This window comes from Melospiza melodia, unplaced genomic scaffold (genome assembly GCF_035770615.1).
Source record: "Melospiza melodia melodia isolate bMelMel2 unplaced genomic scaffold, bMelMel2.pri scaffold_32, whole genome shotgun sequence".
NCBI lineage: Eukaryota > Metazoa > Chordata > Aves > Passeriformes > Passerellidae > Melospiza > Melospiza melodia.
The window spans coordinates 7,892,564-8,036,216 of NW_026948638.1; the positions used below are offsets into that span (position 1 = coordinate 7,892,564).

Below are 143,653 nucleotides of genomic sequence, written 5' to 3' on the forward strand. Positions count from 1 at the left end.
TTCTCCTTTGGATCGGTTATGTCACTTTTTGAGAATGTTCAGTTTCCCCTGAATGCTATGCTGGTATTTAATCTGGTAAGCTTCCTCTATATGGTCTGCAGCTTCTCTAGAATGAGGGCTGAGATATCCAGAGGAAGTGGTGAGACCCCTGGCCCAGAAGCAGGCATGAAAAATCCTGAGTGGTGTGGAGAATGGGAAAATATAGGCCAAACCCTGAAGGAATTTTCTGACCCTGTAGACTGGGATTTTCCACGGGACCAAATTCAGAATGCAGCAGAAGTGGGGAAATACCTTAAAAGAGAAGTGCCATGACGATTCTAAGGAGAAAAGGCTCATTGCAATAAGCTGGGCCCTGGCCTATGCTTATCACCCTCTGTTAGATAGTGTAGGGCAGCAGACAAAGGCAGGGGTGCAGGGAGATAAATCAGCTATCTCAGTCACTCAAGCTGTAGCCAACAGCCCAGGCTTGAAGCCAGCAGCCAGACCAGATAGTGAGCCTAAGCCAGTATCTAAACCCATGGCTGTTGCGACCAGTACTAGAAGTGGGAAATGCACAGAAAAAACTAATCAACCAGTGGATGATGATGATGATGGTGATAGAGGAGAAGGAACCTCAATGCCTCCTGACATAAAATCAGGAGTCAAAGCAGCAGGTGCAAGATCAGATGCAAATATTGAGTCTTATTCCCTGAAGGACCTTCATGGCCTAAGGAAGGATTACACCTGATGACCTGATGAATCCATAATTAGTTGGCTGGTCCGTCTCTGGGATGCTGCAGGCGATGCTACAATTCTGGATGGCACTGAAGCCAGGCATTTGGGATCCCCGTCACAGGATCCTGTCATAGACCAAGGAATGATGAGTGGGGCTAACCCTCACAGCCTCTGGGAACGGGTCCTAAGAAGCGTAGCAGAAAGATACCTGTGCGCAGACGATCTCTATATGCAGCAAACCCAGTGGAAAACCATAGAAGAAGGGATTCAACGCTTGAGGGAAATGGCAGTGGCTGAGATTGTCTTCTCAGATGATGGAAACATTGTAAACCAAGACTTGGTACCATGCACATCTGTGATGTGGAGAAAACTTGTACGACTTAGGCCACGAGAATACCCTTCAGCTTTAGCAATAATGAAGTGGGATGATGGTGAGGAGACTGTGCTGAATATGGCAAGGAAGCTCCGAGCATATGCAGGTGCTGTGCATGGCCCAACACATGCCAGAATCGCAGTGGTGGAAACACATCTGCAAAAATTAGAGGTCAAGATGGAGGAGGATCACAAGAAACTGAGGAGGAGATTAAAGAGGGCTTTCTCCAAATCTCGGCAGTACAGATCAGAGGTTCTGGTACCCAACGCAGACGTTCCCCAGATGGCAAGAGAAGGTACATCCCACGAGCTGAGCTGTGGTTCTACCTGCGTGATTTTGGAGAAGACATGGGGAGATGGCATAGAAAACCTACCACTGCTCTGGCACAACGGGTGAATGAACTAAAGACTCAGAGAGGAAGTTCCAAAAGGGAAGCAGCTCCAGTGGCTGTCTCGTTCTCTGCTGTTTTAATGGCCTGGAAAGGCTCGGGATGGCCTTGGGGCAGCCCGAGCTACAAAGGACGAAAGGAGTCTTCAGGTTTTTCAGTCTTCAGTGTTGTTTATTAATTTTTATCTACAATATTTTCTCCCTGCCCGACAGAGGTCTGCACAGCAAGTCAGCCATGAGCACACTGACTGCCCTCGGGGCGGTCACTTATCTTTATACCAAAAACTACATGTAAGATATTTACCTTTTCTCCCCAATACCTTTCACCCTTATTGACAAGTGCACATTCAGTAAGAACCAATCTCAAAGTGCCACTGTCACCATAGAAGATGGACGACAAGAAGAAGAAGAAGGACAGGACAAGCCCTAATTCCTCCATCTTGTCCTCTCAGAAACCCCCTGTACCAAGATTCTAAAACCTGTGTTTCACACTATAATCTATCTCTTCACCATTTATCCCCGTGTGATCCTCCCATCCTCATACAGGTGTCGTCTCCCGTGCAGGATCAAAGTCCAACCACCAAAAACTTCTGGCAACGTTCCAGGACCTCCAAGCCCCCAAAGGGTGGTCTCGGAGACTCTGCACATCAGGAATGTTGTGCTGAGTTCCCACATCTCCCCCTTCTGTTTGCACTAAAAACACTTCTTTGGCTACCTGACTCATGACACGCCTTAGACATACAAGGATGCACGGAATAACAAGTATGAGGACTAAGAGAATTATTAAGACATAGAATGCTATCTTTAAAATTCTTCTCCATATGGGAAAGATAACAAAAAATCCTACCAGATCATCGAGCCACGATCCTGTGATCTCGCCAAGTTTATTTATGCTGTCTTTTATTTTCTGAATACTTTCATGAATTTATCTTGAATGGTCTGAGAGATTCATGCAGCACATCCCTTCGAATTCTTCACACCCATGTCCATGAGCGAGCAATAGATAATCGATCGCCGCTCTGTTTTGAAGAGTCGCCTGTCTCACACCACTGATGTCCTTTAACATGCCATCCAATGCGACAGACACAGACCGCGCATGTTTGCTCAACCAACAACCCATGCGGTCGATTTGAGTCAAGGCCACCCCTGATGCTGCTTGAGGTGAGAAGATTGCTGTAGCAACTCTTGCTGCCTTGTCCCAAGTAAATATTTTGTCATTGCAATCTGCCACATAATGTCGTATTGATCTTTTTTCTTTGTGCTTTTTCTCTCTTAACGATTTCAAATCTGGTGACAACATTGAAATTTTCCCAATGCTGCATGGACCTCCCGTGGCATTAGCAGGAATGCCATGCCAAATTCTGTCCCCGCAAATTAAGAACAAACCCCGTGGCAATTGCACTGGGACTTGGATCGATCCTCTGGCAGTTTTCCCTGTGTATTTGCACCAAGCTGATGCATTTTTATAGAATTCATGATTGGGAGTCAAATCGATAGTTTTTGCCTTTGTGACATTTGGAGTTTTGAACTGCATGCAGAGTTCCATTGTCATGGACCCAAAAATCTCCAATTCGTGAGGTTCTGTAGAAGCCACAGGAAGTAGACGTGTCCAAGCACACCACTCCTTCACAGGATCTTTAATGACCTGCGAGATGTTAACTGCGGAGTGCCCTGGACTTGGCCATTTGTCCACTGGCAATCCAACCATGCATGCTGAAAATGGTCTCCCTGGCCTCAAATGTGTCAGACAAATACTATCCAAATTCGCTGCTTGAGCTAAAGCTTCCCATACATTTTGTTTTGGTTCATTAATAAGTAAATTTGCCCCATTGCTTATTGCAATGAATGAAAGAATGATGCTCATGACTTCACTTTCATGCAAAATCATTGTTATGTTTTCACTCAAGACCCCAAAGGAAAAATCCCCAAAGTCTTTAGTTCCTTTTATTTCTCTTCTGAGTCATCTTTTGCAGTCTGAGTCTCGACTTCTGTCTGAGTACTCATCTCTTTGTTTCTCGGATCAGCGTTCTCCTGTTCTCGTGTTTGAAATGGCTTCACGTGTCGCGCTGACACCCACTTCAGACCTTGATCTGTGGAAACACAAGCGAAATCCTTGCCTGAAGTGATTAGTTTGAAAGGACCCTGTATTTGTCCTGTCTCTGGGTTTCTGATCAAAACTAAAGGATTTTCCCTTAGCTTTGCCTGTGTGCTGTTTAAAAAATGCCCCACGATTGGTGGGGATTAGGTTCTGAGGATGAACTATTTAGGAAATTCAACACATACAACGCCTTATTTAATTTCATGTGAGGTGTTGCCTCTGGCTCACCCCTTCTCTGCCTGTCCAGAAGGGATTTCAGGGTGTGATGTGTTCTTTCAATGATTGCCTGACCCGTGGGCGAATGTGGAATACCAAACATATGTTTGACACCCCATCTTTTCAGGAATCTGTCAAGCACCCTGCCTGTATACATTGGACCATTGTCTGTTTTTATCTCCTGAGGCACACCTAATGATGCGAATGCTTGCAGGAAATGTCCACAAGCATGGTCTGCTGTTTAACCTGCATGTGCTGAGGCAAAGACTGCACCTGAGAATGTATCTACTGAAACATGAACATTTTTGAGTCTCCCAAAAGATGGATACTTCTTGACATCAGCTTGCCACAATTGAAGACTTTGCAGTCCCCACGGATTGATTGCTCTGGTAGAAGAAGGTGGCTGCACAAGCTGAAGCACTAATGATCTCCCTCGCCTGACTCTTTTTGAGACGAAAGGACTCCATCAGCGCCTGTGCATTCTGATGAAAGAACACGTGACTCAATCTTGCCTGCTCAAAAATGTCCGGCAGTGTTTGCGAAATGGGCATTGTAACCTGTCTGCCAGAGCATTTCCTTCCGCTAAAATCCCTGGAAGTGTTGTGTGTGCTCTAATGTACGTGATAAAATATTCTCTTTCCCTGCTCTCTAGCAATGTTTTCAAGCTCACCAGATATGAGTATAAAACCTCATTACTGACTTCTTTCAAGAGCGAACCCTCCAATTGTTTGACCACACCCGCAACATATGCGGAATCTGTGACCAGATTGAGAGGTTGTTTGAACAACTGAAATGCTCGGACAACGGCTGCCAACTCCACAATTTGTGGAGAGCCCTGAACTGTTTTTACATCTGATTCCCAATCCCATGTCGTTGAGTTCCTCCACGTGATCACTGACTTGTGTGTCTTCCCTGAGCCATCAGTGAACACTATGATCCCATCCAAAGGTTCTTCACTTATTCTTGGTTTTGCTCTGTAACATATTTGTGATTGCACTATTCTATGCTGTGGAAAATGGATTGTGCAAATTCCTGGAAAAGCTAACAACGCGATTAATAAGTCTTTCGATTGTTGCATTGCCCAATCGAAATAGTCTCGCTTCAAAGGTAATCTGATGATTGAGAATTCCCGTTCTTCCATTGTCAGCAACCTTGTTCTCGCCTTTATGATGATTTGTGCTGCCATCTCTAAATCTGTGTGAATTGTCTTTGAAGGCCTGTATGGTAGAAAAACCCACTCTATGATTATCAAAGAGTCTTTTTGTGATTCATCCCATTGGAAGATCAAACCATGAAACTGTGTTTTCTTCCCCAGCACTGCCAACTGAAAAGGCAACATTGGAACAAATCGACGTGCCTGCCTTCTGCCTTTTCTGTATCGCGTCTGTGACTTTCTCCAACTCTTTCTTCGCTTCTGGCATGAGTGTCCTGGGAGAGCAAATGTCTGTGTCTCCTCTCAAAAGATCGAGCAACGCTGATCTTTGTGCTGACCTCCATTTTCTGAGGTTTCATTGTTTTCTCTGAAATCTTCCACCCTAGATATTTCCAAGGGGCAACCTCTTGAATCTTTGAAATGCTGATTTCCAGACCTGCCTTTTGCACTTCTGCGATCACACAATCACGAGCTTCTTGCAGCTCCCATTGTGTTGACGCTGCAATGAGCAAATCATCCATGTAATGAATGATCTTCACCTTCGGAAATTTCCGCCGCGCTGGTGCCAAAGCTTGTGCCACGTACCATTGACAGATTGTCAGAGAATTTTTCAGTTCTTGTGGAAGAACCACCCAATGGTACTGCTGCAAAAGGCAAATCTTGGAGCATCATCTGGATAGAGTGGAATACTGAAAAAACAATCCTTGAGGTCAATGACCACAAGTGGCCAATCTCTGGGAATCATTGAGACAGATGGAAGTCCCAGCTGAAGTGGTCCCATGTCTTCTATGACTTCACTGATCTTCCTGAGATCATGTAACAACCTCCATTTGCCTGATAGCTTTTTCTTGATGACAAACACTGGAGAGTTCCAAGGGCTGTCTGTTGGCTTGATGTGTCCCTTCTGCAATTGTTCTTGGGCCAGGTTTTTCAAAGCACTCAACTTTTTCCGCTCAAGGGGCCACTGATCCACCCAAACTGGATCATCTGTTCTCCATGTCAACTTCAATGTGGCGAGTGCCGCAGTGACCCCTATTAAAAATCCACTTCGATCTTTGCGCCCCATTGTGCCAAAATGTCTCGACCCCAGACTGCGATCGGCTTTTGGACGACAAAAGGATGAATGATCGCCGTCTTGTCTCCTGGTTCCGTGACAACAACGGAATTCTCACTCTGCAGACACAGAGATGCTCCCCCTATGCCTGAGAGAGAACCCAAGGGTGCGACCAAGCTCCAATTGCGTGGCCAAAAGATGTACAATATTACTGTGACATCCGCCCCTGTGTCAAGCATACCTCTGATTGCTATCGTCCTGTCTCCACATGTCAATTGGCACATGAGTGTGGGTCGATCTCGACCTATGTGCTTCACCCATGTTGTATGTACTTCAACATGTTCTTTCATAGGGAAACCTTCTTTGTCGAAGATTGACATGACTTCTCCAACGGCATGTGGCGGCAAGGCAAAAGCTCTCTCAACCCCAGTATTTTCCGGCACAGTTAATGGCGGACAGACCGCTCTTGCCAGAACCGTCAATTCTGTATTCTTGTCTGCAGAGACAACTTTAGGATAAACAATGAGTCCAAGGATGCTGCATTTGTCTTGTCCAACTATCAAGAAATCTTGTTTTTTGTATGAATCTCCGCGGATACCTGTTGGTATTTCTGCATGATTTTCATCTAGAAAGCATACTAATTTTGAAGCTGCCAATGCACACTGTGCCCCTGGTGGGAGGAGGTCTGGGTTGCTATGGAATAGACTGAGGGTTTTGCTGAGGGCATCTGCTTGTCGCTCACTGATGATTGCCCTGTCTGCTCTTGTGTCACTGCCAGTACTTGTGTCTGAGCGCGCTGGCGATTTACGGCCACGCTCCTTTCTCCATTTCCCGGATACGGTAATGGATTTCCTTCCATGTCTCTCTGAGAAAAACATTCTTTCACAGAGTGTCTTCCTCTTCCGCACCGCGCACAAATTGGCCTTTCCATTTTTTGTGCTGGCGCTGGTGTATGTGTTTGTAAACAATTCTTTCTCATGTGTCCAAACTCCCCACATTTGTAACACTGTCCTCCTGGGGGATTGCTCTTCTTCTGCATTGTTGCAAGAACTTTGTTGGTGTTCTCATTTTGTTGATGAAGTATTTTTTCCAGCATCTATTCCATGCCTTGTCTTCAGATTGTCTCTCTGAGTGTCCCTTTATTTGTTCTTCCCATTCCTCTCTTAATTTGTTCTTCACAATCGATGCGACATGCTGAGGTGTCCCCACCTTGCTGCATGCCACCACCATCTCTGCCAAGGATGGCCGTCCTGGCATGACACTAATGATCCGTTGACAATCCGGGTTGGCATTGCCAAAAGCTAAGCTCTCCAAGAGAGGCCTTTTCGCTTCTTCAATCGTCACCTGTCGATTCATGGCTTGCGTGAGTCGATCGATGAACGACATGAATGGTTCTGCGGGACCTTGCCTGATGCAAGAGAACGGAACATCCGGAGCTCCTGTTGGCGTAATCTGCATGATTGGCATTCGCGCTGCTTCTTTGATGTCACTTAACACTCTTCGTGGAAGCCACACTGCTTTTTCCCCTGGGTTGACATCCGGAGGATCTCCTGCTAACTGTGCTTCTGTGAGATTTGCGTTTGGCCCACCTTGATATCTATTTCGCAACTCTGAAAGATACTTTCTCCATCTTTTTTCCCAGACGAGACTCTGTGTGTCAGTGAGAATCATTGTCACAGTGCTTCGATCTGTCACACGTGATGATAATGACAGTATTTTTGATCCCCTTGAAGGAACCTCCAAGACATATGCCCAGGGAAAGTAGGATAACCAGGCTTAGAGGGGCCCTGCCTCTAGCCAAGTAGAGGCTGGGGAAAACCGTGATTTTTGGACTGTGTGGATTCGTTGGCCTGGCACATCTGAACCGCAAGTATACAAAGCTTTGGTTGACACTGGTCACAATTTACATTAATCCTATCAAGACACGTGGGGACAGAGTCGCTTTCTATTGCTGGTGTGACAGGGGGATCACAGGATTTTACTTTGGTGGAAGCTGAGGTTAGCCTGACTGGAAATGAGTGGAAGAAACACTCTGTGTTGTGACTGGCCCAGAGGCCCCATGCATTTTAGGCATAGACTTCCTCCGAAGTGGGTATTTCAAAGACTCAAAGGGACTCAGATGGGCATTTGGAATAGCTGCTGTAGAGACAGAGGGTGTCAAGCAGTTGAACAGCTTGCCTTCACTGTCAGACAGCCCATCTGAAGTAGGTCTCCTGAAGGTGGAAGAGCAACGACTGCCAATTGCCACCTCAACAGTGCACCGCCGACAGTACCGAACGAATCGAGATGCTGTGATCCCCATCCACAAAATGATCTGAGAGCTGGAGAGCCAAGGGATGGTCAGCAAGACCCACTCACCCTTAAACAGTCCCATCTGGCCTGTGCATAAATGTGAAGGAGAATGGAGATTGACAGTGGACTATTGTGCATTGAATGAAGTGACTCCACCCCTGAGCGCTGCTGTGCTGGACATGCTAGAACTCCAGTACGAGTTGGAGTTGAAGGCAGCAAGATGGTACGCCACTATAGACATTGCCAATGCATTTTTCTCCATTCCCCTGGCAGCAGAATGCATGCCTCAGTTTGCTTTCACCTGGAGAGGTGTGCAGAACACCTGGAACCGACTGCCCCAGGGGTGGAAGCACAGCCCCACCATCTGCCATGGACTGATCCAGGCTGCACTGGAAAAGGGTGAGGCTCCAGAACACCTGCAATATATTGATGACATCATTGTGTGGGGGAAGACAGCAGCAGAGGTGTTCAAGAAAGGGGAGAAAATCATCCAGATACTCCTAAAAGCTGGCTTTGCCATCAAGAAGAGCAAAGTCAAGGGATCTGCTCAAGAGATCCAGTTTCTGGGAGTGAAGAGCCCTCTCTACCTGGTCACTCGTAAGAAGAACACTTTCCACTGGGGCCCTGAATAGCAACAAGCCATTGCACAGATCAAGCAGGAGATTGCTCATGCAGCAGCCCTTGGTCCAGTCAGGACAGGACCAGAGGTGAAGAATGTTCTCTACTCTGCAGCTGGGAACCATGGCTTGTCCTGGAGCCTTTGGCAGAAGGTGCCTGGGGAGACTCGGGGCCAACCACTAGGATTTTGGAGTCATAGCTACAGAGGGTCTGAAGCCAACTATACTCCAACAGAGAAAGAAATCTTGGCTGCCTATGAAGGAGTCCAGGCTGCCTCAGAGGTAATAGGCACTGAAGCACAACTCCTGGCACCCCGACTACCAGTATTGGGGTGGATGTTCAAAGCAAAGGTTCCCTCTACGCACCATGCCACCAGTGCTACATGGAGCAAATGGATTGCTGTTATCACACAGCGCACCTGTATTGGAAAACTGAATTGCCCTGGGATTCTGGAAATAATTACAAACTGGCCGGAAGGTGAAAACTTTGGTCTCACTGATGAAGGGGAACAAGAAGTGACATGGGCTGAAGAAGCTCCACCATACAACCAACTGCCAGCAGAAGATACAAGATACACTCTCTTTACTGATGGTTCGTGCCGCATCGTAGGGATGAACCGGAAGTGGAAAGCAGCCGTATGGAGCCCCACATGACAGGTGGCACAAGCTACAGAAGGAGAAGGTGGATCAAGCCAACTTGCTGAACTCAAAGCTGTTCAACTGGCCCCAGACATTGCTAAGAGAGAGAAGTGGCCAAAGCTCTACCTCTACACTGATTCATGGATGGTAGCCAATGCTCTGTGGGGATGGCTGGAGAGATGGAAAGAAGCTAACTGGCAGCATAGAGGAAAACCAATTTGGGCTGCTGATGAGTGGAAAGACATTGCTACCAGGGTAGGGAAACTGCCTGTGAAGATCCGCCATGTAGATGCCCATGTACCCAAAAGTACAGCTAATGAGGAGCACCAAAACAATGAGCAAGTAGACCAGGCTGCAAAGATAGGGGTGTCCAAAATAGACCTAGATTGGGAACATAAGGGACAGTTATTCCTAGCTCGATGGGCCCATGATGCCTCAGGCCATCAGGGCAGGGATGCCACCTATAAGTGGGCACCAGACCGAGGGGTGGATCTAACCATGAACAGTAATTCTCAGGTTATCCATGACTGTGAGACGTGTGCTGCCATCAAGCAGGCCAAGGGAGTGAAGCCCCTGTGGTATGATGGGCGGTGGTCCAAGTACAAGTATGAGGAGGCCTGGCAGATTGACTACATCACATTGCCCCAGACACGCCAGGGCAAGCGCTACGTACTGACCACGGTGGAAGCCACCACTGGATGGTTGGAAACCTACCCTGTGTCTCATGCTACAGCCCGGAACACCATCCTGGGCCTTGAAAAGCAAGTTCTGTGGAGACATGGATCCCCTGAGAGGATTGAGTCAGACAGTGAGACTCAATATCAACACCTGGGCTAGGGAACATGGCATTGAGTGGGTGTACCATATCCCCTACCATGCACCAGCTGGAGGAAAAGTAGAGAGGTACAACAGAATGTTAAAAACCACATTGAAAGCATTAGATGGGGGATCTTTCAAAGACTGGGAGCAGCATCTGGCAAAAGCCACCTGGTTAGTAACACCCGAGGCTCTACTAACCGAGTGGGCCCTGCCCAGTCTGAGCCTTTGCATTGAGTAATCAGAGACAATGTCCCAGTGGTACAAGTCAGAGGTTTTTTAGGGAAGACCGTGTGGATCAATTCTGCCTCAAGTACAGACAAACTCATTCATGGGGTTGTTTTTGCTCAGGGACCAGGTTGCACATGGTGGATAATGCAAAAAGATGGAAGAACATGACTTGTACCTCAGGGAGATCGGATTGTTGGGTGAGGACTATGTGTAAATATCACTGTTTGCTGAATGTTCCTACCATTTTCTGAGTATAGCTGTATATTGGATGTGTAATGTGCCTGTTTGTAGAGTTAGAATATATATTAGTTGTAGTAGTAAACTGAGGATATGGGGATAACAGGTGGAATTTCCTAGGTTGACTATATGATGCTTTTATCCCCAAATGTCTTGTTCCACTTAAGCTGAATAATAAGTTCTGCACCTTTAAGATTTGTTCCAGAGAGTGAAGAGGGAAGAGAAGAAGTGCGCTGTTTGTTTTCAGATATGGCACTCACTTCACATTCCTGCTCCTGGACTGTGTTGTCTGTGGATGGACAGACAGTGGGACAGAGCTCTCCTTTGTTTTAGATTACTGAGGCAAAGAAGTTCCCTGGACTGTGGGGTTTTTTTCCTTTTCTTTGTAGCTGTTTAAACCTGCTCTGGACTAAACACCCAGAAGAGCACCAGAAGCTTGCACCTGTTGCCCACCGGGCCAGGCCTGGGCGGCAGCATTTCCAGCATGAGAGGGACTGATAAGAGACTGAGCCAAGCTGCAACCCAGGGAGGTTGCAGATAATCTCTTTTGGGGCAGCAGGAGGTTTTATTGTTTAATATTGTTTAGGCCCTGTTGTTTAATAAATAGGTTTTTTCCAATTTTCTCCAAGGAGGTAGTTTCTCCGGAACCGGCTGGGGGGAGGTGTCAGTTGAATCTGCTTTCCTAGAGGAGCCCCTTTGGGGGTTCTCTCCCAAATTTGATCTGAACCAGGACAAACAGAAAGACCGAAGACATACAGAAAGACACTCACATAGGTACCTTGGGTCCCAGCATCACTAACAGAGAAACCCCAAGAGAGGGCAGGACCCAGACCATGGGCTGGCCTTGTGCTCTGGGTTTTAACCCCCTGGGCCTTCATGGGCCCACCCCTGGCGTGGGACTGACAGTTCTTGTCCAATCAGAGTCAGGGTAGCACCAGCTGCTGGTGTGTGATTGATTGACAGGTCAGTTAATCAGACCTGGGTTAACATCTCCCCTGCTGTTTGACTGACAGCTCTGCCAGGCCAGGGTGGGGGGGCGGGGCTCTGTCCCACCACAAACCAAGGCCTGACCCAGCCCTGGCCCCACACGGGCATTCCGAGCATCCCAGGATGTCTCGGGACACCGATCTCATCCAGCCTCTGAAAGCAACGATGGTGACACTACAGAACCTCATGGAACCAAGGGTCTGTTGTGACAATGGAGATCCAAGGAAACTATGGTGAGACTACGGAACCTCCTGGAATCAAGGAGACCGTTGTGCAACTCAGGGGCCCCTATAGAAGCAAGGGTCAATTATCAGACAGTGGGGCACACAGAAACAAGGAGCCATTGTGACACAGCAGGGCTGCATAGAGCCCAGGGACCACTGTGATTCTGTTGGGGCTCATGAAACCAAGAAGCCATTGTGACATTGCAAGACCTCATGGAATCAAGGATTGCACTGTGACAGCATGGGCACCCATGAAGTCAATGGAACATGGAGCAGGTCTGCCTGGTTTGGACCCCTGGGGTCTGTCTGAAAGATCCCACTGAATTTGACATGACAAGGGCCACTTCCCACCTGACTGTGAAGCACTGGGGCTCTGTGCTTTTATTCCTATGGAAAAGAACTGTCTTTCTTGTCTACATAGACATGGCAAAATTGGGATTCTGTGTCTAAAATTCTCTATATCCAAGGATTACTCCCAGACAAAATCTGCCCATACAGTCAAGTATGGCTAGACTTGGCCACTGGTGACTGCCTCTCATCTGCCCCTGCACCACTGGGGCTCACTTGTTTCCATCTTATGGAGACCATTGTGACACTGCAGGGCATTGTGGAACCAATGGGCCATGGTGACACTGCAGGCCCTTGTGGAACCTGTTGCACTGTAGGAACTTGTGGAAACAAGAGGAACATTGTGACCCTGCAGGATACCATGGATCCAAGGGGAACTGTGGCACTGTGCCACTGTGGGGCCTCATGGAATCAAGAACATCATTGTCGCTCTATCGGGCTGCATGGTCCCAAGGGACCAGTGTGAAACAGTGGGACTTTGTGGAACCAAGAGGCCATTGCTGCATTTCAGGGCCTCGTGGAGCCAAAGGGCCATCGTGATCCTGCAAGGCACCGTGCATCCATGGAGAGCATTGTGGCATTGCAAGGCCCTATGGAATCATGGAGACCATTGTGACCCTACAGGGTCTCATGGACGGAAGGGACCATTGGGACACTTTGGGAACTTGTGGAACCAAGGGAATCATTGTTGCAGTAGTGGGCCTCAATGGAACCAAGAGACCATTGGACACAGCAAGGCTTCATGGAACCAATAGAGCATTATGACACTGTGGGGCCTTGTGGAACTATGGAGACCATTAAGATCCTTAAGGACTTGTGTAATCAAGGGGCCATTATGACACCTGAAGGCCTCATGGAAGCAAGGAGCCAATGTGACACTGCAGGGCCCTGTGGAACCAAGGGAACATTAAATTGGTGATGCTGCCTTGGCCTCCCAGGGGTCACCTGACAGGTCTGACTGACCTTGGAATGTGGAAGGCTGCTCCCATCTGCCCCTGAAACACTGGGGCTCTGGACTCTTATTTTTTGGAAAAGAATTGTCCAGTTTTTCCAGGCATCCATGGCCAAAATTAGGATTCCACTTCCAAATTTTTGTGTATTAAAGGATTGCTCCCATACTAAAGTTGCCAGGACAGACAAGTTTTGCTGGTCTTTGACTCCTGAGGGGCAGCACTCACCTATTTTCCAAACACTGGAAAGGGCTCTGTGCTTTTCTTTTTATGAAAAAAAAACCCCATCCTTCTTTTCCAGGCACGAATGTCTGAAATTAGGACTCCGCATGCATAATTTCAAACATCCAAGGGTTATTTCAAGCAAACCTTCCAGGACAGACAGATCAGGCTTGCCTTGGCCTCTGGTGTTCCTCAGCTCCTGAAATATGGGGGCTCTGTGGTTTCCTTCCTATGGAGACCAATGTGATACTTGGCAGCCTTGAGAAATGAAGCGGCCATTGTGACACTGCAGAGCGCCATGGATTTAAGGGACCATTGTGACACTGTAGAACCTCATGGAACTAAGGACATCATTGTGGCTCTCTTGGGCCATATGGTCCCAAGGTGCCAGAGCAAAGCAGACGGTGGGGGAATTAGCCCAGCGGTAACTCAGAGTCAAACAGATTTTACCCCAGAAGACCTGAGCACAAGTTTCAAGCCCTAGGAATCATTTGTTTAACTTATGGTGAGTTTGAGTGTTCCCTCATAAGCCTTTAGTGTTGTCATGCTAAGTTGTCCAAGTTCTCCTCCCCTTTTTGTTACTTGTTTGCCCTCTATGGTTTGTGTTCTAGAGTGTTCTACTCTCAAGTGTATATATTGTTGCTTCGCCTTTATCTCAGGTCTTTGGATCCCACCCCTCCTACTGTGCTCAACTTCTCCATGTTTATTGTTTTTCACCCTGTTACTAAAGTTTTTTTTGGGCAACTCCATTGATCCTGCTTGTAGGATCATCTCGGACTAGAACGGTTGGGATGGACGGAGACGAGAAGACAGGTCTTGGAACTTGGGGTTTATTGCAAAGGGTGTGAGTGCAGGGGCCTTTTTTGTAGCTGCCAGCCACAGCTCGGAGCAGGCCCGAAAGAGGGGTTCGAAAGAGACGCTCAAAATGGATACCCGAAAGAGGAGGGGAGTTCCTGTTACAATACAATAAATCTTCTTCTGTGCTGCATATTCTAATTTTCACTAACCAATCTAGTACAAGATACAAATCTTTAAACATTTACATACAGCCTATAAGAATCATTACATTACCATACTGTGTTACATTTTAAACCCTAAAAACTACTCTTTGGACCCCTTCTGCCTAGCTAGTAGGGTCTGCTCTGACCCTTGGACCTGTCTGCAAGCAGAGGGTATTATTTCATTAAAAGAAGATTACTTTCAGCCGGCTATACCATTGTTTTCCAGTTGTTCAGTAACTAAGGCTTGGGGTCTCAAAGCTTGCTTTCATTTCAATCTTACTTATAGTTTCCATGTTCTCAAAATCTTTTGCCAGGCAATCATACTTATAAGGCTTTCCTGTTTCATCTTCCCCAGCATCTGGTCCTTTTCATTTTCACCCCCCTTGCCGTGAAGTTGAGGAACCAGAAAGGTTTGTCACAGCCACCCTCATTGCGACTTCTGGCGCCCGAACAGGGACCCTGACATTGAATCATGTCAGCTGGGGTTAGCTGGTGGATAGGCCAGTGTTCCCTAGGATTTTGGATTGTGCCAGGCCAGCAGATTCATCATTGCTTTGAGGGACCTTGGCCAGGATCTGCAGGGACAATGATGGTTTCACCTGCATAGGATTGCAGGTGGGTTTGGGGAAATGCAAGATATTGCCCATTTTGCCACTGTGTTTTTACAGTATGAACCCACATCCCATAATTGGTTTGGGGTGTTCAGTGACTGTTCCCCGTAAGGTGGAGAATGAGAAAAATGGGCAGCCAGATGTCCAAAGTAGAAAGGAACATATATGGATGCTTTGTTAATTCTCACTGATCATGAAAAACTATTTACAAAGAACAAATTAAAATCAATTGTGAGGTGGATTATTAAAATTTTTCCAGATGCCCTTGCTGAAAAAATCTATACTACCAAATTTTGGGACTCAGTGGGAGTTAAACTGTACAACCGTTCGATCTAAAGGGACCCCATTGCAACCCACATACTCCCCATCTTCCACACCATCCTTGAGGCCCTTTACCAGCAAGCAGTGTGTCGAAAACTCAATTGGTTGGTCACTCCTAACTCAGGACCTCCTCTCAAACCTGCCTTTCTTGGACCTTCCACGATGCTCCAAGATGGTGATGGAAATGCCCTCTTGGAGCACTGTGACCTGGAGACTCGAGATGGAAGGATCCTGAATTTGGCCTGACCATCCTCTCGCCATCTTGGCTCCTCCACTTCCTGCTACCACAACCTTCTCTTCCACCCTTAACGAACCTCCAGACTCCACTCCCACAAGTGCGGGTCATGCCCCACTGTCAATCATTCCACCTTCACCCTGGGCCATGGCTCTAGAACTCAACCCTAAAAGTCCACCATCTAGTTGAGGAAGGAGACTGGCAAATAGTTAGGAAACTCCTTGTTACACCCATATGTTTTGAAGGAAGGGGGCAAAATCCCAGGTCTCGGCCACTGGTTTATGGGGAAATCAAGGATCTGTGTAGGGCAGCTAAAGAGCATAGGAAGGACTTATCTTGTTTTAATGGCCTAATGAGGACCATGGTTACAGCACATATCTTAACTCCCTATGATTTAAAATATATTATGACCATTTTGTTATCACCTACAGAATACACCCTGTGGGAAGGGGGATGGAAGTGATTACTAAATCAATTAATATGCAAATAATGAGGCAAGGGCGGAATTGACAATCAACAATCTGGCTGGAGAAGGACAACACAGCCTACCAGATGATTAAGCAGCAGGTATCCCCAGAGAAGTATTGGATGATATCAAAGAGCTGGCTTTGCAAGCTTTAATCCAGGTATTGGATGGTAGCACCCCCCAATTTAGACTACCTTGGGTGGTTGCAGTCAAAGCTTTAGGAACATTAGACCATCTTAGGTGCCTGTTAAGTGAGCAAACCAATGCTACCTCCCTTGCATTGAGTGGCCTGCTCTCAGACATGGCGACCATCAGACATGCCACCTTGCAGAAAAGCGGGAGAGTTTTTACTCTGGGAACACGGGCATGGCTGTGTAGACTCTGAGGGCAAGCGTTGCATGAAACTCTCCAGCCACAGCGAGTCAATCCACAAAAGCACTAAGGTACTGAAGCAAGGGTTCAAGAAGCTTCAAATGGAAAACAAAGACTGGTTCAATAAACTATTCCAATCCAAGGGACTAAAAGGTTAGATGATGTCTAGCTAAATAGGACTATTATTTTCGTACTGGTTGTTTTTGTATTTCTAATAGTCCTATGTGTGTTTGGATGTTTTAAGAAAGTCTTACAAAATATTTTCAGTCCCATCTATGTTGTAAAACAGAAAGGGGGAAGACACCCAACACAGGCTGATCATGGACTTCTTGGAACGGATAAGTGGTGGCCAGGATGGCTCAAAAACCTCTCAGAGACTCAGTGTGGAAAGGAGAATCCTAAAAGTATTCTTAAATCCGTAAAGTACCTTAAACTTTGAGTATCTCAAGGCATTCATGAGGCCCACTGAGTATCAGTGCAAATCTCTCAAGGGAACTCGTTAAATTAGATAATTGGGGCCATGATTGCACAAAACACTCACAGAGTCTGTATCAAAAGGGAAACACCAAGTACCTTAAAATAACTGAAGTACTCTGAAGTATTAATGAGCCCCACTGAGTGTTTTTAGTGACAAAGGCTCCCCAGGGACTAATTACAGAAGATAATTGGAGGCCTTGATTGCACAAAGCTCTCAGAGACTCCAAGGCAAAAGCTTAACCCGAAGACCTTTGAAAAACCTGCAGTCCCTGCAGGGAGCATTCAGGAGCCCCCAGGGCCATTCCTGAGCAAGGCTCCCCAGGGACTCCTTCCAGCAGATCCTTGAGGCCATTGGGATATAGGCTAGGGGGGGATGCTGAGGGCAGGACAAGAGCTGCCACTGCCCAGCCTGGCTGGGGCTGTGCCAGGAGGCCCCAGGGCCTCAGGACAAGGTGTCTCCTCACAGCCCTTGGTGGCACAGATCCAGCTGCTGTGTCCCAGGGCACCAAGACTTGGCTTCTCTTTGTCCCCACCTGTCATCACTGCCTCCAGTTCTCTGCTCTGCCTGGGGCCTGGGGACACTCTCAGTCGTGTCCCTCAGTGGGACCCATTAAAAGTCCAAGAAACTTTGGAGTTGGATTCTGACTTGGAGTTCTGGGGAGGTTTCTTCAGCTCCCTCTCAGGGACTGATGTTCAGGGCCTGAGCACAAAGCCCCAGAGACTCATTCAAGTCCTTGTGCTGTGTCTGTGCTGCTGAGCTGGGCTGGGCTCCTGGCACAGAGGCAGCTCCTGGAAAGCAAGCAGAGCTTCAAAAGCACATTTCTCTTGATGAGCAGCTCTTCTGCCAGCCCAGCAGGGCTGGGGCACTGCCTGCAGCCACCCTGGGCACAGCACAGAGACACAGAGATCTTCAATCAGTCAGGGCTGGGAAGGTGCTGAGAAGTGCCTGGGGCAGAATCACTGCCAGCCCTTGGCACAGGAACCTCTGGCTGCAGGACAATGCAGCTGCAGCTCCTGCAGCCATTTCCTACAGCAGGAACATCGCAATTTTACAGACCCTGTGAGTACATTCTCTGATTGTCTCTTGTGTAGAGCAGTTAGGGGTGCCCAGGGCTGCCCTGCAGAGCAGGGTCCTGCAGCCCAGGGCGATGTCCTGGGGCAGGGACTCTGCTGCTGCCAGGGACAGCTCTCAGCCAGCCCTGGCAGCTGCTCCCATCACTGGGGGACAAGATCTGGGTGGTAGGAGACAGCTGGTAAGGCTTAGAAGTGTTCTCCTTGTGTGGGGAGGATGCTGCATTGTTCAGAACTGCTCCCAGCATGGCATTTAACTGCACGACATTTCCAAGTAGATCATACAGGGAGCACAGCAAGTCAGGGGCAGCATAGCAGAGGAATTCCTGCTTTTTTAATCTAATGCTCTGGTTTGCCTTGCTGGGAAATTGCTCATAGATATTCATCTCTCAATTCAGGCTGAGAAAAATAAAAAAAAAAATTCTCACAGATCTGAATATACCATGCAGTAGAAGAAATCAGCACAGGGCCCCTTAGAGTAGCATCAGTGTCACTTTTCCAGCCTCATCAGGGTTGCTCTTACATTGCCATCAGAGCCTGCAGAGCCAGAGCATCCCCTGGGCAGTGCCAGAGCTGGGAGGGGTCTTCAGGGCAGAGCTGAGCCCCCAGGGCTGGGCTGGGCTCTGGCAGCACTGGCAGGGCCCAGCCCTGGGCACAGGGAAGCAGCTGCTGGCAGGGACTGCTCCAGGCAGCAGAGCCCTGGGCAGGCAGTGGGGGGAAAGTGCCCCCAGGCTGTGCTGGGATATTTCAAGTCCTCTCCAAACTCAACTATTCCATGATTACTTTTGTTACAGATCCTCATGCCAAGGCACAGCAAATGTCCAACAGCAGCTCCATCAGCCACTTCCTCCTGCTGGCACTGGCAAACACGCGGCAGCTGCAGCTCCTGCACTTCTGCCTCTTGCTGGGCATCTCCCTGGCTGCCTTCCTGGGCAACGGCCTCATCATCAGCGCCGTAGCCTGCGGCCACCACCTGCACACGCCCATGTTCTTCTTCCTGCTCAACCTGGCCCTCAGTGACCTGGGCTCCATCTGCACCACTGTCCCCAAAGCCATGCACAATTCCCTCTGGGATACCAGGAACATCTCCTACAAAGGATGTGCTGCACAATTATTTTTTTTTGCCTTTTTCATCTCTGCAGAATTTTCCCTCCTGATCATCATGTGCTATGACCGCTATGTGTCCATCTGCAAACCCCTGCACTACGGGACCCTCCTGGGCAGCAGAGCTTGTGCCCACATGGCAGCAGCTGCCTGGGTCAGCGCCTTTCTCCATGCTCTCATGCACACAGCCAATACATTTTCCCTGCCCCTGTGCCATGGCAATGCCCTGGGCCAGTTCTTCTGTGAAATCCCACACATCCTCAAGCTCTCCTGCTCACACTCAAACCTCAGGGAACTGGGACTTATTGTGTTTTCCATCTGTTTAGCACTTGGTTGTTTTGTGTTCATTGTTTTCTCCTATGTGCAGATCTTCAGGGCTGTGCTGAGGATCCCCTCAGAGCAGGGACGGCACAAAGCCTTTTCCACCTGCCTCCCTCACCTGGCCGTGGTCTCTTTGTTCCTCAGCACTGCCACATTTTCTGACTTGAAGCCCCCCTCCATGTCTTCTCCATCCCTGAATCTGGCCCTTTCACTTCTGTACTCGGTGGTGCCTCCAGCCCTGAACCCCCTCATCTACAGCCTGAGGAACCAGGAGCTCAAGGCTGCAGTGAGGAGACTGATGAGTGGGTGGTTTCACAAACATTATACTACTGGCCAATTTCTGTAAATCATTTGGAATAAGAGTCATCTTTGATACTTCTTACGGGTTTGGTTGTGAGAGTTTTTTTCTTTGTTATATTTTTTCCATATTGTCCAAATAGAAAGGTCATTGTTTGTGCCATTTTTCTTTTTGTTTCTCTCTACGCTCCCTGTAGCCACAGATGGTGTCAATGACGGGGTACCCACTTGGTGGTTTTAAAGGAACAAAAGGATCTCCCAGCAAAGTTTTCTGCAGAGATGCCCTTTTGTTACCTTCTCTGGAGCTGCGGCAGCAGTGTCTGTGTGCAGAGCTGGGGGCAGATCAGTGCTGGCACAGCAGCTGTGCCCAGCAGCAGCAGCACTTGGTGTTGCCAGTGCTGCTGCCGTGGCCCTGCCCCGCTGCCCTGGTGGCCCTGGTGTTGCTGTAGGGCCTGAAGTACTAGCAGCACAAGAAATGCTGATCTTCCCCTCTACTCGTTTCACCATTATTCAGTGTAATATTTCATGACCCTCTTCCCTCAGGTGTTTCCAGCTCTCCTGGAATAATTAAATCTCTCATGTTAAAATGACCATGTCTAAAGACATCTCTTCACTAGACCAGCTGCATCAATGCCCTTCCCATTCCTCCCAGATTTCCTCCTCCTGATGCTCTCTGGTCATTCCAGTGCCTCTCAATTGACTGGCTTCATGCTTTGAGCTTCAGGGAGTCGCCATCTTTCTGAAGTTCAAATAAATACCACATTAGTCTACATCTTAATTGCCTTTATATCCATCAGAGAATTACCTTTTCTTTTATCTTTGTATATAACTGTTCTGTACAGAAATCCCTTTGGGATTGTGGACATGTCAGATGCTGCTGGGACATCCCAGAGAGCTGAGGGAAGAGCGGTGATGGTTATTAAACTGTTCACATGTTCAACTTGTGTTTGTTGGCAAGAAACCTTTCTGTGCCTCTGAGTGTCACCAGTCCCTGACCCCAAAGGACACAAACCTGATGATTTGGGGTTTCCACTGGACCTTGGCTCTGCACAGGAGAGCTCTTCATCCACTTTCTCTCTTTTCCTCCTCTGGCCATGGAGGGAGCTCCTGACTTCAGTGTGTGACTCGTGTGTGCAAAGTGCAAATCTGGGCAGAATTGGGGCAGGGGGGGTTTGGGGGAACCTTGGGATCTGTGCTGGACACAGGTGTTTTCCATTGCTCTGAGATGTCTGCTGTGGAAAGTGGCCTTAATATCCAGCAGAGGAATGACTTTTGAATTTGATGGAGCTGTGCCTTCCCTTGGCTTTGTTGGCTGACAATAAATGAACATCCCTCTGTGTCTCGGGCAGCTCCTTTTCCAAGGAAAGCAGGTGGGAGTTGGAGCCAAGGAGCTGAAAGCTGCAGGTGCAGCCTGGGTTGGAGGGAGCTCAGATTTGCACAAGGCTGCTCTGAGTGCCAGGGCTTGGATGGGGGAAATGGTGGGGTGGGGGTAGGGACAGAGTCTGATTGATTGTCAGCCATGAAGGGTCTTGATTTTCATATCTATTCAAACTGCATGAGGAGGTACTTGGATTCAATGTCAACTGGAGATTGCTATTAACAGAGGGAAAAAAAACCTAAACAAGACCTAAAATAAGTTTTTCTCCCTGTCTTTTAAAATAGAACATATTCAGTTAAATGCACTTCTAAAGACTGTCTAATTAACCAAAAAATATTTGAAAACTGAAATCAAATTATTCCCAGAGTCTTGGCTTGTTAAGGTGTTCTGAATGTTAATGAGCCCTGGGACACTGAATTCCTGCACTGAAGCTCTGAAGGCTGAACAAGCCTCTGGAGCAGGAAAATTCAGCAGCAGCCTCCAAGTTGCTGAGGATGTCAGCAGCCCCCACTGAGGCCATCCCTGCCCAGAGACCGTGGGGGAATGGGCAGACAAGGAGAGCGTCCCTGGGGCTGGGGCAGCACAACTCAGAGGCAGCAGCGGCTCCAGCTGGGAAATGGAGTGTGGAATGGGGCTGGGAAAACCCTGCCTGGGCTGTGCCAAGCAGGATGGACAAGCCCTGACCCCCAACCCCCAAACAATTCTTGCAAGGAGACATTTAAAAGGAATTAAAATTGTTTGTGTACTCTGAGCTGGACTCCCTGGAGAAATACCAACAAGAGATGCTCAGGAGCTCAAAAACAACAAAACAGGAACTTTACTGGGAAATTTAGAAAATGAGAGAAACTTTGGCAAAAGGTTTAATAGGACACTTAATCAAAAAAAAAAAAAAAAAAAAAAAAACCAAAAAAACAAAACACCTCTCAAAGCATGAATTTGGCCTATTCAACTTCACAACCTCTCAGCCTGTTCAGTTTTAGGTAACTCAAAATTTGCAAGAAGAGGGAATTAGAAAGAGAGAAAGACAAATAAGATACGGAGAAGTGCCCACACAGCTACCAACTCCTGTATTCCAGCATTGTTCAGAAGGAAATTCTAAGAGGAGGCAGGGTCAAGATGTGTGCTTGCCTTGGGGTCAGCTTTGAATACCCCTTGGTCTTCCTGGGCCCTTCCCCCAGGGGGCACTTGGGCTCATTTGGTCCCTCAGGAGCTGGGCTGGGGCTGCAGAGGTGGCTGTGGAGCATTGCCTGTGCTGTGCCAGGGACTGGCAGCCACTGCTGGGCTGGGATAGAGGCTCTGGGGGAATTGGGGTTCCAGGGCAGGGCAGGGCTTGGGTTCCAGGGCAGGGCAGAGCTGGACCCGCCCCTTCCTCCCCCACACATGAAATGTTTTGAGCCAACAATCTCCTCCAGTCTGTCACAACAGGGAATGTTGGAGGTGGAACCCCAATTTGGCCATGGGCACCTGGATGAGAAAGACTGCTCTTTTCCATAGCACAGAGCCCCAATGTTTGGAAGGCAGATGAGAGCCTCACTAGGCCAAGGTCAGCCAGACTTGTCAGGAACGGCAGAATTTGTCTTGGTGTCGTCTTTGGATTAAGGGAATTTTGAGGTGGAACCCAATCTCAATGGGTACCTGGAGCAACTGGCAGTGACTGAGTCTACACTGGGGGCAACTGGGATTGACTGGGACCATGCTGGGGGAGACTGGGATCAGAGTGGACTAATACTGGGATCATACTTGGAGTGACTGGGTCAATGCTAGGGCCACTGAGAGCAACTGGGATCAGACTGGGAGTAGCTAGGACCATGCTGGGAGTAACTGGGATCAGACTGGGAGGAAATGGCACCACACTGATGGTGACTGTGGTCATTCTGGGATGATACTGGAAGTGACTAGGTGAAGGCTGTGGGCAACTGGGATCATGCTGGGGCAACTGGGATATACAGGAAGTGACTGTAATCATGCTGGAAGTTACTGGGAGTGGTTATGAGCAACCGGAATCATGCTGGAAGCTACTGGGAGCGACTGGGAGTGAATGGAAACACACCGGGGGCAACTGGGATATACTGGAAGAGACCAGAAGTGACTGGGATCACAGAGGACCCATAGAGGAAGTTAGTGGAAGAATACTGGGGGTATCTGGGAGTGACTGAAATTATACTGGGTAACTTAGGATGACTGGGACCATACTGGAGGCAAATGGCACCATACTGAGAGTGACTGGGTTCATACTGGAATCATACTGGGAGGGACTGGAACTATACTGGGAGTGCCTGGAACTATAGTAGGGGTGAATGGGAACACCTGGGACCATGCTGGGATCATGCTGGGATCATACTGGGAGTGACCGTGATGATACTGGGATCATATTGAGTGTAACTGGAAGTGACTGGGAGCATCCTGGGGGTGACTGGGAGACACAGGGCCCATGCTGGGAGTGACCTGGGGGGAACTGGGGGAACTGGCCCTGCTGGGGCTCAGGGTTGTTCTCCCCCAGGGCTGCCCCGGGTCCTGCTGCCACCCCTGGCCAATAGAGCCAAGGGAAAGGGGACTGCTGAGGGACAGGGGACAGGGACAGCTGAGGGACAGGGGAAAGCCATGGGACAGGGCACAGCTCAGGGACAGGGGACAGCCGAGGAACAGGGCACAGCTGCAGAACATGGCCTGGCCGAGGGACACTGAGCTCCAGCACTTCAGGCTGGTGTCTTTGGGCTCCCAGCACAGTCCCAGGGGCAGAATCCCCTCCAGGAACTGTTTACTTTTAGCTTTGCTCTGGAATATTCCCCAGGAGCCCCTGCAGTGGCTGCAGCCCGGCCGGGTGCCCACGGCCACCAGAGCTGCTCCGGCAGTGCCCTCCTGCCCCAGGCAGGGACAGAACAGCCAAGGAAAGGCTCGTGCTGGGCTCAGAGCAGGGACAGGACACTCCCCTGGCACTGCCACGGGCACAGCAGAGCCAGCCTGGGCAAAGGATTGGGACTGATGTCCCATGGAATCCCAGCAGGGATTACTTCTCATTGCACTGCTGGCATTGCATTGGTCATCCATTCAAATAATTTCCCCATGGAATTCCCATGGCAGTGGGTTAGAGTGGGATCCATTCATGGAATTCTAACCTGACTGGAATGAGAGTGAGATCTGGCCATAGAAATTCCATGGTAATTCCTGCATTCCCAAGTACCCCATTCCTGAATCCCCCATTCCCACAGGAATTGCCCTTCCCCTCCCACACTCACCTGTGTGCTCCAGAGCCACCCAACCCCATCTGATGTATTTCCACCCGGGTGTGTCCCAGGTAATGCTTCGTCTGCTCCACCATGATCCCTTTGGATTCCCAGCACCTCTGGCTGATTCAGATGGCACCATCAGACACTGCAAAGCTCCTGGATCGCAGCTGGAAGGAGATGAAATCCCAGCCCTTGTAGCCATACTGGTGAGATCCATGGACGCTCCACTGGACAGGAGGTCACAGCTGGAAACCACTTGCAGCATGTGGAGACCTGGGAACAAGGATAGCACGTATCCATGGAGTTGTGTCCCAGCCTCAGGGAGCCCCTTGGATTCTCATCCCAGCCCCACAGATCCCCCCCCATCCCCAGAGATCCCATCCCAGCCCCTCAGAGCCCTCCATTCTCACAGCTCCCAGCCCAGCCCTGGCTCCCCCCACTCCCCCCACTCTGGTTGTACCGGCCCCGTCTCCAGGGCATTGTCGGCCATGGGCCAGGTCCTGTCCTTGAGCCAGGGCTGGCTATCCCAATATCCCAGCTCTGGCCATCCCAATATCCTGACTCAGGCTATCCCAATATCCCAGCCCTGGCTATCCCAATGTTCCAGTTCTGGCTATCCCAATATCCCAGCTCTGTTTATCACAACATCCTGGGTCTGGCTATCTCAATATCCCGGCTCTGGCTGTCCCAATGTGCCATCTCTGGCCATCAGCCAGAGCCATCAGAGCCATCAGCCCTGGCTATCCCAATGTTCCAGCCCTGGCTATCCCAATATCCCAGCTCAGCTATCCCAATATCCCAGCTCAGCTATCCCAATATCCCAGTTCTGACTATCCCAACATCCCAGCTCTGACTATCCCAATACCCCAGCCCTGGCTATCCCAATATCCCAACTCTGGCTATCCCAATATCCCGGCTCAGGCTGTACCAATATGGCAGCCCTGGCTATCCCAATATCCCAGCTGTGGTCATCCCAGCTCTGGCTATCCTGATATCCCAGTTCTGGCTATCGCGATATTCCAGCTCTGCCTATCCCAACGTCCTGGGTCTGGCTATCTCAATATCCCAGTTCTGGCTATCCCAATCTTCCAGCACTGGCTATCCCAATATCCCAGCCCTGGCTATCCTTATATCCCAGCCTGGTTTATCAATATCCCAGCTCTGGCTATCCCAATATCCCAGCTCTGTCTGTGCCAATATCCCAGCCCTGGCCATCCCAATATCCCAGCTCTGGGTATTCCAATAGCTCAGCTCAGCTCCTCCCACCATCCCTGCTTTCTGTGGCTCCATCCAGCCCTGCTCACTCCCCCAGCGCTCCTAGGCGGTCTCTGAAAGTTCTGAAATTTTCCATTTCAGAACTTTCAAGGAATGAAAAGCTCATTTTGCAGAGAGAATGTTGCTTCTTGATAGTAGCCAGGGCGAAATGTCTAATTCAGAACTATTAGCAATTCTGTTGAATTAGCCCATTTAAATTTAGTTGCAGTGACTTAGAATCCCATTGTTACCAAAGTTTCTGATTTGTCCTTAGCAGCGCTGGTTGTAGAAATAGAGCTGAATAGCATAAAGTGCTGAATAGAAATAAGGTTATAAATTATAGGTAACTTTCTGTCCCTCACACTGCTGTCTGTCCACAGATCACAGAACCAACAGCAGTCTCTCCCCTGGCTCCCTCTGCTCATGGAGAGGAGGCCGAAGAGGAGGCAAATGAGGTGGATGAGCGCCAGCCTCCAGCTGTGCTCACACCACAGCCTGAACATTCTGAGCCAGTAAGTGCCAGCTGTGTGTGCTGCTGTCTTTAGTGCAGGGCAGAGCTGCAAGTTTCTGACCAGCCAGCACTTGCTGTTGCTGGCTGAGGATGCTGAGTGCTGGAGTCCTGCCAGGACCCAGTGTTTGCCCCCAGCCTGTGACAGCTGGACAATGGGCTTTGGTCTGTCATGTTTAGGGACCAGCTTCCTGGCATTTTGATAGGGGCCAGCCTGAAGCAGGAAGGCTCCCTGTTCCCAGAGCAGGGAGCATGTCAAAGACACTGTGCTCAGCCTTGTTGGATACACAGGGGACACTGTGGCATGGAGAGACCTGTCCCCCTGCACAGACTGGCCAAGTAGCTGCAGGCACAAAAAAAAAGTTGATCTGACCACACAAGTTCTTTCTGGTGCTTTGTCTCCACAAACTTCTTGGGTGTGTTTACTTGGGAGTATTTCAGAGACACACTGGGGATGTGGAGTTGCTGCTTGAAGTCAGGGATTTTGGTGCCTTTGTTGCCAGGTTGCTCTTTTGCCTCTTCAGGCAGAGCAGCCAGTAGCAGAGCAGATAGGTGTTTTGAGTCTGCCTGTTTCTTGGTCTTTGATAAGCTGCAAGGAGATGACTGTGTTGTCCATGAAGCTGTGGGGGACCATTCTTGTCAGGCGTGGCAAAAGAAACAAAGGGAGTAGTTCTGAACCCTTCTTCTGAGGCAAAAACCAGACACTGCATGTGTCTGTCGATACCTTCTATTGTGTAGTCTCCTTTGAAAACCACATTTGAAAACTGCATTGGAGCCTAGAGTGGGAGCAAAGCTGCAAGTCCTTGACTGCTGTCCTGTAAAGCTAAAACCAGGGTGTACACCTTGCAATGGTGCCTGCTGTATCTGAAGTGCAATGGGCACCTTTGTGGCTGGGGAGCTGCGTGGGCCCAAAGGACGCAGGGCTGGCGGCCGTGAGCAGCTGAAGATGAGGCAGCGTGGGGCCAGGGGGCCAAGAAGGCCAAGGGCACGGTGGCTGTGCCAGCAGCAGTGGGGCAGCAGGAGCAGGGCAGGGAGCGTGGCCCTGTGCTGGGCAGCGCTGCGGCCACAGCTGGAGTGCTGTGTGCAGCTGCGGGCCCTGGGAAGCAGAAAGTCATGCAGGGGCTGCAGCGTGGGCACAGAGGGACAGGGGACCTGGGCAAGGGGCGCAGCACAAGGCCAGGGAGGAGGGGCTGAGGGAGCTTTAGCCTGGACAATGGGGGCCCATGAGGGACCTTCAGGCAGACTTCCATAGATCCCTGCCTTAGATCCATAGAGCCAATGCTCAGCACAAGGGCTGTTTCCCTGCCAAACATCCCTTCACTTCATCCAAGTGCTTTAGACACTGGAGTAGGTTACACTTTCATATTTTGTTGATTTGTTTGTTTGCTAGAAGGAGAAGCCTTGTGCAATTTCTCCTTCTCCAGGGAGCAAGGGAGCTTTTTTCTCAATCTTTCCTGCCCTTTTATAGCACTGGCAGAAATTCTGCTAGAATTTTAGTGTTCAAGGAGGCAGTTCTGGATAATGCAGTATTTTTGCACAAGAACACATAGTTTGGGGCAGGGATGTTGGTGCAGAATGAGCTGTTCTGGTGCCAGACCAGCCAGTAGGGCTTGCCCATCATTTTCAAGTTAACGGCTCCCGTGTCTTTTTGGTTGCCCAGGCAATCAGTGTGTGTTGTGTTTGGGAACTGAGTAGGAAATCAATGCCCTTGCATTTCAGCTGGTGCTCAGAGACTAGAGGAGCTGGGAGGGGCTGGGCTGCATTTCTGATTCCAGCCACTTCAGCACCATCAGTGTGGTCCAGTCCAAGCGAAGAACTTGCCCGAGCACAGATGCACAAAGAGAGCCGTTCCCAGTGCAATGCTCTGGGTCTGATTGCATTCCATAAGGACCCACACGCTCCAGATTCCCCAAGAGTGTGGGTTACTGAAGAAACAGGAGAGCAAATTCAGGATGGCTGCTGATTGGGGCACTGCTACCGAGTGCTGATGTGTGTAGCGACAGAAAGGACAGGATTGATTCATGGTGACTCCCACGTGGGGAATAATGTGCTTTTGCTCCATGATTTAGAAGGTTAAAGAAATGCTTTCTTAAGATATGTTATATTAAACTAGTACTATATTAAAACTATACTAAAGAGATACTTCACTAAAAAGCTACTGAAGAAAAACTCGTGACTGTCTCCAGGCAGTCTTTTATCTAATTAGCTAATCAATCTAAACAACTATCACTAAAATCCAACTAACAAATCACTTTCAGAAAACAATCACTATAACACATTCTTCATATACTAAAAAACAAGAACAGCCAGTACAGATTAGAATTGTTTTCTCTTCTTCTCTAAGTTTCTCACTACCTTCCCTTAAAAAAAACCTAGGAGAGAGAATTATATCTCTCTCCATTCAAAGAATGTAAATACCACAGTACAGTAAAGAGAGATTATAAAAGTGAGATCTGTCTGTCCATCTATCTATCTTTTTAAATCTTCCTGACTCTGCTCCAAAGCAGTGGAAGATGCAAAGCTCACCTAAAGGCATCCCTTCAGGAGAGACAAACAGGCCATGGCAGAAGCAGAGGGAGGCCCTCACCAGACCCTTGAGAAATGCCACCCCTTCCCGGTCAGCTGCCTGAGAGGCTGCTGGAGCTTCAGTCCCAGTGGCCCCTGATTGTAGGGCCAGGGTCACTTTGGAATCTGTGCCTCCCCTCGGGCAGAGAACGACCCAGGAGAGCAGCAGCACAGTGCTTTGGGAACGTGTGAGCCCAGCAGTCTGTGAGTCTCGGCCCACAAAGGGCGTATGGGAAGTTGAAACCCATCTTCTCTTGCTTTCTGTGCAGGTGCTTCTAGAGAAAGAGCAGGAGCACACTGCCTCATCTGAGATGCCATGCCAGACTCAGGGAGAGCTGTTCCCAGCCCGAGAGCAGGAAGAGCAGCTCAGGCAGCAGGTGGAAGAGCCACAGGAGAATGGCCAGGTAAGCCTGACTGGCCAGGGGACAGAGGGAAGGGCAGGAAGAGGGGCATAAACCAGAGCTCTTGGGACTGAGGAGGCCAGGAGTCCCACAGGCACTGGAAGGACAGAGCCTTGGAATCTGCAGAGATCAGCACCACCACAGGAGGGTTACAGTGGAAACAGAGCTGGGTAGGGAAGCAGAAAGAAGGGGCTGAATAAATGTGATTTTGAGGCTAAAAGAGGGAAAAGCTGAGCTTGATGGCAGCTCTCAGTCACTTGCTCTGCTTTTGTGTGAACAGAACATCAAGGCAGAGCCACAAGCAGAGCTGCCTGAAGCTCAGAGTGCCATCATGGCAGTGAAGAGGAGGAATGAAGACATCCAAGAGGAGAAGAATCTCCCTATGCACAGGAGTAATCAACATAAACAGGTGAATGAAGGAATGGCAGCCACTCCACTCATGAGAGAGAGTCCTTTCCGTTGTTGTTTACAGAAAATTGACGAACAGATGGAGGCACAGCTGCAAGAAACTGAGGCTAGGATAAAAGCAAGGAAGAAGAGGCTAGATGAAAAAATTAAAATCATCAAAGAGAAAATGAATCGCCTCCTTCAGGAGCAAAAGGCTCTAGAAAAGCGAGTGAAATAACAATAGGCACTGCAGTCACCCAAGGGGTGGTTTCTGCCTGCCCTGCCTTTCCAGTGCAGAGCAGCAGCAGGGGGTGGGTGATGCCTCTGAGTGCCATCCTGATGAGGCCTCTGTCAGAGCTGCTCTCAAGGACACTTCCTGCTCTGCTGGATCTCAGCTGATGCTCTAGACAGTGGCATTACTGCTCTGGCCATTTAGCCAACAGTCATCCGAATGAACTCCTGCTGGCTTCTTCCAGGTCACCCTTTTTCTTGAGGTGTTTTTGCAGGTGAACATGGTCACTCACATACATTTGGAATACGAGCCACAAGCTGTCTGTATCCCTTGTGAATGCTCCTGTCCTTTTCTTTCCTTTCTTCCCAGTCGATGGCTCCTGGCTGACGGGGACAAGCTGTAGTCTCTGACTGCTTTGTTCTGTTTGACTTGAGGTGGAAGTGTCGCCATCCTACCTGGCAGCCTGCAGAGAGTTCCAGCAAATGACGGGCAACCAAGAGCCCCGAGGCTGGCATGAGGCCCAGGCACTGAACCATCCAGAGATGCTCCAGGATAAGCTCGACTCGAAGAAGGTGCAGGAAAAGAGAATTTCATGGCAGGAGGTAGAACATTAGAATGAGGAGCTGCAAATGTATCTGCAGACCTAGGAGGGGGAAAGGAGTCTTTGGGAGGAACTGGAGCGGTCGTTGCTGCAGTCATCCTTTAGAACAAGAAACTGGCTATGAACTCGAGTAAAAGCAGCCTTTGGTTTTGACCATTTGGTTTCACAAGTGGACATCCAAAGCAATCCAGTTGAGGAGCTCTGCATGTGACTGACAGCAGCTTCCTAAGGGCTTGCATTTCAAATGGCAATCACTCTTGCATTTCAGGGCAATCTCTGCCACACCTTCCTGACATCAACTCATTTCTTGTCTCAGATCTACACCGACTCTGACACTGAAGCTGCTGGAGAAGCCGCAGTGCCGTCCCAAGGAGCCTTTGCTCCCCAGCTGAAGAAGTGGAGCCTGAGCCCTTGGTTCACCTGCCGTGCTGACCCAGCTGCTGCTCAGCAACAGGAGACGGCGGGTGACTCCCTGGAGCAACAGAGTACGTCTGGTATCTTTCTCATCTGAGGGACAGTGTGTTGTGTGCATGTGTCAGCATAGCTGTACCAAAGGGTTCTGCTCAGTTTAGTGTCACAGAAGTGCTGGCAGTGCTCCGAGGCAGCAAGAGAGAGCTCTGGGTGTTCCTGCTGCCTCTGAGGGCAGCTTAGACTGGCTGGAGTTTGCCTGAGCTTCCCTCTCTGCCGAAGGCAGAAGCAGGGATTATTCCTGGATCAGCAGAAGGCTGTGACTGCTTGAGTCCTAGCCACTGGCAGAAGTCCTGCTGCAATCAGTCTCTAGGAGAACACATCAAGCCCTTTGTGATTCTGCAGCACAACGCAATGAATCTGCTTCTTGCCCTTAATAGCTGCCAGTGCTGTGCTCTCAGATAAGATCTGGTAGGGTTGAGACCAGAGCCCAGTGGATTCTGTGTCTACCATCACCTGTTGGGACAAAAAGGGCACTGATCTGTGCCTCAGTGTGGCTGATCTCAAAGCCCATCCTGTTGTGTCTTGAATGGGGGCAACACCTTGTCCGGGGCTCAGGCTCACTCTGGCTTCTTCCCATCAGTGCCTGTCAGTGCTCATGCTGGGGCTTTGCCAGCCTTGTTGTGGTCTCTGCCCTGCCCCTGAGGGCTGTGGGAATGCAGAGGCTGGAGTCTTCCTTAGCTGGGAGGGTCCCGCTGCTGCCCAGCTGCTGCAGCGCGGAGCTGCCTGAGGCCGCAGCCCCTGCTCTGGGCCGGCTTCTGCCTCGCACGGCCTGGACTCACCAGAGGGTCAGCATCTCCTCTGGGCAGCTCTCTGTGTCACAGGGACGCCTGAGGAGCACTGCTGTCCTCTGTGCCCGTGCCCGCCGTGCCGGGTTGGGAAGATGGGGACTTGTGCGGTGCCGAGAGGGCGAGTGCAATGGGAGCGACTGATCCGCGCTGTCAGGGTGAAGAGAAGCGGCGCGGTTCTTCACGCAGGGCACGGGCAAGGGCGTCTTTGGGCTCAGCCTGCTCATAAAGGGTGAGGGGCCTGATGCTGGAAGCCCCGTGGGGATTGGTTCTAGCATGAGCTGCTCTGGTTTACAAACACAGAGGCATTCTTCTGGCAAACTGCTGCAAGGTGGAAAAGATGGGAACACTTGGCAATATTCTGAACTTGGCATCTGTTCAGAGGAATTGATTCTAGATGTCCAGGTGCATTTAATCTTAGCAAGTAAGAAACCTTTTCTAAATCTCACAGTGTTTATTCCCAAGAAAACAAAGGCACTCTTAGTTCCAGCTCTCCTTAATGTTTCTAGATGACAAACTTACTTGCCTAGGTAGGTATTCTCTTCTGGTCTCAGTCTCCTCTGAATGTATCTCCCTGTGCTTCCCTGTGTGCCTGCTGTCAAGAGGTCTCTCACTTCAAAGGATGCTGGAAATCAGTCTCTGTGCCAGCCACTTGTGCTGGGGGCCTGCTGTTCTTTTCTTGGTGTTCCAGTTCCTGTTCCTATTGTTGTTAGCCAGCTGTCCACCAAGGGAGGGCTCAGAGCCCCAGACAGTGGGGCTGCCTTTTGTATCTCCTAGAAGGTGGGATCTCTGCTTTAAAGTGAACATCTTGCATTTTGTTTCCCTCAGGGAGAATGGTGAAGATGGAAAAGCCTATTCTAAAGTACATTGAACTGGAAAATATTGGCAGTGGGTGAGTCCAAGCAATGTTAATTGTACAAAACTATGCATCAGGTGTTTTTCTGGTGGAATAGGTATCAAGTGTGAAGTCAGACAAGCTGCAAATGTGTTCAGGTACTGGGCTCAGATTGTCAGTGCTGATCAGAATTTCTAAGTGTGCTCTGAAGGCATTGTCAGATATCTCCATGCTTCCAGTGTCCTGCAGGTCTTAGGCATTTCCAGCACTGATCTCACACTGTATGGGCTGGCTTTCACTGCAAGATCTAAATGGCTTCTCCTTTCTCTGCTTCTGTTTTGTTTCTAGGACTTTTGGAGATGTTTGTAAAGTACTCGACACTACCACAGGAGGAGAGGTAAATGTCAACAGCCCCTGCAGACTCTGCTGCACTTGAGGGCTTTCCCCTCTGGTGTGAGCTGTGGCTGGAGCTTTGGGCAGAGCTGTGCTGAAAAGGCACACGAAGCACAGACTGGTGCCAGCCCACAGAACACATTTGGGACTTTGTCCTCCTCAGCTGCCTGAAGGAAGGCACGGAGGGCAGCGGTTCCTTTCAGAGAAGGACGCGCTCACTCGCTCTCCATTGCTAAAACAAAGGTGGTGCCTGCGAGCACCTCACTACTCTTTGGGGCTACAGCTTCAGAGTCCTGAATTCTCATTTCTGGCTGCCAGCAAATCCATCTGAAAGTTACTGGTAGTTCCTTAGCCACCTGCAGTTCTGCACTTGGGAACTGCACATAGGGAGAGATCTGCAAGGCATCCCTGAAAGCCCAAAGCCCTGCCCATAGCCCAGGATGTATCCACAGAGTATTAAGGCATGGATTACTTCTTCTGAATCCCAAACCAAGCAGCAGAGAGTGTGGTCAGAGGTCTGTGGGTGATAACTGAGACACCGCTGTTACCAAGTGGTCAAGGCAAAATGTCAGTGGCCCCACATGTCCTGTAACTGGCTCCCAAGGGAGCAGAGAAATGGGCTGTTGGAATGTCAGTTCCTAATTACTGCAGTGCCTAATCACAAGGCAGTTTGGCACAGCTCAGCTGTGCCATTGCAAAATCACTCGCTCCACGTGCCTTGTGGTTTCGTGCCGCCAACCTCTCAAGTTACTGATTTTCAATGTCATTTTAGGTGGCCATCAAGAAAATACAGCTTCAAGGACTGAAGATGAAGGAACTAAAAGTCAATGAACTCATGGTCATGAAGGTGAACAGGAATCCCAACCTGGTCAACTGTTTAGACAGGTGAGTTGTGCTTTTGTCCTATGAATATTTGTTCACATATTGCAAACATGCAAGGTAAAATCCCACTTTGGTCACTGGCAAAAAATAGAGCTGTAATTATTGGCTAATTATTATTGCTCTTTTCATCTCCAGTGGATGGGAAGAGATTGCATTTTGTTTGCATGAGTCTTTGCTGGCACATGGCATTTGAAAATTGTTCAAAAACCCGGATGAGTCGTGTCTTACTAAATCAATGATCTCTATATTCACAGCCACCACTTTGGTTTGGAGCTTGATTTTTTTCAAGTGTCTTCTTACGTCCAGGTAAACTAACAAGGATTTCCCTTGGATTGTTGCCACTGGTTTCCATTGCTATGCATGCCAGGAAGACTAGGTGCTTTTTCCCAGAAACACCATGCATGACAGGCTTTTTATCTGGGCTGTTACTAAACTGCACATTTTGCTTGCTGCCCATCTGAGACATCTCCTTTTTCACAGCTGCACCTTTCTCCTTGAGACTGCACAGACGGCAAACAATGCACAGCCAAGAGGGGATGTATATTCCTTTATTTTGTCTTTGTCTCAAAGGGATCTGAAAAGAAGAGTCAACCCATCTTTTCCAAACAGCAACCTAGCCATGTACATTCATCTCCATGCCCTTGTTTCCTTCTTTCAGCTACCTTGTGGGTGAGGAACTGTCCCTGGTTATGGAGTACATGGATGGAGGCACTCTGAGCAATGTCATCAGCCAGACCTACCTGTCGGAAGATGAGGTGGCAGCCATCAGTCGGGAGGTCAGCAATCCCATCTGTGTTTCCAAGGGCTTGGGCAGCATTGTCTGGGAAACAGGGGCTCAGAGCTGGAGTGATTTCCTGTGCCAAGCTTTGTTTCTGTGTTGCTGCTATTCTATGGGCAAGTAAAAGCATCTCAAGGGAAAGGCCTGCCAGTGCCCCTGCACTCCCTGTACTCACTGCCAGTACTCTTCTCTCCTGCTGTTGTATTCTCGCTCTGTCTCTTGTATTTGTATTTGCTGTTCTCCACCTTGCCTCTCTAAATGTTTGCCTGGAGTCTGTCTTCACTGCATTCCTTGCCTGTGAAAGCAGAGGTGCTGGTGGCAGGATTTGAAATGATCAGCAAAGAAAAACGACTCATTTCTCACAGTCCTCAGCTGAAAAGGATAGTAGTGCAGCCAAAATGCTCTTTGCTTCTGGAAAGTGACTGGTGTGATACATCCAAGCCTGTGCTGAGGCCAGCAAGAAAATCTTTGTCATGCAGCCTCCCACCCAAAAGTGATCCGCTTCGCACCAAAGGGAGGGACTTTTCCTTTCCAAACCCCTCCTTTGTCCTCTGCAAGGAAAAAGCACGCCCACTGCAGCAGGAGTCGTCCTGGCTGGTTGGCAGGGGACAGCCTACAACAGCAGGTGCTGTTGCTCTTTCAAAAGCTGATGTGCCTTTCCTCAGAAAGGTCCTGCCCTGCAAGTGTTGGAGCAGCAAGCTCTTCCTCTCAGTGGCCATTACTGTTCTGCCCTTACTCCCCATTCCCCTGGAGAGGGAATCTTTCAGGTTCTTTGTTTTCTTTCTTGTGGGATGAAATCACATCACTCATTTTTGCCCTCCTGTTTCTGTTTTCTCTCTCAGTGCCTGCAAGGACTGCAATTTCTTCATTCAAACTACGTCATCCACCAAGATGTGAAGAGCAGAAACATCCTTCTCAGAACTGACGGCTCTGTCAAGCTGGGTCAGTATATTCTTGGTCAGGTGCAGCGTTCCAGGGATGTGGGTGTGGGGCTGCTTGGCATGACTGCCAGCTCCCCAAAAATGGTGCTGGTGGCAGTGCAGGGACCCCTGCTGCGAGCTGAGGGCACAGTTGCAACATGCACAGAGGTATAAGGAACCACAAGCAGTCAAGAGTAGCCCTGCTCTGTGTGTGTCCCTTCCAGACAGAGGGAGCTATAATCTAAAGCTTCAGGGGAATAAAGTCCACTGCTGTGAGCAGCGTTAAGAAACCTGGGTTTTTTTGGAGGTGGCCAGTTCCATACTCCCTTGGCTAAAGCCCCAAGGAAATCGAGCGTGGACAGTTCTCCAGGAGATTCAACAGCACATTCTTAGTCCGAGAGTGGGGAATTCTTTTGCTTGGTTTCCTAATTGGAGCTGGCTTTCATGGTTTGCTGTTTTCTCCACAGCTGACTTTGGCCTCTTTGCTCAGCTCAGCCCTGAGCAGGACAGACGGAGCTCCGTGGCCGGCGCTGCTGGGTGGCTGGCGCCTGAAGTGGTGACAGGTCAACCATGTGGCCCCAAAGTGGACATATGGTCTTTGGGAATTGTGGGCATCGAAATGGTGGAAGGAGAAGTTCCTTCCTGGAATGCAACTCCTGTCTTGGTAAGGTGCAAATACTCACCGATACCACTGTCTTTCTCACCTGTCCCGTGTTCTGTGTGCCATTGGACAAAATCCCATTGCCATCTGCTGGCACCACTTCCACCAAGGTCCCCTTCTAAAAATGCCCCTGCAACACATCAGCACCTGCTGTAGCTTTGGTTGTATCAGAAAGGGAAGTGGCAGTTCAGAAACCTAACCAGTTCAGAAACCTGCCATTTTGGCCTCCAGCCATGCCTGGCATTTCTCACTTGTTTTTTGAACAATGTTGGAACTCTGTTTCTGAAGGACAAGAATTTTTCAGTGGACAGGGTAGACATGTGATAAACATCCTGAGCAATGGAGGTTAGACCTTCCCAGTTTCAATTTTATAGAAAACATAAGAAAAAAAGGAAAAAGAAAAGTAAAAAAAAAGGAAAAGATAAAAAACCTACTACCAAAGCAATGCCCAAGCAGTTCTGCTTGCTTTTTCGTTTTTTAAACACAGCTCTTCTCTTCCATTCTGTAGCATCTTTTCCAAATCCTGTGGATCTTCAAAACTTTCAGGATTTCAAGTCATCTGTACATTGTTCAGTCATGTGTGTGGGTGGCCTGGATAAGTTTAGGATGTGTTTTTCTCCCACTGCAGTTAGAATTGTTTGCCAAACCCTTGGCTGTTTCTGGGTACTTTAACAAGTTGATGAGCTTGCAGGCAGGTGCCTGGGCTGGGATCCAACATGGGCAGTTGACACCGGTGCTGTGTTTCTTTACCACAGGAGCAGGGCCATCCCTGGCCTGCACTGTTATAATGACAGGGAGGGCTCCAGCTCCCCACCATGGCCAGTGGCTGAGCTCAGCTGAGAGTCAGGATAAAACCCTCTTTGTCCCCTCTGGTGATGTGGGAAAAGGACAGAAAGCCGCATAAATTATTTGTACACAAGGGGAGTGCATTGCCATTTCCGGCTTTGAAATTTTCCTTTGGGTTAAGGAGGATAATAGCAAAGTCTCTTTGGTCACCATCTATTTCAGTGCCACGAGCACAGAGTTATCATGACAGTGGTGGGCATTTTTATGGAGACTCCAAGGCCTCTTGCCATTGTTATTTTTGTCTATTTGAGATGGATTCTGCAAGTTGAGGTTTGAATAGTTCCAAGTTGGTGTCTTATGTTTCTAAATACCATCTTGAAAAAGCAGAATGAGCTCTCTCTCTTGTAGGCCTCTCAAATTGCAGCCCATTGCATTTAGCTGCAAAATCCTAAGTCATGCTAACAGGATGCCTGAAATGGACATTGGTAGAGAGTAAAAAAACTTGCCTGATACAGATGCTATCAACTATTTTTAGTTCCTGACAGTCCAGTATTTCCCTTACCCAAGGACTGTTCATATTTCTTTCTCTTTTTCTTGCAGCTCTCAGTTCTGTGATAACTGAGAAACAAAAATACAAAGTAAGCGTATGCAGAGTAGATGATGGACTTTATGAGAATTAGGGGGCAATTTGACCATACGCTGATCTGTATGATTGCCTTCTTCTGTGAGATTGTAGTGGTGTTGTAATATATGTTGGGAAATAACTAATGCTATGAAAGCATGTATTTCATAAAGATTGCAAAATCCAACCAAGTCTCTGATCACAAGCAACCTGAGAGGCAGGAGTCTATTCAAATTCCAAAATTCCTGAAGGTGGTCAGATAACGATCAGAACTTTAGCCCAAGAATAGACACACCCAGCGCAATGATCACCATTATCCCGAGTCATCGGAAGACCCCTAAGAGCGATCATTGCCCTATTGATAACATCGATCAAGATAGCCAAAGTCACCAGAAAGATATCTGTGAATACGTGACTTCCCTGAATCTGATCAGCGCTGGCTATCAACAAGGAAATGGCGATTGTCCAGCTCTGCACACTGAAAGAACCAACTATGAATATGCAGTTACAAAAGAAACTGGGACTTCTTTGCTCAGGCATAATAAACTATATGAAGCATCCCTACAAGAAGCAGCTCTCGTGAATGGTGGAGGCTCCGATGCAATAGAGGTGGGATCCAGGTTCACCCAGCACTGAACCCGGGCTCGACACTGTCTCTTTGGCTGTGGTGGTTTTGAAGACCATATTTTAGTCGTGGAAAAAGATAAAGAAATCTTTTCGCATTTTTTATAATTTGGCTTTCGACTGATCATTCATAACACTCCCATATAGATGATTCCACATTTGGTGTTTTGCTGCATAAATCAAGAGCACAATCAGTTCATGATAAGCACCAGTACAAGCTGGACTTCCCAGAGTAGCCAACTGAAAGAATCTGAAAAGAAGAAATGCAGGAAATGACTTGGTAAACCTTGCCTGAAAGATGAGTGACTTTTTTTTTCAGTAATCTATAACCCATTCCCTCGACTTTTGGCTTTCTTAACAAGGCCATCTGCATCCCAGATTCCCGATGAAGTGAGAAGCCTGGGCTTGTGCAAGTGCCTGAAAGATGCCCTGTTCCTCTGCAGGGACATTCAGGCTGGATGAGGAGGTGAAGCCCACTCTGGGGCAGCCTTCTCCAAGCTGGAATTTGTGCCGTGCTGGGAGAGAAGGAGGAGGGGGAAAAGGCTGGCGCTGTGTGGCAGGAGCAGGAGTTTTGGCCGCAGGACATTCCGTCTGCGCCGCTGCCCCGCAATGGGCAGCCGTGCCCGGGGCTCTGGGCCTGGCCCCGTGTGTGCTGAGCTGCCTAGGCTGGGCTCAGGTTCCCGCTGGGACTGGGCAGAGCCTGGGCTCAAACTGGGGGCAGCAGCAGTGCAAAACACCTCTGGGTATCTGCATTTCCTGCTGCTGGGAAGGAGCAATGAAGTGAGTCGAGAAGTTCTTGTTTCTTTTTCTCCTGGTGGATTTTTCAATTTAATTCCACACTGCGGAGGCAATTTCTGTGATGGCCTCTGTCAGTTTATTCTATTTCAACAGTGCCAGCAACAGGGCTCTGTTGGAGCGCTGCAAATGTGGCCTGTGTGGCTTTAATTCCCCTCACTTTAGTGCTCAGGGGCTGGTGGACGTTCCAGTATCTGCTGATCTTTATGTCCGAGACAAAAATACTGACTTCACTGTCATGAAAGCACTGTGGGTAGCACCAACTGAAAGAGGCACTTGCAGTTTTATGGATAAAATTCAGGTGGCAAGCAGAAGAGGGCCAAGAGCAGCTGTGATCTCCAATTGCCAAGGCAAAGGCACCAGCAGCCTGCTGTTGTCACCTCAGGGTGAGTAAAACAGTGCTGTAAACAGCGCTGGAACCCGATCCTTTCTTCCTCTGAGGGCTGGCTCAGGGCAGCACAGGCAGGCCCTGAGCAGTCAGGGCTGTGTGTGGGTGCTGGTTGCTCTGCCCCAGAGTTCAGCTGGGAAAAGCCCTTGGGAGCCGAGGCAGGAGCAGGCGGGAAGGGGCCGGCGCTGCTGCTGCTCCTGGCCGGGAGCCCCGGCTGGGCTGGGCCGGCACCCCCTGCGCTGCAGCTGCTGCTGCTGCTGCCAGAGCCGGGCGGGACTCGGGGACAGGGAACGGACACGGGGGGACAGCAAAGGCCTGGAGGCTGCAGGGAGGGTGGCACTGGGGCCGGGGCCAGCACAGAGCTTCAGCCTACAGTTAACCCCGAGGGAAACGCTGGGGAAAGGCTCCATTTCAGCCTTTCTGCACTCGCGGCTGTGAAGGGACTGAAATGAAAGGAGAACAAGCAGGACTTGACCCCTTCTCCTTTTGGAGGAGCCCTGCACCTGGGGCTGTGAGGGGCCATGAGGGGCTCTGAGGGGCCATCAGTCATGAGGCACCATAAAGGGCCTTGAGAGGCCATGAGGGGCCATGGGGAACTCTGAGAGGCCATAGGGGTCTGTGAGGGGCTGTGGGAGCCCAGGCACCTCATGCAACCAAGGGTCCATCATGTCCCAGCAGGGCCTTGTGCAACCAAAGGGACCATGGTGACACTATGGAGCCTCATGGTATCACAGGTCCATTGTTACACAGCAGCCACAGCAGGACTGCAGAACCAAGGAGGTCATTGTGACACTGCACAACTGTGCAAACCTGTGAGCCTACCAGGGAAAAGGCAGTAGCAATGCCCTGGAAAGACACACCACAGGCTCTGGGCACTCCTCACAGCTCAAGGTGAGAAAAAAGGCTTCCCCATGGTGCTCTGCAGCACTGTGTTAATTTGTCCCAGTTCTGTCCTCTCCATTGGCCTTCTCTACCCCTTTTACACTTACATGTTCATGTTCTGGCGAATTCTCCCTTCCCATTGGTGTGTAACCCTGTCCATGTACCCTGGCATTCCCTACTGGTCCCTTCCCACTGTACCACCCCTGCGCCCTCAGACCATTGGATACCTGGTGCCCTCCATTGCACCCTCTTTCCCTTCATTTATGCCGTGGACAATCCTTTCTCTTTGGCCTCTGGACACTTACAGCGTTTCTCTTTCTTTCTCTGTATGTGTGTGTGTGTGTGTGTGTGTGTGTATCTGTGTGTCTGTGTGTGTGTCTGTGTGCTGGTGCTCTTCGTGGTTCCTACGCATTGGCACAAGACACTCTCGGGGAAGGTTTTGTCCAGACCACCTAAGACTGCAGCAATAACTCATTTTTTTCATTGACTCTGTGGTGTAAATAAACCATTCTGTCTAATCATGATCAGAAAAAAATCAGAACTGTATTTATATAAATTTATCTGCTATTCTATGATTAATCCTGTGGGACAAATAGCGATAAAGACCAATTCCAATGTCCAATCTTTTACACCTTTGAGAAAGACTGGGGCTGGGATTGGATCCAGCCATTCCCAGTCTCCTCCCTTAGAAGGAATTTTAGAAGTCTAGGGGCCCTGCACAAGTTTGAGGATCCATGGTGGCTGTTTCGTGTAATATCTGCACGAAATATCTACAAGTGTGGGGAGTGTGGGAAGGGCTTCAGCTACAGATCCAACCTTGTGACCCACCAACGCATCCACACTGGGGAGAAACCCTACGAGTGTCCCCAGTGTCAGAAGAGGTTTCAGAGCAGCTCTAGTCTCCTCCAGCACCAGCGGATTCACACTGAGGAGAGGCCCTTCCTCTGCCCTGAGTGCGGGAAGGGCTTCAAGCACAACTCCGACCTCATCAAGCACCGGCGCATCCACACTGGGGAGAGGCCCTACCAGTGCGCCACATGTGGGAAGAGCTTCAACACCAGCTCTCACTTGACCAGTCACCAACGGAGCCACCAGTAAGGGATCCCTGCAAATGCCACAAATGCAGGAACAGCTTCATCCACCACTCCAGCTTCATCCCCCATGGGAGAACCCACATTGGGAAGAACCCTGGTGATCCATGTTCCCCATGATCCATGCTGGGAAGACACCAGTCCCTTTCCCTGCCCCTACCAGTGTCATGATGTGGCAGTGAAAAACATGAGGGTCTTATCATGGCTGTGTCATTACATTCACTCCCACCTCAGAGAATTTCCAGGTGCAGAAAAGGGAAACTCTCTCTCTCTCTCTCTCTCTCCCTGAGAAGAAGGGTGTCCTTTCCAGACAGGGGAAATTGTGGCCAGGAAGACCCAGTGAGTTGTGTTTTCCCAGTAAACTGTTTCATTTATCCCTTCTGTTATCAATAATGTTTCAGTTCTGTTTGTCCCTTATCTTGTTCCTGTTCCTAATAAATTGTTCTTATCCCAGCCCAGGATCTTTGCCTTTGTGCTTTCCATGGGAGGCGGGAGGGCAGTGAGGGCAGCGCGGTTTTAGTGGGGGCAGGAAATTGGGGAATCCCATTCCTGAACCCCCGCCCGTGGAAAACAAGCATCCCAGCCGGTCCCAGCCCTGGTGGCCATGGCAGCAGCCTTGGGAACGGGTCCCTGGCTGGGGCTGTGGGAACCTCTTCCCTCTGGTGCCTAGGGACTGGAGTGGAGGGAACGGCTGCAGCTGAGTCGGAGCAGGCTCCGGTTGGATGTCAGGAAAAGGTTTTTGCCCAGAGGCTGCTGGGGCCCTGCCCAGGCTCCCCAGGGAAGGGTCCCAGCTCCAGGGCTCTCTGAGCTGCAGCAGCGTTTGGACAGCGCTGCCAGGCCCAGGCTAGCATTGTTGGGGTGTCCTGTGCAGGGCCAGCAGTTGGACTGGAGGATCCTGATGGGTCCCTCCCAGCTCAGCCAATTCTGTGATTCTGGGATCCCATGAGCCTGGGGATGGGGCTGCCAATGGTTGCCATGGCAACGGGCTGTGTCTGCAGGCCTGAGCTGGTGTCCATGGCAACCACCCCTGGCACGGGGTCTCCATGGAGCTGCCAAGGGACTGACCATAGCAACAGGGGGGCTGGTGATGGTTGCCTGCTTAGGATCAGATTTGTCACAGGCCCTCAGAGGGATTCCATGGGGACCTTCCAAGAGTCTCCAGGCTGTTCTAGAGCTGGAATGTCACAGGCACAGACAGGGGCTCCATGGAGACCTCCCAGGGCTTTCTGGGGATGGTAAAGAGCCCTGTCGTCAGAGGCAGTCTCAGCCATTCCATGGTGACATCCCAGGGGACCTTGTGCTGCAAAGGCACCGAACTGTCACAGGCACTCACGGGGGCTCCACGGTGACATCCCAGGAGTCCCCAGGCTGCCAAAGACCCAGGATGTCTCAGACATTAACAGGGTTCCTGTCATGGGCAGATATATTTATATAAATATGTATTACCTATTATGGTAATAATTGGCCACAATTGCCTTAATCAGAAATATTTATGCCAGGATGGCATTGGTTGGACTTGATGATCCCAAAGGTCTTTTCCAGTCTATTTGATTCTGTCAGTCTGTGATAATTGGGACACTCTGGGGCCATTGTGACACTGCAAGGCCTCATGGAACTAAGAGGACCATGGTGACACCATGCAGCCCCACAGAACCAGGGGTCCACTGTTGTGCTCTGGGGCCAAATGGAACCAGGCAGTGCACCGTGACACTCTGGGTCCTTGTGGAACCACAGAGGCCATTGTGATACTGCAGGGCCTTGTGTAACCAAGGGGTTTCACCATTTTGACACTAGAACACCAAGGAGACCATTGGGAGACTCCAGGGCCCAGTGGAACCAAGGGGCCATTCTGACACTGCGGGGCCTCATGGAACCAAGGGGACATTGTGACAGTGCAGGATCCTGTGTCACCAAGGGGTCACTGTGACACGAGGGCCCTCAGGGGATCTGGAAGAACGTTGTGACACTGTGTGGCCTCGTGGAAACAAGGAGTCCATTGTGACACTGAGGGGACTTGTGGAACTACAGAGACCATGGTGACAGTGTGGGACCTCATGTACCCATGGGGCCATTGTGACACTCTGGGGCCTCATGGAACCAAGGGGCCACTGTGAAAGTGCAGCACAAACAAGAACATGTGAAGCCCCATGGAACCAAGGAGACCATTGTCACATTTTGGGGCCCCACGGAACCAAGGAGACCATTGTTGCTCTGCATGGTCTCATGGACCAAAGGAGAACAGTGTGACAGTCCAGGGCCTTGTGTAACCAAGAGGCCATTGTGACACTGAGGGGCCCCCTGGAACCTAGGACATCTTTGCAGATGACACCAAGGTGGATGTGAGTGTTGATCTGTGGGAGCATAGAAGGGCTTTGCAGAGAGACCTGGACAGGCTGGATTGAGGGGCTGAATCCAGCAATTTCAGGTTTAAAAAATCCAAGTACCCGGCCCTGCAATTTGGCCCCAGTGTTATAGGCTGGGGATGGAGTGGCTGAACAGCAGCCAGGCAGAAAGGGACCTGCAGGGACTGATGAACAGCAGGCTGGACATGAGCCATCAGTGTGACCAGGTGGCCAAGAAGGCCAGTGGCTCCTGGCCTGGCTCAGGAATGGTGTGGCCAGCAGGATCAGGGCTGATGTGCCAGAACTGATCTGCCCCCAGCTCTGCACACAGACATTGCTGCTGCAGCTCCAGAGAAGGCAACAAAAGGGCATCTCTGCAGAAAACTTTGCTGGGACATCCTTTACTTCCTTTAAATACACCAAGAGAGCAGTTCCCCATTGACACAGTCTGTGGCCACAGGGAACATGGAGAGAAACAAAATGAGAAATAGCACAAGCAATGATGTTTCTTTGTGGACAGAATGGAAAAACTAAAACAAAGGAAAGAAATCTCCAAAATGAAACCAACAAGAAGTATCAAAAACTAGTTTTATTACAAGTGATTTGCAGAAATTGACCAGCAGTTTAATGTTCCTGAAAGCACCCAGTCATCAGTCTCCACACTGCAGCCTTGAGCTCCTGGTTCCTCAGGCTGTAGATGAGGGGGTTCAGGGCTGGAGGCACCACTGAGTACAGAACTGACACAGCCAGATCCAGGGATGGGGAGGAGAGGGAGGGAGGCTTCAGGTGAGCAAACATGACAGTGCTGATGAACAGGGAGACGACAGCCAGGTGAGGGAGGCAGGTGGAAAAGGCTTTGTGCCGTCCCTGCTCAGAGGGCATCCTCAGCACGACCCTGAAGATCTGCACATAGGAGAAAACAATGAACATAAAACAACCAAATAGCAAGCAGGCACTAACTGCAATTAGCCCCAGTTCCCTGAGTGAGGAATTTGAGCAGGAGAGCTTGAGGATCTGTGTGATTTCACAGAAGAACTGGCCCAGGACATTGCCATGGCACAGGGGCAAGGAAAATGTATTGGCTGTGTGCAGCAGCGAATAGAGAAAGGCACTGGCCCAGGCAGCTGCTGCCATGTGGGCACAAGCTCTGCTGCCCAGGAGGGTCCCGTAGTGCAGGGGTTTGCAGATGGACACATAGCGGTCATAGCACATGATGATCAGAAGAGAAAGTCCTGTTCCAAGGAAGAAGTAAATCAGAAATAACTGTGCAGCACATCCTTTGTAGGAGATGTCCCTGGTGTCCCAAAGAGAATTGTGCATGGCTTTGGGGACAGTGGAGCCCAGGTCGCTGAGGGCCAGGTTGAGCAGGAAGAAAAACATGGGCGTGTGCAGGTGGTAGCTGCAGGCTACGGCGCTGATGATGAGGCCATTGACCAGGAGGGCAGCCAGGGAGATGCCCAGCAAGAGGCAGAAGTGCAGGAGCTGCAGCTGCCGCGTGTTTGCCAGTGCTAGCAGGAGGAAGTGGCTGATGGAGCTGCTGTTGGAAATTTGAGCTGTCTTGGCATGGGGATCTGTAAGAAAAGTAATCATGTAATAGTTGGGTTTGGAGAGGACTTGAAATATCCCAGCACATCTTGGGGGCACTTTCCCCCAACTGCCTGCCCAGGGCTCTGCTGCCTGGAGCAGTCCCTGCCAGCAGCTGCTTCCCTGTGCCAAGGGCTGGGCCCTGCCAGTGCTGCCAGAGCCCAGCCCAGCCCTGGGGGCTCAGCTCTGCCCTGAAGACCCCTCCCAGCTCTGGCACTGCCCAGGGGATGCTCTGGCTCTGCAGGCTCTGATAGGAATGTCAGAGCAACCCTGAGGAGGCTGGAAAAGAGACACTGATGCTGCCTCAAAGGGGCCCTGTGCAGATATCTGTCACTGCCTGCTTTATTCAGATCTGAGACAAAATGTTTTTATTGTTCCATTCTGAACTGAGAGATGAAAATCTATAGGCTCCATCCAGGCAACCCTGAGCAGTATATTAAAAAAGCAGGATTTTCGCTTTTATGCAGCCCCTGCCTTGCTATGCTCCCTGTATAATCTACTTGCAAATGTGCTGCAGTTAAATGCCATGCTAAGAGCAGCCCTGAACAATGCAGCATCCTCCCCACACAAGCAGAACACTTCCAAGCCTTACCAGCTGTCACCTCCCACCCAGATCTTATCCCCCAGCACTGGGAGCAGCTGCCAGGGCTGACTGAGAGCTGTCCCTGGCAGGCAGCAGAGTCCCTGCCCCAGCACAGCACCCTGGGCTGCAGGACCCTGCTCTGCAGGACAGCCCTGGGCACCCCTGGCTGCTCTGCACAAGAGACAATCAGAGAAGGTACTCACAGGGTCTGTAGGCATTGGGATGTTCCAGCTTGAGGAGATCATTCCAGGAGCTGCAGCTGCATTGTCCTGCAGCCAGAGGTTCCTGTGCCAAGGGCTGGCAATGATTCTGCCCCAGGCACTTCTCAGCCCCTTCCCAGCCCTGACTGATTGAAACTCTCTGTGCCTCTGAGCTGTGCCTGGGGTGGCTGCAGGCAGTGCCCCAGCCCTGCTGGGCTGGCAGAAGCGCTGCTCATCAAGGGAAATGTGCTTTTGAAGCTCTTCTTGCTTACCAGGAACTGTCTCTGTGCCAGGAGCCCAGCCCAGCTTAGCAGCACAGACACAGCACCAGGACTTTAATGAGCCTCTGGGGCTTTGTGCTGAGGCCCTGAACATCAGTCCCTGAGAGGGAGCTGAAGAAACCTCTCCAGAACTCCAAGTCAGAATCCAATTCCAAGGTTTCTTGGACTTTTAATGGGTCCCACTGAGGAACACAACAGAGAAAGTGTCCCCAGGCCCCAGGCAGAGCAGAGAACTGGAGGCAGTGATGACAGGTGGGGACAAAGAGAAGCCAAGTCTTGGTGCCCTGGGGCACAGCAGGGTCTGTGCCACCAAGGGCTGGGAGGATACACCTTTTGCTGAGGCCCTGGGGCCTCCTGGAACAGCCCCAGCCAGGCTAGGCACTGTAAGCCCTTTGTCCTGCCCTCAGCATCCCCCACTAGCCCACATCCCAGTGGCCTCAAGGATCTGCTGGAAGGAGTCGCTGGGGAGCCTTGCTCAGGAATGGCCCTGGGGGCTCCTGAATGCTCCCCGGGACTGCAGGTTTTTCAAAGGACTTTGGGTTTGGCTTTTGCCTTGGAGTCTCTGAGAGCTTTGTGCAATCATGGCCTCCAATTATCTGCTGTAATTAGTCCTGGAGAGGCTTTGTCAGTAACAACACTCAGTGGGGCTCATTAATGCTTCAAGGTACTTCAGTTATTTTAAGGCACTTGGTGATGCCCTTTGGATACAGACTCTGTGAGAGGTTTGTGCAATCATGGCCCCAATTATCTATTTTAATGAGTCCCTTGAGAGCTTTGTACTGACATTCAGTGGGGCTCATTAATGCTTTGAGGTACTCAAGGTTTTAAGGTACTTTGGATTTTTCTTTCTCCACTCTCCATCTCTGAGAGGTTTTTGTGCCATCCTGGCCTCCAATTCTCTCCTGCAAGGAGTCCATGAGGAGCCTGTTTTGGAGAGGGACCTCAGTGGGACCCATTCATGCTTTTAGAAACTTTGGGTCTTTCCTCTGACTTTGACTCCTGGAAAGGTTTGTGCAATCACCTCTCAGGCCCTGAGGTTCAAGGGCTCAGCTTCAAATGCACTCAGCTCATTAGGATCAGGCAAGTCTTGACAAACCATGGCTCTGCCTTGATTTCCCTCTGGTCTGGAGCAGTTCATCAGGAAGATTTCCTTTTACAGTTACGGAGAAATATTTCAATGAGCTTCTAAGAAATATGTAATCCTATTTTAAAGACTGTATTTTATTACTTTTCTCTTTTGAGAAGAGGTGATTGCAGCATTCCATTCCTGATATTGCTGTAGTGCTTCTCCTAAGGGGGTCTGGCCATGTCAGAAGAGTTATACATTGGAACTGGAGTCCATTGTGGACAGCCATGCCTCAGATTCCCCAACCCCATGTGAGACATGATTTTCACTTTCAATATTTTCAATGGTTTATTAAGTCCTTATCAAAATACAACAGAAGGGTCTTGATTTTCATATCTTTTCAAATACAACAGAAGACTGAATAAAGAAAAGAATACAGCGCCAGAAGCAAAGAATTCAGTCATCATGTGCTCATCTACAAAATGGATGCTCTGTGTTTTATATCTCTAGCCCCTCCCAAAGTCTTGTCAATCGACTCCTTTTTCTCTGTCTAGTGGTGGAGATCACTGTCTTACACCTTGATTGGAGGTCAGGTGCTGCCATAGTAACAAGCTGACCCTCCCAAATTCCCCAACTACTGAGGCCGTCCTGTGATAACAATGCAAGGGGGAGGGGAAGGATAATTATACATCTACAAAACTTCTCTTAACATATATTTAATATTCACCCTTTAATCGTGAGAGTCAACCATACAATCACTCATCTATAAAACTCCCCCCTTTTCTTTTTCTCTAAGTCATTTTGCTTGAACAATTAAGTAAAAAATTTTCTCTCTCTCTTGAATGAGTCACACCAGCATCTGTTGATGTGGGCAAGGACAAGTGGGAACAGGTGAAAAAAAATCTCAGATTTTCCTCAGACACACTTATTTGGAATGGACAAAAGGACATCACAGAGGTCCAGTATGGCTTTGACTCCCATCTACCGTGCCTATGTGGCTGCTACCCATAGTCAGTTGTCGGTTTCTCGGCTGTTTAGGTGACCTGGAAAGGCCCGGGGTGGCCTTGGACAGCCCGCACTTCAAAGGACGAGAAGAGGCTTCAGATCTTTTCTCGGTCTCAGTGTTTATTAATTGTTTATCTAAAAGATTTTCTCTTGGCCCAACAGAGGTCTGCTCAGCAGCCAGCCATGAGCACACTGCGAGCCCCCGAGGCGGTCACCTATCTTTATACTCGAAGTTACATATACATATGTACATATTTATCATTTCTCCCCAATACCTTTTACCCTTATTAACCAGTGCACTTTTAGTAATAACCAATCCCAAAGTGCCAACATCACCACAGAAGATGGAGGCAAAGAAGAAGAAGAAGAAGAAGAAGGACAGGACACGCCCCAATTCCTCCATCTTACTTCTTTAGACCCCCCTGTACATAAATCCTAAACCCTGTGTTTCACTCTAATTAACTTATCCCTTCACCATTCACCCAGTGAAATCCTCCCATCCTCATACAGGTGTCGTCTCCTGTGTAGGATCAAAGTCCAGCCACCAGACACTTCTGGCAACATTCCAGGACTCCCGAGCCCCCCAAGGGTGGTCTCGGTCACTCTGCACCTCAGTCCTGAGGTGCTGAGATCCCACAAGGTGGCAACCTTCTGGGGTGAGGTCCGGAACGGTAACCCAAACATCATTTCATAGGGTGACACCCCCAGACCTGACGAGGCTGGGTTCTTATTCTTATTAAGGCCAAAGGGAGACATTTTGTCCATGACATTTGGGTTTCAATCATCAGCTTGACTAGAGCTCTTTTAAAAGTTTCATTCATTCTGTCAACCTGACCGGAACTCTGTGGACGCCATGGAGCATGTAATTCCAATTTTACTCCCAGGGTCTGAACAACTTTCTGCAATATCTTCGATGTCATATGAGTTTCCTGGTCTGAATCAATCCTGTTTGCCATTCCATATCGAGGACTGATTGATTCTAGAAGGGTTTAACTCACAACATTGGCATTGGCTTTCACAGTGGGTACTACCTCTACCCAATGAGTCACGTGTTCTACTATCATTGGCAAAAACTTCCACCATTGTACCTGGGGAAGCTCAGTAAAGTCTACTTGGATGTTTTGAAAGGGCCTTAAGGCTAGTTCTCAACCTCCCCTGGGTGTTTTCCTAATAATTTTGTTACTTACTTGTTGACATATCACACACCATTCACTTACTTGCTTAGCTATTCTGAAAATTCCTTTGCATCCCCAATCCCTTAGAAATTGATCACTTAGCACTTTTGTACCCCATTGTGTTGTTCCATGTATGCCTTCTAGTATTTTCCTGGCAAAGGCCTTATTCAACATTTGCCTCGCATCTGCTAATCTCCACTTCCCTTTGTTATTTTTCTTGGCTCCCATTTTGAGGCGTTCTTCCTTTTATGTCCCACTGAATATCAGGACTTTTTGCATTTCTCTCATGGGTGTTAGTACTATTATTAGTTTTTCTGTCTCTGATTCAGTTGCATTTTTAGCTTCTAAATTGGCTAAGTTGTTCCCTTGCTCCCCTTTTTGATGTCCTTTAACATAAACCACCATTACTTCCTCTGGTAATTGTAAGGTTTCTAACTCTTGTAAAATAATTTTTTTGTTAAATAGTCCCTTTCCCTTTGAATTGAATAGCCCCCTCTCTTCCCAGATTTTTCCAAAGGTATGCACTATTCCAAAAGTGTATTTTGAATCTGTATATGTTGTTCTCCATTTCCATGCTAATATTTCCAGAGCTCACTTTAGGGCATATGGCTCACACCTTGGGCTGATCAGTTGGAAAGTAACTTTCTCTTTTTTATGGCCACCAACCCTTCATGCACTATAGCGTACCCCAATACCCTGTGCCCCTTTATTACCCGGGAAGATCCATCGATGTACAATCGTTTTCCACCTTGGAGTGGTTGATCTGTTAGGTCCTCTCTTCCTTCAGTTTGATAGTTTATAACCTCTAGGCAATTATGTATTAGTTTCTCATCTGGTTCTCCATACAAAACTGGGCAGGGTTGATTTGGTTACTCAATATTAGCTCTAAACCATTTTGTATTAAGACGGCTTCATAATTTAGCACTCAGGAATCAGTGAGCCATTTCTCAGCCTTTTGGCTCAGGATACTCCTTACTGAGTTTGGGATATATATCTTCAATTTTCCCCGAGAAGTTAATTTTTGCTTTCTGCTAGGAGCAGGGCAGTCACTGCCACAGCCTGAATGCAGGTTGGCCACCTCCAGCTGATAAGGTCTCGTAATTTTGATAAATTAGCCACTGGTTTCCTGGATCCTCCCCAGTCCTGGGCTAACACTCCATGTGCTACCCATTTTTCTATAGCGACAAACAATAGAAGTGTTTGTCTAAGGCAAGAAGACTCAGTGCCAATGCACTGACTAATTTTTGCTTCAAAGCTTCAAACTTTTGTTCATCTTCTTCCCATCTAATCTCTTCTTCAACGAACTTTTCATACAAGAACTGAATGGTCTGCATGTATTCTTCAATCCATAGCCTACAATATCCCAACAGGCCTAAAAACCTTCTGACTTCTCTCTTAGTTTTTGGCCATGGGTGTGACACTATCCCTGTAATTCTCTCAGGGTTCAGCCACCAGCTCCTTTGACAAATCACATGTCCTAGGAATTTTACTTCCCACTCTACAAATTGGAGTTTACCTTTTGATACCCAAAGTCCTTGGTTCCCCAGAAAATTTACAACACTATGGTGGATTCCCAAACTTCTTTTTCTTCCCATCCTGAGAAAAGCAAATAATTTACATATTGGATGAGCTTTATCTCAGGTTTAATGGAAAAGAGTTGTATTATTTCTCCTAGGGCTTGACCAAAGAGGTTTGGGGATTCAGAAAACCCTTGGGATAACCCAATCCACTGAAGCTGTTGCTTCCTCCCAGAATCAGGGTCTTCCCATTCAAACGTTAATGTATCCCTACTTCTACTTTCCTCTGCCAGTGGGCACACCCAAAAAGCATCTTTTAGGTCTGTCATGCTAAACCACTGGTGTGCTGTAGGGATAATAGTAGTGTATAGGGGTGAGGCACTACTGGGCATCCATTCAGAGTTCTTTTGTTCACTTCTCTCAAATCTTGGACAAGCCTGTAAGTCCCATCTGACTTCTTTACTGGCAATATGGGTGTATTATGGGGGGACATACAAGGTTCTAAGGTCCTGTCCTCAAGTAGGTCCTGGATCACTGACCGTAGTCCTCATTTCCCTTCCAGGGAGAGTGGATATTGTCGTACCTGGACTGGATGGCTCTCATCAATTCATTTTATTACTATAGGTTTCATGTTCAATTTGCCTTGATTTTTCAGTTTTGCCCACATCATCTCATGAATTTTGCCTTCATCCTCTTCCCTTAATGGGAGAAGATTAACTACCATTTTTCCTTCCTCTGAGAGTACTCCAATTCTTAACTGCTAATGCACCTGTAAATCCTGCCCTAATGGATTGCACCCTGCCTCTGGAACTAATAGAACATCCCTGATTCCTACTTTATTTGCCCCTTCAAACTTTACTTCCTTTAAAACTGAGACCTTGAACTCCTCTCCTTTTGCACCTACTACTTGCCCCCTTTGGGATTCTACAAACACAAGTTCTTTCAGCTTCCGTGTCTACTAAGAATTCAAATTCTTTCTCCTGGAATCTATTTCTAAAGTTATCAAGGGCTCCTGATGGTAGTCTGTCATGAGAAGGTAGAGCCCTTGACATCCCTAGTCTTCCAATTCTCCTTTTTGCCCAGTGTCATAGAACCTTTTCTTTCTGGGGGCAATTCCTTCTAATATGTCCATTTTCTTTACAGTAAAAGCAGACTGGTCCTAAGTTCCCCTGTTTCCCAAACTCACCTTTTTGTGCCCAGTCCCAAGGAGCTGCATCTCCCCTCCTTCTATCTTCCCACACTAGAATCCCCCTCCCTTACCTGGGTTGTTCTTCATGTGCTGGTTTCCTTCCCTAATGGCAGTTGCCATTACCTTGGTCTTACCTTCATCCCTCTTTACATACTCCTTCTGTGCTTCCCTTAGAAGATCCTCTAACCTCCTTTCTTGCCAACCATCAAGCTTTTCTAACTTTCTCCATATATCTGGCCAGGCATGAGTGACAAAATTTATCTTTAGTAAGATCTGTCTGGCCACCGTGCCAGGGTCAACCCCTGAATATTGCCTCATATTCCTTCTCAGTCTCTCTAGCCACTCTGTCATGGTTTCTTTCATTCTTTGTTGCTCATTGAAAGCTTTATGAGCATTTTAATTATGGGGAGCTGCCTCTTTGATACCTCTTATAATCAATGTTCTATATTCCTCCATGTCTCGCCTGTCCCCAGCGCTGTTGTGGTCCCAGGTGGGGCACATTATGGGCACTTTCAGATCCCCAGGAGGTCCTTGCACATGCCCCCTTTCCCATATCCATATCCCAGCTGCCTGGATCATGTGCCTTACTTCTGGTGTGAATGGTCATTACTGATTGCATCTCTTCCCATGTATAAATATTGGGCCCCAGAAACCCGTCTAACTGTTCCACTAACCCAGTGAGGTCCTCTAGTAATCCTTTCAATTATTTCTTGAACATTCTCACTTCAGAAGAACTGAGAGTCACAACTGCAAATCTAATTCCTCCCTGCATCCCACACAGGGGTACTTCCCTCAGGGCATATATTCCCGCTGCTTGGTTCCCATCCCCTGATCTGCTTTCCTCTCATTGTGCCACCCTGTTTCTGGTGTTTTTACTAAGCCCATCAGGGGGTAGGGGAGGTGTATCTGCAGCTATTGGAGGTGGAGGGGGTAAGTGTTCTAATGGGTCCCATTCTTTATTTTCTGATACCTTATGTGAAAGTCTATCCGAAAATCTTTCATTTTTGCCTCACAATTGTCATGAAGAGAAAAGACCACTGAAAGGTTAAAAACTGTTGAGTTAGTTGGGAAAGAAAATCTTATGCTTGTTCAGTGTGTTCACAGGTGGTGTTTGCAGAACATGCCATGCTGAACTCGAAAGGGGCATGCTGCCCTTTCTGAACAATAGATCTGGACTTTCTCCCTCCCTCCTGACCTGGCTGGTCTGAGCTCTGGGGTGGTTTCCCCCTCAAAGAGAAGACCCCTCTTGCCTGCCTTCAACCACTGTGACAGAAAAACAGAGATGCGAATCCCCTCATCAAGGAACCAAGACAAGACAAGAAACCCCCTTGGCACCCCCTTCCAGAGAGTGGGACTGAACACCCCCCCAACTCAGGGGGGAGATGTGCACAAAGGGCCAGAATAAACACACCTGCGAGCATTCGGCCATGAAAACAATGGAATAAACCCCCCTCCTTCTGTTCCTATTCTTTTCCCCTCCTTGGAAACCTTATTTCGGCCACCCTTCCCGGTGCAATCTGACCATGCTTTGAGATCTCCCCGCGACGTGCACCAGTGAGCTTCGACAGCTGGACCCCCGAAGGACGATTACTCGTTTCAGTAGCTATACCCTACCTGTCCTCCTTTCCTCCCTCTTCCCTGGTCTTACCCTTCTCTTCCCCAGATTCCCTCACCAACGCATATCAGCTGTGGTTATTTCAATAAAATTGCATTTTGTTGATTTGTTACTGAAAACCTCCTGTGCCTTGCTGGTTATTTTTTTTGCACAAAAAATCATCCGTCACCCATTCACTCGGACGGACCACGAAACCTTAAACATGCTCACCTTTGAGGGTGAGGTCTCCCCCTCCCACAGCAGGAAGCGTAGTCACTCTCTTCCTGATTGAATGGTTTCTTAGCTCTTACATGGATGTTTAATGCCTGACACATCCACCCTTCATCTGACCTGCATCTCAGCCAGTATACATGATTGCTCCTAATTTCCCTTTTGGTCCATTCTACCCTGCAATAGTGAATCACTTTGAGCTGATCCTTGTCTCTGGTATTTGGGTCATATTTCCATTGGGCTAGTTTCCTTCCCACTGGGCCATCTGGGGGTATACCTATTGGTACCTCTTCAGTTTCTACTCCTCCCCTTGGGGATTCATTATTTGCCCATAGTCCCATCCTGACTGGTGATCACAGGCCTTGCCCTGACAGAGCTCACCTTTCTAACCACAGGCCCTCTGAACAGAGCCTGCCTCTCTCAGAAGGGAAAAGGAAAGCGGGGTGGGAAAAAAAGAAACAAGGAAAGGAGGAAAGAGAAGGAAAGGGAAGAGAGAGAAAAAAAGCAAAATCTGTACTTCTATTTTGACAAGTAAAAATAAAAAAACTTATGATCCAGGGGTTTCTGCATCAGCGGATTGGTCCCTGCCCTTCCTCTCCTCCTCGGTTCAATGCTCCGATCCCACAGTCACACTCTGCTCCCTGTCCCGCCTGGCTCAGCTCGGTTATGGCCTGCCCCTGGCCCAATTCCCCTCAGCAGCTGCAGTCCCACCCCTGGCCCGACCTGGCTTAGCTTTGGTGGTTCCACCTGCCTTGATTCGACTCAGCAGCTTCCATCCAACTTCTGACCCAACTTGGTTCAGCTTTCAGTGGTTTCTCCACCCCAATTCAACTCGGAGGCTCTGCCCGTCCCAGTTCAGCTCGGCAGCTGCGGTCCTGCCCCTGGCCTGACTTGGCTCAGCCTCAGCGGCTCCACCTGCCCCGATTTGGCTCGGCTCAGCAGCCGGCCCTCCTCAGTTCGGCAGCTCTGCCCTGACATGACTTGGCTTGGTGGCCAGACTGCCCCGACCCACTTGGCTTGGCAGCACACAAACTGCTTCACCAGCTCCTGGGTGATCCCAGGTTGGCCGGTCAGGGAGAGCCTTAGAGGAGCCCTGATGAAGAAGCAGAAACAACACTGCTGTGAAGAGCTGCTTGTGAGGAAACCACCCATAAGGTATTGGACTCTAGAAATATGGTAACAACAGAGCTCACTTGCTCCCGTGGTGTGTGCCGGCTGGGAATCCCGCTGTGGGTCCCCGTCCTGGCACAAACACGGTTTCCCCAATGGGTGAACCCCATTCACAAGTCCCCAAAAACCCTTCAGTCTTACGTGTCCTGCCGGCTATGGGGTCCTTGTCTATGGGATCCCCGCTTTCCTCCCCGCCATGCGTGCCACTGTTCCTTTTTCCTTTCTACTGTCCAATATCCTGATGCTTCAAGGGACCAGGATGGATCCAGTATATTACTAATATGAAGCTCACTTTCATACACCGGAATTACAGAGTCACAATCTGGCCAGAATCAGTTATGTGGATGGTACCCACCGCTCTTCCCCTCTTTTCATTATCCAGTCTCCTGATGTCTTTGGGCTTACAGCCTGCAACCACTGGTGGAACTGGGAGAGTCCGACAGACTACGCGCAATCTGTAGCGGGGGGCGCCCCTTTTGAAAACTCCTAAGGCCACCAGGTGTATTTCCTGGACAAGTCCCCATTTGTGAGAAATGATGCTCACTTCCAAAAATTTAAAAGGATTATTAAAACCTTCTCAAAAAATACAACAGAAGACTGAATACAAAAAATATTACGGCACTGGGAGCAAAGGATTTTTTCCCACTATGTGCTTGTCCACACAATGGATGTTTCACCTTTTAACCCTTTAGCCCCTCTCAAATCTTGTTCATCAACTCTTTCTTTGTTGTCCAGTGGTGGAGGTCATGTCCTTACATCTTGATTGACAGTCAGGTGTTGCCATAGTAACAAGCCAACCCTCCTAAATACCCCAACTACCAGGTAACCTTGTGATAACAACACAAGGAGGTGTAAAACATAACTGTAAATCTATAAAAATTGTCTTAACATATCCATAATATCTGCCTTTTAATTGTGAGACTCAACCATCGCATTACTCATCTATCACACAATTATATCAAAACTGCTTCCTCTTCCACCCTGACTGTCCCTGCAGAGGAACGGGGCATTTTTCATGCACTTCCACAAGGTCAGGCTACTCATTTCATGGTGAGTCTGAGATGGAGATGGCCATATTAAGAAGGAGAAAAGCAAAAGGAAATGGATTGGAAAATCTTAGAAAAAATTACCCTTCTTACAGGCAAGGTTCACCAAGTCATTCCCTGCATTTCTCCTTTTCAGATCCTTTCAGTCTTCTACTCTGGGAGATGCAGCTTGTTCTGCTGCTTATCATGAACCTATTGTTTTCATGCTCTTGATTTATACCAGCACAAGAGATGTACAATCATCTAAACTGAAAACAGAAACAAACTGCCTCTGACAACCAATTTTCATGTTCTAGATCACTTTCCAGGAGTCTGTGGAGAAGTGTGAATGATTATCACACAACTCTCCATTTCCGGCTGCAGCTTCTGGAGATTCTTTCTCTGAATTCAGTCAGGGTTGCATTCCCCAACAAATCTTGGTACCACATCCTGTTTTCCAAGGTTGGAATAGTCACAATGAAAACCTCACCAACAGCACAACTCCCCAGTCCACCAGGAAAAGAAAGGACAAGTTGTCCAGTTCTCTAAACGCTTTGTCTTGCTTTGCTGCAAGAATCCTGCTGCACGGACAGTGCTGAAAGCCAAGAGAAGCTGCAGCTGGGGACACAGCTTGTGACAGGAGCTTAACCCCGTTTGCTATGAAAGGTTCTTGAAAAGAGCAGACAGGACTGTGGAGAAGATTCCTGGAAAATTGAAACAGCTTTCCAGAAGTGAAATTAAAATGGAAGGAAACCATCTGAAATGTTTTCCTCTCTTTATTTCCATGTTCCCCTTTTCCATCTTGCACTACTTTCCCATCCACTTAATTCCAAATGGATCTCACCTCTAAGATCGATGACTTGGCGAGTTTTAGACACTCTAAAATACCATGAGCTACACACAGTTTGCCTTCCTGTTTTTGCTGGAAAGCAACGCTGGAGCCATCAGTGCAGTGCTTGGGTCGGGCACGAATCCTGCAGGCAGGGAATGTGCCCCAGCAGTGTGTGACCCTCAGCAGGGACAATGCTCAGCAATCCTGCAGGCAGGGAATGTGCCCCGGCAGTGTGTGACCCTCAGCAGGGACAATGCTCAGCAATCCTGCAGGCAGAGAATGTGCCCCGGCAGTGTGTGACCCTCAGCAGGGACGATGCTCAGCAATCCTGCAGGCAGGGAATGTGCCCCGGCAGTGTGTGACCCTCAGCAGGGACAATGCTCAGCAATCCTGCAGGCAGGGAATGTGCCCCGGCAGTGTGTGACCCTCAGCAGGGACAATGCTCAGCAATCCTGCAGGCAGGGAATGTGCCCCGGCAGTGTGTGACCCTCAGCAGGGACAATGCTCAGCAGCGCTGCTGTGCTCGGTCTCCATGGAACCATGCCAGGAGCAGCTGCTGAGCTCAGAAGCCATCGCAGCCCCCGCCCTGCCCCAGAGCCCCCCTGGCAGGGTGGGCTCCTGCCCTGGCTCTGTGTGCCAGGAGCCGGCAGCGCTGGGTGCAGGGAGCCCAGGGAGGGCACAGAAACGCTGGGTGAGAAATGCTGGGGCACAGCGAGATGGGCGAGTGCAGCCGGCCAGGGCAGAGGAGCAGCATGCACAGGGGGCACAGCCTGCAGGACAGAAGGCCAAGGGGAGAAAACAACAAACTGCTCAGGAGGGTGGAGAACAAACTTTTAGTTGCAAACTTCAGAGAATGAGGTACTTGGGAAATCTTAAACAGCATTGAATTACAGTAAATCACTTGACAAAGCACTGACTGCAAACTCTAACCTGTCCAACTTGAAGTTATCCAGATTTCGAGAAGAGGAAGTCAGGAGAAGAGAGAGAGGGAGACAGAGATCCACAGTCAGTCTTGGATCTCAGCTGCTGTGAGCTCTGGGGCCATGGGACGTGTCAGTGTCACACCCGTGTCACAGCCTGACCTGCTCTGGTCCCTCTAACAATTGGGGTTTTTGGGGTGCCAGGGGCTTGGCAGACAGCTTGGGGCTGGGCCACAGTCTGCAGTGGCTGGGGTGGGACAGTGACCACCCCACCTATGCAGAACTCTCCCTGCCCCAAACACACACTGGAGATGTCTGGGGTCATCCAGCATTTCGCTGCTTTCCAGCACCGAGGCAATGGACTCTGGATACGGCTCTGAGCTTCTGCCCAAGGCAACCACCCCTGGCAATGGGGCTCCATGGAGCTGCTCTCAGGAACGCCCCCAAGAGCTGGGGAGTGCCCCAAAACTGCCTCAGAAATGAGAGATACCTCCAAAACTCTTCAGTAACGTGGAGCATTCAAAAACTCACTCAGTAAAGGGCTTCCCCTCCCTTCATCGTCCCCAAACTTTGGCTGCCTCATTCCAGACCCCAACCCACCTCCCCAGTCTGAACCCCAACATATCCCACCACTCCTGGACATCAAGACCCCCTTCCCAAGCCATATTTTGCTCATTTCACACCTCCCTAACCGCATCCCACCTATCCTGCACCACCCAGTGCCCATCTCATCCCTCCTGATTTGAAGCCGACTTTGCTCAATCCCCTTCCAACCCCATTCCACACCAAGGGGCTGTGGAATCGAGGAATTTTGGGGTGGGATTGAGTAGTTTTCAGTGGCATTGAGCAGTTTTGAGCTGACAGATCAATCCCTCTCATCTTTTGGAGTGCCAAGAAATAAAGACAACTAAATCAAATACCCACAAAACTCCCCCATATCCTCCCAGATATCTCCCAGAATCCAAAATTCCCCCAAAACTCAAGTAAAATGTGAGGCTTTAGATGCCTTTGATGAATTTGTTGATTTTTACCCCGATTTTCTGTGTTTTGAATGGAGAGAGATAAATCAAAAGATGATGAGAGGCAAAAAAAAAGGAACACATACCACTTCCGACTGTGTATCAAAGGGAATGTGAGTCACCAGGGCTCCGACCAATGTTGCTCCTCTGATGGGGATGGAGTTGGGGCAGTGTATGAAGCTCTTCCTGCAGTCGGGGCTCTCGCAGGCCTTCCCTTATCGGTGCCTCTATTGGTGTCAGATAAAGAACGAGCGGTCTGAGAAGCTGTTCCAACATTGGGTGCCCTGTAGGGCCTCACCCTGGTGTGGGTGCGCTGGTGGGTGATGAGGGTGGAGGTGTGCTTGAAGCCCTTCCCGCAGTCAGGGCAGCAGAAGGGCCTCTCCTCCATGTGAATTTGTTTATGTACAAGGAGATGGGAGCTGGTGTGAAACCTCTTCTGACACTTGGGACGCTCATAGAGCCTGTCCCTGGTGTGGAACCTCTGGTGGACAACCACGTCGGAGCTGTGGCTGAAGCTCATCCCACATTCCAAGCACTCATAGGGCCGTTCCCCAATGTGAATCCTCTGGTTGCAGATCAGGTTGAATCTCTCCCTGAAGATCTTCCCACAGACCAAGCACTCATAGGGCCTCTCGCTGTCATGAAGCTGCTCTGAGCTCTGGCTGGATCTCCAGCCACCTTCCTGGCACAGGGTGGGTCTTTCCTCCTCAAAGCACCCTGGGCTGCGTTTGGAGCCCCCCCAGAGATCCTCCTGTGGGATCTCCAAGGCTTTTTCTCTCCACTGGGTTCCTGAACCATGGACCTGCTCAAAACAGCCCCTTCCACGAGGTTCTGCCGCGGGGATTTGTCCTCCCTGGTCTCCATCCTCAGCTCCTTCCCTGGGGGAGGAAGGACAAGGACAGGATGGGATTTGCCTCTGTGCCAGAGGGAAGGGGAAGGAGATCCCCCAGTGCATCCCTGGAAGGACGGCGTTGGCAGCAGGGTTGTCCTGCAACTGGGGGCCGTGCTGGGCTGGGAGATGGAGCAGGAGAGAGGAGGAAAGGGGCACTGACTTCCTCCTCACCTGCCTGGGTGTCCTGGGACATCTTCCTCTTCCTCGCATCCTCTTCCTCCATCTGGCCAAGGTTTGGGAATGGGAAATACTGGTTTGGGTAAAAACAAGGTGTGAATGCCTTGGGCTGGGGACTCCTCTTGCCCAAATCCATCTCCAGAAGCCATCTGGTGTCCATAAAAACCTCCAAAAATCAACAGTGAATTAAAAAAAGCCACCAGGAGTTTCCCATTTCCAGTCTCATGCCTCTTGGGTTATGGTTGGTCCCCCATCTCAGGGCTGGTGGGGATTCCATCAGTCCTGGGGATCCTTCCTCTCCAGGGTCCTGCTTCTGGATTCTGGGAGGTTCTGGGGTCCCAAGGTCCCCCTCTCCAGCCTCACCCCAGTCCAGCCACTTGGGACTCCCCCCTCTTCCCAGCACTCTGTCCTGGCTTTGGACAAATTGGGGAGAAAACCTCCAAAGGGGTTTCCTCTAAAAAGCAATTCCAGCAGCCCCTCTCCCAACCAGATCAGGAAAATATTTCCTTGGAGAAAAGGGAAAAAAACCTGTTTATTTACCAGGCAAAGAATTAACCAGCACAAAAAGTGAACAATATTAAACAATAAAACCTCTTGCCGCTTCAAAAAAGATGACCAACTCAGAAAGTCCCACTGTGGGCTCTAGCTCAGCTCACTCAGTCTATTATCAGTCTCTTATCAGTCCCTCTGGCGCTGGAAATGCCACCGCCCAGGCTTGGCCAGGTGGTCCACAGGTGTGAGCTGCCAGGGCTCTCTGGCTGTTCAGTCCAGAGCAGTTTTAAACAGCTCCAAAAAGAAAAAATCACAGTCCAGGAAACTTCCCTGCCTCAGCAAGCTAAAACCTAGCTAAAAGCAAAGGAGAGCTCTGTCCTGCTGTCTGTCCATCCGCAGACCACTGATACCTTAGGTTTAAAGTTTTTCTGTTCTGCTTCGGTGTGCAGCTTTTAGCTTTATATTAAGAGTTACTGGGATCTTTTCTCAGGGTGGTGAAGACAAAACAATCCTGTTCTAGCTGGAGACTCAAAGACAATCTCTTCAAACTTCAGGCTCAAAGCATAAACAACGTGAAAAGAGGAGGGTGGCCAAGCAAGAAAGGAGGATGAAACATCATAATTGGAAGCTATTAATTGGACTGTTAAGTCCTATATGTAAATAGGCTAAAACTTATAAAAATGTGAGATCTCGTGACCAAGCCCTCTTTTGCTCTCGTCTTGGAGCCATCCAGGCACAGCCACAGCTGTGGCTCCGGTACTGCCAGGGTGTGGCCTTTGAAGGCATTTCAATAAAAATCAACTTTATTCCTCTTAACTCCGTGTGGCCTCTGTTCCAGCTCCTTAAGGCATCACAACAGTCCAGGAGCCGGAATGTGGAGGAGTGAGTGCAGTTTCTGAAAACAAACTGCAGCTTCTCCCTCCTCCCCTTCGCGCTCAGAACCAGCCTTAAATGTGCAGAACTCATTTCTGGGCTAAACATACCGATGGGGGTACGAGCATCATGAAGTCACCCCAGGACACGCCCCTGTCAGGGTCAGGTGGTCCCGTCCCCGCCTCATCTCCGGGCTGCCGGGGGTCCCCCAGCTCCGGTATCGCCCCTTCCCCTCTCCCCGCCCTGGGGGTCCCCCATTCCACAGCCCCGGCTCTCACGGGAATCCCCAAAACCAATGTCCCGCCCCGTCGGTACCGGGCCATCCCCACGTGGACCCCCCGGACCCTCCGAGGGGTGATCGCGGCTGCTCTCCCCCCGAAAAAGCTCCTCTTGGGGAGCCCGGAGATATCCGGGGCTCGAGTCCGGGATCTGCCGGCTCCGAACACTCTCCAAAAAATCCTCCTGGAGACCCCTGGCTGGAGCCGGGGCGAGCTCGGCCTCCGCCCTCCCCTGCGGCTCGGGGCTGGGGGCGATGCTCCCGGGGCAGGGGGTGCTGCAGGCTCGGCGTGCGGGCGCTGCGAGCGCCGCGATTCTCCCGCTCCCGCTCCTCCTCTCCCTCCTCTTCCTCCCGCAGTTCCTCCGCTGCCAGCCCGGACCCCCCTTTCCCACCGCTCTGCCCCGCGGCCCCGCAGCACCGGCTGCTGGCTGGGGGAGCCCCCGATCGGCCCCAGGGCTGGGCAGGGGGCTCGGGGACCCCCCCGGGGCGGATCCGTCCCCCGGCCCGAGCCCCAAATTCCGCTCCGGGGCCGCCGGGCTTTGCGGACCCGCCTGGCAACCGGTGAGTCATCGGCGAGAAAAGCTCTGGTTGGCTGGAAATTGGTTAGCGCCTCTTCTGATTGGCTGGAATTTTGAAAGGCGCTGCGCCCTGCGGGTGTCCCCGAGAGCTGCGGAGTCCGGGTTGGGGCTTTTTCCTCTTCCTTTCGCTCTGAGAACATTTCTGATTTCTTTCTCTCCCTCGCTCCTTTCCATTTCTTGTTCAGTACAATCCGAGTTCGAGCAGATCGACAGGTTGCGTTCTCACGGTGTCATTTGCACCTTCACTCAGGCGTGAGAACGTCGGAGAGCCCCCCAGCCCCGAGCACCCTCAGCGGTGAGAGGGACACAGAGCCCCTGGTCCCCAGCCCTGCACAGGCATTGCCTGAGGCCAGAGGGATGAAGACCCCCCGAGCATCCCCCAGGGTGAGGGGACAGAGACCCCCGAGCATCCCCTGGGCTGAGAGGGACAGAGACTGCCCCGAGCACCCCTGGTACAAGGTGAGAGGGAGGGAGACCCCCCAGGCATTGTCTGGGGTGAGAATGATGGAGACCCTCTGGGGAATGGCCTGGGGTGAAAAGGACAAACGCCTGGGGAATGGCCTGGGGTGACAGGGACAGGGACCCTCCCCAGCCCCTTCCAAGCATCCCCCAGGGTGAGAGGCACAGAGCGTCCCCTGGGCACCGGACAAAATAAACTTTGCAGAAATCAAACTTAACTCTGCATAAAATACTTCAATGAATATTTGCTTTTCCCACAAGTCACGTAATGAAAACGCAAACAAATCCCAAAATTTTATAAACTGACAATAGAAGCTGTTTTGTGGCAAATCTAAATTCTATTGGTCCTGCACAGCTCCAGCTCAGCTGCTGGCACATTCTAAAAAAAGAAAAGTGGAAAATAGGCCCAATACGGATTATGAAAAGGAAGGGGAAGCTATGCGTAGCTGTCACAAAGGTGACAGGAACAAAGAGAAAATTATTCTAACATTTGGAAAAGTTCCCCAGCCTGTGAAACAGACTTCCCCTGGAGGGGGCCAAGTGTGACATTGTCCCCTGTATGCGTGGCATTCCCAGGGTGGGGGTTTTACAGCTGAGCCAGTTTGGGTAAGGGGGGTGGTGTTCACCCCCTGAGCAGGGATTACCCCACTGTTTCAGGTTGCCATGCAAGATGTAACCAAATGCATGTTTTCAATCCCCACCTTCAGCAACTGTTATAAACAGGTGGGGCAGTGTTCTTTATCTCTTCCATGACTCACCCCTGATAACGCCCTCCAGGGGAGATATCTCCTGTGAATGGGCCATTGAGTCTCACTGCAGGACTGATAAAATTCCATCCTCCCATTGTGGGATGCTCCACCCAGGGGGAGGATCCAAGCATTCCTACCTGGATATAAGCTGACACTTTGCTACACCAGGAGCAGTTTGCCTACTTAATTCCCAGAGGACAAGAACTCCCTAACCACCACTGGACCTTCAGAGGAAGACCAGACCCTTCTACAGGATCACTGCTTCGACAGAATCGTGTTCATCTCTCCAACAGGACTGCAGCCACCATTTACTGGGACTGCTGTGAGACAGAGTAAAGATCCATTCTGAATTATGTGAAGTGTCTAAGAGAGGTGAAAAGTCTGTGAGGCCAAAGCTGAAAGAAGAACTCGCATGCCGAGACAGCAAGGAGACAGAGAAAGAAAAACAGAAAAGACCACAAGGTCGATTTGCCCCCGACTTAGAAATTCCTTTGATAAAGAAGAACTGGTGCTAAATGTCACACGGAATGAATATGTATGAACTTATTGTGAAACTGTATGCATATGCATTTGGAAGGGGGATAAAAGAAGACCCGAGGTCTTCAGAAGTACGCATGCCTTGTTGGGAGACTTGCGTCCGGCGCGCGTCGTAAATAAACATACCGGGCTTTACAACTTTTATAAAGTTGTGAGGTTTCTTCTTTTCTCTGCAAAACAGCTGCCACCACCCTGAACAACAGCTGCCACCACCCTGAACAACAGGGTGTCAGGTTATATCCTGACTCTGTTTAAGCCAGTGTTTCTGTATCTGCCTTGATCCTTATTTTGTTACTGAATTGGAATTCTGGCTTAGACTCTTCCTCAGGTTTGCCTTTAAATCAGTACAAGGCTCATTGTACTCATCCCTTGTTTTCCTCCCTTGTTTTAGGAGTATCCCGTTCCTACAACTTGGCCAGATGGCAGAAGACAACTCAAGGAAGATGAGGATGCCCCAGGACACCCAGGCAGGTGAGGAGGAAGTCAGTGCCCCTTTCCCCCTCTCTCCTGCTCCATCTCCCAGCCCAGAAAATCCCCTCACTGCAGGACATCCCTGCTGCCAATGCCATCCTGCCGGGGATGCACTGGGGGGATCTCCTTCCCCTTCCCTCTTGCACGGAGGGAAATCCCATCCTGTCCTTGTCCTTCCTCTACCAGAGAAGGAGCTGAGGATCAAGATCAGGGACGACAAATCCCCACAGCACAACCTCATGGAAGAGGCCGGTTTGAGTGGCTCCATGGGAAAAGAATCCAATGGGGAGGAAAAGCCCTGGAGATCCCCCATGAGGAGGAGGGGCTCCAAACCCAACCCAGGGTTCTCTGAGGAGGAAAGACCCACCCTGAGCCAGGAAGGTGGACAGAGCTTCAGCCAGAACTCGGAGCTGGCAGTCCATGGGCAGCTTCATGATGGGCAGAAGCCCCACAAGTGCTTGGAGTGTGGGAAGAGCTTCAGGCAGAGCAGCACCCTGATCAGCCACCAGAGGATCCACGCTGGGGAATGGCCCTATGAGTGTGGGGAATGTGAGAAGGGCTTCAGCTCCAGCTCTGCCCTTGTCATACACCAACGCATCCACACGGGGCAGAGGCCCTACGAGTGCCCCAGTGTGGGAAAAGCTTCACCCAGATCTCTGTCTTAACTAGACACCAATGGAGGAACCTGTAAGGGAAGCTCTGCCAATGCCCCAATGGAGGAGGACTTTTGTGCACTGCCCCAACTTCATCCATAGTTGGAGGATCCATGTTGGGAAGAGCCCTGGTGATCCATTTTTCCTTCTGATCCATGTTAGGAAGACACCTGTCCCTTTTCCTGCCTCTGCCAATGACATGATGTGGGATGGAAGAACATGAGGGTCTGGCAATGACTGTGTCATTACATTCACTCCCACCTCAGGACATTGCCAGGGACAGGAAAGGGACGCTCTCTCTCTCTCTCTCTGTCCCTGAGGAGAAGGGTGTCCTTTCCAGGCAGGAGGAAGTACGCGGCCAGACAGACCCAGTAAGTTGTGTTTTAGTTTTCCCTGTAAACAGTTTTATTTATACACTCTGTTATCAATATTGTTTCTGTTCCATTCGTTCCTTATCTCATTGTTGTTCTCAATAAATTGTTCTTATCCCAGCCCGGGATCTTTGCCTTTGTGCTTTCCAGGGGAAGCGGGAGGGCAGCGAGGGCAGCGCGGGCAGGAAATTGGGGAATCCCATTCCTGAACCTCAGCCGGTGGAAACCGAGCATCCCAGCTGGTCCCAGCCCTGGTGGCCATGGCAACAGCCTTGGGAGCGGGTCCCTGGCTGGGGCTGTGGGAACCTCTTCCCTCTGGTGCCCAGGGACAGGAGTGGAGGGAACGGCTGCAGCTGAGTTGGGGCAGGCTCAGGTTGGATGTCAGGAAAAGGTTTTTGCCCAGAGGCTGGGGCCCTGCCCAGGCTCCCCAGGGAAGAGTCCCAGCTCCAGGGCTCTCTGAGCTCCAGCAGCGTTTGGACAGCGCTGCCAGGCCCAGGCTGGCATTGTTGGGGTGTCCTGTGCAGGGCCAGCAGTTGGACTGGAGGATCCTGATGGGTCCCTCCCAGCTTGGCCAATTCTGTGATTCTTGGATCCCATGAGCCTGGGGATGGGGCTGACAATGGTAACAGGCTCTGGCTACAGGCCTGAGCTGGTGTCCATGGCAACCACTCCAGCCATGGGGTCTCCATGGAGCTGCCAAGGGACTGACCATAGCAACAGGCGGCTGGAGATAGTTTCCATGGAAACTGACCATAGCAATAGAGGGCTGGTGATGGTTGGCTGCTAAGGATCAGATTTGTCACAGGTCCTCAGAGCGGTTCCATGGGGACTTTCCAAGAGTCTCCAGGCTGTTCAAGAGCTGGAATGTCACAGGCAGAGGCAGGGGCTCCATGGAGACCTCTCAGGGCTTTCTGGGATGGTAAAGAGCCCTGTGGTCAGAGGCAGTCACAGCCATTCCATGGTGACATCCCAGGGGACCCTGGGCTGCACAGGCACCGATCTGTCACAGGCACTCACGGGGGCAGCACAGTGACATCCCAGGAGTCCCCAGGCTGCCAAAGAGCCAGGATGTCCCAGACACTCACAGGGTTCCTGTCATGGGCACAGTGGGAGCTTCAGGAAGAGTTTTTTAGAGAAGCTCCTGTTGGGTCTCGAGGTTCAGAAAGGAGCCCCAAAAGCCCCCATAGATCCCAAAATGTCACCATTCAATCAGAGATGACCCAGACTCCGATCACAAGTCTAAGGGCTCAAAGCCACCCTTTTTTCAATCCTCTTCGTTTATACCTTAGTTTGCTACAGGTGGACCTCATTGGTAATTTAATCAGCACATTTCACATGGTTGGTTAATGAAGAGAACACTCTTCATTAAAAACTTTTTGGAAAAAACAACCTATTATAAATGTTGTCATGGTGCCAGTTAATCATGTTTGTTTTATGCTGGGCCTTTCTGGGGACTCTCTGGATGTGGGAAACCCTCCTGTAGCAGTTCTGTGCCAGGTAAAAGGAGATGCACAGGACTTTTTTGGTCTTTGGCTTCTTGTTTATTGTTATCTGTTCTAAAGTTTTGCATGCTGTGCATACCAGGCTCAGCACGCTGGACAAACACCTCAAAATGGCTCTAAAATGTATGGTTTCAAGGTCTTTTAAAGTTGTCTCACCCAATTAACTCTTAAAACGTACATTATTTCTACTTATCTACCAATACTCATTCCTTGCACTGCAACCTCTGCACTGTGCTTTCCTTAACCAATCACCCTGTGCCACAAACACTGCAGAAAATGGAGTAGATGAAGAAGAAGACAGGGACTACATCCAAATTCCTCCATCTTGCTTCCTATCTACATCATAATAAAAATCCCAAAATCTAAATTTCTCACCCAAGGGACATGCTATACTACCCTCTAATCTATTTCAGACTTTGGTAAATTGTAATCTGTCTCAAAGTCCTGGAAGTCCTCTCCATGGGGGTAATATAAAGGCAGTGTTTCTCTGGGTGTCAGGACCCCTCAGAGCAGACACAGAAATATTCCCTGTACCCTGGATTCCCACACATTTAACCTAAAAACCTTTAACCCTTAACATGTGAAGTTACCAAAAATGTTCCAGAAAAGTAGGATTAGAAGGAGGAGAAATAGAGAACAACAGAAAGACAGAAGATCCATAGAAAGACACACACATAGGTACCAGCTACTGAGGTTCCAGCATCGCTAACAGAGAAACCCCAGGGGAAGACAAGATCCAGACCCATAGCTGGCCTCGTGCTCTGGCTTTTAAGCCCCTGGGCCTTCATGGGCCCACCCCTGGGGTGGGACTGCCAGTTGCTTGTCCAATATGAGCCCAGGTAGCACCAGCTGCTAGTGTGTGATTGATTGACAGCTCAGCCAATCAGAGTGGGGTTAGCACAGCCCCCTGCTGTGTGATTGACAACTCTGCCAGGCCAGGGCTGGGGGCGGGGCTCTGTCCCACCACACACCAAGGCCTGACCCGGCCCTGGCCCCACATGGGCATTCCGAGCATCCCAAGGTGTCTCAGGACATTGATCTCATCCAGCCTCTGACAGCAACCATGGTGACACTACGGAACCTCATGGAACCATGGGTCCTTGTGACAATGGAGGTCCAAGGAGACCCTGGAGAGACTGTGGAATCCAGGAATCATGGAATCAAGGAGACTATTGTGCACATCATGGGCCCTGTGGAAGCAAGGATCAACAATCAAATTGTGGTTTGATTGTGATTGATTTAAAATAGAAACAAGGAGCCATTGTTTCACAGCAGAGCTACATGGGGCCAATGGACCCTTGTGACTCTGTTGGGGCTCATGAAATCAAGAAGCCATTGTGACATTGCCAGACCTCATGGAATCAAGGAGACCATTGTGACAGTGTTAAGACCCGTGAAGTCAATGGAACATGGAACAGGTCTGCCTGGTTTGGACTCCTGCAGGCTGTCTGACAGGTCCCACTGAATTTGACATGTCAAGGGCCACTTCCCATCTGACCCTGAAACACTGAACTCTGTGCTTTTATTCCTATGGGAAAGAACTTTCTTTCTTGTCTAGGCACCCATGGCCAAAATTGGGATTCTGTGTCTAAAATTCTCCATATCTAAGGGCTACTCCCAGACAAAATCTGCCCATACAGTCAAGTCTGGCTAGACTTGGCCTCTGGTGACTGCCTCTCATCTGACCCTGCACCACTGGGCCTCACTTGTTTCCTTCCTGTGGAGACCACTTTGACACTGTGGGGCATTGTGGAACCAATGGGCCATGGTGACACGTCAGGCCGGTGTGGAACCTGTTATACTGTAGGAACTTCTGGAACCAAGGGGAACATTGTGACCCTGCAGGGCACCATGGATCCAAGGGGCCACTGTGACACTGTGGGGTCTCATGGAACCAAGGACATCATTGTGACTCTGTTGGGCTGCATGGTCCCAAGGGCCCAGTGTGAAGCAGCAGGGCTTTGTGGAACCAAGAGGCCATTGCTGCATTTCAGGGCCTCGTGGAGCCAAAGGGCTGTTGTAATCCTGCAGGGCACCGTGGACCCATGGAGACCATTGTGACATTGCAAGACCGCATGGAATCATGGAGAGCATTGCGACACTGTGGGGCCTCATGGAACCAAAGGGTCACTGTGACCCTGCAGGGTCTTATGTAAGGAAGGGGCCATTGTGACACTATGGGAACTTGTAGTATCAAGGGGATCATTGTGGCACCACTGGAGCCTATGGAACCAAGGGGCCATTGGACACAGCAAGGCTCCATGGAACCAATAATCATTATGACACATGGGGCCTTGTGGAACCATGGAGACCATTAGGTTCCGTAAGGACTTGTGTAACCAAGGGGCCATTATGACACCAGAGGTCATCATGGAAGCAAGAGAACCATTGTGGCACAGCAAGGCCTCATGGAAGCAAGGACCAATTGTGACACTGCAGGGGCCTGTGGAACCAAGGGAACGTGAAATAGGTGTGGCTGCCTTGGCCTCCCAGGGTTCACCTGACAGGTCTGACTGACCTTGGAATGTGGAAGGCCACTCCCATTTGGCCCTAAAATTCTGGGACTCTGGGCTCTTCTTTTTATGGAAAAGAACTGTCCATTTTTTCCCAGGCATCCATGGCCAAAATTTGGATTCCACCTCCATATTTCTGTGTATCCAAGAATTGCTGCCAGACAAAAGCTGCCAAACAGACAGGTCTGGCTGGTCTTTGATTCCTGAGTGCCAGAACTCACCTTTTTCCAAACACTGGAAAGAGCTCTGTGCTTTACTTTGTATGTAAAAATCCATGCTTCTCCTGGCAAAACATTCTGAAATTAGGATTCCACATTCATAATTTTGAATATCCAAGGTTTGCTCCAAGCAAACCTGCCAGGACAGACAGGTCAGGCTTGCCTTGGCCTCTGGTGGTTGCTGTTTATCAGCTCCTGAAACATGGGGGCTCTGTGGTTTTCTTCCTATGGAGACCAATGTGACATTTGGGAGCCTGGTGAAATGAAGGGGCCATTGTGACAATGCAGAGCACCATGGATCCAAGGGACCAATCTGACACTGTGGAGCCTCTTGGAACCAAGGACATAATTGTGGCTCTGTTGGGCCGCATGGTCCCAAGGGGCCCAGTGCAAAGCAGCGGTGTGGTAGTGAGCCCAGCTGTAACTCAGAGTCAGCCAGATTTTATCCCAAAAGAATTGGGCATGAGTTTCAAACCCTGGGAATCATTTGTTTAACTTAGGGTGAGTTTGAGAGTTCCCCCATAAGCCTTTAGTGTTGTTATGCTAATTTGTCCAAGTTCTACTCCTCTATTGGTTACTTGTTTCCCCTACAAGTTTATTGTTCTTGAGTGTTCTACCCCCAAGTGTCTATGTTGTTGCTTCCCCTTTGTCTCAGGTTTTAGGAACCTGCCCCTTGTACTGTGCTGGACTTCTCCATGTTTATTCTTTTTCATTCTGTTATTAAAGTTCATTTTAAACAACTCCATTGATCCTGCCCCTTTTCATTTTTGCCACCCTTGCCCTGAAGTCAGGGAACCAGAGAGGTTTGTCACAGCCACCTTCATTGTGACTTTTGGTGCCCGAACAGGGACCCTGACATTCACGGCTCCCTGTGTCAGTCACATCAGCTGGGGTTAGCTGATGGATAGGCCAGCACTCCCCGGGATTTTGCATTATGCTGGGCCCGGCGGATTCATCACTGCTTCAAAGAACCTTGCCCAGCATCAGCAGGGACAATGATGGTTTCACCTGCACAGGATTGCAGGTGGGTTTGGGGAAATGCAAGACATTTATTGCCCATTTTGCCACGGTGTTTTTACAATAGGCACCCACATCCCATAATTGGTTTGCAGTGTTCCGGTGGCTCTTCCCCATAAGGCAGAGAAAGAGAAAAATGGGCAGCCAGATGTTCAAAGTAGAAAGGAGCATATATGGATGCTTTAATTCTCACTGATCATGATATAATATTTTCAAAGGATGAATTTAAATCAATCATGGGGTGGATCATTAAAAATTTTCCAGACGCCTCTGCTGACGAAATCCATACCTCTGAATTTTGGGACTCAGTGGGAGTTAAACTGTACAACCTTTTGATCAAAAGGGACCCCATTGCACCCCGCATGCTTCCCATCTTCCATACTATCCTTGAGACCCTTCACCAGCAAGCAGTGTGTTGAAAACTCAATCCATTGGTCACTCCTAACTCAGGACCTCCCTTCAAACCTGCCTTTCTCAGACCTTTCATGATGGTCCAAGATGGCAATGGCCAGGCTGTCTTAGAGCATCATGCTCTGGAGAGTCAAGATAGAAGGGGCCCAAATGTGGCTCAGGAGCCTGAGCATCCTCCCTCCGTCTTGGCTCCTCCACTTCCTGCTACCACAACCTTCTCTTCTGCCCTGAACAAACCTCCAGACTCCACCCCAAAAACTGCGGGTCAAGCCCTCACTGTCAATCATCCTTTCCACTCTGGGCCATGCCTCCAGTGAAGGAAGGAGACTGGCAAGTACCCTCGACACTCCTCATTGCTCCCGTGTGAAAGAAGGGGGAAGAATCAAAGGTATCAGGCATTGATTTATGGGGAAATCAAGGATCTGTGTAGGGCAGTTAAGACCATAGGAAGGACTTACTTTGTTTTAATGGACTAATGAGGGCCATGTTTACAGCACATCTTAACTCCCTATGATTTAAAATATATTATGACCATGTTGGTGTCACCTACAGAATACACCCTGTGGGAAGGGGGATGGAAGTGTTTACATTATCAATTAATAGGAGACTATGATAATAAGGGGGCAAGGGCGGAATTGACAACCAACCATCTAGCTGAAGAAGGACAACAGAGCCTACCAGATGATCAAGCAGCAGGTATTTGGATGATATCAAAGAGATGGCTTTGCAAGCATTAATCCAGGTATTGGATGGCAGCACCCCCAATTAGGACTATCTTCAGTGGCTGCAGCTAAAGCTTTAGGACAATTAGACCATCTTGTGTGCCTGTTAGGTAAGCAAACCAATGCTACCTCCCTTGCACTGAGTGACCTGCTCTCAGACATAGAGACCATCGGACACACCACCTTGCAGAACAGTGATAGAGTTTTTACTCTGGGCACATGGGCATGGCAGTGTAGACTCTGAGGGATGTGTTGCATGAACGTCTCCAGCCAATGTAAGTCAATCCACAAGAGCATTCAGGTACTGAAGGAAGAGTTCAAGAAGCTTCAAGTGGAAAACAAATACTGGGTCAAAAAAGTCTTCCAATCCAAGGGACTAAAGTGTTGGATGATGTCTAGCTAAAACAGGACTATTAATTCTCCTAGTGGTTGTTGTTGTAATGTTAATTGTCCCATTTTTCTTTGGATGCTTTTAGAAGGTCTTACAAAATTCTTTCAGTTCCATCTATATTGTAAAACGGAAAGGGGGAAGATACCCAACACAGGCTCCTAAAGAACTCCTTGGAGGAGAGAACTGGAGGCCAGGATGGCACAAAAACCTCTCAAAGACTCAGTGTGGGAAGGAAAATCCTTAAAAGTACATAAAACTATTCTAAAATCCATAAAGTACCTTAAAAACCTTGAGTATCTCAAAGCATTAATGACCCCAACTGAGTGTCAGCACAAAGCCCTCCAGGGACTCATTAAAGCAGATAATTGTGGCAATGATTGCACAAACCTCTCACAGAGTCTGGATCAAAAGGGCAACACCAAGTACCTTAAAATAACTGAAGCACCCTGAAATATTAATGAGCCCCACTGAGTGTTGTTACTCACAAAGGCTCTCCAGGGACTAATTACAGCAGATAATTGGAGGCCATGATTGCAAAAACCTCCCAGAGACTCCAAGGCAAAAGCCAAACCCAAAGTCCTTTGAAAAACCTGCAGTCCCTGCAGGGAGCATTCAGGTGCCCCCAGGGCCATTCCTGAGCAAGACTCCCCAGGGACTCTTTCCAGCAGATCCTTGAGGCCACTGGGATGTGGGCTAGGGGGGAATGTTGAGGGCAGGACAAGGGGCTGACAGTGCCCAGCCTGGCTGGGGCTGTGCCAGGAGGCCCCAGTACCTCAGGACAAGGTGTCTCCTCACAGCCCTTGGTGGCACAGACCCTGCTGTGCCCCAGGGCTCCTCTTTGTCCCCACCTGTCATCACTGTCTGCAGTTCTCTGCTTTTCCTGGGGACACTTGCTCAGTCATGTCCCTCAGTGGGACCCATTAAAAGTCCATGAAACTTTGGAGTTGGATTCTGACTTGGAGTTCTGGAGAGCTTTCTTCAGCTCCCTGCCAGGGACTGATGTTCATGGCCTGAGCACAAAGCCCCAGAGGCTCATTAAAGTCCTTGTGATATGTCTGTGCTGCTGAGCTGGGCTTGGCTCCTGGCACAGATGCAGCTCCTGGTAACCAAGAAGAGCTTCAAAAGCACATTTCTCTTGATGAGCAGCTCTTCTTCCAGCCCAGCAGGGCTGGGGCACTGCCTGCAGCCAGCCTGGGCACAGCACAGAGGCACAGAGAGCTTCAATCAGTCAGGGCTGGGAAGGTGCTGAGAAGTGCCTGGGACAGAATCACTGCCAGCCCTTGGCACAGGAACCTCTGGCTGCAGGACAATGCAGCTGCAGCTCCTGGAATGATCTCCTAAAGCTGGAATATCCCAATGCCTACAGACTCTGTGAGTACAACTCTGAGTATTTCCAGTGCAGGGGAGGTGAAATGCTCATGAAGCTCTGACATGCTGAGAGTTTCTGCTCAGTCATAGAATATCTACAAGTCAAGGATTTTGATAGAAAAGAAGATATTTCCTAAGACTTTTTATTCAGTTTCCTACTATTGGAGAATGTCAGGAAGGGAGGGTTAAATATTAAAGGTAATATGAATTATTAGTTAATATTTTGCCAATGCCTGAGACATCCAAACTGTTACTTTTAGTGATCAATAGGTTCACAGGAGACCTCTAATGTGTTTTCAGCCACTGTGCCCAAGGACAGCAGCTGCATCACTTTTGCTCTTGACCATCAGGCTCAGTCTGAGCTGTCCTTTCTCCAAGCTGCAAACAGAACCTGCCCTCAGCCAGTGCCCTGCAAACAGGCAGGGTTCTGTAGGGCCAAGGAGAGTGCACAGAGATTTGGGGTCTGTGAGTGCTGGAAGAGAGAGATCAAGCACAGGGAAACACCCGCAGGAGGGAACATCTCCAGGAAGCAGAGGGAAGATCAGGATATAAGAGAAAACAAATCTCAGAAATGCTGTGGCAGGGAGAGTTTAGAGATGCCCACAGGATTCCCTCCAGTGCAGCCCCTCCCTCTGAACAAGCTCCCTCCCTCCTGTGCCCTCAGCCAAGCCTCTGCCCTCAGGACCCGGGCTCCAAGGCGTGCAGCCCCTCCTGTGCAGGCAGAGCTGCAGCAGAGCCGTGGGGCAGCTCTGCAGCCCCGGGCCCAGTTCCCTCTGCAGAGCACAGGGCTGGGAGCAGCTGCCCGGCCCTGGGGGCTCTGGCAGGGGGCACAGCTGGCTCAGGGTGACGCTGTCCCCAGTGCCCTGCTCTGGGCAATGCTGTCAGTGCAGCCAGGGAAGGAGCTGCATCTCCCTCATCCAATGCCATCATAAGGACACTTGGGAGTCTCCCTGAGATTTCAGTCCAAGCTGGGAGCTTCAATCCAGGGTGCAAACCTGTCCTAGATCATCTCTTGAGTTATAAGATTGATGGGGAAAGGCAGAGGTGTTGTGACACTGAAAATGCTTCTGGGTTGGTGAAATGAGCAGTGTGAGTCGTTGGCTACAAATGTGGAACTGGGCTGTGGTGGATCCACCTGCTCTCAGCTGTGTCTGGTGACATGTCAGGGGAAGCACTGGAAGATGATCACCCTCGACCTGAGAAACATTAAAGCTCAAAGAAACTCTGAACAGGTACAAACAACAGACTATCTATCCCCAGTCTCCACTCATCACCTCACCTCAGGGAACTCACTCTGTTCTACCAGTAGGCAGCAGAATTGCTGAGGCTTTCTGCTTTCCAAGAAAACCAGGAGAGACATGGGGGAAGATCAAAAAGAAAATCTCAGAACGCTTAAACACAAAAGCATGTCCATGTATGCTATAGATGATGATATATGGGAAATGGCTTTGAATTTGGTTACAGGTATCTCCTTTCAATCTTCACTATCTGTTTCTCCATGAACAGATCCCCATGGCTAGACACAGCAAATGTCCAACAGCAGCTCCATCAGGCACTTCCTCCTGCTGGCATTGGCAGACACGCAGCAGCTGCAGCTCCTGCACTTCTGCCTCTTGCTGGGCATCTCCCTGGCTGCCCTCCTGGCCAACGGCCTCATCATCAGCGCTGTAGCCTGCAGCCACCACCTGCACATGCCCATGTTCTTCTTCCTGCTCAACCTGGCCCTCAGCGACCTGGGCTCCATCTGCACCACTGTCCCCAAAGCCATGCACAATTCCCTCTGGGACACCAGGACATCTACAAAGGATGTGCTGCACAGCTCTTTTTCTTTATCCTGTTTACTGTAGCAGAGCTTGCCTTTCTGACCATCATGTACTACGACCGCTACATGTCCATCTGCAAACTCCTGCACTATGGGACCCTCCTGAGCAGCAGAGCTTGTGCCCACATGGCAGCAGCTGCCTGGGCCAGTGCCTTTCTCAACGCTCTCATGCACACAGCCAATACATTTTCCCTGCCCCTGTGCCATGGCAATGCCCTGGGCCAGTTCTTTTGTGAGGTGCCTCAGATCCTCAAGCTCTCCTGCTCACACTCCAACTTCCTCAGGGAACTTGGGCTCATTGCGATTATTGCCTGTTTAGCATTTGGCTGTTTTGTGTTCATTGTGTTCTCCTATGTGCAGATCTTCAGGGCTGTGCTGAGGATCCTCTCTGAGCAGAGACGGCACAAAGCCTTTTCCACCTGCCTCCCTCACCTGGCTGTGGTGTCCTTGTTTGTCAGTACTGCCACGTTTGCCTACCTGAAGCATCCCTCCATGTCCTCCCCATCCCTGGATGTGGCCATGTCAGTTCTGTACTTGGTGGTGACTCCAGCCCTGAACCCCCTCATCTACAGCCTGAGAAACCAGGAGCTCAAGGCTGCAGTGTGGAGACAGATGACTGGATGCTTTCAGAAACATTAAACTGCTGGCAATTTTCTGCAAAACACTTGTAGTAAAAGTCATCTTTGATATTTCTTGTTGATTTCATTTTGGAGCTTATTTTTCTTTGTTTAACTTTTTTATATTATCCATAAAGAAATGTTATTGTTTATACCATGTCTCAGTATGTTTCTCTCCACCTTCCCTGTGCCCATAGACTGTGTCAATGAGGGGCTGCACTCTTGGTGGTGTTAAAGGAAGTAAAGGATCTCCCAGCTGAGTTTTCTGCAGAGATGCTCTTTTGTTGCCTTCTCTGGAGCTGCAGCAGCAATGTCTGTGTGCAGAGCTGGGGGCAGATCAGGGCTGGCACAGCAGCTGTGCCCAGCAGCAGCAGCAGCAGCAGGACTTGGTGCTGCCAGTGCTGCTGCCGTGGCCCTGCCCCACTGCCCTGGTGGCCCTGGTGTTGCTGTAGCGCCTGAGTGCTCTCAGGGCCAGGCACAGTCCTGGCGGTGGCAGTGCTGGGGCTGCAGCAGGGACAGGCCATGGGCACTGCTGGGGCAGCGCTGACGCCTCAGGCCAGGCTCTGGGGGCTCCAGGCTCCTTACCCAGGCTCTCTCAAGAACATGCCCAGGCCAATTCTCAGCACAGAAAAGCCCGCTGAGCAGCCCTAAGCTGGCTGTGGGCAGGCTGGGGGCAAACAGCATGGCTGGTGCTCTACAAGGGCCCTGGGGGAGATGGGAAGGAGCAGCAGAGCAGGGGCTGATCCATCCCCAGTGCGCTGGACAGCCCAGGGCAGCGTCCCAGAGCATCCTCATGCAGCTGCCAACAACATCCCCCTCTGCAGCCCTGGCCTCTCCCCCAGCTCACACAGGTGTCCCATGCTTGCAGGCGTAGACACAGCAGCACTGGCTCAGGAGATCCTGGTTGCATTGCACACAGCAGGCGGGACACCTCCATGCTGTTACTGTGGGGACATGAACCTGAGGGAGCACAAATGCCATCAGCCCCTGGGGCCAGTAAGGGTTGGGGGACCACCCAGGGAAACCACTCAGCTTTATCCTGGCCTCTGCAGTCAGCCAGAATGTTTGTTCCTATGAACTGGGAGTTTCCTGTCCCACTGCAGATGCTGTTGCTCAGAGCCAGGGCTGCCTGGCAGCCACCCCCAAACAGCCCTCAGCATTTCCTTGGCTTCACCATTGCTTTATTTGCTTTTCCTTGAAACAAATTTCTTCCTCTTGCCCATCCCTGTTCTTTCCCCTGCAAACAGCCCATCCCTGTTTGCCCTTTTCTCTCTGGCCCCACTCCCCATTGCAGTTCCAGACTTGGCACCATGGGAAGGTCCCTTGGGGAGCAGGATCATCCTGCAAGTGCTGCAGGAATTGTCTGCAGGCTCCTGCAGTGCCTGGTGCTGCTCCCTTGCCAGTGGCACCCCAGGCCATGGGGGCACATCTGGGCTTCTGTGTCTGGCTCTGGGGCTCCCTGTTCTGGGCAGTGAGGAGGAGCTGCAGAGGCTCTGCAGGCCTGACAGGATGGGCTTTGAGGCTGGCAGGAGAAGCTGAGGGACCTGGGCCACTGCTGCTTCTCAAAAGGAGGCCCAGGGCTCATTGTGCAACTCCTCCAAGGGTGGTTTCAGAGAATCCCAGAATCAGCAAGGTTGGAAAAGTCCTTGGAGATCATCAAGTCCAACCTGTGCCCTGAAACTGCCTTGTCTCCCCTGAGCCTCCTCTTCTCCAGGATAAACATCCCCAGCTCCTTCAGCTGCTCCTCATGGGACTTGTGCTCCAGACCCCTCCCCAGCCTTGTTGCCCTTCTCTGGACACACTCCAGCCCCTCCATGTCCTTCCTAAATTGGGGGGCCCAGAACTGGACACAGCACTCCAGGTGCTGCCCAAGCAGTGCTGAGCACAGGGGAAGAATCCTTGCCCTGCTCCTGCTGGCCACACCATTCCTGATCCAGGCCAGGAGCCATTGGCCTTCTTGGCCACTTGGGCACACTGCTGGCTCCTGTCCAGCCTGCTGTCCATCATTCACTGCAGATCCCTTTCTGCCTGGCTGCTGTCCAGCCACTCTATCCCCAGCCTGTATTGCTGCAGGGGTTGTTGTGGCCAAATTGCAGGACCCAGCACTTGGTCTTGTTAAACCTCACCTTGCTGGATTTGGGCCCGGGATCCAGCTTGTCCAGGGCCCTGTTCAGAGCCCTCCTACTCTCCAGTAGATCCACACTCCCAGACAACTTGGTGTCACCACAGTTCCATGAGGCCCCAGAGTGTCCCAAAGGTCTCCATGATTCCATGAGGCCTCCCAGTGTCACAATGTCCCTTTGGTTCCATGGGACCCCGTGATGTCACAAAATCCCTTGGATCCTTGGGCCCTGCAGTGTCACAGTGGCCCTTGGTCCCCCAAGGCCCTGGTTGGGGATATCCTTGGTTCCATGAGGTCTGGCAGTGCAACAATGCTCTCCTTGGTTCCACAGGTTTACAATGGCCTCTTGGTCCCAAGGTCCACCACGGTGTCAAACATGTTTGCTTCATTCCAGGAGTCCCTGAGGAGCTGCACAGGCCCCTTGATTCCATGGGGCCCTGCAGTGTCACAATGGCCCCATCCTGACACCAGGTCCTGCTCTGTCACAATGCTCTGCATGGTCCCACTAGGCCCTGCAGGATCACAGTGGCCTCTTGGCTCCAGGTCTCAGAGTGCCACAATGAATTCATTGGTTCTGCAGTGTCACAATGGAGCCCTGGTGACACAAGATCTTGCAGTGTCACCGGGCAGCCTTGGTTCCATGGGGCACCACAGTGTCACAATTGTTCCCTCAGTTCCCAGAGTCCTTGCAATGGAGCAATGGCCCCTTGATTCCATTGTCCCCAGGCTCTCCCAAGGGTCTGCTTGGGTCCACAGTGGCACAATGGCCCCTTGGTTCCACAAGGCCCTGCAGTGTCACAGTGGCCTTTGTGGTTCCACCGGGACCCAGACTGTAACCATGGACTCCTCTCTTCCATCCAGCCCCACAGTGTCACAATGGCCCCTTGGCTCTGTGCTGCCATGTCGTACACAGTGTCACCATGGTCTGCTTAGTGCCACCAGGTCCCGCAGTGTCACAATGGCCCCTTGCTTCCCCAGGCCCCTGCACTGTCACAATCATCAAAGAATCAACCAGGCTGGAAAAGACCTTGGAGAGCATCAAGTCCAACCTGGGACCCAACACCACCTTGTCACCCAGACCATGGAACTCAGTGCCACATCCAGTCTTTCCTTAAACACTTCCAGGGTTGGTGACTCGCACATCTCTCTGGAGAGCCCATTCCAATGCCAAATCACCCTTTGTGGGGAGAATATTTCCTAATGTCCAGCCTGAAAGTCCCCTCGTGCAGCTCCTCTTGTCCTGTCACTGTTCCCTGGGAAAAAAATCTGATGCCCACTTTGCTGCACCCTCCAGTCAGGGACTTGTAGAGAGTGATGAGGTCTCCCTTGAGCCTACTCTTCTCCAGGATAAACAACCCCAGCTCCCTCAGCCACTCCTCCAGGACTTATGCTCCAGACCCCTCCCCAGCCTTGTTGCCCTTCTCTGGACACGCTCCAGCCCCTCCATGTCCTTCCTAAATCGAGGGCCCAGCACTGGACACAGCACTCGAGCTGCTGCCCAGGCAGTGCTGAGCACAGGGGAAGAATCACTGCCCTGGTCCTTCTGGCCACACCATTCCAGATCCATAGGAGGGCCAGGGGTTGGATGAGGGAAATGGTGGGGAGGGAGTGGGGACAAAGTGTAATAGATTGTCAGCCATAAAGGGTCTTGATCTTCATATCTGTTCAGACTGCGTTAGAAAGTACTGGGGGTCAATATCAATTGGACATTGCTGATAGCAGTCTATAAACAGGAAAAAATAATTGTCAAAACAATTGCCTCTGTTTTTTTTTTTTCAATATAGCAGATTCACGTTGAATACACTTTTGAAATTTGTCTAATTAACCACAGAAGAATTTGAAACTTAAATTATTCCCAAGGGCTTTTCTTGTCTGACTGTTTTGAACTATTGCTTATGAGCCTTTTTCATTGAATTCCTGAACTGAACAGCTGAAGAAATAGGAGACATCTGGAGTAATAAAATTCAACAGCAACCTCCAAGTGGCTGAGGATCCATCCCCATCAGAGCAGCAATGAACACAAATGGGCACAGCTTTGTGGCTGCCCTAGCTTTGGCATGGGCCCTGGGCCTGGAGCAGGAGCAGCTCTTGAGGGCCCCGTGGCTGGGGCTCTTGTGCTGCCCTGGGCAGATGGGATGGCAGCAGGGGCTGCAGAGCTCTCAACACCTCAGGCAGAGGGGAGCAGGGCAGCCAGGGTGCCTCCTTTGGCCTTGGCCAAGCACCTTCCCACATGACTGAGGCTGAGTCCTGTGGCAGCTGCAGCTGCTGCTGTGCCCTTGCCAGGGGCTGAGGCTGTGGGGCAATGCCAAGAGCAGCCTGGCCTGAGCAGAGCTGTGGGGCCAGAGCCGGCTGGACTGGGCTGGGAAGAGGCCCTTGGTGCTGCCCAGAGCTCAAGGCAGCTGGCAGAGCTTGCAGGGAGCTGGGCTGGGCTCAGAGAGGCTGGACCAGAAACCATCAATGTTCATCTCAGCCTGGCTGAGCGTGCAGGGGCAGGACTCAGGCCAGGCCTTGTGGGGCAGGGCCAGCACCTGTGCAAGGCATTGCAAACAGGCAAATGGCCCAGAGAGGAGGCTGCTCCGTGCCCTTGGTGGCATGGACAGAGCAGGGAGGGGGCCCAGGACATTTGTCACTGCCAGCCTCTGTGCCCAGCCCTTGGCAGCTGTGCCTGCTGAGCCCAGCTTTGGCCTGGGCTGAGTTTGGCTGTGGCCCAGCTCCATCCTCCTGCGGGGCTCAGGGCCTGTTCCCAGCCACAGCCAGCCCTGGCTGCCTCTCTGCTGGCCCAGAGGCCAGCAGAGCCCGGGGCAGGGGTGTCTGTGCTGCCCCACAGGTGCCAGGGGCTCTGCAGGAGCTGGCAGAGGCTGCCCAGCAGGGAGGCCATGGGGCACAGAGCCCCAAGGCTGCTGTGGGCACAACGGCACAGGGGCCGTTCCCAGCCGCAATGCTCCTGGCCTGGGCTGGGCCTGCACAGGGGCTGGGCCACCGTGGCTGGGCCAGCACAGGGCCACAAAGGGGCCACGCAGCCGCTGCCCGGGCTGACAGCAAGGCCAGGCACACACAAGCAATTGCTGAGCATGGCCTTTGCTGGCCAGGCCTGACTGTGCCAAAGGCAGAGCTCAGCTGCCCTTGGGGGCTGCAGCAACCATCCAGAGCCCAAAGTGCCTCCATGGCTGTGCTGGAGACCAAGGCTGCAGGAGGGAAATGCAGGGCTGCTGTGGGATGGGGAGGGCATTGAATTCCAGCACACACCTCAGCTCTCTGATGATCCCGGCATCATGCTGGGCCCTGTTTCAGACTGAAGCAGAGCAGATGTTGATGGGAGAGTAACCCTGCGGGGCTGTCAGGGACCTGCAGCTTGCAAAGAGCTCTGTTCTCCCTCAGGTGCTCTCGGAGAGATCCAGTCCCAGCTGGGAACCTCAGGGCACAAGTGGCACTGCCTGTTCATGGGCACACAACTGATGTCTGCCTGGAAAGGGGCACAGGTTTTAATACCTGTTTATATCATATTATACAAGCAAGTCTTTATTATCTGGGTCATTTGAGTACTTTTGAGAAATGACAAAATTTTCCCATTTGGAACAGGGATTTCCTGGAAGTGGACTAATGGCAGAAGAAGAAGAAATATTGATCTTCTCATCTACTTGTGTCACCAATATTCAGTTTATTTTTTAATCTCACTCTTCCTTCAGATGTTTCCAACTCTTCGGTTTAAATGGCCATTTGTAAGAACATCTTTTCATTTAGAGCAGCTGGATCTTTGTGTTTCCTGCTGCTCCCAGATTTGGTCCTCTACTTCCTTTCTGATCATTCAAGTACCTCTGACATGGTTTGAGAGGATGTAGGTTTTCTGTGATATGCTGTGGTCACACCAATGAGGTTCGGATTTGAATATTTGCACCTGGTGTGCCCACTGAGGACATTGGATACGCCTGTGAGAACACAGGGGTCAAAGAGTAGAGCACTCCACTGGGAAGCTCTCTTGGGTTTCCAGCGGGAAAAGAGTTTGAATCTCTCCCCCCGTCCCAGCTGCCAGCTGGGCGGGGGGAGGGGAAAACCAAGCGGCCATGAGGTAGGCCAGGCCTTGGACAGATATGGGAGGTAGGCCTGGCCCAAGGATGGAAGAGAGAGAAGCACTGGGATGTATCGGGCAGCCCCCTCCTGAGAGACAGAGAGAGAGAGAGTTGGTGCCTGGGACTGTTACCTTGAAATTTGATATCATGTGTTGGCGGCACAGCCTGACTTGCGGAGAAGGGGGCGGGTTTTGCAGCAAGAAGGCATCCGGCCGCTTGTGGGAGTTTTGACCCCTTTTTGGACAATGAGAACTTCACAGAATATTAACCTTTTCTAGAAGACAGATAAAGTGGAAGATGAAGAAGGAAATGGGCAAGTGTGATGGAGGTCTGGGCCAGTGAGAGATGTTGGAAGAATAGAGAAGAATCTTAGGTGGGAAGAGATAATGGAGTGGCTTGCTGGATTCTTCTTGTATAGCCATGGACAGAGCCTTGTGACACAGAGACTGCATCCAGGGGGAGGCAATGGTTCAGAAACATGAGGGTTATGTGTTGGTACCCCTTGGTCCCAGGGGGTGAAATTTGGGGGGGACAGGTGTCCCTAAGTTGAGACTGCATTTTTTTTTGATTGGGACAAAGCATCCTTAAAAGACAACCCTAGAAGCATCTCTGGTTCATGTTCAGTGGTGACAGCACTCAATTTCTTCTTTACTGACTGTGATGGTTTTATGTTGGTTTTTTATATGCTTGCATTTTGTTTTTCTTTTACTCAAGGGAGGATTGAAGTATTGAAAGGATTAACACCTGACCTGTCAGTAGCTTGTGGTTGAAGTTGTGGTTGGGTTAGGATTCGTTTTATGGTTCATTTCTGTGGGGGTTTTTGTTTAATTTTAGTTGTAGTGTTAAATTTGTGTGAGTTGTAGGTCGTAGGAGTTTTTTGTTTTAATTGTCTTGGGGGGAGGGGACTTGATGGTAAGATTTTAGTAGCTGTGGCTGGCTTTGTTCTGGTTAGGGATTTGTAGCCTCTCTTGTTTTCCTGTTTGGTAGTTGTTGGGGTTTGGTTTGGTTAGAATGGGGCCGATTGCGGGGGGGGGCAGCCTGGGGAGGTGGGAAGGGGCTCAGCCCATGGAAGAGTTGCTTGGTTTGGTTTGGTTTGGTTTGGTTTGGTTTGGTTTGGTTTGGTTTGGTTTGGTTTGGTTTGGTTTGGTTTGGTTTGGTTTGGTTTGGTTTGGTTTGGTTTAGCTGAGTTTGGTTGAGATGGGGGCCGGGGCCAGAGCCTGCTGCTTCTTTGTTGACTGGAAAGGAAGGAGGAGGTTCCTGGGTTTTTTCATCTTTAACATTTGTGTTTCATAGAGGCGTGTTCAGTATCTTAGTGGTTTCATAGATTTTCAGTTTCACAAAAATTTTGTATTACTTTTTAAAATTCTTCTCATGTCAAACCACGACAGACATTCAACCAACAAAAAACTCTTCTCAAATCATTGACTTGGCCCTTTCAACTTCACAAACTTTACACCTGTTCAATTTAATGTTAATCAAAATTTGCAAGAGAAACAGAAGAAGAAGACAACTGAAAGAGAGAAAGATAAAAAAGATACAGAGAGGCACACACAGAGCTACCAACTCCTGGATTCCAGCACTGTTCAGATGGAAATTCCAAGAGGAGGCAGGGTGAAGATGTGTGCTTGCCTTGTGGTCAGCCTTCTATACCCCTTGGTCTTCCTGGGCCCTTCCCCCAGGTGGGACTGTGGGCTCATTTGGTCCCTCAGGAGCTGGGCTGGGGCTGCAGAGGTGGCTGTGGAGCATTGCCTGTGCTGTGCCAGGGACTTGCAGACACTGCTGGGCTGGGATAGAGGCTCTGGGGGGATTGGGGTTCCAGGGCAGGGCAGGGTTGGGGTTCCAGTGCAGGGCAAGGCTGGACCTGCCCCTTCCTCCCCCACACAAAATGTGTGGAGCCAACAATCTCCTCCAGTCTATTACAATTGGGAATTTTGGAGGTGAAACCCCAATTCTGGCCATGTGGACCTAGCTGAGGACAGTTCTTTTCCATAGTAAGGAAAGCACAGAGCCCCAGTGTTTGGAAGGCAGGTGAGAGCCTCACTAGACCAAGCCAGTCAGACTTGTCAGGAATGTCAGATTTTGTCTGGGAGAAGTCTTTGCACATAGGGAAGTTTGGAGATGGAACCCCAGTCTCAGCCATGGGTTCCTGGAGAAGCAGGACAGTTCTTTCCTAAAGGAAAGAGACCACAGAGCCTTCCCCAGTGCTTTGGGGACAGATGAGACGTGACCCTTTGTTACCAGCCAGATTTGTCCTGGCAATATTCCCATGTGAACAATCCCTGGATATATGGAAATTTGGAGGTGAAATCCCAATTCTGACCATGGATGCCCAGAGAAGAAGGAGAGTTCTTTTCCATAGGAAGGAAAGCACAGAGCCCCAGTGCTTCAGCAGCAGATGAGGAGAGACCCTCAACATGCCAAGGTCAGCTGGACCAGTGTTGGGTACCCTAGGAGGCCAAACCAGCCAGATCTCTTCTGTGTTCCCTTGGTTTTGTGGGGCCCCATAGTGTTACAATGGTGCCTTCAATCCATGAGGCCCCACAGTGCCACAATGGTGACTTGTTTCCATGGGGTTCAGCAGTATCACAATGGACCCTTTGTTTTGATGGGGTCCCACAATGTCACAATGGACCCTAGGTTCCAGAAGGCCCCACAGTTTCACAATGATCCCAATGATTCCATGAGACCTTGCAGTGTCACAATGGTCTCCGTGGTTCCACAGGCCCCACAATGTCATGTGACTCCTCTCTTCCATGAGCCCTGCAATGTCACAATGGACTTTTGGACCCTGGGGGTTTGCAGTGTCACAATGGTTCCTTTGGCTCCAGAGTGCCACAATGGACCATTGATGACTGCGGCCCCTCTGTGTCACAATGGACCTTTGGTTCCATGCACCCCAGCAGCATCACAATGAGCCCTTGGTTCAATGGGTTTCCACAATGTCACCATGGCCACTTGGTTCCATGTAGCCCTAAGTGTCACAGAGGCCTCCTGGTTTCATGAGGCCCCACAGTTTCACCATGGTCCTCTTGGATCTGTGGGGACTCCCAGTGTTACAATGGTCTCACTGGTTCCATGAGGCCTCACAGTGTCACAATGATTTGTTTATTCCATGAAGCGTGTCACAATGAATAGTGTCACAATGGTCTCCATCATTCCATGAGTCCCTTCAGTGTCACAATGGTCTCCTTGGTTCCATGAGGCTGTAAAGTGTCCTGATGTTGTCTCCATGGTTCCATGAGGCCTTGCAATGTCACAATGGACCTTTGGCACCATTGTGAGACCATGGGGTCTCACAGTGTCACAATGGTCCCTTGGTTCCATGACAGTGCAAAGTGTCATAATGGTCTCCATGCCCCCATGAAGCCCCGCAGCGTCACAATGGTTTGATGGAGCCTCTCAGTGTCACAATGATCCCTGCATTCCATGGACCCACACAGCGTCAGTACAGACCCCTTAGTTCCATGAAGTCCAAGAAAGTCACAGTGCTCTCAATGATCCCTTGGTCTCACAGGACCTCACAGTGTCACAATAGTCCCTTGGTCTCATGAGTCCCCACAGTGTTACAATGGTCCCTTCATCTCACAGGGCCCCACAGTGTCACAATGGTCCCCTGGTCTCATGAGGCCCCACAGTGCCACAATGGTCCCTTGGTCTCACTGGGCCCCATAGTGTCACAATGCTCCCTTGGTTCCATGGGTCCTGTGTTGCTGCATTCCCCCCTCCCCTTCTCAGGCTGCCCTGCCAGCTGAGAAATGCTCCTTTGGCCTCAGCCTTGGCCAACAGCCCCTGGGCTAAATTGTGAAGTTGAAGGTGTCAGTGAGGGTTAAGGTATAAGTTCTGTTAAGTTTGAGCTCTGTTGAGCTTTTGGGCCATATTCCTTTTATCCTTGCCCTCACTGTCCTTGTGTCACACACATACAGGGACAGTTCTCAGTTCATGTCTGTTTTTATTGCCTGGATTTGGTTTGGTTTTGTTGTTGCTTTGTTTCCTTGGTGTGCCTGAAGTGTCCAGTCAGGAGCAGAGTGACTCTTGCCAAGGAACTTTGTGCTCCTGTCCATTAATATTAAATCTGTTTTTTTGCTGATCCCTTGCTGGGGATTTTTTCAGCGCTCTCAGGGTCTCGTTGTGAAAAGGGTGAAGGAGCCCTGGCCCTGGCTCTGGTCCTGGAGGACGCGGGGACGCTGCCGGGGGGTCCCTGTCCCCCTGTGTCACCCCCATGGCCCTGCCCTCCTGTCCCCGTGTCAGGCTCTGGGGTTGATCTTGTGAAACATCCTCTGCGGGAGGCTGCGGGGCCAGGGGTCAGGGGACCCAGGGGGACAGGGGACTCCACTGTGCACGAGCAGGGTTGGACTGCTCTGGGGGGAACTGTGAGGGGGGCCGGGCCGAGTGACCTCCCCAGTGAGCTCACACAGCCCCTGTGATGTCACAGAGCCTACTCTGAGGTGTCATACTGTGATGTCATGCAGGTACTCTGTCATGTTGCAGAAGACTCTGTGATGTCACAAAGTCACACTGTGACATCACAGCCTGTTCTGTGACGTCACAGGCAGCTTTGTGATGTTGCTCAGTCACTGAGTCATGTCACAACACGCTCTGTGATGTCACAGAGCCATCCTCTCTGATGGCAGTATTTGCTCTATGGTGTCACACCCTACTCTATGACACCAGAGTCAGCTCTGTGACGTAACAATCCCTTCAATGAGGTCTCAAAACCCTCTGTGATGTCATTCTGCCATTCTGTAATGTCACAGCACACACTTTGACATTACAACCTGCTCTGAGATGTCATACAGCCATGCCAAGATGTCACAGCCTGCTCTGTGATGTCCCAGCATCCTCTCTATGATGCCGTAGCTGCTCAGTGACCTCCCACAACAAACTCTGTGATGTCATAGCCCAATCTGTCACCTCACACAGCGCACTCTTTGCTGTCACACAGCCCCTTGCTGACATCCCAGCTGCTCTGAGCCTCTGTGACACAGCCACAGAGGTGCTGCTGTGACACGGCCCCCTCAGGGCCATCCCACAGCCCCTGCCAGTGTTGAGCCCCTGTGAACTCTGTCTGTGCCCTGCTGGTGTCCCTGAGGGGCCCTGACAGTGCCCCAGCCCTGCTGGGCTGTGCACAGGAGCTGCTCCTGGCCAGAGCTCTCTCTCTGCAGCGCTGCCCTTGCCAGGAGCTGCCTCTGGGCCAGGAGCCTGGCCCAGCTCAGCAGCACAGACACAGCACAGGGACTATAATGACCCTCTGGGGATTTGGTGCCCTTTGCATCAGACTGAGTCTCTCAGAGAGGGCTCAAAAATTTTGTCAAGAACTCAATGTAATATGCAAACACTGTAGTTTCTTGTAGTTTCAGTAGATCCCTGTGAGGCACAAGATTGACAAAGGGTCCGCAGGTTCCAGGTAGAGAAGAAAACTGGTGGCAGTTATGAAAAGTGGGGACAAGCAAGGGAAAGGTGTTTCTGATGCTGAGCAAACCTGCTCCTCTGTCCCTGCAGGCTGTCGTCATCCCCCAGCTGCCCCACCTGGCTGGCCCCATCCTCTGCTGACAGCTCTGCCTCCTGCCTGCCTCTGCCTGCCCACATAGAGCCTTGGGCTGCTTCACACTCCTTCTGGGGGATGTGTAGCACCACAGCCCTATCCTGGCAGAGAAATTCCTTTCTCTTTGCTTCCAGTCTGGGCCTCCCTGGCTGCCTATGGAATAATTCTTTCTTTCTCTGGCTGTTCTCAACTATGTCAAAAGGATCCACCATCTCTGAAACCATCCTTCAGTCCCTCCCAGGCCTCTCTTCTGCTGTCCTCAGTCTCCACCCCACTGAGCACAGAGCTCCTGTGTCCCTATACAGTGCTCATGTGCTTGAGGCCATAGGTGCCTGGACAAGAGGGACAGTTCTTTTCCATAGAAAGGAAACCACAGAATCCCAGGGTTTTGAATGCAGATGAGAAGCAGTCACCAGAGGCAAAGGCCAGCCAGACCTGTCTGTCCTTGCAACTTTTGTCTGAAAGCAACCTTTGGATATAAGGGGAGTTTAGAGGTGGAATTCCATTTCAGCCATGTGTGCCTGGACTGGAATGCCAGTTCTACATAGGAAGGAAAGGGTAGAGTCCCAGTGTTTCAAAGGCTGATTAGAGGCGACCCCAAGGAGGCCAAGGCCAGCCAGACCTGTTGTCAGGGAGGAATCCTTGGATAGACAGAATTTGGGAGACCAAACCCCACTTTTGTCTATGGACATTTGGATGAGCATGGCAGTTCTTTTCCATAGGATGGAAGGTAAGGCGCCCCAGTGTTCCAAAGGCAGATGAGAGCTGGCCCTCAGGAAGTCAAAAGAATCTGGACAGTCCTGGCAGTTTTAGTCTTGGAGCTATCCTTGGATATAAGGAATTTTGGAGGCAGATTCTCAATTTTGGCTATGGATGCCTGGACTTGAAAGATGGCTTTTTCCATGGGAAGAAAAGCACAGGCCTGCAGTATTTTGAAGGCAGATGAGAGGTGGCCCTCAAGAGGCCAAGGCCAGCCAGAGCTGTCTATCCTGGCAGGTTTCATATGGCAATAATCCTTGGATATAATCAAATTTGGAGAAGGAATCCCAATTTCAGCCATGAACCCCTGGAGGAGGACGGTTCTTTCCCACAGGAAGGAAAGCACAGAACTCCAGGGTTTCAGGGGCTGATGAGAAGCAACCCTCCATATGCCAAGGTCTTCTGGACCAGTCAGGCCCCAGGAGGCCCCAGGAGTCCCCAGGAGGCCCAGCCAGCCAGACCTGTTCCATGTTCTTGGATCCTTGGGGCCCTGCAGCATCACAATTGCCCCTTGGTTCCATGAGGCCCTGTAGGATCACAACAGATCTTTGTTTCTATGAGGCCCAGCGATATAACAATGGTCTCCTTGGCTCCACAGTGGCACAACGGCCCTTTGCTTCCATGAGGCCTTACAATGTCAAAATGGTTTCCTTGTTTCCATGGGACTCTGCAATGCACAATGGCCCATTGGTTCCATGAGGTCACAGAGTCTCAAAATGACCCCTTGGTTCTACTGGGTTCCCCAGGATCAAAATGATCTCCTTGGTTCTGGATATGTTACAATGGTCCCTTGCTTCTATGGGGATCCACAGTGACACAATGGCCCCTTGCTTCCATGAGACCTTGCAGTGTCACAGTGGTTGCCTTGGTTAAATGAGGCCCTGTGGTGTCACAATGGCCCCTTGATTCCATTGGGTCCTGAAGTGTCTTATCAGTCTCCTTGGTTCTATGAGGCGCCACACTGTCATAATGGACTTTTGGTTCCATGAGCTTTTGTACTACCAACAACAGCCAACAACGTTCTCCTTGGTTCCATGGTGTCACAGTGGACCCTTGGTTTTATGGGGACTCACAATTTCAGAAGGGTCTCCTTGGTGCCCTGAGGCCCTACAGAGCCCCTTGATTCAGTGAGGCCTCAAAGTGTCAGAATGGCCTCCAGGATTCCATGAGGCCCAGCAATGTCACAATGGACCTTTGGTTCCATGTGTTCCAGCACTGTTCCATGAATTCTTAGTTCTATGGGGTCCTGTAATGTCACAATGGCCTCCTCGGTTCCATGATGCCCCAGAGTGTCCCAATGGTATCCTTGGTTCCATTGGACCCTTCATCCCATGGAGACCCACAAGGATCACTCTAGTCCCCTTGATTCCATGAGGCCCTGCCATGCTATAATTGCCCCTTGGTTCCAGTGGGTCCCAAAGTGTCAGAACAGTCTCCATTGCTCCATGAGGCCCCCAAAGTCACTGTGCTCCCCTTGGTTCCACAGGGTCCCACAGTGGAACAATGGACTCTTAGTTCCATGACGTTCCTCAGTCACAATGGTCTCCTTGGATCCACAGGGTCACAGTGGCCCCTTGGCTCCATGTGGCCACGCTGTGTCACAATGGCTTATGGTTCCATGAGGCCATAGAGTTTAACAATGGACCCTTGGTTCCTTGAGGCCTTGCTGTGTCACAATGGACTTCTGGTTCCATGAGTTTTCATGCTGCCAACAGCAGTCTCCTTGGTTCTGCAGTGCCACCATGGAACCTTTGTCCCATGAGGTTCCGCCGTTGAACACGGTCACCTTGGTTCCATGACGTTCTGCAGTGTCACAATGGACCCATGGTTCTACAAGGCCTTGCTGTGTCACAATGGCCCCTTGGTTCTAAGAGGTTTCTTAGAGTCACAAGGGTCTCCTTGGATCTGCAGTATCACAATGGGCCATTAGCTCAATATGGCCCCAATGTGCCAGAATGGATTTTGGTTCCATGGGGTTCTGCTGTGTCACAATGGACCATGTGCTCAGTGAGTTTGCTCAGTGTTACCGCTGACTCCTTGGTTCTGTGAGGCCCCGCCATCACCAAATACCTAAAATATCAGAATAAGACTCCTTAACACTAATTTCCTGTTTAAGAGGGTATCATTTATTCAGGCCTGAAGTCTAGCGAGGGATAACTCCTAACCCTGTGTGGACATGTAATTCTACCAATGTCACTAAATGTGTATTAAAATTTACCCATTACCATAAAACCCACCCTAAATTCCCAGTTTAAGATTTTCTTTTTTCTATCACTGCGTTCTTGAGCCAAATGTCTTTTTCTTGTCTTCCAACCACCCTAGCTGGGAAAGCAGCCCCTGAATGCCATGTTCCTGTACTAAATGTTCATAGGCACAGTAAAAATTGGATTAACCCTTTTGAAATAAGCTTTTGGTATTGAATCGATTTAACCCTTTTGGTATCAAGGCCAAGGCTTTGTGTGGGCAGGCAGAGGCAGGCAGGAGGCAGAGCTGTCATCAAATGAAGGGCCCACCCAGGTGGGGCAGCCAGGGGATGCCGACAGCCTGCAGGGACAGAGGCGCCGGGCAGGGACACCGTGGGACAGCCTGGGCTGCACAGGGCACAGGGATGGGCAGCAGCTGCAAGACAGCCCTGACAGAGCCAACATGGGCAGCACTTTGGCCATGGCTGCTGGGTCAGGGCCTGAGGCCAGAAGGGGACAAGTGACCCTTGCAGGCCTGGGGCCTCATTGCCCTTGTGCCTGCTCAGCAGCCTGGCAGGGGCCGCCCCATGCTCCTGCGCTTGGCATTGCACATCCCCACATGCCAGTGCCCATCCCGGGAAGAGCCCTGAAAAATGAGGGAAGGACAGTATCCGCCTTGGCAGGGGCTGGGGCTCAGGCCTTGGCCCTTTGCATTCCTCAAACACATCCAGGTTTGCTCAACACCAGAGAAACCTTTCCCTTGCTTGTCCCCAGCTGTCATCACTGCCTCCAGTATTCTGCTCTGACTGGAACCTGGGGACACTATCACGTTAGGTCTGACCACTGGGAGCATGAGTCCCATCAGTGGGACCCATAAAAAGTTAAAAAAACTTTGGACTTTGAATCTGATTTTGAGTTCTTGAGAAGTTCTTTGAGCACACTCAGAGAGACTGAGTCTGATGCAAAGAGCACCCAAGCCCCAGAGGCTCATTAAAGTCCCTGTGCTCTGTCTGTGCTGCTGAGCTGGGCCAGGCTCCTGGCCCAGAGGCAGCTCCTGGCAAGGGCAGCGCTGCAGAGAGAGAGCTCTGGCCAGGAGCAGCTCCTGTGCACAGCCCAGCAGGGCTGGGGCACTGTCAGGGCCCCTCAGGGACACCAGCAGGGCACAGACAGAGTTCACAGGGGCTCAGCACTGGCAGGGGCTGTGGGATGTCCCAGAGGCGGCCGTGTCACAGCAGCACCTCTGTGGCTGTGTTATAGAGGCACAGAGCAGCTGTGATGTCAGCAAGGGGCTGTGTGACAGCACAGAGCGGGCTGTGAGATCATGCCATGCCTGTATGACATCATAGAGGAGGCCGTGAGGTCAAAGTTTGTGCTGTGACATTACAGAGCAGGCAGTGTGACATCACAGAGAGGGTGTGTGACATCATAGAGGGGGTTCTGACATCACAGAGCTGGCTGTGATGTCATAGAGTAGGGTATGAGGCCATAGAGCAAATTGTGCCATCATAGAGTGTGGAACTGGGGCATCAGAGAGTGGGTTGTGACATCACTAGGTGACTGAGTAAAATCCTAGAGCAGGTGGTGACATCACAGTACAGATTGTGAAATCATAGGGTGACTTTGTGACATCACAGAGATTTCTGTGACATCACAGATTGATGTGTGACATCACAGGGGCTGTGTGAGGTCACTGGGGAGGTCACTCTGCCCCGGCCCCCCAGAGCAGTCCAACCCTGCTTGTGCACAGCGGGGTCCCCTGTCCCCCCGGGTCCCCCCGCCCCCGGTGCCGCAGCCTCCCCCAGAGGATGTTCCACGAGATCGACCCCGGAGCCTGACACAGGGATGGGGGCCGGGGCCCTGGGGGTGGGACAGGGGGACAGGGATCCCGTGGAAGCGTCCCTGTGTCCCCCAGGGCCAGAGCCTGGGCCAGGGCTCCTTCACCCTCTTACGAATGAGGCCTTGAGAGCGCTGAAATAATCCCTGACAAGGGATCAGCAAAAACCAGATTGAATATTAATGGACAGGAGCACAAAGTTCCTTGGCAAAAGTCTCTCTGCTCCTGACTGGACACTTCAGGCACACCAAGGAAACAAAGCAACAACAAAACCAAACCAAATCCAGGCAACCAAACCAGAAATGAACCGAGAACTGTCCGTGTGTGTGCGTGTGGGTGTGTGTGAGTGTGTGTGTGGGTGTGAGTGTGGGTGTGGGTGTGTGTGTGTGTGTGTGTGTGACACAAGGACAGTGAGGGCAAGGATAAAAGGAATATGGCCTAAAGCTTAACAGGGCTCAAACTTAAGAGCACTGAACTTACACCTTAACCTTAACAGATACGTTCAACTTCACAATGTAGCATAAGAACAGCACTAAATTATTACAGCGACCTGATAAGGTCTTCAGATGAGAGAAGTGGATGAGAATCTTAGTTCATGATCAGAAGGCTGGATTTATTGATATATGATATATAATACCTTATAACTATACTAAAAGGAATAAGGAGAGAAGTTGCAGAGGCTGCTAAGCTAAGAATAGAATAGAAAAGAATGAATAACAAAGTTCTGTGTCCAGCAGAAAGCAAGGACAAACCATCCTGTAAGTGGTCAGCAAATCCAAACACTCACACAAGCCCAATCACAGCTGCACCTGTTGCATTCTACACCAGCTGATAACAATTGTTTACATTCTTCTTCTGGGGCCCCAGCTTCCCAGAAGATGAGCAAATCCCAAAGAAAGGATTTCTATGGAAAAATGTCTGTGACACTAAATAGTACTTACCTTAACTTATAACGTATGACTTTGCAATTTAACAGAGGAATAACATTTAACAATAGTTACCTTAAATTAAACATAACAACTTTGCAAAAGAAAAACTCCTAACAGCATTTAGCTCCACTTAGACCTAGTGACTTAAACTTATCTACACATCTGACTGACTCACTTATCCAAGGCACTCAAACCCTTCAGAGAGCAGCATTCCTGCCACATTTTCCCAGCACAGGCACTCCTGTGTGCACACAGACATAAAGAGTCAGTGCAAGGCACCTGTGAGCAATTCCCCTGAGGGCAGGCAATGCTCCCTGAGGATCCTTTGGCATCTCCCCAGCAAAGGGCAAAGGGCTGTGCCTGGAGGAGTGGGGGGATTGGCCCAGGCTCTGTCGTTGTTCCCAGCTGGGAGAGGCCCCACTCAGAGGGAGTCGCTGGCCCAGGAGAGCTCCAAGGGCTCCTTTTGGAGCGCTGTTTGCAGGGCCCCAAGAGAGGGGCTTCAGTCCCAGCAGTGGTTCATCCTGGCCACACTTGGCACCAACAGCTTTCTTTGGCACTGTGAGAACAGGGATGTTGTGCCACTGAGGGAACAAAAACAGTTCCCAGCCTGCTGCTGCAGAAACCAGGAGCTGGTTGGGCAGCAGCAGTGCCTGGAGCAGACAGTGTTTGTGATGAGCTGCAGAGGAGCTGAGCCCAGGGGCTGCTGGCTAAGGCCGAGGCCCAGGGAGCATTTCTCAGCTGGAAAGGCGAGCTGAGAAGGGGAGGGGGGAATGCAGCAGCACAGGGCCCATGGAACCAAACAACCATTGTGACACTGTGGGGTCCTGTGAGACCAAGGGACCAGTGTGACACTGTGGGGCCCTGTGAGATCAAGGGACCATTGTGACACTGTGGGGTCTTGTGAGACCAAGGGACCATTTTGACACTGTGGGGCCTCATAGAACCATGGAGAGCACTGTGACATTGCTGGGCCTCATGGAACCAAGGGGACTGTACTGACATTGTGTGGCTCCCTGGAGTGTAGGGATAATTATGTCACTGAGAGGCCCCATCAAACCAAGGGTCCATTGTGACACTGCAGGGCTGCATGGAACCAAAGGTCCATTGTGACATTGCAGGGCTTGATGTCATCAGAGGTCCATTGTGACACTGGGAACCAAATGAGACCGTTGTGACACTGCAGGGATGCATGGAACCAAGGATCCAGGGTGACACAGAGGGACCTCGTGTCATCAATGGTCCATTATGACACTGTGGAGCCAAAGGAGACCATTGTGACACTGCAAACCCCCAGGGTCCAAAGGTCCATTGTGACATTGCAGGGCTCATGGAAGAGAGGAGTCATGTGACATTGTGGGGCCTAGGGAACCAGGGAGACCATTGTCACACTGTAAGTCCTCATGGAATCAGTGGGACCATTATGACACTGTGAGGCCTTCTGGAACCTACGGGTCACTGTGACCCTGCTGGACCCCATTGAACCAAGAGTCCATTGTGACACTGCTGGGCCCCATAGACCCAAGGCACCATTCTGGCACTGTGGGGCCCCACAAAACCAAGGGAACACAGAACAGGTCTGGCTGCTTTGGCCTCCCAGGGGCCATCTGACTGGTCCAGCTGACCCTGGCATGTTGAAGATCTCTTCTCATCTGCTGCTGAAGCACGGGGCTCCGTGCTTTCCTTCCTATGGAAAAGAATTCTCCTTCTCCTCCAGGAACCCATGGTCAGATTTGGGATTTCTCCCCCAAATTTCCATATATCCAGGGATTGTTCCCATAGGAATATTGCCGGTACAAATCTGGCTGCAGTGGTTTCACAAGGGTCGCTTCCCATCTGTCCCCAAAAGATTGGGGAAATCTCTGCACTTTCCTTCCTATGGGAAGGAGCTGTCCTGCTTCTCCAGGAACCCATGGCTGAGACTGGGGTTCCATCTCCAAAATTTCCTAAAAAAAAGACTGCTCCCAGAAAAAATCTGTCATTCCTGACATGTCTGGCTGGCCTTGGCCCAGTGAGGCTCTGACCTCCCTTGCAAATATCGGGGTCTGTGCTTTCCTTTCTATAGAAAAGAACTGTCCTTCCCCTCGAGGTGCCCATGGAGAGAATTGGAACTTCACCTCCATCATTGCCTGTTGTGAAAAACTGGACGAGATTGTTGGCTCAAAACTTTTCATGTGTGGGGGAGGAAGGGGCAGGTCCAGGCTGGCCGTGCCCTGGAACCCCAAACCTTCCCTTCCCTGCAACCCCAGCACTGCCCTGCCCTGTGACCCCAATCCCCCCAGAGCCTCTATCCCAGCCCAGCAGTGTCTGCCAGTCCCTGGCACAGCACAGGCAATGCTCCACAGCCACCTCTGCAGCCCCCAGCCCAGCTCCTGAGAGACCAAATGAGCCCAATTCCCACCTGGGGGAAGGGCCCAGGAAGACCAAGGGTTATTGAAGGCTGACCACAAGGCAAGCACACATCTTCACCCTGCCTCCTCTTGGAATTTCCATCTGAACAGTGCTGGAGTCCAGGAGTTGGTAGCTCTGTGCATGCTTCTCTAAATCTTTCTAATTCCCTCTCCCTGCACATTTTTATTAACTTAAAATTGAACAGGTTTAGAGTTTGGAAAGTTGAATGGGTCAAGTTAATGCTCAAAGAGGTGTTTTCTGTTGATTATATGTAATATTAAAGCTTTCACAAAAATTTCTTTGATTTTCCAGGTTGCCAGTAAAGGCTGTTTTGTTGTTTTGAGTGCCTGAGAACCTCTTGATGGCATTTCTCCACTGCATCCAACTCAGAGCACATAAATAATTGAATTTCCTTTTAAATATCTCATTAAGAGACTTGTCTGGGAGATGGGAGTCAGGGCTTGTCTGTCCTGCTTGGCACAGCCCAGGCAGAGCTTTCCCAGCCACATTCCACACTCCATTTCCCAGCTGGAGCCCCTGGTGCCTCTGAGTTGTGCTGCCCCAGCCCCAGGGATACTCTCCTTGTCTGCCCATTTCCCCACGGTCTCTGGGCAGGGATGGCCTCACTGAGGGCTGCTGACATCCTCAGCACCTTGGAGGCTGCTGCTGAATTTTCCTGCTCCAGGGGCTTGTTCAGCCTTCATCTCTTCAGTGCAGGAATTCAGTGTCTCAGGGCTCATTAACATTGAGAACACCTTAAAAACCCAAGCCTCTGGGAATAATTTGATTTTAATTTTCAAATCTTTTGAGGTGAATTAGATAAAATTCAGTAGTGTATTCAAATTGAATAGATTCTATTTAAAAAGACAGTGAGAAAAGATTTCTTAGGTCAACGGTAGGGGTTTTTTCCCTGTCAATGTATTGATACGTGCAAATTCCAGTTGACACTGAATCCAAGTACCTCCTCATGCAGTTGGAATAGATATGAAAATCAAGACCCTTCATGGCTGACTCTGTCCCTACCCCCACCCCACCATTTCCCCCATCCAAGCCCTGGCACTCAGAGCAGCCTTGTGCAAATCTGAGCTCCCTCCAGCCCAGGTTGCACCTGCAGCTTTCAGCTCCTGGGCTCCAACGCCTACCTGCTTTCCTTGGAGAAGGAGCTGCCTGAGACACAGAGGGATGTTCATTTCTTGTCAGCCAACAAACCCCTGGGAAATAAGGTGTTCTGGAATTCAATGCCCTCCGCATCCCACACCAGCCCTGCATTTCCTTCCTGCAGCCATGGTCTCCAGCAGAGCCATGGAGGCTCTTTGGGCTCTGGACGGTTGCTGCAGCCCCCAAGGGCAGCTGAGCTCTGCCTTTGGCACAGTCAGGCCTGGCCAGCGCAGGCCATGCTCAGCAATTGCTTGTGTGTGCCTGGCCTTGCTGTCAGCCCCGGCAGCGGCTGCGTGACCCCTTTGTGGCCCTGTGCTGGCACAGCCATGGTGGCCCAGGCCCTCTGCAGGCCCAGCCCAGGCCAGGAGCATTGTGGCTGGGAACAGCCCCTGTGCCATGGTGCCCACAGCAGCCTTGGGGCTCTGTGCCCCATGGCCTCCCTGCTGGGCAGCCTCTGCCAGCTCCTGCAGAGCCCCTGGCACCTGTGGGGCAGCACAGACACCCCTGCCCTGGGCTCTGCCGACCTCTGGGCCAGCACAGAGGCAGCCAGGGCTGGCCATGGCCGGGAACAGGCCCTGAGACCTGCAGGAGGATGGAGCTGGGCCACAGCTAAACTCAGCCCAGGCCAAAGCTGGGCTCAGCAGGCACAGCTGCCAAGGGCTGAGCACAGACACTGGCAGTGACAAATCTCCTGGGCCCCCTCCCTGCTCTGTCCATGCCACCAAGGGCACAGAGCAGCCTCCTCTCTGGGCCACTTGCCTGTTTTCAGTGCCTTGCAGAGGCGCTGGCCCTGCCCTACAAGGCCTGGCTTCAGTCCTGCCCCTGCATGCTCAGTCAGGCTGAGATGGACACTGATGGTTTCTGGGCCAGGCTCTTGGAGCCCGGCCCAGCTCCCTGCAAGCTCTGCCAGCTGCCCTGAGCTCTGGGCAGCACCAAGGGCCTCTCCCCAGCTCAGTCCAGCCGGCTCTGGCCCCACAGCTCTGCTCAGACCAGGCTGCTCTGGGCACTGCCCCACGGCCTCAGCCCCTGGCAAGGGCACAGCAGCAGCTGCAGCTGCCACAGAACTCAGCCCCAGCCATGGGGGAAGGTGCTTGGCCAAGGCCAAAGGAGGCACCCTGGCTGCCCTGCTTCCCTCTGCCTGAGGTGCTGAGAGCTCTGCAGCCCCTACTGCCATCCCATTTTCCCAGGGCAGCACAAGAGCCCCAGCCACGGGGCCCTCAAGTGCTGCTCCTGCTCCAGGCCCAGGCCCCATACCAAAGCTGGGGCAGCCACAAAGCTGTGCCCATTTCTGTTCATTGCTGCTCTGATGGGGATGGATCCTCAGCCACTTGGAGTTTGCTGTTGAATTTTACTCCTGTAGAGGCCTCTTCTTTCTTGAGCTCTTCAGTTCAGGAATTTAGTCACAAAGGCTCATAAATATTTATGCAAAACTCTTGAAAAAAAAAAGTCCCAGGGAATAATTTAAGTTTTCAATTCTTCTGTGGTTAATTAGATAGATTTCAGAAGTGTATTGAAAGTGAATATACTTTGTTGAAAAAAATGCAGAGATAACTGGTTTTTTCCTGTCTAGTGTTCATTTCGTGAATATAAATTGGTATCAGCTATGTCCAGTTAGTTTTGATCTCTAGCACCTTCTAATGCAGTCTGAATAGATACGAAAATCAAGATTCTTCATGGCTGACCATCAATAACACTTTGCCCTCACTCTCTCCCCACCATTTCCCTTATCCAAGCCCTAGCACTCCTATAAATCAGGAAGCATGTGGCTGGGAGGACCAGGACAGTGAGCTTCCCTCTGTTCTTGGCATTGGTTAGGGAGCACAGTGTTAGGTCACAGGCTGCCCAGGGAGGTGGGTGAGTCACCAACCCTGGAAGTGTTTAAGGAAAGACTGGATGTGGCACTGAGGGCCATGATCTGGGTGACAAGGTGGTGTTGGGTCCCAGGTTGGACTTGATGCTCTCCAAGGTTTTTTGCAGCCTGGTTGATTCTCTGATGATTGTGACAGTGCAGGGCCCTGGGGAAGCAAGAGACCATTGTGACACTGCAGGGCCTGGTGGCACTAAGCAGACCATGGTGACACTGTGTAGGACACGGCAGCACAGAGCCAAGGGGCCATTGTGACACTGTGGAACCAAGAAGAGTATTGCTGTGTGTTGTTTGTGAGGTGCTCAGGACAAGGTGAGAGACGAGAATCTGATTCCATGTTCTCAGAAAAGCTGATTCATATTATATTATATTATATTATATTATATTATATTATATTATATTATATTATATTATATTATATTATATTATATTATATTATATTATATTATATTATATTATATTATATTATATTATATTATATTATATTATATTATATTATATTATATTATATTATATTATGTTATGTTATGTTATGTTATGTTACGTTATGTTATGTTATGTTATATTATATTATATTATATTTTATGATATGATATGATATGATATGATATGATATGATATGATATGATATGATATGATATGATATTATATTATATTATATTATATTATATTATATTATATTATATTATATTATATTATATTATATTATATTATATTATATTATATTATATTATATTATATTATATTATATTATATTATATTATAATATATTATATTATGCTTTTCAAAAACTGTGCCTTAGAAAAAGAAGAATAGAGACATAAGGCTTACCAAGAATGATAATGAAAACTCACTACTGACTCCTCAGAGTCCAATACAGCTGATGGTTATTGGTCATTAAGTTAATTCACAAGTTTGGATAAACAATCTCCAGACCACATTCCAGAGAAGCAAAACACGGAGAAGCTGAAGCTCCTCATCTTCCCAGGAGAAGAAATCCTGGCGAAGGGAATTTTCAGAAAATATCCCATTGACATTGCTACACTGACAGACTTCATGGAACCAAGGATCCATTGCAACAATGCAGGGCCTCTGGGGACCAAGGGGCATTGTGACACTGCAGGGGCCCAAGGATCCAAGGGACTTTGTGACATAAAAGGTCTCATGGAACCAAAGGGACATTGTGACACTGGGAGGCCACATGGAACCGTGGTGACACCAAGTTGGCTGGGAGTATGGATCTGCTGGAGGGTTGGAGGGCTCTGCACAGGGCCCTGGACAGGCTGGATCCAGGGCCCAAATCCAATAAGGTGAGGTTTAACAAGACCAAGTGCTGGGTCCTGCACTTTGGCGACAACAACCCTTGCAGCACTACAGGCTGGGGACAGAGTGGCTGGAACGCAGCCAGGCAAAAAGGGACCTGCAGGGACTGAGGGAGAGCAGTCTGGACATGAGCCAGCAGTGTGCCCAATGAAGGCCAATGGCTCCTGGCCTGGATCAGGAATGGTGTGGCCAGCAGGGATTCTTCCCTTTTGCTTGACACTGGTCGGGCAGCACCTGGAGTGCTGTGTCCAGTTCTGGGCTCCCAAATTAGAAAGGACATGGAGGGGCCTGGAGCATGACCAGAGAAGGGCAACAAGGCTGGGGAGGGGTCTAGAGCACAAGAGCTATGAGGAGTGGCTGAGAGAGCTGAGGTTGTTTTTCCTGGAGAAGAGGAGGCTCAGGGGAGACAAGGCGGTGTCAGGGCAAAGTTTGGACTTGATGATCTCCATGGCCTGTTCCACCCTTGCTGATTCTGGGATTCTCTGAAACTGCCCTTGGAGCAGTTGCAGGATGAGCCCTGGGCCTCCTCTTCAGAAGCTCCAGCAGCCCAGGTCGCTCAGCTTCTCCTCCCAGCCCCAAAGCCCATCCTGTCAGTCCTGCAGAGCCTCTGCAGCTCCTCCTCACTGCCCAGAACAGGGAGCCCCAGAGCCAGACACAGCAGCCCAGATGTGCCCCCCTGGCCTGGGGTGCCTCTGGCAAGGGAGCAGCACGAGGCACTGCGGGAGCCTGCAGACAATTCCTGCAGCACTTGCAGGATGATCCTGCTGCCCAAGGGACGTTCCCATGGGGCCAAGTAAGGAACTGCAATGGGGAGTGGGGCCAGAGAGGAAAGGGCAAACAGGGATGGGCTGTTTGCAGGAGAGGGAACAGGGGTGGACAATGGGAAGAAATGTGTACCACGGAAGAGTTAACAAATCAAAGGTGAAGCAAAGGAAATTCTCAGGGCAGTTTGGGCGTGGCTGCCAGGCAGCCCTGGCTCTGAGCAACAGCGTCTGCAGTGGCACAGGCAACTCCCAGCTCATGGGAACAAACTTTCTGGCTGAGTGCACAGGCCAGGACAAAGCTGAGTGGTTTCCCTGCCATCCCCCAGCCCTTGCTGGCCCCAGGGGCTGATGGCATTTGTTCTCCCTCAGGTTCATATCCTCACACCAACAGCATGGGGGTGCTCCTGCCTACTGTGTGCAATGCAAACAGGGGCTGCTGAGCCAGTGCTGCCATGTCTGTGCCTGCAAGGATGGGGCACCTGTGTGAGCTAGGGGGAGAGGCCAGGGATGCAGAGGGGGGATGTTGTTGGCAGCTCCATCAGGACGCTCTGGGACGCTGCCCTGGGCTGTGCAGCGTACTGGGGATGGATCAGCCCCTGCTCTGCTGCTCCTTCCCATCTGCCCCAGGGCTCTTGCAGAGCACCAGCTATGCTCTTTCACCCCAGCCTGCCCACGGCCAGCCTAGGGCTGCTCACAGGGCTTTTCTGTGCTGAGCATTGGCCTGGCTGTGTTCTTGAGATAGCCTGGGCAAGGAGCCTGGAGCCCCCAGGGCCTGGCCTGAGGCGTCAGTGCTGCCCCAGCAGTGCCCATGGCCTGTCCCTGCTGCAGCCCCAGCACTGCCACAGCCAGGACTGTGCCTGGCCCTGAGAGCACTCAGGCGCTACAGCAACACCAGGGCCACCAGGGCAGTGGGGCAGGGCCACGGCAGCAGCACTGGCAACACCAAGTGCTGCTGCTGCTGGGCAGAGCTGCAGGGCCGGCACTGATCTGCCCCCAGCTCTGCACACAGACATTGCTGCTGCAGCTCCAGAGAAGGCAACAAAACGGCATCTCTGCAGAATACTTTGCTGGGAGATCCTTTCCTTCCTTTAATGCCACCACGGGACCAGCCCCTTATTAACAAAGTCTGTGGCCATGGGGAAGGTAGAGACAAACAAAATCAGAAATGCTACAATGACATTTCTTTGTGGATAACATGAACAACATGAACAGGGGACAAATGACTCCACAATGAAACCAAAAAGAAGTATCATAGATGATTTTTATTGGAAGTGATTTGAATAAATTGTCAGCAGTTTAATGTTCCTGAAAGCATCCAGTCATCAGTCTCCTCACTGCAGCCTTGAGCTCCTGGTTCCTCAGGCTGTAGATGAGGGGGTTAAGGGCTGGAGGCACCACTGAGTACAGAACTGTCACTGCCACATCCAGGGATGGGGAGGAGATGGAGGCTGGCTTCAGATAGGAAAACATTGCAGTGCTGAGGAACAAAAAGACCACAGCCAGGTGAGGGAGGCAGGTGGAAAAGGCTTTGTGCCGTCCCTGCTCAGATGGGATCCTCAGCACAGCCCTGAAGATCTGCACATAGGAGAAAACAATGAACACAAAACACCCAAGTCCTAAACAGGCACTAACAGCAAGAAGCCCCAGTTCCCTGAGATAGGACTTGGAGCAGGAGAGCTTGAGGATCTGAGGAATTTCACAGAAGAACTGGCCCAGGTTATTGCCATGGCACAGGGGCAGGGAAAATGTATTGGCTGTGTGCATCAGTGAATAGAGAAAGCCACTGGCCCAGGCAGCTGCTGCCATGTGGGCACAAGCTCTGCTTCCCAGGAGGGTCTCATAGTGCAGGGGTTTGCAGATGGACACGTAGCGGTCATAGCACATGATGGTCAGGAAAAAATACTCTGTATTTGCGCAGAAAACAAAAAAAAAGAGCTGTGCAACACATCCTTTGTAGGAGATGGTCCTGGTGTCCCAGAGGGAATTGTGCATGGCTTTGGGGACAGTGGTGAAGATGGAGCCCAGGTCAGTGAGGGCCAGGTTGAGCAGGAAGAAGAACATGGGCGTGTGCAGGTGGTGTCCGCAGGCTATGGCGCTGATGATGAGGCCGTTGCCCAGGAGGGCAGCCAGGGAGATGCCCAGCAAGAGGCAGAAGTGCAGGAGCTGCAGCTGCTGCGTGTCTGCCAATGCCAGCAGGAGGAAGTGCCTGATGGAGCTGCTGTTGGACATTTACTGCAGTTGGACTTGGGACCTAATAATGGAGAAAGGACAGTGAAGATTTAAAGGAGATAGCTGCAAGGAAAAACAAAGCCATTTCCCATATACCATCCTCTGTAACATACATGGACATTCTTTTATATTTAAGAGTTCTGAAGTTTCCTTTTTAACCTCCCCCATGTCTCTCCTGATATTCTTGGATAGCAGAAACCCTCATCATTTCTGCTGCCCTCTGGTAGAACAGAGTGAGTTCCCTGAGGCAAGAGGACAAGTGGAGACTGAGGGGAGATGGTCTGTCACTTCATTCTGTTTAGAATTTCTCTGGGCTTTGACTTTTCTCAAACGGAGGATGTTCACACTCCCATGTTTCTTTTAAAAACACCCAGGTACAGATGAGAGCAGATAGATCCACCACAGCCCAGTTCCACATTTGTAGCCAACGACTCACATTGCTCATTTCACCAACCCAGCAGCATTTTCAGTGTCACAACACCTCTGCCTTTCCCCATCAATCTTATAACTCAGAGATGCTCTAGGACAGGTTTGCACCCTGGATTGAAGCTCCCAGCTTGGACTGAAATCTCAGGGACACTTCCAAGTGTCCTTATAATGGCATTGGATTGAGGGAGATGCAGCTCCTTCCCTGGCTGCACTGACAGCATTGCCCAGAGCCAGGCACTGGGGACAGCTTCACCCTGAGCCAGCTGTGCCCCCTGCCAGAGCCCCCAGGGCTGGGCAGCTGCTCCCAGCCCTGTGCTCTGCAGAGGGAACTGGGCCCGGGGCTGCAGAGCTGCCCCACGGCTCTGCTGCAGCTCTGCCTGCACAGGAGGGGCTGCACGCCTTGGAGCCCGGGTCCTGAGGGCAGAGGCTTGGCTGAGGGCACAGGAGGGAGGGAGCTTGTTCAGAGGGAGGGGCTGCACTGGAGGGAATCCTGTGGGCATCTCTCAACTTGCCCTGTCACAGCATTGCTGGGTTTTTTTTTCCTCTCCTTGCCTGCTCTTCTCTCTGCTTCCTGCAGATTTCCCTCCTGGAGATTTTTCCCTGATCCCTCCCTGCCAGCACTCAAAGACCCCAAATCTCTGTGCACTCTCCTTGGCCCTACAGAACCCTGCCTGTTTGCAGGACCCTAGATGGGGGCAGGTTCTGTTTGCAGCATGGAGAAAGGACAGCTCAGACTAAGCCTGATGGCTCCAACAAAGGTGATGCTGGTGCTGTCCATGGGCAGAGTGGCTGAAAGTACATTAGGGATCTCCTGTGAACCTATTGATCACTAAAAGTAACAGTTTGGATGTCTCAGGCACTTGTCAAAATTCAAAATAAATATTTCATAATCAGGCTTTAATATTTATCCCCCCTCCCTGCCATTCTCCAATAGTACGAAAATGAACATAAAGTCTAAGGAAATTTCCACATCTTAATAAATGTCCTTGTCTTATAAATATTCCATGACTGATCAGAAATCTTCAGCATGTCAGAGCTTCGTGAGCATTTCACCTCCCCTGCACTGGAAATACTCAGAGTTGTACTCACAGAGTCTGCAGGCATTGGGATGTTGCAGCTTTAGGAGATGGCTCCAGGAGCTGCAGCTGCATTGTCCTGCAGCCAGAGGTTCCTGTGCCAAGGGCTGGCAGTGATTCTGCCCCATGCACTTCTCAGCACCTTCCCAGCCCTGACTGATTGAAGCTCTCTGTGCCTCTGTGCTGTGCCCAGGGTGGCTGCAGGCAGTACTGGGCTGGCAGAAGAGCTGCTCATCAAGAGAAATGTGCTTTTGAAGCTCTTCTTGGTTACCAGGAGCTGCATCTGTGCCAGGAGCCCAGCCCAGCTCAGCAGCACTGACACAGCACCAGGACTTTAATGAGCCTCTGGGGCTTTGTGCTGAGGCCCTGAACATCAGTCCCTGAGAGGGAGCTAAAGAAAGCTCCCTCCCACAACTCCAAATCAGAATCCATCTCCAAAGTTTCTTGGACTTTTAATGGGTCCCACTGAGGGACATGACTGAGAAAATGTCCCCAGGAAAAGCAGAGAACTGCAGACAGTGATGACAGGTGGGGACAAAGAGGAGCCCTGGGGCACAGCAGGGTCTGTGCCACCAAGGGCTGTGAGGAGACACCTTGTCCTGAGGTACTGGGGCCTCCTGGCACAGCCCCAGCCAGGCTGGGCACTATCAGCCCCTTGTCCTGCCCTCAGCACCTCCACCAGCCCACATCCCAGTGGCCTCAAGGATCTGCTGGAAGGAGTCCCTGGGGAGCCTTGCTCAGCAATGGCCCTGGGGGCTCCTTAATGCTCCCTGCAGGGACTGCAGGTTTTTCAAAGGACTTTGGGTTTGGCTTTTGCCTTGGAGTCTCTGAGAAGTTTGTGAAATCCTAGTCTTCAATAATCTGCTGTAATTAGTCCCTGGAGAGGCTCTGTCAGTAACAACACTCAGTGGGGCTCATTAATGCTTCAGGGTACTTCAGTTATTTTCAAGTACTTGGTGTTTTCCTTTGGATACAGACTCTATGAGAAACATTGTGCAGTCACAACCTCCAATTATCTCCTTTAATTAGTCCCTTGAGAGCCTTTATCAGTAAAACACCCAGTGGGCCTTTAATGCTTCAAGGTACTTCAGTTATTTTTAGGTATTTGGTGTTGCCCTTTTGATACAGACTATGTGAGAGGTTTGTGCAATCATGGCCTCAATTATCTGCTTTAAGGAGTCCCTTGAGAGCTTTGTACTGACACTCAGTGGGGCTCATTAATGCTTTGAGATACTCAGGGTTTTTAAAGTACTTTGGATGTTCCTTTCCACTCTGAATATCTGAGAAGTGTTTTTTCCAATTCTGGCCTCCAGTTCTCTCCTCAAAGGAGTCCATGAGGATCCTGTATTTGGGATGGACCTCAGTGGGAGCCATTCATGCTTTGAGATACTTTGGGTGTTTTGTCTGGCTTTGACTCCTGGAAAGGTTTGTGCAATCTCCTTTCAGGCCCTGAGGTTCCATGGCTGATCTCCAAATGCACCACGGGGCTCATTAGGATCAAGCAAGTCCTGACAAACCATGGCTCTGCCTTTATTTTCCTCTGGTCTAGTTCTGTTCAGCAGGAAGATTTGCTTTTGCAATTTTGGGGAAATATTTCAAATATCTTCTACGAAATATGTATTCCTATCTTAAAGGGTGTCTTTTTGTTGTTCTTATCACACAAGAAATGATTGCAGCATTCTGATTGGTATTGATCCATGATCTCTCCTAAGGAGGTCTGGCCCGGTCAGTGAAGTTTTACCTTGAGAGCTGACCCAGTGGACAACCTTGCCTCACATTACCCAACTCCGTGTGAGAAACTATTTTCACTTGCAAAAATATAAATACTTGATTAAGATCTTATCAAAATACAACAGAAGACCGAATAAAGAAAAGAATACAGCACCAGGAGCAAATGATTCAGTCTCATATGCTCATCTAAAAAATGGATGTTCTGTCTTTTATACCTCTAGCCTGTCCCAAAGTCTTTTCAGTTGACTTCTTCTTCACTGTCCAGTGGTGGAGATCACTGTCTTACCCTTTGACTGGAGTTCAGGCGCTGCCATAGTAACAAGCTAACCCTCCCAAATGCCCCGACTACTGAGGCCATCCTGTGATAACAATGCAAGGGAAGGGGAAGGATAATTATACATCTACAAAACTTCTCTTAACATATATTTAATAGTTACTCTTAAATTGTGAGAATCAACCATAGGATTACTCATCCATAACAAGGCCCCCTTTTCCTTTTCTTAAAATAATTTTGCTGGAACAATTAAGTCAAAACATTCTCTTGCTTGCTTGAATGAGTCATACCAGCATCAGTTGTTGTGGGCAAGAACAATGGGAACAGGTGAAAAAAAAATCTCAGGTTTTCCTTAGACACACTTAATTGGAATGGACAAAAGGGCATCACAGACGTCCAGTATGGCCTTGATACCCATCTACCCTGCCTATGTGGCTGCTACCCATAGTCAGTGTATCTTAGGGGTGAGTACAGAGGCCAATTTGATGCTGGCCTCCAGTCCCTGTTGAATTAAAAGACAGTTGAGGAATTATAGAGGTCTGGTCTGGCCTTTTGTCCCTACCTTACCATGTCTACGGGATTGCTACCCAGAGCAGGCCTATGGAGCCTTCTTGTTATCAAACAAAGGAGTCAACCCGGTCTTGCCCTCCTTCTTTCGTCTTATTTTCTTATAGAAGCTGTCCCATTAACTTTTTCAGTTCCTTGTGTACTTCCCCTCAACAGATGCTGGTAATTCTCACCCATGAAAACAGGAAGACAGTTATCAAGCTTGTTGGTAGAAGCTTGACTCTAATTTTTGGGCATCTTGGAGTTTTCCTGGTTGTCTTTCAGTCTCTGCTTGAGAGTCAATCTTGTTTCACCTGGCCTGGATGTTACAGTCCACTCTTTGGGTTCTTCTGCTGGGCCTTTGATTCTGTTGGCATGAGTCCATCGCCACTCTGCAGTTCACATGACCGATTCTGTGTTGAGCAGTACCTGAAAGGGACCTTCCACTGAGGAGTTACAGGCTGATCTCTCCATGACTTGATATCACCCAATCCCCGGATTAATATTGTGGATTCTGAAATCTAGGGTGGTAGTTTGAGGAATCGCCCCTTTATGTCTTAGCCCTTCCAAAGTTTGTGCTATAGACATCACTTATTTCTTGGCATTGGCTTCCCCTTCCTCATTGGTGGCAACCTTCTGGGGTGAGGTCAGGAAGGGTAACTCAAACATCATTTCATAGGGTGACACCCCCAGATCTGACTGGGGTTGGGTTCTAATTCTTAATAAGGCCAAAGGGAGACATTTTACCCATGACATTTGGGTTTCAATCATTAGCTTAACTGGAGCTCTTTTAAGAGTTTGATTCATCCTCTACATGACCAGAACTCTGTGGATGTCATGGAGTGTGTAATTCCCATTTTACTGCCGGGGCCTGAACAACTTTCTGCAATATCTGCAATGTGAAATGAGTTCTCCAGTCTGAATCAATCCTGTTTGCCATCCCATATTGGGGAATGATTGATTCTAGAAGTGTTTTAGTCACAACACTGGCATTGGCTTTAACAGTGGGTACCACCTCTACCCAATCAGTCACGTGATCTACTCTCACTAGCAAAAACTTCCAGCGCTGTATGTGGGGAAGCTCAGTAAAGTCTACTTGGATGTTTTGGAAGGGCCTTAAGGCTAGATCTCCCCCTCCTCTAGGTCTTTTCCTCATGATTTTCTTATTTACTTTTTGACGTATCATATCAGTTACTTGCTTAGTTATTCTGAAAATTCCTATGCGTCCCCAGTGCCTTAGAAATTGATCACTTAGCACTTGTGTACCCCATTGTGTTGTTCCATGTATGTCTTCTAGCATTTTCCCGACAAGGGGTTTATTCAACATTTGCCTCCCATCTGCTAATCTCCACTTCCCTTCATTATGTTTCTTGGCTCCTATTTTAAGGAGTTCTTCCTCTTCTGTCTCCCTGAATACCGGGACTTTTTGCATATCTCTCATGGGTGTTAATACTAATATTACTTTTTCTGTCTCTGATTCAGTTGCATTTTTGGCTTCTATATCAGCTAAATTGTTCCCTTGCGCCCCTTTCTGTTGTCCTTAAACATATACCACCGCTACTTCCTCTTGCAATTGTAAGGTTTCTAACTCTTCTAAGACAGATTTTTCATTACTCAGTCCCTTTTCCTTTGAATTGAATAGCCCCCTCTCTTCCCAAATTTTTCCAAAGGTATGCACTACTCCAAAAGCATATTTTCAGTCTGTATCTATTGTTCTCCTTTTCTGTGCTAATATTTTTAGAGCTCACTTTAGGGCATACAACTCACACCTTGGGCAAACCAGTTGGAAGGTAACTTTCTCTTTTCTATGGCTGCCAACCCTTCATGCATTATAGCGTACCCCAATACCCTGTGCCCCTTTACAACCTGTGAAGATCTATTGATGTACAATCGTCTTCCACCTTGGAGTGGTCAATCTGTTAGGTCCTCTCTTCATTTAGTTTGATAGTTAATAACCTCTGAGCAATTATGTATTAGTGCCTCATCTGGTTCTCCATACATAAACTGGGCAGGGTTGAGTTGGTTGCTCTAAACCATTATGTATTAAGATGGCTTCATACTTTAGCACTCGGGAATCAGTGAGCCATTTCTCAGCCTTTTGGCTTAGGATACTTCTGTCTGAGTGTGGGGTACATATTTTCAATTTTCCCCCAATTTTTTGCTTTCCTGCACGAGTATGGCAGTCACTGCCCCCACCTGAATGCAGGTTGGCCACCCCTGACTGACAGGGTCTAGTAATTTTGATAAATAGGCCACTGGCTTCCTGGATCCTCCCCAGTCTTGGGCTAATACTCCATGTGCTATCCTTTTTTCTAGATCCACAAACAGATAAAAGGGTTTGTCTGAGGCAAGAAGACTCAGTGCTTGTGCACTGAGTAATTTTTGCTTTAAAGCTTCAAACTTTTGTTCTTCATCTTTTCCCCACCTAATCTCTTCTTCAACTAGCTTTTCATACAAGAATGTTACGGCCTGTGTGTATCCTTCAATCCATAGCCTACAATATCCCAACAGGCCTAAAAACCTTCTGACTTCCCTCTTAGTTTTTGGTCATGTGAGTGAGACTATCCCTGTAATTCTCTCAGGGTTCAGCTGCCAGCTCCCTTGACAAATCACATGTCCTAGGAATTTTACTTCCTACTCTACAAATTGGAGTTTCCCTCTTGATACCCAAAGTCCTTGGTCCCTCAGAAAATTTAACAACACTATGGTGGATTCCCGAACTTCCTTTTCTTCCTGTCCTGGGAGAAGAATACAATTTACATGTTGGATAAGCTTTATGTCAGGTTTGATGGAGAAGAGTTGTAGTACTTCTCCTAGGGCTTGACCAAACAGGTTTGGGGATTCGGAAACCCTTTGGGGTAACCCAGTCCACCGAAGCTGTTGCTTCCTCCCAGAATTGAGGTTTTCCCATTCAAAAGCAAATATATCCCACTTTTCTCTGCCAGTAGACATGCCTAAAAAGCATCTTTTAGGTCTATCACACTGAACCACCAGTGCGAAGGAGGGATATTACTCAGTAGTGTATAGGCATGAGGCATTACTGGGTATCAATTCACAGCTCTTTTGATCACTTCTCTCAAATCTTGGACAAGCCTGTAAGTCCCATCTGACTTCTTTACTGGTAATATGGGTGTATTATGGGGGGGACATACATGGTTCTAATTTCCTGTCCTCAAGTAGGTCCTGGATCACTGGCCATAATCCTCGTCTCCCTACCAGGGAGAGTGGATATTTTCATACCTGAACTGGATGGTTCTCATTAACTATTTTTATTACTACAGGTTTCATGTTCTATTTACCTCAGTTTTTCAGTTTTGCCCACAGCATCTCATGAGTTTTCTCCTCATTTTCTTCTCTTAATTGGAGAAGCTTGACTACCATTTTCCCTTTCTCTGGGAGCACTCCAATGTCAAACTGCGCCTGTAAATCACATCCTAAGAAATTTCACCCTGCATCTGGAACTAATTGGTCTTCCCTAATTCCTATTTTATTTGTTCCTTCAGACTTTATTTGCATTATAACTGAGGCTTTGAACCTTTCCCCTTCTCTTGCTTTGAAAAGACAGGTGTCTGCTAAGGAAGGCAGGAGCTGCCCCTGAAATGGAAAATGTAAACCCCTCCTGCCGAATTGTTATCATTTTGAAATTAAGAGGGCTTTCAGGCACAGATATAGGAGAAGGAATACCAGTTCTTTACCAGAAAAAAAGCAAATCAAGACAAAACAAAACAATGCAGTAATACAAAACACTGACAAGAGTCAGAATACGACCTGAAACCTTGTGGGTCAGGGTGGTGATAGCAGTCATATTAAATGGTGGCTGCAGTCCTCCTGGAGTGCCAGGTGGCACATGTACAGCATCTGCATATGCTTGGATGTGGTTCCATTGAAGCAGTGATCCTGTAAGAGGGTGTAGTCATCCTCTGAAGATCCAGTGGTGGTATAGATGGGCCTGGTCTTCGTCTGGGAATCCAGTGGGAAAGGCTGTCTCTGGTGTCCCAAAATCTCAGATTATATCCAGTTAGGAATGCTTGGTTCCTTCCTCTGGGCAGAGCATCTTACAATGGGATGATGTAATTTTGATCAGTCATGCAGTGACACTCAATGGCCCATTAACAGCAGATGTCTCCCCAGAGGGAGAATTGGTTGTGGAAGAGATAAAGAAGACAGAAGATATTAACAGAAGATTACTGCCACCCCTCTAATAGATGGGAATAGAACACACACATTGCCTTGCAATCCAGGACATTATCCACCCCTTATTCTATTTCCATCTTCATCACAATGAAACCTTACACATAGTTCTCACTTATGACTGGGTTTCCCTGTGGTACACAAAGGGGTTCTCCACCTTTCTGCATTACCCACCAAATGTAACCAGGTCCTGGAGCAATAAAAATCCCAGGGATGGGTTTGTCTTTGCCTGCGGTGGGATTAATCCAAACAGTCTTTCCTAAAATACCTTTCATGTGTACAACAGGGACTTTATCTCCATCCACTGTGTGCAGGGGTTCAGACTGGGCAGGACCAGCTCAATTGATGGACCCTTGGGTGCTGACCATCCAGGTGGCTTTTGCTAAGTTCATTTCCCAATTTCTAAAAGTTCCCTCGCCTACTGCCTTCAGGGAAGTCTTAAGTAGTCCATTGCACTGTTCCACTTTCCTGGCAGCTGGTGCATGATAGGGGGTATGATATATCCATTCAATACCATGTTCTCTGGCCCAGGTGTGGATAAGGCTTTTCTTGAAATGGCTCCTGTTGTCTGACTCACTTCTCTCGGGGGTGCCATGTCTCCACAGGACTTGCTTTTCCAGGCCCAGGATGGTGTTCTGAGCAGTGCTGCGAGACACAGAGTAGGTCTCCAACCATCCAGTGGTGGCTTCCACCATGGTTGGCACGTAGCATTTACCTTGGCAAGTCTGGGGCAGTGTGATGTAGTCAATCTGCCAGGCCTCCCCATACTTGTACTTGTACCACTGCCCACTGTACCACAGGGGCTTCACTCCCTTGGCCTGCTGGATGGCAGCACATGTCTCACAGTCATGGATAACCTGAGAAATACTGTCCATGGTTAAATCCACCCCTTGGTCTTGTGCCTACTTGTAGGTAGCATCTCTACCCTGATGGCCTGAGGCATCATGGGCCCATTGAGCTAGGAATAACTCTCCCCTGTGTTCCCAATATAAGTCTACCTTGGACACCTCTATCTTTTCAGCCTGGTCAACCTGTTCATTGTTTGGTGCTCCTCATTGGCTCTACTTTTGGTGACATGGGCATGTACATGGCAGACCTACACAGGTAGCCTCCCTACCCTGGTAGCAATGTCTTTTCACTCTTCAGCAGCCCAAACTGGTTTTCCTGTATGCTGCCAGTAAACCTCTTTCCACCTCTCCAGCCATCCCCACAGACCATTGGCTACCATCCATGAATCAGTATAAAGGTAGATATTTGGCCATTTCTCACTTCCTGCAATGTCCAGGGCCTGTTGAACGGTTTTGAGTTCTGCAAATTGACTTGATCCACCTTCTTCTTCAATGGCCTCTGCGACCTGTCATGTGGGGCATCATATGGCTGCTTTCCACTTCCGGTTCATCCCTACAATGCGACAAGAACCGTCAGTGAAAAAGCATAGCGTGTTTCCTCTGGTGGAAGTTGGTTATATGGAGGAGCTTCTTCAGCCCATTTCACTGGTTCTTGTTCTCCATCTGTGACACCAAAATGTTCACCTTCAGGCCACTTTGTAATTACCTGCAAAATCCCAAGGCAAATCAGTTTACCTGTACAGGCACACTGAGTGATAAGAGCAATCTACTTGCTCCATGTAGCACTGGTGGAATGGTGAGTGGAAGGAACCTTGCCTCTGAACATCCACCCCAGCACCGGTAGTTGGGGTGCCAGAAGGAGTTGTGATTCTGTACCAATCACCTCTGAGACAGCTTGGACTCCTTCATAGGCAGCCAAGAATTCTTTCTCTATTGGGGTGTGGTTGGCTTCAGACCCTCTGTAGCTTCAACTCCAAAATCCCAGTGGTTGGCCTTGAGTCTCTCCAGGCACTTTCTGCCAAAGGCTCCAGGACAAGCCATGGTTCCCGGCTGCAGAGTAGAGCGTGTTCTTCACATCTGGTCCCATCCTGACTGGGCCAAGGGCTACTGCATGAGCGATCTCCTGCTTAATCTGGGCAAAGGCTTGTTGCTGCTCATGGCCCCACTGGAAATCGTTCTTCTTATGGCTGACCAGGTAAAAAGGGCTGACAATCTGACTGTACTCGGGAATGTCCATTCTCCAAAAGCCTATGGCACTAAAGCTTGTGTCTCTTCCTTATTGGTGGGTGGAGACATTGCTGTGATCTTGTTGATGACATCTGTAGGAATCTGATGCCGTCCATCTTGCCACTTTACTCCGAGGAACTGAATCTCATGATCTGGTCCCTTTACTTTGCTCTGTTTGATGGTGAAACCAGCTCCCAGGCTGTCTGGGATTATTTTCTTTCCTTTCTCAAACTCTTCCACAGCTGTGTTCCCCCACACAATGATGCCATCAATATACTGTAGGTGTTCTGGAGCCTCACCCTTTCCTAGTGCGGTCTGGATCAGTCCATGGCAGATGGTAGGGCTGTGCTTCCACCCCGGGGCAGTCGGTTCCAGGCGTACTGCACACTCCTCCAGGTGAAGGCAAACTGAGACCTGCATTCTGCTGCCAAAGGAAAGGAGAAAAATGCATTAACAATGTCTATAGTGGCGTACCACTTCACTGCCTTGTCCTCCAGCTCGTACTGGAACTCTAATATGTCTGGCACTCAGTGATGGAGTCACTTCATTCAAGCCACGATAGTCCACAGTCAATCTCCATTCTTTGTCAGACTTGTGAACAGGCCAGATTGGACTGATGAAGGGTGAGTTGGTCTTGATGACCACCCCTTGGCTCTCCAGCTCACAGATCATTTTGTGGACTGGAATCACAGCATCTATATTCATCCAATACTGCCAGCAGTGCACTGTCGAGGTGGCAATCAGCACTTGTTGCTCTTCCACCTTCAGAAGACCTACTGCAGATGGGCTTTCTGATAATCCAGGCAAAATGTTCAACTGCTTAATGTCCTCTGCCTCTACAGCAACTATGCCAAAAGCCCATCTGAGACCCTTGGGTCCTTGTAGTAGCCGTTCAGGAGGAAATCTATGCCCAGAATGAACGGGGCCTCTGGGCAAATCACAATAGGATGTTTTTTCCACTCTTTCCCAGTCAGGCTCACCTCGGCTTCCAACAGGGCCAATTGCTGTGATCCCCCCGTCACCCCGGCAATGAAACAGGTTCTGCCCCCACGTGTCTCGATGGTATTAGGGTACACTGCATGCCAGTATCAACTAAAGCATTTTACTTTTGTGGTTCTAATATGCCAGGCCATCAAATACACAACCATCCAGAAGATCCGGTTTTCCCGCGCCTCTCCCTGGCTAGAGGCAGGACCTCTCTAACCCTGGGTATACATGGTAGAGGTACCTTCAAGGGGATCTGACAGATCATATTCAGCAGCTCGGTCATGGGAGGTTGAGGCTACCTTCATTTTACTGGAGTTCCCTTGATTAGTGCTTCCCTTCTTGAGTTGACACACCTGTGCTGCCAGGACAGAAGTGGGTTTTCCATCCCGCCTTCCCATGTCTTCCCCATGGTCATGCAGAAAAAACCACAGGTCAGCCCGTGGGGTGTACTCTCTCTCTGTAGCTGGGGAATGTTGAGCTCTGAGTCTGGGACCTGTGACTCGCACTGGTGCCATGTGGGAACTGTTTCTCCTTACCTCCTCCCTCATCTCCCTCATCTCTTCTCTGAGTTCTTGGACCACGGCAGAGACATGAGCCTCCATCAGGCCATTGATCATATTTTCATAATTTCTAAGCTTTTTGGCCACAGAACCCACTATCTCTTGGTTGGTGTCGGCATTAATTGTTGCAGTAAAGGCGGTGTATTGAGATGGCCCCAGATTTGCCAGGCTCCACAGCATTTGGTCTTTGCACCTGACCTTATCAGAGTCATTATCATGCTGTCCATCCCTCCCAAAGAGTTACCTCCAATAGTGCCACTTCTCTCAGCTGTTGGATCCCTTCCTCAAGAGTCTTCCAGTGCATTCTATGGTGCTGGTCCTGCATTCTTTCCCTGTGGAGAAACCTCTCTCTGACACTTATTAAAAGCTGATATCAGAGGGAAAGGGACCCTGGCTCCCTCACAAAAATCTGATTGATACCTGAGTCCTGGGTCGAGGGTCCCAGATTCCTTGCCTCACCACCATCCAGCTGGACGCCTGTTCCCATAAGATCCCAGACCCAAAGTAACCAGGTTGTATAAGCCTCACGTCCCCATCATACAATGTCTTTGTGCAGATTACAGAGCCTTTCGTTCGTTAGGGACTCGGTGACGATCTCAACCACTGGCTCTTCCGTGGGTTGTGAGGGCCCTCCCCTATCTGGGTGCTCTGCTGTCATCTTAGATCTCCTTGTTTCTACAGGGGCAACTGCTGCTGGTTGTGTCTGCCTTTGCAGGTCAGCTGGAACCTGGACAGTTGTAACATCTGTGAGTTCCACTGCTGCGCTATTAGACTCTCCCTCTTTGAGGCAGAGGGAGGGCTTCTCACCAGCTGGGGAAGTGTATTCCTTCAGCATCTGGCCCATCTCATATATCTCCTTCACCAGACGCCCCATATTATCTGGGTAGTTCACATCTGGGGTGGGCTGTGGGGCAGGGGTCAGGCTCTGGGGCCGCACCATCCCTAGACTCTGGTGGCATATTAGGTTCTGGGGCAGGTGTCAGCATGGTTATCCAGGTTAGTGTCCCCTTCTGTCTAAATGCTAAATAGAGCAGACCTATCAGCAACACCAGCCACTGTATGATATCATTAATATTTAGAGTGGATCTAAACCCTTCAAAAACTGGTTGGGCAGACGTAAAGAGGTGGTTTAAGGGTTGGGAGAAGATTTCACCCCATGTCATTTCCTTACAGCAGGTGCCATTATTAAAATAACCTGAAAAACATACAATTAGTGTGTGATGGCTGTGAATCCATGTGCCTGCTTTCCAGAGGAATTTAAAAATCCATTAATTCCTCACCTTATTCACCCATCAAACAAACCGGATAACAGACATAGTAGCCTTGGTTATAGGACCCGTGTTTAGATAAGGGTCTACAAATGGGAGAAATACAGCCATGATCACGTGTCACCCAAACCAGGGTAAGCTGGACCACATGGTGTTGCTTAATTAGATTTCTATAGCTGCACACAAAAAATTAGATTACTCAAAAACTGTTATTCCCTTTTTGTTTCTGTGCCCTTGAGCTGCACATTGGGCACCAAAATCTTTCTTGGTTTGGAAAGATGGGAGTCTGCTAAGGAAGGCAGGAGCCTCCACTGAAATGGAGAATGTAAACCCTCCCCACTCCTCTGAATTGCTATAAATTTTAAATTAAGGGGCTCTCATGCAAAAATATGAGAGCAGGAAATAACAGTTCTTTAATAGGGAAGAAAAAAATTAAATGATAAAATAAACAATGCAGTACACTAGAACAACACTGACAGAGTCAGAATCCAACCTGACACCCTGTGGGTCAGGGTGTTGGTAGCAGTCCAATTGGAAATGTGCCTGCAGTCCTCCTGAAGTGTCAGGTGTGGTTCTGTTGGAGGAAGGGGGTCCTGTAGAGAAGGATGTATTCTTCCTCCAAAGATCCAGTGGAAAAAGAGACAGCTGCTGTTCCTCTGGGGAATCCAGTGGAGAAAGCTGGGCTGGTGTCTCAAAACCTCTGGATTATATCTGTGTAGCAATGCTTGGCTCCTCCCGCTAGGCTCACATCTCACAATGGGATGTTGTAGTTCTTATCAGCCATGCAGTGACATTCAATAGTCTGTTATCAGCAATGTCCTCGCCCAAGGGAGGAGTGATTGTGGTCACTCAGAGAGATAAAGCAAACTGCCCACTTGACAAAAGATAATCTGCCATACAGATGGTAAGGGAATACATCTTGCAATCTGGAAGAGAGATATTCAGCATCGAGATCACCTTGGGAATGCTTCTATCACCTCTTCTCTGAACTGGAAAATAAAAAAATATTCACTTGATTAAAGAAAAAATGTCATGAGGTGCACTTTGAAATATTCCTCCTTACAAGAACACCAAACTGACTCCAATCAGCTGCACAAGCCCTGGAACCTTGAAGACCACTGAAGGAAGAGAAAGAGCCCCCAAAGCTTTCTGTATTTTGATGATCCCTATGGTGGATTTGGGGCTGGACTTAAGTCCAGGACTCTCAGGCACTGAGAGGAGGCTGAAGAAGCTGCTCAAGGAGTCAGAAGCAAAACTCCAAGTCCCTTGGAGCATCGCTGGGCCCCACTGAGGGCAGGGACTGCCAAAGGCTCCCCAGGGACTGCTGAGAGCAGATCCTTGCAGCCAGGATTGCAGGCAGTCAAAGGCTCTGAGCAGGGAACTGCAATGATGAGCAAGGCCTGGGCTGGCTGGGGGAAGCAGAAAGGCCAAGCCCTGAGCCCAGCCTGGGACAGCAGGGCCTGTCTCTCACAGGTGGCTCGGGTCTGTTTGTGGGGCAGTGGGATGTGAGGGGCAGCAAGGACAAATGTCACAAACCTGTTTGACACTGCAGATCCTCATGGAACCAAGGGGCCAGTGGGACACTGTGGGGCCTCATGGAATCAAGAGGCCATTTTGAGTCTGCAGGGCTGGAACACCCCAGAACACTGAAATGCTGGGGGTAACCAAAGGTTCCTTGACTTGAGTTTGGTGCACAGGAAAAACATCAACCAGATATTCTCAACATGGCCAGATTCTAAAGAATATTCTTGGTAGGAAGGGACCCACAAGGATCCTCAAGTCCAGCTCTTAAGTGAATGGCGCACACAGGGTTGAAGCCACAGCCTTGGTGATACCAGCACCATGCTCTAACCAACTGAGCTATAAGCTCAAAATGACACAAAATTTTACTGGTAAAATATAGAGAATCAAGTGTGAAAAATGCATATTATATGATTGGTTCTTTGCAAATATTAAAATGAATACTATATGTGTTATATTGGAAAGTAGTGTTGTATTAATATCTTTTAAGTAATGTGGTAAATACAGTTTTTAGGCTATAGCATAATATTAAAACAGAAACTATGTGATGTAATGTCGCAGACATTTCTCCACAGAAATCCTTTCTTTCGGATTTCTGCGTCTTCTGGAGGCCAGAGGCCTCAGAAGCCAAGGTAAACAATTATTATCAGATGCTGTGGAATGTAACAGGAGTTTCCTGATTGGCTCATTTTTTATGTTTATAATTAAGGGCCAATCACAAAGTGCAAGCCAGGGGACTGAGTCCTTGGCCACAGCTTTGTTGTAGATTTCTTTCCATCTATTCCTAGCCTAGCCTAGCTGCTCTGCAAAACCACTCTCCATATTCTATTTAGTATAGTCTTACTGCATTATATATAATATCTTAATAAATCAAGCCTTCTGATTCAAGAAACAAGATTCACTGTCTCTCTCTCACCACCAGCGACCCACTCAGGCGCAGTAATGTCTGGTGACCCCGACGTTTCAGAGCAGAAATTAATCTGATAAAACCAGAGGAGCAAAATTGCTGCACTGGGTAAAAATCCTGTATGTGTAGCATTTGATGGTTGCTTTGAAGTGACCACAAAAGTGGATTCAAGCCAGGAGCTGAAGAACTGAAGATCCTGATTTGGACAGAGTTTACAGCCAAGGCTGACCACAACAGAACCTTCTTCTGAAAAACCTTCAGGAAACATGGTAGACAAGAGCAGCATACCTGCAGAGCTGGCCAGAGCAAGCTGGACTTTTGAAAAAGGTACAGTTCACTTTTCTATCCCTGAGGGTTCAGCCGCGAGAAAATTATGGCTGTTTATATGGGGGAGATACCCTTTGAAGCATGTGGTTCGTTTTACTCCTTCAGAGAAGAAGGTTATTGCCCTCTGGCAACATTGGTGCAGAGAAGACGGATTTTTTTTTGAAAAAACAGATCTCTATGAGTTCTTTCGATGGGCAAAGCTTTTTGGGTTTTTTACTGATGTCCTGTACGCTTTAGATGTTTTTGTCTGGGAGTGCATGGACTCGATTATCCAGTGCGTCTACAGTCAGGGACGCGTGTTGCCTTCTATTTACCCAGCATTTATAAAGCTTTTCCCAGTTTTAAAGCGCAGAGCAGCTCTTTTCCAATGGATCTCTAACTGTTATGGACAAGCTCCGTTTCCACCACCTTTGGCAGAAGATGCGGTGGGGGAGGACATTCTGCTTCCCAGCCCCCCTGCTTCGCGGTGGGGGATGCTGAAATTTCGCCAGGCGAAGAAGTTTTTTTTACTCTTCTCCGGAGCATGCTCAGATGGAGTGTTCTCCTCCCCCCATTCTCTCTCTCCGGGGGGATGGGAGTGGCCGCTCAAGCCAGCGCCGGCCTCTCAGACTCCGCCTCCTTCACACATGGAGGCGGCACCGGTCTCTGAGGTTTCCTCCACGCCCCTGCCAGAGCCCTCACTCCAGGAGATCCCGTCTCCGCCTCTCCAGGCGGTCCCGCCCGCAGCTTCACCAGCCTCCCCGCCTCCTGAGCTGTTGCTAGGCAACGACGAGGATGCGTCTCCAGCTTCCAGCTCAGCGTCGGAGAAGGCAGAAGAGACAACACTTCTGGCGATTGACCTGTTGCTAAGCAACAGCGATGCTCCGCCGCTTCTCCCGGCTCTGCTGCTGCCTGTTTGCGCTGCGACGGAGACTGCAACTGCACCTCCGCAGCGGACCCTGGAGTCAGCGGTGGGGGCGGCACCGGCCCTGTGCCGTGCCTGCCGTCGCTTTCAGGGCCGGGGGACGAGGCGGCGGAGTGTTCCCACGCGTCCCCGCCGCCTCAAGCCGAGTCAGTCCCTGTTCAGGACAGTGTTGGAAACGCTGCTGACCCTGCGGGACCCTCGGAGCAGCCCGTGGCGGATCCCACGATCAGCGTGATTCCCTCCCCAGTTCCGGCTTCCCCCCTGCTGCTTCCACCGGACGTCCCAGTGGCTTTGCTGTTGTCAGAGACTGCCATGGCACCTGTTTTGCGGAGAAAAGAAGAAACCTCACAACTTTATAAAAGCTGTAAAGCCCGGTATGTTTATTTACGGCGCGCGCCGGACGCAAGTCCCCCAACAAGGCATGTGTACCTCTGAAGACCTCAGGTCGTCTTTTATCCCCCTCCCAAATGCATATGCATACAGTTTCACAATAAGTTCATACATATTCATTCTGCGTGACATTTAGCACTAGTTCTTCTTTATCAGAGGAATTCCTAGGTCTGGGGCAGATCGACCTTGCGGTAATTTCTGTTTTTCTTTCTCTGTCTCCTTGCTGTCTCAGCATGCGGCCTTTCCTTCAACTTTGGCCCTACAGACCTCTCACCTCTCCCAGGCACTTCACCTAATTCAGAATGGATCCCCACTCCGTCTCATTCCCCCCCTTTCCTAGGAAATAAGTAAATTCTTTTACTTACCTTCACAACAGTAAGTGTCTTTTAGTGCTTCACCATGTGCTTTTGACAAAGATGTTAGTACAGCTATTCGTTGTAGCATTCTCCAGTTCCAAATTAACAATATAATAGATAATCCTAAGCTTACCCCAACTAATAGTAGTAAAACTATAATGGGGTGGCACAACTTATTAAAGATTCCATTTGCAGTTGGTGACCACCCAAAGATCACATCCAATAATCTTAACAAAATTACATATACAGAGATTAGAATGGTTTCTACTAGACAGAATAACATAATTGCTATCAATTTGTACAGCAGCACAAGCAGTTCTCAAGCACACACCCTTTTCCAGTATATACGAGCACAGTTTTCTGGTCAGTGACTGGACGAATTCCAAAGTGACAAATACTCTGTTCAGTGTCCAAACACACATCCTGAGCATTAATAGTATTGCTTTCACAAATGAATCCCATCTGTTCTCTAGTAATGCAGGATTCTAAGTTTACTGTCTGCCACTTTCCATTCATCTTTCGTGCCCACACTCCATGTTCTGAAGGATAGAGTATTGTTTTTTCATAGTTTGATCCTAGAGCAATGATGGGATGGACAACATAAACAGTGGCATTATGTATGGTAAGCACAAAGGCAGTTGCCACATTAGAAACAGGATCATAGGTGAAATTCACCATAGTCTGCCAGGATTGAAAGTTCCTTTCAACATCAATTGCATTATCCCACACAATTTCTTGAATTTGAGCTGGAAAATTACCTTCACCCCTTTCCCATATGATCAGAACTGCTGTTGCTTGTATCCATAACTGTGCTTGTATACAACTGAAAGCTAAAGACACATTATCTTGAACTATACTAAGTGCTTCTACTATCAACTTGTGGTTTTGGTCCCCGGCCTTTTCATACTTCCTTACTTTGGCAGTACTTTTGAAATCTGTCATTGGCTAGTTCCCAATGCCAATAGAGATTACTGTAAAGGCTGCTTCAATTTTGTTAGGCCACCTGCTGCAGTGGCCAGTTTAATCACCAGTATTTCTGAATCAATTCCATTTAAAACTCCTAATCTTGTCCCTAATATGCCAGTTAGATGTTTGTTATGGGGAACAGGAACTGCTTTCTGTTTATGACCATCCCTCCCTGCCAGAGGGATGTGCTGGGCTCACACTGCAAATTCAGACACACTTCACAAGTGTATCTGACAGAGGTTTAGGTCATATTTGAGGCAGATGTTTGTTCTGAAATGTAGAGACCTCAGGAATCTCCTTCCCCCTCCAGAGCACCTGATTTCCCAGATGTGTGGCAAGCAGGAATGTATCTCCTGGTCTACAAAACTTCACTCACTTTGCCCTTAGCTTCAGGTCCAAGCTTTAAGTAAATAATGAAGGGGAAGTCTAAGAGAAGAGCTTAAATTCATTGCAGTGCCTCAGAAGAAACTGGGATCAGGTTTCTGCTACTTGAAACACTTAGCACAAAAGTGATGCTCAAAATCTTACAGCCTGCTGCTGAGCTCTGAGGGGGGGTCTCTCTCTACCTCTTTTAAGCAGAATCTAACTGCCTCAGACTGGGACAATCACTGATCTAAATTTCAGTAGGAAAAGGGATAGCTATAAATAAAGAAAATCACCTTTCTTGCTTGGGTTAATTTACCACCTGCAGTTCAGCACCCTTTACCAGTCATTGCCTGAGTGTTCAGCCAACCGGCTTGGAAAATGACCTAAGGAGCTGTTGTTCAGTCACATTCTTTACTACGTTAGGTTCAAGTTTGGAGTTTGGGTAGAGTCTGAACTAGTATGGGGTGTATAAGGCCCTGCTGTGGTAAAAAGTGCAGTGTCCACTTTGAATTCAAATGAAATTCTGATAGTAATTCGAGCTCAAAGGCAGGTCACTTCTACAGGCTGTATCAAGGTGAAATAACACCAACAGTCTGATTCACTTAGGTTACCACAGACTTCCTGGTGTTTATATATACCAAGGGAGGTTCAGACACTAATTACATCTGGTCTCTCATAAGCTACCCTATTGATGACTTGGCACTCTACTTTGATTTCTTCTCTTCTGATTCTTTGAAGAGTCTACAGTTCTTGTTCTTACTATTCTTGCTCTTCACGTACCTGATTCTCGTGGATTACTACAGTAGATATGTTTAAATCTTTTATCTCACAAGGTTTTCTTATGGATCTAGTATACTAATTAAATGCCCGGGACCAAGGCCATTTAGCATTACTTTGAACAGAGGTACTCTCAAGTTCTGAAACTTCAGTTATGATTACACACAATACAATTCTACAAACTAAAATATGAGCTACTCCCGACCGCAATATACTCACTTTGCCCGAGTAAGTTTTAATCTCAGTTCATTGTCTCCTGGCGTCACTCCTTAAGGGGTTTCTGGGCCTTCTTCACTCGAGAGTGATGGATCCAGGCATTCTGCTCCTTGATTCTGATTGCAGTGAAGTTGGTGAGAAGTACTCGCAGTGGTCTGTCCCACTGTGGTTCCGAAGTCTTCTCTGTAAGAGACTTAACACATACATCATCCCCAGGCTATCTAACTCCCTGCTCTGAGTTCCAGCCACATGTTTCTCAATTACTCTGAGCTGTTTGCTTAATGCCACCATGTAGGTGGACATTCTGGACATTCCCTTTGTATTCTATATGGTCTTCTATAAGGCATTCCAAAAGGACTCAGCATTCCTTTAGCTCAAGGTTTAGTTTGAATTTGAAATATTGCTAGTGGAAGAGCTTGGGCTAGGGTAGATTAACTTCTTGCCCCAGTCCTATGATTTGCTGCTTAATCAAATGATTCATTCTCTCCACCTGGCCGCTTGATTGGGGGTGGTATGGGGTGTGAAGTTCCTGATCTATGCCCAGATGGCTACTAATCTGTTGCACTATTTTGGAAATGAAATGTGATTCTTTATCTGAGGATATCGTGGCTGGAATTCTGAAGCGTGGTATTATTCCTTATAAAAATAATCTGGTCACCTCTTGAGCTTTGACAGTTCTGGTGGGGAATGTTTCTGGCCACCCTGAAAATGTATCTATCAGTACCAGTAAATACTGATACCCCCCTTTCCTTGGGAGTTCTGAAAAGTTAATTTGCCACTGCTGTACAGGCTCATGGCCTCTCCCAGTCTGACCGAGTTTTGGCTGGGGGCGTGTTTTGGGGTTAGTCTGGAGGCAAGGATCTCATTGTCGGCTTACCTGAGTGATAGTGGCATCTAAATTCCTGACAACGATACAACGATTGTTTCAAACAGATGTGTGTTCTAGAAAGCCTGTGGAAATTACTACTTCAAAGTCAACACTTCATTTCAATGCACTCTGTATCACTTGCAGCCTTGGTCATTTTGAGAAAGGAGCCACACTCTATAAAAGGCCTTTAAGTAGTTAGGCCCCTAGTGTGTTTTCTAGTGCCCTTCCTTCACTAGTAACCACGAAAATGGGAAGGGATTATTACCTCTCTTTCAATGGTAGCCCACCCCTTGCAGTTGTACGTCTCTTTTGGTTAGTATTATTGTATTATGGCTTACCTTCGAGGAAAATCTGTACCTCACCCTTTGCTGCTTTCTTTGCCTCTCCATCCGCCAGCTCATTTCTTTCTTCCAATTTTAAGCTCACTCTCTGGTGTGCCTTAATATGCTTTTTCAGGTAGCTGGACTGCTTCCAGCAGTTGGATTGTCTCTTCTTTCCCTGTGAGGTCAGAAGTCCCCTCTCTTTCCAGATGGCTCCATGTGCATGTATGACTCCAAATGCATTCCTTGGGTCTGTGTAGATGGTTATTCTCCTCCCTTTTGCCCTTTCCAGGGCACGGGTCAGGGCAATTATCTCAGCCTTCTGCGCAGAGGTACCTGTTGGTAAGGGTCCAGACTCGATTACCTCTCTGCAGGTAGTCACTGTGAACTTTGCCCTGTCAGTGAACCAGGTCTCTGCATCGTCCAGAGTAGTGTCCCTTAAGTCTGGGCGGCTGGAGTAGGTAGCTTCGGTGGTCTCTAGGCAACTATGGTGTACTGCTTCTCCTTGATTCCACTGAGAAAAGAAGCTGAGTTGACAATATTAGTCACCACTATCTCTACATCGTCTTGCTCTACCATGATGGCCTGGCATTTCAGAAACCTCTGTGGTGAGAGCCAGTGGCCACCCTTTACTTCCAGTGCTGTGGACACTGTGTGGGACACTAGCACAGTCATTTTTGTCCCAGGGTAAACTTGCGTGCCTCTTGAATATTCAGCACAACTGCTGCTACAGCTCTGAGGCAACCTGGCCATCCTTTGGCTGTTGCATCTAGTTGCTTAGAGAAGTAAGCAACTGCCCTTCAGTAAGGGTCCAAGTCCTGAGCCAATATTCCCAGGGCAATTCCTTGCATGGGAAAAATAGAAAGAATGGTTTACTTACATCTGGAAGTTTCAAAGCTGGAGCCGACACGAGGGCACTCTCTCTAGCTGGCGAAAGGCCCATGTGGTATCTTGTGTCCACTGGAGATCTCTGTTTCCATTGGCAATAAGAGCATAGAGGGGTCTGGCGAGCAGTCCATAATTATAAACCCACAGCTGGCACTACCCTACCATGCCTAAGAGGGTTCGGAGTTCTTTCGTTATCTGGGGTTTCAAGGTTTAGCATACGGCTTCTTTGCTTTAAAGTCTGCTGCTCAGCACTCACTTCTTACCCCAGGTAGATTACCTTCTGTTTCACTACCTGTGCCTTTTCTTTGAGACTCTGCGTCCTTGGAGTCCTAGGAAATTCAAAAGGCTTACCGTCCAGGCTTCTCTCGCTTCCCTCATCCGAGTGGCTACTAGAAGATCGTCCACGTACTGCAACAGCCTCCTTTCCTCTTGTGGAGCTTCCCGGGACTCTGGGTCTTTGCAAGCTGTTCTCCAATCGGAGTGGGGAATCTTGAAGCCTTCAGGCACATGGACTATGTGAGCTTGAGTTTGAATGCAAAAATTTTCTGGCTGGCTTCGTGGATAGGGAGGCAAAAGAAGGCATCTCTTAGGCCTAAAACAGTGAACCAGGTTAGCTCAGGTGTTAAACAAGTTAGTAAAGTATATGGATTTGCTACCACAGGGTATAAATTCTGTGTTATCTTATTGACAGCCCTTAATCCAGTACTATCAGTTATTGGGCTGATTCCTTATCTTCCTTTTGAGGGTACTACTCAGTTCTCACTAGTTGTGTCCTTTCCTTAAGCTTGATGCTCATGGGGGAGCATCTTTCAGTCTCCCTGGTACAGCAGAGGCCTATACTCTTGAAAACATTTATTTACTTATTCTAATATCTCTTTACTAATGTCTTTCTTAATTTCAGCGTCTGTTAATGTTAAGCCTAACATCTTTATATCATTTGCCTCCAGAGTAACCTTTCTCATTTGAGAATGTTTAGCAAATTGAGCAAATTGTACAAAAGCTTTTAGGTACACATAGTACACATATTACTTTAAAGGTTTGCACAAGTATGCCTTCTCAGACTGGCCAGTTGTTCAGTTGTTCCCCACACTGCAGCATAAACATTCTCCACAGGTACTATAGCTTTATTTAAAACTGAATATATGGCTCTTGTGTCAACAAGAATTCTTCCCTTTTGGGGAGGTCATCTTTACCCTTCCTCCCTTACCTTGGGAGGAGCCTTTAGCAAATCATATGTACTCATTTTGTGAACTGTGATTGCTTTACATTTCAGCATGATAATCCTTGCTTGATTTCATACATTGCTATCTTATGCTGCATGCTGAACAACATGTTTGATTTGCTTTCTCTTTGCCTTGTTTTCCTTTTTCAAGGGCCAAGACCAGAGGGCGGTCTGATCTTACAGTCTCTTTGCCATTCTGGGTGATTTCTTAAAACACAAAGACATTTCAGCATACAAAACTCTATCCCATTTATCCTCCTATTTTAAAACAGTACTAACAGCAATGATGTATTATAAATCTTTTTATTTTCTGAGCTGCTCCTACTGGCAGCCTTCTCCCAGTGAGCCCCTCCCAAAAGGGGCTAATTTAGGAACCTCTTTGCTCTGGTCAGTTCTCATTATTTATTTCTCCTTGGCCTATCTCGCTTCCACTCAAACCTTTTTACAGACCTTCACAGTAGTTTCTCAACTTTCCTCCTATACACACAGCTCCAGGTGGCAGGTATCAGATGTGGTTCCCACACACAAGCTCTAAGACCTTAGGTTCTGAATCTGCTTGACCAGAAACCTCTAATTTACATGTGCCCCGACACTTATTAGGACAGTAAAACAGCAATACCAGTGTTTCTCATAAACACCGCACTGCAATAATACCTGCACATCCAGCTTTCGCTCACAGGCCATTCTCGTGTTCCCTGGGGAGACGGGGCAGCCAGAGCTGCCCCTGTGCCCAGGGGACAGCCACTGTTGCCTCACACAGCATGCTAATCAAAAACGTGACATAGACACTATGTTCTGATCAAACAAAATATCAGTCTTTTCTAGTTCTCTTCTTGCACAATTTAATTAAGCACTGTGTCTACTTACACTTGTTTTACTGCTTTGCAAAAAGACTGTGCTAGTCACAGCCGAAACTCTGATATGCCCACAGACACAAACACTTGCACCTGCACCCCCCCCTTTATCTCAAATTCCCTAGAGCCAAGGCTTGAATTGCTGTGAGGGGGAGAATTCTTAGAATTCCTTTAACTCTATCGTAGTTAAGCATAAATCACCGTACTATAGTTCTCCTATGTAAAATGCCACTCTTGTTGCAACAAAATCTTAAAATCTCCACAAACACTACTATACAATCTGAGAATCAAATTACCACAATGCAGCGGAAGAAAATCACCACACAAAACCACTGGGAAAGGGCATATCTCTCAAAGTGCTCGCTTTTCTCAACACAACATAGCATACCATAATTCAGCATTTACTCACATCAATTTTCTTGGACACAATCAAAATAACAACATACAGTCTAGAGATCAAAATCAAACATCCAAGGCAAAGGAACTCTCTGAGCTCATATCACAGTTAAAATGTACCAAATCTACACAAATCACTACATTTAAACATGATAAATACCATCACTGACATTCTTCCGCTCACTTCTCTGTGGGGCACTTCTGTCCCTGCCCCCGCAGCCTGCTGCAGCCGGCACCTCAGGCCTCACTCGGCTGCTTCAAACACAGGTAGCACTCAGCCCCCCGCACTGTAGATTTATTCTCTTTTATACACCATACACTTATACACTTGCACGATTACAAACACAGTGCACCGACCACACAATGCACACATTAACCATACAGCAACACAGTGTCCGGACATCACACACACACAAACAAAGCACACACGGGCTCAACAGTTCTGCTCTATCAGAACTATGAACCCCCAACACACATACACGGGTTCACCCGGCTCACCCCCAGAGCCTCTAGCGGTTCTGCTCTATCAGAACTATTAACCCCCAACACACATACACGGGTTCACCCAGCTCACCCCCAGAACCACTTGCGGTCTGCTCTATCAGAATGATGAACCCCATCTCTAATACAGCTGCTCTATCAGCTGAACCCAGACGTCTCTGGGTAGTTTACTCCCTTGCTCTCCTTTCCCTCCCCCGGGGGCCCCTCAGTACATACCGTATCTTCCTCCGCAGGCCAGCAGGTCCTTGTCTGTCCTCGCAGGTGGCAAGTTGAGACGAGCGGAGCCCCACCAGGAAAAGATCCTAGGGCGCGCCTTGGAGGTCTGTCTATCCCCCCTGCCCCTGCGGGGACAGAGAACTCCTGGCTTGGCTCGCCATAATGTTTTGCGGAGAAAAGAAGAAACCTCACAACTTTATAAAAGTTGTAAAGCCCGGTATGCTTTTATTACGATGCGCGCCGGACGCAAGTCCCCCAACAAGGCATGCGTGCTTCTGAAGACCTCGGGTCTTCTTTTATCCCCCTTCCAAATGCATATGCATACAGTTTCACAATAAGTTCATACATATTCATTCCGTGTGACATTTAGCACCAGTTCTTCTTTATCAAAGGAATTTCTAAGTCGGGGGCAAATCGACCTTGTGGTCTTTTCTGTTTTTCTTTCTCTGTCTCCTTGCTGTCTCGGCATGCGAGTTCTTCCTTCAGCTTTGGCCTCACAGACTTTTCACCTCTCTTAGACACTTCACCTAATTCAGAATGGATCTTTACTCTGTCTCAGTGCCTGGAACTATAGTAGGGGTGAATGGGAACACCTGGGACCATGCTGGGATCATACTGGGAGTGACTGTGATGATACTGGGATCATACTGAGTGTAACTGGAAGTGACTGGGACCATCCTGTGGGTGACTGGGAGCCACAGGGCCCATGCTGGGAGTGACCTGGGGGGAACTGGGGGAACTGGCCCAGCTGGGGCTACGGGTTGTTCTCCTCCAGGGCTGCCCCGGGTCCTGCTTCCACCCCTGGCCCCACAGAGCCGAGGGAAAAGGGACAGCTGAGGGACAGGGGACAGCTGAGGGACAGGGGACAGCCGCGGGACAGGGCACCGCCAGGGAACATGGCCTGGCCGAGGGACACTGAGCTCCAGCACTTTGTGGCTGTTGCCCTTGGGCTCCCAGCACAGGCCCAGGAGCAGAATCCCCTCCAGGAACCGTTGTTTGCTTTCAGCTTTGCTCTGGAACATTCCCCAGGAGCCCCTGCAGTGGCTGCAGCCCGGCCGGGTGCCCGGGGCCACCAAAGCTGCTCCGGCAGTGCCCTCCTGCCCCAGGCAGGGACAGAAAAGCCAAGGAAAGGCTCATGCTGGGCTCAGGGCAGGGACAGGGCACTCCCCTGGTGCTGCCACGGGCACAGCAGAGCCGGCCTGGGCAAAGGATTGGGATTGATGTCCCATGGAATCCCAGCAGGGATTACTTCTCATTGCACTGCTGGCATTGCATTGGTCATCCATTCAAATAATTTCCCCATGGAATTCCCATGGCAGTGGGTTAGGGGGAAGAACCATCCATGGAATTCTCACCTGACTGGAATGAGAGTGAAATCTGGCCATGGAAATTCCATGGTAATTCCTGCATTCCCAAGTCCCCCATTCCTGAATCCCCCATTCCCATAGGAATTGCCCTTCCCCTCCCACACTCACCTTTGTGCTCCAGAGCCACCCAACCCCATCTGATGTATTTCCACCCAGGTGTGTCCCAGGTAATGCTTCATCTGCTCCACCATGATCCCTTTGGATTCCCAGCACCTCTGGCTGATCCAGGTGGCACCATTGGACTCTGCAAGGCTCCTGGGTCCCAGCTGGAAAGAGGAGGAAATCCCAGCTCTTGTAGCCATACCAGTGGGATCCATGGATGCTTCATTGGACAGAAGGTCACAGCTGGAAACCACTTGCAGCATGTGGAGACCTGGGGACGAGGAGAGAACAGATCCATGGAGTTGTGTCCCAGACCCAGGGAGCCCCTTGGATTCCCATCCCAGCCCCACATATCCCCCCCATCTCCAGAGATCCCATCCCAGCCCCTCAGAGCCCTCCATTCTCACAGATCTCAACCCAGTCCCGGCTCTCCCCCCTCTGGTTGTACCGGCCCCGTCTCCAGGGCACTGTTGGCCATGGGCCGGGTCCTGTCCTTGAGCCGGGGCTGGATATCCCAATATCCCAGCCCTGGCTCTCCCAATGTCCCAGCTCTGGCTATCCCAATATCCCAGCTCTGGCTGTCCCGATATCACAGCTCTGGCTCTCACAATATCCCAGCCCTGGCTATCCCAATATCCCAGCTCTGGGTATTCCAATAGCTCAGCTCAGCTCCTCCCACCATCCCTGCTTTCTGTGGCTCCATCCAGCCCCGCTCACTGCCCCAGCGCTCCCAGGGGGTCCCATCCACATCCCCCACAATCAAGGACTGGGGACCCCTGGGTTGGGCTCCAACAGCACCACTTCCCGGTACTGGAGGGAGGGGAGAATGGGGAGACATGGAGATTTGAAGGAGCTAGGAGGCTGAAAGTGAGAGTTTGGGGATCCAGGGGGTTCCACAGGCCAAGGAAAAGGGGGACATTATAGGGGTCTGAGTAAATATATGTATTGCAGTAAAAGATCTCTGTATTGTATAAGTGACCCTGCCCTGATTCGAGTTATTGTAAATGGGCTGCAGCTGTGATGTCCTTAATTGGGCAGCAGCTCTAGCCCGTGGAGGTAGCTGGGATAAAAGGGGGTGGGGCAGTCAGGGAGAGTCTTGGAGGAGCCCTGATGAAGAAGCAGGAGCAACACTGCTGTGAACAGCTGTGTGTGAGAAAACACAGAGAGAAGGTATGAGACTCTAGAAATATGAAATACAATAATATGAATACAACATGACATGAAGAGCTGGGAAGGAGGTTCAGGGGCTCAGAGTCAAGGAAAGGGGTGAAGGGACTGGGAGAGCTGTGACTGGGAAAAGAAAAGAGGCTACAAAACCCCAACCAGAAAAAAGCTAGCCACAGCTATTAAAATCTTACCACCATGTCCCCTCCCTACCTAACACAATGAAAACAAAAAACTCCTACATCCTACAACTCATACAAAATAACCCTACAACTAAACACAAAGAAACTCAAAAACTGTCCATAAAACCAATCCTAACACAACCCAACCACAACTTCCACCACAAGTTACTGGCGGGTCAGATGTTAGCCCTCTCAATACTTCAATCATCCCTCAAGTAAAAGAAAAAAACAAAATAGAAACATTAAAAAAACCCATAAAAACATCATAGTCAGTAAGGAAGAAATAAATACCCAATAAAAAAGAAGAAAAAATATTTAATCTTGAAACTAAAATCCTCTTATAAACTATAAAGAAAAAACTCTTTCTTTATAACACATAAAACTAAACAAATATTTAATTATTCAAAATAATATCAAAGAAAACCCTCCATATTAAAATGAATTTTAAAATAACTGCAATTTCATAAAAAGTTCAGGCTGAAAAAAAAGTAATCCAGTACCCAGAAGAGAAGATCTCTATTTCCAGAGATAAAAATATTTTAATAAGTAAATAATAAAAACATTTACCTTTGAGCAACTCACCTCTAGAACAATACCTCATTAGTCAACCCATCAATAAGCTGTAAAAAAGCTTGTAGCAATAAAAGAACTTCACAGTAACAAAGCTCCCCAGACAACTGTTATCCATGACAAAATTAAGAACCACAAAAAATTATTTTTTCCTCCTGTAAAAAACTCCAAAAACTTATCAAGAAAAACTTCTCTCCCTAAAACTAAAAAAAGACGATTCTAGAAATAGTAAACTACTAGAAATTTTTAGTTTAGTTTCTTTACATTGTCAGGTTAAAAAAAAAAAAAGTTGAAAAAAAAGTGTTCTAAAGAATTTATTTCTTACTACCTTTTTTTAAATTTGCCTTTAGTAAAATTTTCTTTATACCCTTTTAAAATTTTAAGCCTACTTTACCTTTCTCATAATCCTATCTCACAACAAAATAAATACATAAATAATTAACCGACACTAAAACCAACCACACTCATCAATACATTAATTAAGAGATATCAAGATTGGAAAAAGTCTTAAATTAACAAACCAAAACCACTACAATGTCATGATAAACCATTTGCCAAAGTTTCTCTGATTTTCTAAAGTTGACAGTAAAGGCTGTTTGCTTGTTTGGAGCTCCTGAGAATCTCTTGTAGGTATTTCTTCAGGGAGTCCAATTCAGAGTTGGTATGGTTTGACACTGGCACAATGCCAGTGCCCCAATGAAAATTCCCTCTCCCTGGCATCTGCTGTGAGGTGGTACCCGGAAATAAGCAAAGCAGGCTCCTGCTTAAGGAAAAAGGAAAAAAAACTTTATTAACTAAACTACAAAAAACTAAACCACAAAGGGAAAAAAAAAAAACAAGGAAAATGAAAACTACACAGAAACACTTCCCCCTCCTCCTCCTACCAGATCCCCAGTAATTTACATTTCCCAAAATTATCCACACTCGGTCTGGCACCACCCTTTAGAAAATCAAATCTTCAGCTCATGAAGAGTAGACGGAGTCCTTCCTTGTATCACGGACTTCTTGTCACAATTAGCACCGCCCAGAGTCCTGCTATCTCGTGACATCTTCTTTCCATGCCAAGGTGCTCTCACCACCAGGCATGGGATGGGGCAGAGGCCTGCTTTCAGGGTGGACCTTTTTAAGGATGCCTCGTCTCGTTCCAAGCAGAGCACACTCACATCTCTGGGACCTTTGTCCCCCCCATTTCTTCTACAACCCCTTGGGGCTGAGGGGTCTCAACACTGAACTCTCCTGGCTCCGAGCCTCCACTTCCCCCTGCAATGCAGTCTCTGTATCACCAGGAAGCAGTCCATGGATATACAACAAAAGAGTCCAGCAAAATTGCCACTCCATCTTCCTCCATTCCTTCAACATCTCTCTTTCTCTTTGCCAGACCCCCTTACTGGCCTATTTCTTCCTTCATCCTCCTCTCTTATCCCTTTCCTAGGAAAGGTAATGTTCCGTGAAGTTCTCATTATCCACAAGGGTTAAAAGCTCTCCCAAGCGGCTGGGCTGCTTGCTGCCCCCCCCCCTCCTTCTCCTCCCAGCCGTGCTGCCAGCACATGATATCAAGTTTCAAGGTAACAGTTCAAGCACAGGCTGCATTCTCTCTCCATCTCCAAAAGGAGGGGGGGGTAAACAGGTCGTTCGGTGCCCCGTGCACCCTTCCACCGGGTCTGGCCTACCGTAGATGGGCCACGTGGCTTTCCCCTCCCCAGCCCAGCCAGCAACTGGGCCGGGGGAGAGACCCAACTCCTTCCCGCCGGAAATCCAAAGAGAGCTCTGAAGGAAAAGAGCCCTGCTTTTAACTCCTTGGGTTTGTGGTCTCAAGAGGCGGATCCAATGCCCCACTGGTCAAACCAGGTGCTCATCTTAAAATCCGAACACCCATTGGTAACCACAGCAAAAACAACATATCCCAGATGTCCCATTTCTGGTCAAGCCACGACAAGGTGTGGCCAGTCCGTGATTGTTTAAAGACCTCTGCTGAGGGTTCTGCTGCTGCCCAGAGCTTTCATTGGCCTTCTAATTGCTGGGCCTTGTCCTGGGGGGCCCGCTGGGGCTGCAGCCAGTACTGGCTCCCACTGAGGCTGCCTGGCCAAGAGCAGCCCCAGGGGCACAGGGCAGAGGCAAAGCACAGTGGGGAGGAGAAAGAGCAGGGACGAGATTGCCCTTGAAAGGCAGGGGCGCTCTGGGGCCCGCTCCTGGCCCGGGAGCCTGCCAAGAGCCGTGCCCTGCTGGCCGGGGCCTTGAGGGACAGCTGTGCAGCTGGGCCAAGCTGTGCCAGCAGCTCCAGCCGTGCTGGGGAGCCTTGCCAGCTCTGGGCCCTGCTGTGTAGGAGGGTCCCTGTGTACCACTGGCAGCTGGGGCCTCAGCCACCTCCTCTCTTCACAGGAGCGCCTCTGCAGCTTCACAAGACTGGCCAAATAACTCAGCCAGGGAGAACTGGACCTGTCATCTCTCATTCCCGTGCCGGTGTCCATTGTCCCTGCCATGGCTGCAATACCAGTTTGTTGCTGGGGTCATGCTGTTGCCACCACCACCCAGAACAGGACCCTCTGTCCCTAGTGGGGCTGGCTCTGCTCTAGAGCCAGGCCAGGAGGTGCAGCCCTCCAGACGGGGAAGGGCCTGAGTACATCAACGTCTTTGGGCTTCGGCTCATGTGTCTGTGAGCTACCACCAGCACAGGCTGAGCTGCTTGTCTGGGCACAGCCATGGGTGGGCAGGCAGTGGCCAAGCATGGGGCTCCTGAGACACCATATTTTAGCTTAGTTCTTCATTTTATTAATTAGAAACTTTTAGAAATAGGTAGGGTTTATTTTTTTCCTAATAAAGAAATCGTCACAAATTTGCCCCCCTTTTCCATAGTTGGTAAGGATTTTTCAAGGTAGTTTTAGAATTCAGAATAACTTTGAACATTTTTACACTTCTAGAATCAACTGGACTTGTCATCTTGCATCTCTGTGCCACTGTCCATTGTCCCTTCCCCACAGCTGCATTACCAGCTTGTTGCTGGGGACATGCTGTTGCCTTCACCATGCAGAAGAGGACCCTCTGTCCCCAAAGGTGCTGACCCTGGTGTCCAGCCAGGCCAGGAGGTGCAGCCCTCCTGCCAGGGAAGGGCCTGAGTCCACCAACATCTTTGGCCTTCAGCTTGGGTGTCTGTGTGCTACCACCAGCACTGGCAGAGCTGCTTGTCTGGGCACAGCCAGGGCTGGGCAGACAGCTGCTGGGCACGGGGCTCCTGAGAAAAAGCAACCCCATTTTGTCTTCATTTTACATAGCAGAAATTGTTCAGGATTTTTACATAGCAGAAAATGTTCAAAATATTTAGAAACAGTTTTTGTAGAAAAAAAACCCTATATATTTCTTCCCTTTTCCCACAGGAGTTCAGGATTTTTCAAAGTAGTTGAAGAATTCTGAAAAAGGTAGAACACTTTACTACTTGCAGAATAAAAACTAAAACTGAATTTAATTGGTGATCTTTACTCTAAGAAGAACTAAGTCATCACAAGGCACCCAACGTACTGGAGAGGCTCTTTTCCCACTGGACATTCTTACTGAGCGACAACAACCAACCTTTTCCCTGATATTTTCTGGGATTTCTGAGAAGCTCACCTCTCAAACTTCAGAGGCAAACTTTGAGCACAGTGGGAATCTCCTGCTGGGCAGGAGGGTCTCTGTGTGCCAGCTGCAACTGGGAGCTCAGCAACCTCCTGTCTCAACAGGCGTCCGTCTGCAGCTTCACAGGAGCGGCCAAACGCCTCAGTCTGGGACACCTGTACCAGACATTCCCCACCGCCATGCCCATGCCCGATGCCCCTGTCACAGTTGCTTTACCAACTTGTTGCTGTGCAGGTGCTGCCACCACCCAAACAAGGTCCTCTCCTCCTGAAGGCACTGGCCCTGATCTCTGGCCCCTACTGAAGGTGGGCAGAGCTCGGCCCAGCATTTCTGTTGCAATAAAGAGAGGGAGCTGTCACCCCAATGTCTGGGTGGCAGCAGCAGCAAAGCCCACCTGGCAGCCACACTGGCTCAGCTCCGTGCCCAGGAGCAGCCATGGATGCCCACGGTGTGGGCAGGCAGGAGCCCGGCAGGGGCTGCTGTGACCAGCGGCGGGGTCCCCAGGGCTGGGGGAGCCCATGCTGAGCGTCCCTGGGCTGAGGGCACATTTCCTTCCCTGGCGTCATCTGGGCCTGGACCTCCTCCAGTGGCAAGCCCAGGAAAAGAGGGAAGCCATCAAGAGCATCTCCATGGACACAGTCTGACCCACAATGTCAGCAGGTGACAATTAAGGTTTTGCTGAGCAATGGACCTGGGATACACACAAACAATCAAGGCAGTCCTTTTGTACAGATGCGGGCACACTTTGGGGCTACAGCTGAGGCCATGAGGTCACAGCAGGCTCAGGGGTCACAGCAGGCTGAGGTCACAGCAGGCTCTGAGGTCACAGAGGTGCCAGACCCGGTGGTTGCACAGCAGCACAAGGAGCGAGCACTCAGTCCTTGAGCACAACTGTTGCAGCAGCAGCGGCGGTGGCAGCAGTGGTGCTGACATTGGGACAGCACTGTCAGGACAGCGGTGGCAGCAAGAGCTGCGGGACTGGCAGAGGGCAAGGCACCATGGCCCTTGCTCTGCGCCTCTTCCTCCTGCTCCTCCTGGCCGTGGCCCTGCCTGCCAGGGCTGCCCAGGCTGCTCCGCTGCCAGCGTGGCGAGCACGTGAGCCGGCAGCCTGGCTCCCCTTTCCCGGGACAGCGCTCCCTGCTCCCTGGGAAGCGCTGGGGATGGTTTTCCCCAGGCCTTAAGGGAGGGTTTACTCTGGGGGAGGGAGAGAGCCCCCATGGCCCTGGGAATCCCCAGTTTCCTCGCCAGGGATGTGTCACAGGGCATGGAAAGAGGGTGCAGAGTGACCAGGAGCCAGGCCAGAACTCCCCAGGCCCTGTGCAGTTTGGCCTTGCCCATTCACACCTGGCTCCCGTAGCCTTAACCAACCCCCTTGCAGTGCCCTCTTCCCAAAGGCAGAAGAGGATCCCAGCACACAAAGGAAATGGTTCAGGTCTTTGCTCCATTCTAGATTTGGATCACACCTTGGAAGATTTGGAAGTCCAGGTGAATGACACTTTGAATGTCTTGGCGAATGCCAGAGGCAAGTTCTGAATTTCCCTTTTTACTGGCAAAATAATCAGTGTCCATGTGACAAGAGCTCACCCATCGGGCATTTTTGTTAACGTTAAGTCAGGGCTGAAGAATTCTGTAAACCTTGCCCCGCTCCATTCAGGAGCACTGAGGGATCCCACAGGATCGCTGTCAGTGGGAGGAAGGAGCATTTAGCTGTCCATCCTCCTCCCGTGTGCAATGCCACTGTGTCCTTTTGTGTGCTCTGTGCAGCCACAGAGAAGAGTATAATGGGCAGGGGCCAGGCCCAGGGCTGTACCCCAGGGCTGAGCCTTGCCTGCAGCCCGAGGATCTCCTACAGTGCCACGGGTGATGTTCTGTCCTGCCTTTCTTTGCAGCTGAACCTGTTGGTGAAGGTGATCTGGCTTCCCAAACTGCATCCACGCCTGAGCCTCCGGGAGATGGTGAGGGTAGGTCAAGGCCTTTCCCCTGGGAGAGCTGCCAGCTCAGAGCCCAAAGCTCGGCCAGGGGGGCATCGCTGCAGGTGCCAGGACAGAGCCATGCACGTGTGTGCCCTCGCCCTGCGCGATCCCCTCACCGCTCCTGCAGCTCAGTGGTGCCCGTGCAGCTGAGCAGAGATGGCAGAAGCTTCTGTGCCTGATGTGTTACAGATGTGTCTGCAGGGAGGACTTTTCCTGTCCCTGGGATGATTCCTACGCAGAAGCCAGGCTCCCGTCGCAGGGGTGAGTAGTGTGTCCCTGCTGACCCCACAGGCTGAGCCCTGCTTTTGTAGCATCCATTCATGGGAAATGGAACCGTGTTGCTCTAAGGTCCTCCAAGGGGAAAGAACAAACCTACAGGACAGAAGAAACCCCATGAGCCATCTGAACAAATGAGGGAAATGCTGAAGGAAATGCAGCAGGCAGGACAAGGTGGGTGCATTCCCTCAGCCTTCACCTGGGGCTGAGTAGCCGAGGTTCTGGCTGGACATCTGGACACGCCAAGCCTGGCACAGCAGGAAGGGATCCATGGCAGCCTCACTGCCCCGCTGCTGCTTCCATGCCCTACTTCCAGCCTGGCCTGGCTGCAGCTTCTCCCCAGCCTCTGCAGGAGGGCATTGGGCATCAGCTGACAGGCAGACCAAACCGCAACACAGGCATGAGATGCCCTGCAATTTCCCATCTCCAGGCAAATCAGAAGGGGAACCTATATGGAGAAGGGAGAGCCCTGCACTCCCCCAAAAGTTGAAAGGGATTTCCTGAATCTTAACCATGTCTTTGAGAGGCATACCCTGCTCCAACGTATCCTGAGAGGGCTTGGCCATGTGACCGTGTGCTGGAAGATTTGTCCCAGGGGAAAGACGGTTGGAGGGATAGAAGTAGGTAGAAAGGGAGGGAGAAAGGGCAGGAGGGGGACAGGGGGATAGCTGTGGCACTGCCTGCTGAGTTTTCCCCAGGAATTTAGCAAGACTTGCAGCTGTGCAAGTGAGAGCTCCCAGGGCCCAGGGTTGCTTCAGCCGTCCCACCATGGATGTTGCACAGGGCATGGAAAGAGGGTGCAGAGTGACCAGGAGCCTGCCCAGAACTCTCGAGGCCCTTGTGCAGTTTGACCTTGCCCATTCACACCTGGCCCCCACGGCCGTACCCAACCCCCTTGCAGTGCCCAATTCCCAAAGGCAGAAGGGGATCCCAGCACACAAAGGAAATGGTTCAGGTCTTTGCTCCATTCTAGATTTGAATCACACCTTGGAAGATTTGGAAGTCCAGGTGAATGACACTTTGAATGTCTTGGCGAATGCCAGAGGCAAGTTCTGAATTTCCCTTTTTACTGGCAAAATAATCAGTGTCCATGTGGCAAGAGCTCACCCATCGGCCATTTTTGTTAACGTTAAGTCAGGGCTGAAGAATTCTGTAAACCTTGCCCCGCTCCATTCAGGAGCACTGAGGGATCCCACAGGATCGCTGTCAGTGGGAGGAAGGAGCATTTAGCTGTCCATCCTCCTCCCGTGTGCAATGCCACTGTGTCCTTTTGTGTGCTCTGTGCAGTCACAGAGAAGAGTATAATGGGCAGGGGGCAGGCCCGGCACTGTACCCCAGGGCTGAGCCTTGCCTGCAGCGTGAGGATCTCCTACAGTGCCACAGGTGATATTCTGTCCTGCCTTTCTTTGCAGCTGAACCTGTTGGTGAAGTTGATGTGGCTTCCCAAACCACATCCAGGACTGAGCCTCTGGGAGATGGTGAGGGTAGGTCAAGGCCTTTCCCCTGGGAGAGCTGCCAGCTCAGAGCCCAAAGCTCGGCCAGGGGGGCATCGCTGCAGGTGCCAGGACAGAGCCATGCACGTGTGTGCCCTCGCCCTGCGCGATCCCCTCACCGCTCCTGCAGCTCAGTGGTGCCCGTGCAGCTGAGCAGAGATGGCAAAAGCTTCTGTGCCTGATGTGTTACAGATGTGTCTGCAGGGAGGACTTTTCCTGTCCCTGGGATGATTCCTACGCAGAAGCCAGGCTCCCGTCGCAGGGGTGAGTAGTGTGTCCCTGCTGACCCCACAGGCTGAGCCCTGCTTTTGTGGCATCCAATCATGGGAAATGGAACCGTGTTGCTCTAAGGTCCTCCAAGGGGAAAGAACAAAGCTACAGGACAGAAGAAACCCCATGAGCCACCTGAACAAGTGAAGGAAATGCTGAAGGAAATGCAGCAGGCAGGACAAGGTGGGTGCATTCCCTCAGCATTCACCTGGGGCTCAGCAGCTGAGGGTTCTGGCTGGACATCTGGACACGCTGAGCCCAGCACAGCAGGAAGGGATCAATGGCAGGCTCACTGCCCCGCTGCTGCTTCCATGCCCTGCAGGGCAGTTTCCCAGCCTGGCCTGGCTGCAGCTTCTCCCCAGCCTCTGCAGGAAGGCATTGGGCATCAGCTGACAGGCAGACCAAACTGCACCACAGGCATGAGATGCCCTGAAATTTCCCATCTCCAGGCAAATCAGAAGGGGCACCTATATGGAGAAGGGAGAGCCATGGCCTACCCAAAAAGTTGAAAGGGATTTTTTGAATCTTAACCATGTCTTTGAGAGGCATTGCCTCCTGAAGATGCCACCTCTCCAATGGGGAAGAGCCCAATCTGATCCAGCTCTCTCTTTTCTTTTCTCCAGAAGCAGATGAAGAGGCTGTGCAGAAGGAAGCTTTTCCTGGAGGAAGCAGTGGCTCATGGACAGCCTCTTCTGCAGGAAGGGAGGCGATGCCAGGCACAGCCACACGAGGTAATTGCTGTGCCTCTGGGCCTGAGCCCTGCTGAGGCTTGAGCTGCCCTCTCTGCTGCTTGGCACTGCGGGCACAGCCCAGACAAGATCAGCACAGTCCAGAGGAATTGTCCCGAGCAGGCTCAGGGCACTTGGGTACTGAGCTGTCCTGCTGGGCTCCCTCGGTGGGAGACACATCCCGAAACCTGGGAGTGGCTGCACGGGGTGCCCATGGTGGGGAAAGGGCAGAGGGGGAGAGCAAGGCTCCAGTGTGTCCTGAGAGGGCCTGGCTATGTGCCCATGTGCTGGGGGATTTGTCCCAGGGGAAAGACGGTTGGAGAGACAGAAGTAGGTAGAAAGAGAGGGAGAAAGGGCAGGAGGGATGGAATGGGACAGGGGGATAGCCGTGGCACTGCCTGCTGAGTTTTCCCCAGGAATTTAGCAAGAGTTGCAGCTGTGGAAGTGACAGCTCCCAGGGCTCTGGGTTGCTTCAGCCGCCCCACCATGGATGTTGCACAGGTCATGGAAAGAGGTTGCAGAGTGACCAGGAGCCTGCCCAGAGCTCCTGAGGCCCCTGTGCAGTTTGACCTTACCCATTTACATCTGAGTCCCACGGCCGTACCCAACCCCCTTGCAGTGCCCAATTCCCAAAGGCAGAAGGGGATCCCAACACACCCTGAAAAATGTTCTCACCTGTGCTCTGTTCTAGATGAGGTTGCTCGAAAGGCTTCCCCATTAGATTGGTTGAGAAAAGTGTTGAAGCCTTTGGAGCCTCCTTCAGGTATGTTCTCACTGTCCTACACAGTAATAACTGTTGACAACTTCACAGCAACCAGGTTATACAAGCTACTGTGACTGTTGTGTTACAGATGTGTCTGCAGGGAGGACTTTTCCTGCCCCTTTGCTGATTTCTACAGAGAAGCCTGGCTCCCATCGCTGGGGTGAGTAGTGTTGTCCCTGCTGACCCCACAGGCTGTGCCCTGCTTCTGTGGCATCCATTCCTAGGAAATGGAACTACTTTCTGTTAAGGTCCTCTGAGAGGGAAGAACAAAGCCCCAGGACACATGAAACTCCATGAGTCGAATAACATCTTGAAACGAATGGTGACAGAACTGCTCAAAGGGAATGGTGAGAGCATTTCCCTCAGCCTTGTCCTGGGGCTCAGCAGCCGAGGGCTCTGGCTGCACGTCTGGACACGCCGAGCCCGGAACAGCGGGAAGGGATCCATGGCAGCAGGAACCCTGCTGCTGTTTCCATGCCCTGCAGGGCTGTTTACGAGCCTGGCCTGGCTCCAGCATCTCCCCAGCCTCTGCAGGAAGGCATTGGGCATCAGCTGCCACGCAGCCCAAACTCACCAAGGATCCCCTGCATTTTCCCGGTCCCCAGTCACATCCTGAGGTGTGGCTGCGTCGAGGAGGGAGGGCCATAGCCAGCCCCAAAAGCCTGGGGGGATCAGGATTTTCCTGATCCTTACCCATGTCTTGGACAAGTATTGCCTCCTGAAGAGGCCACCTCCTGGATGTGCGATGATTCCATCTGATCCAGCTGTGCCTCTTCCTTTCTCAAGGGATGGACAGAGAGGCTCTATGGAAGGTGGCATTTCCTGCAGGAAGGGAGGCGATGCCAGGCACAGCCACACGAGGTAATTGCTGTGCCTCTGGGCCTGAGCCCTGCTGAGGCTTGAGCTGCCCTCTCCGCTGCTTGGCACTGCGGGCACAGCCCAGACAAGATGGGCACAGCCCAGAGGAATTGTCCCGAGCAGGCTCAGGGCACTCGGGTACTGAGCTGTCCTGCTGGGCTCCCTCGGTGGGAGACACGTCCCGAAACCTGGGAGTGGCTGCACGGGGTGACCATGGTGGGGAAAGGGCAGAGGGGGAGAGCAAGGCTCCAGTGTGTCCTGAGAGGGCCTGGCTATGTGCCCGTGGGCTGTGGGAGCTGTTCCATGGGCAGGTGGGCAAGCAGGAGGGAGGGATGGAGGTTGGGAGCGACAGCTGTGGAACTGCAGATTTCCCCAAGCATTTAGTCAGGGTTTCCAGTGTGGGAGGGAGAGAGCCCCAGGGCCCTGGGCTGCTCCAGCTGCCCCTCCAGGCATGTTGCACAGGACCTGCAAAGAGCGTGCAGAGTGATCAGGAGCCACAGCACAGGCTCCCACAGCCTTACCCCACCCCTTTGCAGTGCCCAATTCCCCAAGGCAGAAGGGGATCCCAGCACACCATGGAAATGGTTCTGTAACATCTGTGCTCCCTTCTCGACTGGGATCATGACTGGGATTAGTTGGAACTGCTGGTGAATGGTGCTTTGAAGACCTTGCCAGATGTTGAAGGCAAGTTCTCAATGTACCTTTCCTGACAGAATAATCCGTGTCAGTGTGGCAAGAGCTTACTCATGAGCCAGTTCCCTTAAGTTCCTCTGAAGGTTGATCAGTTCTGGAAACCTTGCCCTGCTCCCTTCTGGAGCCCTGAGTGATCCCACAGGATCGCTGTCAGTGGGAGGAAGGGGCATTTGGCTGTCCATCCTCCTCCCGTGTGCAATGCCACTGTGTCCTTCTGTGTGCTCTGTGCCGCCACAGAGAAGAGCAGAGAGGGAAGGGGCTGGGCCCAGGGCTGTGCCCCGGGGCTGAGCCTTTCTCAGCTCCTTTGCCACCCCCAGGGAGCCCGAGCTGCTTCTGCTGCCACTGCCCAGCCCTGGCCCTGCCTGGGTCTGGGTTTGGAGCTGCTGGCAGCTCCAGGGAGTCCTTTCTGCCCCGCAAGGGGCTCCTTCCATCCCAGTGTGGGGCCGCTGCAGGCACGAGGTCCCACTGGCCCTGCTCCTGAGTGGAAGGCAGAGACATGGTGCCCTTGGATGGCACCAATCACCCAGGTGCCCTCACTGCCATTTGGGCCTGAAGGAGAATCTTCAGCAGTACCATTGGAGCTGTTCTGTCCTGCCTTTCTTTGCAGCTGAGCCTGTTGCTAAAGGTGATCTGGCTTCCCAGCCCACGTTCAGGATTGAGCCTCGGGGAGATGCTGAGGGTAGGTCAAGGCCTTCCCCCTGAGAGAGCTGCCAGCTCAGATCCCAAAGCTCAGCCAGGGGGGCATCGCTGCAGGTGCCAGGAGAGAGCCATGGCCATGTGTGCCCTCGCCCTGCACGATCCACGCACAACTTCTGCTCAGCACTGGCAGCTGTTTGGAGGAAGGTGGGCCCTGGCCCAGCGGAAAAAGCCTAGATAATTTGTTGATTTTACCAGACTGTGCATAAGCATGACGTCCTGAACATGCCATCAAAGCAATGGAGAACAGTTCCATCTTTTAAGGTGTACTTTTTGTTTCTCAAGTGATAGGCCAAAAGGCAGGACAGAAGGAGTTGTTTCCCCAAAGAAGCAGAGGCCAATTGGCAGCCCCTGCTGCAGGATGGAAGGCCAAGCCAAACACAGGCATGGGCACGGGCACAGGCTCAGAAGGTAATTTCTCTGCCAGGCTCAGCAGGGCTCAGCCCTTGGCAGGGCTGGGTGGCTGCAG

The 143,653-nt window shown here is 50.0% G+C and overlaps 2 protein-coding genes across 2 annotated transcripts; both read right to left on the reverse strand.

The window, feature by feature from the left end:
• Positions 1-24,564: 24,564 nt before the first annotated feature.
• Positions 24,565-44,818, reverse strand: LOC134434127 (olfactory receptor 14J1-like; the record flags this gene model as incomplete). Its single annotated transcript, XM_063182817.1, has 2 exons — positions 24,565-24,666; positions 44,357-44,818. Coding segments are annotated over 2 exons (564 nt in total), but the record flags the coding sequence as incomplete, so codon positions are not given.
• An 11,757-nt stretch (positions 44,819-56,575) lies between these two features.
• LOC134434128 (olfactory receptor 14J1-like) lies at positions 56,576-103,041 on the reverse strand (the record flags this gene model as incomplete). The annotated part of the gene is made up of 3 exons (XM_063182818.1): positions 56,576-56,595; positions 59,475-59,715; positions 102,415-103,041. Coding segments are annotated over 3 exons (888 nt in total), but the record flags the coding sequence as incomplete, so codon positions are not given.
• Between the last annotated feature and the right edge of the window lie 40,612 nt (positions 103,042-143,653).